This window comes from Microtus oregoni, unplaced genomic scaffold (assembly GCF_018167655.1).
Source record: "Microtus oregoni isolate MIOR12 unplaced genomic scaffold, Mior012 000084F_ref0000050, whole genome shotgun sequence".
Lineage (NCBI taxonomy): Eukaryota > Metazoa > Chordata > Mammalia > Rodentia > Cricetidae > Microtus > Microtus oregoni.
This window is the reverse complement of record NW_024544550.1, coordinates 4,588,342-4,732,520: the sequence shown is the minus strand read 5'-3', so window position 1 is coordinate 4,732,520 and position 144,179 is coordinate 4,588,342. Positions and strand designations below refer to the sequence as shown.

The window sequence follows — 144,179 nt, the reverse complement described above, 5'->3', positions numbered from 1 at the left end:
AGCTTTATTCACTGCAACACTCTTGGGCTGGTTTCACTCCATGTTAGTAGCACCTTAACTACTACTACTAATAGCAGATATTCCACAATTCTAGCATCTCTGATATCTTGGGTTCTCTAAGGCAATCTAGGCTTCAATTTCGTAGCTATATGCAATGGCCTCTCTACTAAGTCTCCATTCAAGGACAGAAATGACACATGACTAACCTCATGGACTTTATTCTGTAACTCTTTTCTTCTCTCCTTGACTCTAAAGCCAGAATGATGTGGCCCAAGTTGCCAAGTTCTGCTGCTTACTCGGGCTCAATCATTACCCTCTCATTGTTTCTTCACCTGCTTTCTGCCCTTCACTGCCTAAGTTTTGATGTCCTGAAACTTGCTCTGTAGACCAGGCTGGTCTCAAACTCAGAGATCCTCCAGACTCTGCTTTCCCAATGCTGGGATTAAAGGTGTGCACTGCAACACCCAGTTCTAAGCTTTTCTTCAACTCCTTTTCATAGTTAGAAATTTAGCTGAGTGGGATCTTGCCCTGAGGTCACCACTCCCTTTATTCCATTTCTTAACCTGTTTATCTCCTTGAAAAGAGGATTTATCTCCATTTCACTTTCTGAGACCCCCTTTTTCCTCAAATAGTCTTCCTTACTTAGCTTGCTCCTTTTTGTTATATATCTTCCTTAGAGTTACCATGATTATACACATGACAGAGTCTCTGCTAAATGTTTTGAGATTTCTTCCTGCAAAAGGTATTAATCTAGAACTTCACGTTAGCTTCAGGCAGATGCTTTGGACAAGGGCAAAATGGAGTCACTTCCTTCACCAAAATATCACAAGAATGATTTCTAGGCAATGTACTAAAATTCTTCTTCTCTGAAACCTTTTGATTCAGCCCCGGACAGTGCATCAAATCACCCTCAGTACTACTGTCTTCCATGCTCTGTCTAGTACGGCCCATTAAGCTTTGTTTAAAGCATCCCACTGTTTTCCAAAGTCCAAATTCCTCTAAAGAGAGTGCCAATCCATTTGGGGGTCATTGTCTTTCAAACTGCCACACTTAGTTTTTCGGTTTTTATTCTCAATGAAAACCATGTTTTCCTCTCGTAGGTTTGATTGCCACTAGAGTTTATGATACAACTGACCCTTAGACAGTGGCCTCACTGCTCATTTGGAAACTGTTCTTTACTCTTACAATTGCATGTTCCACTTTCCTGGTTCCTCCCCTCCCCCAGGTATTGACCTACTTCTTTCCTATTCTTTTTATTCTAATTAAAAGGAAAGCGTGTACTCAGTCTCCCACTATCCTAAATTATACAGCAAGTTTCCCACATTTGGGGAAACTGAATACATCTGCACATCAGAAGTGTAGTTGATAAGCCTTGCCATGAGAAAACAACCTTTGTGCCATGATCTTGTCATTCTTTCTTCATAATTTGGTTTCTAGGCACCATTTACTCCATCTGAGGTAGAGTTATCAGGGTGCTTCTACCAGCCTACCAAACAAGGAACTCCAGTCTAGAAATCTGTATTTGTAAGGATGCTTCTGTTTACACTTGATATATTAAAATATTAAACTTTCATTCAAACACGGTTCTTAGTTGATGTGATATAGTAAGATGATACTCTAAGAGCATTGAGATAATAAATCTTAATATCTTTCTCTGGGATCCCAAATATAGACATTGCATGGATCTGGAGCCTTCTGTGACTGATTTTCAGATAATGGTACAAGTGGAAGGGTGGCAATCATTCCAGTAAGAGGTGTGTGTTGGAATCATTATGCTTCAAAATGAAATATTTGTATGACATTTTTTTTTCCATTTTCAATAAAATGAAGAACTTTAAGGTATAACTTCTATAACCTTCAAAAGATACAGTCTGAGCATGTGAGCATGGCGGTGTTTGTCTATGCAACAGAATAAAGCTTATAAATTAGAATCTGTCAGTCAGAGTTTTCTGTGGAAAGGTTATTGTACCTGAGAAACGTGTCTTACCTTATTAATTCTAGTTTAGATTGTAACTGCAGAAGCAAGGTGTGTGATGGGAGAGGAGATTAGACTCTGATTTGCTTTGAGGTTAAATTCTCTTTTATTTGTGACTCAGATATAGGATTCCCTGGGTTTCCAAGGTCTCAGTGACATAGGCCTTATGGGGAAGAAATTGCCTAGGTTATTATGACTATAGTGAGAATCTAGCAGATGTAGTAGCCTGCGAAGGGCAGGTCAAAACAAAAGCATTACCAATTAGTTCATTTGCATTTGTATGCGATGCACCTTTAAAGGATGGGAAATTCATGAGACACAGGAGTGAAATGTTCTTTGGGATGTGGAAGGCTGAGGTGAGAGTTGGAGTTGTGATTGTATGTTCAGATACACATGCTTAGAACTGTATGAGGCAAGGTAATCAATCAGGCAGGAGGTCAAAGTCGTGCACTAGATAAACATAATGACTACAACACACACTTCTCCCTGAAATAAGGGTTCCAGGAAAATGAAATAGGGCTTCCTTTTACCCATACACTTTGTAGAACATCATTTTCCTGCATCATATGAACAGGTTGGAATTGCTAGGCTACATCATATGCGATTTTGGATGGATAGTCAATACTTAATGTATTCAAGGTAACAGAAGCAGCCTTACAAACATGATGGATTTATTGAAGCGGTAGACGGCTATACCAATTTTCTAGCCTCATTCAGCAGTTATCTGGTTCAGTTAACAGTGGTAACAAAGAGAAAAGTGAGAATTGCAATACAGTTTTTAATATTGCATTGTATTTAGTATTCCAAAGAATGGAATGAAACTCACTTCTATTTTGCAGTTATTATGGAAAAGATAAGGCTGAGATTTTCTCTGACACATTGAAGACTGGCTCTGAAACCAGTGAAGATAGGTACGAGTAATGCCATGAGTGTGACCAAGTTTTGACGGGAACTTCAACAGGGAAGGATATGGGTCTTATACTGTACCTGATCCGGCAGAAGGCAGAAATGGAGATGCTCTAAAGACACTTGTGTCTCTCAGTCTCACTATGAGACTATTGAAACAGTTGCCACCAAAAAAAATGGAATTCTAGCTGATGGGATAAAGGGATGGCAGGAAATTGTTCCTTCATACCCAACCTACTTTAAGTTTAATCTGAGAGGACAAACTTTCTGTGGCAGAGACTCTCATGTTTTTAGTTATTTCTCATAACACTTCCTCTAAGGACTTGTTTTTCCGCCAAATTGTGCATCCAAATATTCTTCATTCTCCTCAAGCCTCAGTGTCTGCTACTTTTCCACATGGAAATCCAAGAGGTGACCTTTTCTTTATTTAGTATCCCAAAGAGGAGTGCCAGACTCAAGCACTGATAAGGAAGAAAACAGATGTTAATATTTGCAGTGTGTCTCCTACTGAATCCCAAAACATTCTTTCTTCTCAGCTATACACTGATATTATCAGACCTTGACCAGAGAAAGCAAGAAAATTATGGTCCTGGAAGAGCATAGAAGCCTTGATGTGGCTCTCGGTTGATAACAAAGTGATAGACCCTTAGACTAATCTTTAGCTATATAGGTATGCATGTTCCTTCTGCAATACTTTGGAAGCATACAGGCTCCATATATTCTGTGGATTCTGACAGACCAAGCATTTCCTCTTCTGGAATAAGCCTTGATGATTATCTCTTTACAGTTGACTCTGTAGAATACTTTGTTTGCTTGAATTATAGCCATTACTACATTGTACTTCTGCTTTCTATTTTCTAGGGTCTTGCTCATTCCAAGCCCACATCTCATTCGTTTTAATATATCAGAAACTACCACAAAGGCCGAGACTGTAATTTTGATTAGAATTTTTAAAAGTGTAAATGAGCGAATGTTCGAATTTTGCTTGTATGCCTAGCATATCTAATAAAATAATGAATAGTTACTAAGCTGAGGAGCTATAAGAACCAATTTTATTATTTGCTTGTTTCTAACTCAAAATATAGTACCCATTAATCATAATAATAGATTCTATGTATGATTTTCACCAAAAATATATGAAAATCATATATATATGGATTGCCTATGAAATTGTGTGAAAAATATACCTGAAGGCAGCAAACATTGTGTTTAACATAGTGTAGGCATCTAAAATCACCAGCAGAACTATTTTCCAGATATTACTAAAAATATCCAGACTGACAGAGACAACAGATAGTCTCACAGATGAAGATACTAACCTAATATTTGTGACACATACAGAGTCGAACAACTACGGGCTATAAACCTGTCTTTCCCAAGATATTCAATTAGAAAAAGTAGAAGATTTAGAAGCCAAAGATGTGGGTTTTAGTCTTAACTTGAGTCAGTTACTGTCTTTATTATGGCTTTGAACAAATATATTTTATTAATAATCCAAATGTCTTTCAATTGAATGTTCTATAATTCTAGAACCCTGTGAGAAGTTACTATTTCCCTTATTAATTAAATTATACAATAGAGGGATTTCCTACCTCAGTATTTTGAGTCATCAAATAGTAGATATGATTTCTGATTTTGATTGCCAATTTCATTGCATTAAGAAACTTTTGGCACATTAATGACTCTCACTTTGGGCTGTGTCTTTAAGGGTGTTTCCAGAGAGGATTAACTGAGATGACAAGACCTGTTTTGAATGTGAATGGCACAATCTTAAGAGCTGGGGTAACAGACTGAATAAAATGATTGACCAAAAAGAGAATGTCAGCTGAGCATCAGCATTCTTTTCTTCCTGCCTTCTTAACCATTCCCAGGTGGGCAAGTAGTTGCTCCCACCAATATGCCTTCCTTTTTAACAAGTTAAGTATCCTCAACCTATGAGCCAGCATAAATCCTTAGTCCTTTAAGTTTATTTTTTTATGTGTTTGTTAATATCCTTGAGAAAAGTAATTAATAAAATTAATAACTAATAGAACAGTTAAAATACAGTTTTACCTTTATAGGAGTATCCTATCTAGTACGTGAAAAATGGCGGAATTAAAATATTATTGTTCTTCAAAGAGAAAGTCTCATTATATAGTCCTCAACCTTCCAGGTTTTCAAATAATAGGCGTTTGCCACTGTGTTTGATGAGGACATTACCATTTTTCAACTCTTAATGTACTAGTAACTCTAGACAGTGGTCATCATGGCTGCTGCCATAGCAGGGAGAAACCCAAATACTCTTTTCCATACACAAAAGGCACATTTAGGAAGATTTTGTTTGACCAAAACCTTTAGAATTTCAATTTGATCAAGCCACTAGTTCAGTGACCAATTTTTCAGAATCTCTAAATGACAAAGAAACTTGTTAAATATGCTATAAGGAAGCAAACATTGAAATACAAATTGATAGCATCAAAACCAGTAAAATACTTAAGAATAAATTTGAACAAGGAAGTTCAAGGAGTATACAATGAAAACAATAAAACATTGTTGAAAGAAAGAAAACTAAACTTAAATAAATGAAAATGCATTAACATGTTTATATTCTGGAAGACTTAATGTTTTTAAAATTACAATGCTCCCAAACCTAGTTTCAAATATGTGGATATTCCTATCAATATTCTCAGTACAATTTTTCTTGAAGTTGATAAACTGATTCCAAAATTCATACGGAAGCAGAAGGTTTTCTATATAGCCAACATTAGACTAAAAGAGTTATGGTAATAAGAGAATGAGATATTGATGCAATGGGAAACAGATAATGCAGTGGAAAAGAATTGAGAACCTGGAAATAAATTCTTACTTTAAGTATCATATTTATTTTTGAAATGAATACTTATAATAGTGGATAAGGGAGAATCTTTACCACACATGGTACTGAGAGAATTAGATATCAGCATGCAAAGAGTGAGTAACAAACCTTTATCACACACAATATATACAAATTAATGAAAGTTAATCAAATACTAAACATAACTAAAATTATAAAATTTTTATGGAAAATATAGGTGAAATATTTTTAAGTCTTGTTTTACGCAACAGTTTCTTGACAATACTCTAAAGGCAAAAGCAGCAATCAATAAAGAGTTCAATGGACGTATTCAAAATGAAAAGCTTTTCCAGATCAAAAGAAGTCATACAGAAAAGAAAAAGATATTCTTCAGAATGTGAGAAACTATTTAAAATAATGTAAGGGTCTGATTCATTATTGCAACGCAGTAATAAAGAGACAAATATAATTTGGGAATGGGCAGATACTACTCAAAAGAAGATAGATAAATAACCAACATAATGGCATGAAGATATTAGCACCATCATTAGATACCAAGAAAATGAAAATGAGGACTTGGAAGGCTGAGTCAGGAAGACAGTGTGAGTTTAAGGTTAACTTAGACTGTAGAGTTTGTTCCAGGCCAATCTATCTCTTAAAAAGATAAAACATTAAAATAAAAGTTTAATTGAAATGCGCATTTGCATTATCTTCTTCTGAGTTCTCTGTCTGGAATTTCACCTAAGTTATTCTCAATAGATGATGTTATTATAGGATTAATAATTTTTTGGAGGAGTTGTACCGGTCTTTTATTCTGCTTAAATTGCTTCACTGGGATTTATATACCTGTTGTTATTTCTTAGCTTGGATTATATCTTGTCTGCTATATTCTTTCAGTAGAAGTATCTTCAGTGTTAATAGGAGATTTGGATGTGATTATGTTGAGTGTATTGTTCAGGAGCTCAAGGTAGTTGGTGTAAAATGTATATTATTCCTTGAGTGGGATATTATTGAGAGGTCACTGACACTCGATATCACCACAACACAGATGTCATACTAGCCAACTAACAGCAGTGTCCCCTTTCACTTAAGAATCATTTGATGGGAAATTACCAAGGCTTGTATGGAGTATATTCAGAGTTTAGTTAAAACAATCAAGACAGGGAGAGAAGTATAAAGAGGAAGCATACCAAGAAAAGTAAAAACAAAACAAACAGAAAACAAGGTTGGTAAAGTAGCAGAAAATCAGAATAGTTTTAGTATCCAAAGATTTTAAAGATAGAGCTATGGAAGGGTATAACTTATAGATTTAAAAAAAGGGGGGGAAGGGTGAGAGGAAGAAAAATGGCATAGTATATATTACATGCTACTGAAGAATGCTTTATAATAAACTGGGAGAGAAGCAAACATAATTGAGCAATATATGCAAAAGAAAAACCATCATGAGTTATATGCAAGATTGGAAATTAAATAAAACAAAGGAAGAAAAGAGAGAGTGCTTATAGAGTAAATTGCTGGTTCAGCTTTGCTGAATTGAACGGGGAAGTTCCTAGATCCCTCTGACTCTAGCAGAATTCATGCTGTGCGATGTGAGGAAGGGACAAATGTGAGCCTTGGTCTCTGTGAGCAACCTCAGTTCCTGGGGCAAGGTGTGGAGGAAGGGGGGAGGCTGTGAGTCCTTTCTTGATAGCTCCTTTGGATTGCTACACCCCACCATGGCCTCTCCTGACCCTACAGATCATCCCTGAATGTGAGGAGCCGCACCTCTTGGCAGGTTCTCCTGCTCTCTCGCAGACAGCGAGCTTCATTAGGCAGGCTGGCCAGCTATCACAGAGACAGTTCCCACAGGGACTCTGGTTCTCAGCTTTCTTGCCCTCGTCTCCATTTCTTGTATCACTAAAAGAGAAATTTAGTATCTCCCTAGATCTGGTAAAACTCTGAGGGCAAAATTCTGCTGTAATACTTGTATACTACATATGATTTTTGACATCACTTCATTTTTTGGCTTCTTTGGATTCTTTCCTAACATATTAGTTGAATGATGACTTTTAAAATACCAGTTTTTATATTTCACTTAGTTTCTAACAATGCTTCTTTGTAATTCCTGATCTTTTTCTATTGCTTGATTTTTATGAGTTCTCTGTGATATTGAGAAAACAAAATTGTAAAATTGGAAGTGTGCTGCTTGGACAAGTAACTGGAAACCTACCTAGTGGTTTAGGCTTAGAAAGGGAGATTCAAACTTTAAAAAAAAAGAGATGATCATTCCAGGTTTTAGAAATTTAAAAGTAAAGTCCTGAATCTTGCTTTTAAGATGATGACTCGCCCCCCAAAATATGACTTACATGAGCTTATCTGTTAGTTAATAACAGAAGCTGATAAATACCAATGCTTGTTTTCCTGTCTTCCTTAATAGACAGATATATTAATAGATTACTTGAATGCTAAATGATCTGCTATACCCCCATAAAAACTAATCAGACAGGAATGAAGAGGAATGGCCTTGGTTCCCAGCCACAGTCATAATGAAATTTGGGGATAAGGCTGTATGGACATTATGACTTCATATATACCAGATATAACTGGCATTTTCAAAGTGGGTGGGTAAGAAGACAATTGCATTTTGATATAGATCTGTCTTGCCTCCTATTTATGCTGCTACTGTCTGCTTTGGGGTTCTTTGAATCTCTTTGTAAAAGCCAGTGAAAAAAAGAAATCAACCAGCCTTTTAAGACAGATAGAGTGATTCACCTTCTTGAGTTTGAGGTCAGGCTGTGTTGTTTAGAAGTAATCATAGTTTATGCTAGAAAAAGCCTTTGATTGGTTGTCTAATGAGGAAGGGTAACGCTATTCATTTTATATGGTTTATAGGATGATTGCATAACACATACTGTAAAGAGCCTTATAACACACACAGTGGAAGTTAAGTAGTAGCAATGTTTTCAGATATTTTATTATTGTTGTTGCTATCATTATTATGATCAATTCTATTCTTTAATCCATCTCTGCCTCATATTCTATTAGATTCTCATACAAGTTTTAGCTTAACTTCTATCATGTTACAGCTTTATTAAAATTTCCTAGTTATTTCAAATGGTGTCCCGGAATCAGTTGTGAACTGTGGCAAGGCAAATGTAAATGATTTAAATATTGAAGTTAATAGATAATTTTAAAATATATGTTGAGACCTAGATTATTCCCTTCAAGGCTTTGATTTCATTTGCAGTCACATTTCGTTTCTTAAATAAGTGGGAGGGAAGGAAGAGGAAGACACTCGGTGAGGTATGGGTCAGGTGTCACCCACAAGTCATAGGGACTCTCTTCAGACTGTGCTGCCTAGTAGGCCATTTTCTTTCACCTGTGGCACCTGAGAAAGGATGGTCTACAGAAGAAACTTGAACTCTTAAAAATGAAGATTTTTCACAATCACCATTACAGTTCTTCATAGTGAAGATTTTTCACAACCAGGTTCATTTTTCACCTTTCTTTCTGTTCCTGTTTTGACTTTTTTTTGTCCAGAAAGAAGGCACAAGCTTTCCCTGCTCTGGTTGTCTGCCCCAGCTACCTTCATCTCCTATGAAGTTCTAGCTAATTAGTCAAGGGCAGAGTCAGATATTACATCATCTAGAAAGTTGTCATGTCTCCAGAATGTTCTAATTTCCTATTTAGATGAATAAATGAGATCTCACAATCAATTTTGCTGACTTACCACCTCCTTTACTATTTATGAAGTTAATGTTACTATCCTTCCCTCTGGGGTTTCTTCTTTATTATCTGGAAACCTCGTTGTCAATGTCACTTGGTAAGGCCAAGGCAAGTGGAAGTGGGGTAGCAGGCAAACGTGCTATCATTACAGAGACTCATGAACATTTGCGCTTAAATATTTGCATTATTTGGTCCTGAGGTGTTCGCTAAATTGGCATGATGTGAGAAGAATAATACTGGAAATCAGAAAATGTGTGTTTATTGGTTTAGATGTAAGGATATCAATTATTCCGTAATAACCAGCTTTTGGGCAAATCACATTCACAGGCCTCAGTTTGCCTCTCTGCAAACTGGTTGATCACTGACCTCCCTGCATCCTTAGGATGTTGTGAAGTTTAGATTAGACAGTTGTCTGGGAATTCAAATGCTGGCAAGGACTTCTTTGAATCCCTGTTACTCAGGAGACACAGGTCACACTTTTTTCTTAAGGCTTTGTGTATGTGTGTGTGACTCAGGTCTCTACTTTCATTGCTTCCGGCCATTCTCTTATTCAGTTCTTGCTAACATCTCAACTCAAGCCCTTTTGTCCTTTACAAGCCTGCCAACTCTCACCCCAGAAGGCTTCTCTTTTATCCTCTCACAGGCTCATCTTCATCCAATTAGATGTGTGGGCTGGATCTCTTTGAAAAGTCTTCCTTGACCTTACCTCCAGACAAGGCAGGCACTGTACCTTTGTGACAATGACAGAACCCAGTGATCTCCTTGCCATAACACCCATTAGGTGAAAATACAATCATCTGTGTTTTTGTTTGTTTCCCCCCAGGAGATCCAGGTCTCCATCAGGGTATATGTTTTTCTTATTCTTGGGAAAGAAACAGAATGATGGTTGAAAATAAGTATTTTCAAACAACTGAAAGTCAATGGCGGTGGAGAACATTGGATAATGTGCCTGTGAAGGTCCCTGCAGCCTTTGTAGTCAATGGGATTCTTTTTCAATGTTAGTCTAACACCGGAATGACCTATCCTTTATAGTGATGTTTTATGTATATTTTAATAACTGAAGGGAGATGAGAAGTTATGGTCTGAAGTGTGGCAAAATTATTAGGATGTTTAAGCTACCCATATCTGCCTGTTAGCTCAGAAAACCATCCTCGGCCATCCTACAGGGGCTATACTGCCCAAACCGCCTCTCTCTTCCTATCCCATTCAGCTTACATCCAGATCCCCACACCCCCTGTCTCCCTCCTCCCTCCCTCCTTTGGGGCATAGCGCCTCCCTGCCCAGCCTGCTAGGACGCTGGGACCGAATCCGAACCGGGAGGACAAAGGGGTGGCCGGTAGCTCCTTTGTTCCCATAGCCTGCCCACAGCGAGCGGGGTGGGCCCTTTGTTCGCTAGCTAACCAAGCAGCGCGGAGTTTCGATCTGGGCACCGAGTGAAACATCATTGTGGTGAGTGAGTGCTGCGGCAGCTGGGAACATACCTCAGCCCCGCCCACACTTCCTGGCCATCCTACAGGGGCTATACTGCCCAAACCGCCTCTCTCTTCCTATCCCATTCAGCTTACATCCAGATCCCCACACCCCCTGTCTCCCTCCCTCCCTCCCTCCCTCCCTCCCTCCCTCCCTTCTTTGGGGCATAGCACCTCCCTGCCCAGCCTGCTAGGGTGCTGGGACTGAACCCGAACCAGGAGGACAGAGGGGTGGCCGGTAGCTCCTTTGTTCCCATAGCCTGCCCGCAGCGAGCAGGGTGGGCCCTTTGTTCGCGAGCTAGCCAAGCAGCGCGGAGTTTCGATCTGGGCACCGAGTGAAACATCATTGTGGAGAAACATCTCTGGGGAGTGACATCACTGGGAAGGTACATCAGTGGGCAAGAAGACCTGATCCTGTAAAAGAAGATCCAAAGGGGAGTATTGGGAGGAAGAGATGGGCAGACGCCAATGCAGGAATTCTCCCAACAATCTGAAAAACAACACGAAACCACCAGAAGCCAGTGACCCCACAACAGGAGGACATGAACACCTTAATCAAGAAGAAGTAGAAAAAACTGACTTCATGAAAATGATTGACACACTTAAACAGCATATAAAAAGCGCCCTTATAGAAATGGATGAGAAGTATAATAAAAAGTTCGAGGAATTGAGTAAATCAGTGAATGATACCCTAGGAAACCAAGGAAAAACAATCAAGCAGATAAAGGAAACAGTTCATGACTTGAAAACTGAAATGGAGGCAAAGAAGAAAACACAAACAGAGGGCCGGCTGGACATGGAAAATCTAGGTAAACGAATAGAGACTACAGAATCAAGTATAACCAGCAGAATACAAGAGATAGAAGAAAGAATCTCAGATTCTGAGGATAACATAGAGAAAATAAACACTCTGATCAAAGAAAACAGCAAGTCCACCAAATTCTCATCACAAAACATTCAGGAAATATGGGACACAATAAAAAGACCAAACCTAAGAATAATTGGAGTAGAAGAAGGAGAAGAAGTGCAGCTCAACGGTACAGAAAATATACTTAATAAAATTATAGAAGAAAACTTTCCCAACCTGAAGACAGATGTACCTATGAAGGTTCAAGAAGCATACAGAACACCAAATAGGCTGGATCAAAAGAAAACATCCCCTCACCATATAATAATCAAAACACAAAATATACAGAATAAAGAAAGAATATTAAGAGCCGCAAAGGAAAAAGGCAAAGTTACTTATAAAGGTAAACCTATCAGACTTACAACTGACTTCTCTATGGAAACCATGAAAGCCAGAAGGTCCTGGATAGATGTTCTCCAAAAACTAAGAGACCACGGATGCATGCCCAGACTACTATATCCAGCCAAACTTTCATTCACTATAAATGGAGAAAACAAAATTTTCCAGGATAAAAACAAATTTAAACAATACGTAGCCACAAATCCAGCCTTACAGAAAATAATAGAAGGAAAATCACTAACCAAGGAGTCCAACAATGACCACAATAACTCAGACATCTAGAGACTCTTCACCAGCGCAAATCAAAGAAGGAAAACACACAAACCCTACTACTAAAAAAGTGACCGGAGTTAACAACCACTGGTCATTAATATCACTTAATATCAATGGGCTCAACTCACCTATAAAAAGGCACAGGCTAAGAGATTGGATACGAAAACAGGATCCAACATTCTGCTGTCTACAAGAAACACACCTCAACCACAAAGACAGGCACCTACTCAGAGTAAAGGGCTGGGAAAAGGCTTATCAAGCAAATGGACCTAAGAAACAAGCAGGTGTGGCCATACTAATTTCTAACAAAGTTGACTTCAAACTTAAATCAATCAGAAGAGATGGAGAGGGACATTTTATACTCATAACAGGAACAATTCATCAGGAAGAAGTCTCAATCCTGAATATCTATGCCTCTAATATAAAAGCACCCACGTACGTAAAAGAAACATTACTAAAACTCAAGGCAGCCATCAAACCGCACACACTAATAGTAGGAGACTTCAACACTCCTCTCTCACCAATGGACAGGTCAATCAGACAGAAAACCTAACAGAGAAATTAGAGAATTAATGGAGGTAATGAAGCAAATGGACTTAACAGACATCTATAGATTATTCCACCCAAAGAGGAAAGAATATACCTTCTTCTCTGCAGCTCATGGAACCTTCTCAAAAATTGACCACATACTCGGTAACAAAGCTAACGTACACAGTTACAAAAAAAATATTAGTAACCACCTGTGTCTTATCAGATCACCATGGATTAAAGTTAGAATTCAACAACAATGCTACCCCCAGAAAGCCTACAAACTCATGGAAACTGAACAGTCAACTACTGAACCATACCTGGATTAAGGAAGAAATAAAGAAAGAAATTAAAGCCTTCCTTGAATTCAATGAAAATAGAGAAACAACATACTCGAACTTATGGGACACTATGAAAGCAGTCCTGAGAGGAAAGTTCATAGCACTAAGTGCCCACCTAAAGAAAACAGAGAAAGCACATATTGGAGACTTAACAGCCCACTTGAAAGCTCTAGAAAAAAAAGAAGCAGACTCACCTAGGAGGAGTAGAAGACTGGAAATAATCAAACTGAGGGCTGAAATCAACAAAATAGAAACACAGAAAACAATCCAAAGAATCAATGAAACAAAAAGCTGGTTCCTGGAGAAAATCAACAAGATTGATAAACCCCTATCCAAACTAATCAAACGACAGAGAGAGAACACGCAAATTAATAAGATCAGAAATGAAAAGGGGGACATAACCACAGACACAGAGGAAATTCAGAGAGTCATGAGATCTTACTACAAAAGCCTGTATGCCACAAAACTGGAAAATGTAAAAGAAATGGACGCTTTTTTAGATAAATACCATTTACCAAAACTAAACCAGGACCAGGAGAACAATCTAAACAGACCTGTCAGTCGCGAAGAATTAGAAGCTGTTATCAAAAACCTCCCTACCAAAAAAAAGCCCAGGACCAGATGGTTTCAATGCAGAATTCTACGAGAACTTCCAAGAAGACCTAATACTTATACTCCTTAATGTATTCCACAATATAGAAACAGAAGGGTCATTACCAAATTCCTTTTATGAAGCCACAATTACTCTGATACCAAAACCACTCAAAGACTCAACCAGGAAAGAGAACTACAGGCCAATCTCACTCATGAATATCGACGCAAAAACCCTCAACAAAATACTGGCAAATCAAATCCAAGAACACATCCGAAAAATTATCCATTATGATCAAGTAGGCTTCATTCCTGAGATGCAGGGCTGGTTCAACATACGAAAAATCTATCAATGTAATCCAGCACATAAATAAACTGAAAGAAAAAAACCATATGATCATTTCATTAGATGCTGAAAAAGCATTTGACAAAATTCAACATCCATTTATGTTAAAAGTCTTGGAGAGATTAGGGATACAAGGGTCATACCTAAATATAATAAAAGCTATATACAGCAAGCCGACAGCTAACATCAAATTAAACGGAGAGAAACTCAAAGCCATCCCACTAAACTCAGGAACACGACAAGGCTGTCCACTCTCGCCATACCTCTTCAATATAGTGCTTGAAGTTCTAGCAATAGCAATAAGACAACATAATGGGATCAAGGGGATTCGAATTGGAAAGGAAGAAGTTAAACTTTCGTTATTTGCAGATGATATGATAGTGTACATAAGCGACCCCAAAAACTCCACCAAAGAACTTATACAGCTGATAAACAGCTTTAGTAATGTGGCAGGATACAAGATCAACTCCAAAAAAATCAGTCGCCCTCTTATACACAAAGGATATGGAAGCAGAGAGGGAAATCAGAGAAGCTTCACCATTTACGATAGCCACAAACAGCATAAAATATCTTGGGGTAAATCTAACCAAGGAAGTGAAAGATCTATTTGACAAGAACTTTAAGGCATTGAAGAAAGAAATTGAAGAGGATACCCAAAAATGGATGGACCTCCCTTGCTCTTGGATTGGGAGGATCAACATAGTAAAAATGGCAATTCTACCAAAGGCAATTTATAGATTCAATGCAATCCCCATCAAGATCCCATCAAAATTCTTCACAGATCTGGAGAAGACAATAATCAACTTTATATGGAAAAACAAAAAACCCAGGATAGCCAAAAACAATCCTATACAATAAAGGATCTTCTGGAGGCATTACCATCCCTGACTTCAAACTCTATTACAGAGCTACAGTAATGAAAACAGTGTGGTACTGGCATAAAAACAGAGAAGTCGACCAATGGAATCGTATAGAAGACCCGGATTTTATCCCACAAACCTATGAACACCTCATTTTTGATAAAGGAGCTAAAAGTATACAATGGAAGAAAGAAAGCATCTTCAACAAATGGTGCTGGCACAACTGGATGTCAACCTGTAGAAGAATGAAAATAGACCCATATCTCTCACCGTGCACAAAACTCAAGTCCAAATGGATTAAAGACCTCAATATCAGCCCGAACACACTGAACCTGATAGAAGAGAAAGTGGGAAATACCCTACAACAGATGGGCACAGGAGATCGCTTCCTATGTATAACCCCAGAAGCACAGACATTAAGGGCAACATTGAATAAATGGGACCTACTTAAACTGAGAAGCTTCTGTAAAGCAAAGGACACTGTCACTAAGACACAAAGGCAACCTACTGACTGGGAGAAGATCTTCACCAACCCCGCAACGGACAAAGGTCTGATCTCCAAAATATATAGAGAACTCAAGAAACTAGACTTTAAAATGCTAATTAACCCAATTAAAAAATGGGGCACTGAACTGAACAGAGAATTCTCAACAGAAGAAGTTCAAATGGCCAAAAGACACTTAAGGTCGTGCTCAACTTCCTTAGCAATCAGGGAAATGCAAATCAAAACAACTTTGAGATATCATCTTACACCTGTCAGAATGGCTAAAGTCAAAAACACCAAGGATAACCTTTGCTGGAGAGGCTGTGGAAGAACGGGTACCCTCATCCATTGCTGGTGGGAATGCAATCTTGTGCAACCACTGTGGAAGTCAGTGTTTTGGTTTCTCAGGAAATTCGGGATCAACTTACCCCTGGACCCAGCAATACCACTCTTGGGAATATACCCAAGAGATGCTCTATCAAATGACAAAAGCATTTGTTCAACTATGTTCATAGCAGTATTATTTGTAATAGCCAGTACCTGGAAACAACCTAGATGCCCTTCAATGGAAGAATGGATGAAGAAAGTATGGAATATATACACGCTAGAGTACTAGGCTGCGGTAAAAAACAATGACTTCTCGAATTTTGCATGCAAATGTGTGGAAATAGAAAACACTATCCTGAGTGAGGTGTCCCAGACCCAAAAAGATGAATATGGGATGTACTCACTCATAATTGGTTTCTAGCCATAAATAAGGACCACGGAGTCTACAATAGGTGAATCTAAAGAAGCTAAGTAAGAAGGTAAGCCCAAGGAAAAACATATAGTTATCCTCTTGGCTAAGGGAAGTAGACCAAATTGCCGGGGAGAAAATGGGATCTTGGTGGTGGGGTGGGATGGGGGTAAGGGGAGATGGGGAGAGAAAAGGTAGAAGGGAAGGAGGGGGGGACCTGGGAAACAGGAGAATTGGGATAAAGGAAAGGTGGATACGGGAGCATGGAACCACAATTCTTAGTTAAGGGAACCACTTTAGGTTGGGCAAGAGACTTGACCCTAGAGGGGCTCCCTAGTGCCCAAGATGAGGTTCCCAGTTAGTTCCTTGGGCAGCTGAGGATTGGGAACCTGATATGACCCTATCCTAGAGCAATACTGACGAATATCTTGCATATCATCATAGAATCTTCATCTGGTGATGGATAGAGATAGAGACAGAGACCCACACAAGAGCACTGGACTGAGCTCCCAAGGTCCCAAGGAGGAGCAGAAGGAGGGAGAACATGAGCAAAGAATTTGGGACCACGAGGCGTGCATTCACCCACTGAGACAGTGGAGCTGATCTACTGGGAACTCACCAAGGCCAGCTGGACTGTGACTGAAAAAGCATGGGATAAAACCGGACTCTCTGAACATGGCAAACAATGAGGGCTGATGAGACACCAAGGACAATGGCAGGGGGTTTTGATCCTACTTAATGTGCTGGCTTTGTGGGAGCCTAGCCAGTTTGGATGTTCACCTTCCTAGATATGGACGGAGGGACCTAGGACTTAACACAGGGTAGGGAACCCGGACTGCTCTGTGGACTGGGGAGGGAGGGGGAGCCGAGTGGGGGGAGGGGGGAGACGGGTGGGAGGAGGGGGAGAAGGGTGGGAGGAGGCAGAGAAGGGTGGGAGGAGGGGAAGGGAAATGGGAGCCTGGAAGGAGGTGGAAACTTGTTTTTTTGTTTATGTTTTTTTTTCTTCTTTCGCAATAAAAAAAAAAAAAAAGAAAACCATCCTCTTCCCCATGTCTCTCACTTTCCTGTGCATCCTTGTTAGAGCTCACCAAATGTGTCTCTAATTCTATCTTCCTCCTTTACAGTGGTAGTGAAGAAAGCCTCTTGGAATGGGTATAAGGTAAAGTAGGTTCAGCAACTAGGGTAGAGAATCTTGGTCAGTGTATATAGGAGCCATATATCAAGAAGTTGACATTCTTCCTTTTTAAGGCTCCAAATAAGCATGCAGTGCAGGGTAAGTCCTCATGGATGTCCCACCACCTTGAAATGCTTCCCACATACATATACATGTGAGTGGAGTATGAACTGGGTTCTGAGGATGGTCCTTTGCTACAGGCCCTAGGCCACAATACCATTACTTCCTTTGGCTCAGTTTTCCTTTGTAAAGTGGAAATTTGGAATATGCTTAAAAGCTCTTCTAGCCCTAAAGTTGGCCATTTTAAGTAGGAATTTTTTGTTTGTTTCTTTTTCCAAGACAGGGTTTTTCTGTGTTGCCCTGGCTGTCCTGGAACTCTCTGTGTAGATCAAGATGGCCTTGAACTCACAGAAATCTACTTGCACCTGCCTTCTGAGTACTAGGATTAAAGGCATGCACCATCACCTCCTGGCTTAAAGTTAGGAATTCTAAATTAAAGATCAACCTTATTTATTTGAGTGGAAGGATATGGGAAAATATAGGTGTCATATATTACAATCACGGACTGGTTTAATCTAGGACATGTTAATGGACTGTGAACTCACTGAAACCATGGTAAGGTTTATTTAGCTCCTATCTATCTCTGTCATTTACATGATAATCTCCATGATAAATACATGATTTCACTTTCGTGCTTTTTTCCAACCGTCAAGGAGTCAACAGTATCTGCTGTTGTTTTCAGACTCTGCCTCCCGCCATTTGTTCTCTGAATATTTGTTGAGCACAAACTATGGGCGTGCTAGTTACAGAAATGTGTTCTGAGGAAAGTGAAAGTCCTTTTCCTTTTCATCTTTGGTCATGAATGTGAAAAGTATTTTTGGAGTTTGCAGTCTCCATAGTGTTCAGGCTAGAAAAGACTTTATATCTCATGCAGTTCCAAATATCTTCGAACACACATTTATTTTACTGATGAGTCAATTCAGATCCAGAAAGGGGTGGTGAGTTTTCCATTGTCATACTTTAAATCATTAAATGGGTAGGCTTAGATCATGTCTATCTATATACATTAGTTGCACGACCATAAACAAGTCAATACAGGACTTCTTTCTGCAGGCTCTTTCATGTCTATTAGGTGTCTTGTCTCTGAATTTGGTGTTGCCAATTCTGGAAAACTCCTGTGGTAGATGTTAACCACCTTTTCCAGGAACTGAGTGGCAAGTAAAATCAAGTAGTGCAGTTGTTAGGTCATCTGTTTGAGATGCAAGAGAGGACATCCTAAGTAATGGTTGGTCAATGGGCCTATTCTGATATATGTACACTAAACACACACACATTCCTCTTCTTCATTGTAGGCACACAAATACATATCCTACGAACTACTGGTATTTCTTTCTTCTACCTCATGCGTTGATATCAGGAAACATTTGAGAGATCCATGTACTTTGAGGTGGACAATAATAAAAATGGCCCGATGTGGGAGCCCTGTCAGGGGTTCTGGAATTTTAATAGGGAACAGAGCCAGAACAAATAGCCCACCAGCTGTGTGACATATGTTTTCACTGATCCTCAACCCAAACCAGAAAGGAAGCATGTAACACCTCTTATTACATGGGAAGATATGCAGCATAGGGAACATTGTAATTGCTGCCTAAGGTACCTAGAATACCTCATTGATGGATCAAGCATATCTCAAAATCAACAATCCAATTTGAGATCCCATATGTATTAGCATTGGGATGGTATAGGAAGCACTCTCTTGAGTTGAAGAACAACAAAGGAAGTTTGGCTCAGTCTATACTTCAGCGGTTGAGGACAGTATGGTCCCCCCAAACAGTGAGGCTGCAAATATGCCCATTCTTTGTCTGAAGTTTGATTCAAATTGAGTACTGATGCACCAAATTTTTACAGGAAGCAGCATGTAAGTGTGAGTAGCTGAGTTTGGTGCAGATTTCTCTGAGCTGCCAAGCGTGGGGCTTCTCACAAAGGGTTGCGATGGAGTGTTGGTGTATATCTGTGTTTCCTAACACAGATGCTCTGTTATTTTGGTGGTCTTGGGTCATCCTATGCTAAGGTTAAGACAGGGCAAATTTATAACCCCTGGCTAAGGGTTTTTAAAAATATATGAAAATCAAAGTAGCATAAAAGGCCACTGGGCATGATACCAATTCTTGACCTCCAATAAAGATAGCCAATAAAAAGAGCTAATGAAAAGAACTCTGATGACATTCATCTGAAATTTTAGATTGTTTTGTTTTAACAAATTAACAGTGGTGATAAGAGGACATTAGCAGCTTTTCTCGGGGCTCTTTGTTAACAATAACTTGAGCCTGCAGCCACAACAGGGGCTGTGGCCAAGTTTTAGCTGGCAGACCAGCAAGCCAATATTTACACAATGGATGACATTTCTAAAACCAGACGCAGAGACAAATCAAGAGTCACACACGTATTCCAACAAACAAGTTTCTGCACTTTTAATTGTATTTAGAGCAACAAAAGAGTCCAAGATCACAAAAAGAGAACAGAACACTAGCGCTTGGGGCTGGTCCTGCTGCCCAGTGGAGGCCATGTGCCACTGTGAGAACTGAAGCCCCATCAAAAGACTTTCCAAGCAAAATTAATCTGTTTCTTTGAACAATTTTTGAATAATGCCTTCATTCTTTGCTCTCTCCACATCAAAATTTAATTCTTATCTCTAGTTGCATTGTTTATTCTCTCCTACTGCCAAATTAATCTCAAGGACAGTGTAAGGATGTCATCTGCCATACACTCCTTAATCAATGTCTATTCTTTCTGTCTAGAGGGAAGCAGATGGTGTGTCTAAGAATGGTGAGGGGACTCTTGTTTTTTTTCAACCTGGAGGATCCCAATAGTGGCTATTCTCAGTGTCCAACGTGGCTTATAGGACAACCCCATAGGCCTGCAAGAGAAATAGCAACATTTCAGAATTGTTTATTTTCCTTCGGGTAATGTATATGTGTGTAGTCCAGTTGTTATTGGCCAATGGTATCTGCAGCTGAACAACGGTCTTACTGAGTAGCTTCCATAGAAACCCTTCCAGGCTACCCATGCTTCTCCTTTAATTCCATGAAAGGCCAAGAGACAAATGGAACAAGGAAATGAAGTAGAACCCTGCTATACTGAACTTAGTACGCATCACCTGCTTTCTGACCAGATTAAAGTGGGTCATAGTGAAGTTGGATCAAAGGTTGTTTTGTTTGTTTGTTTGTTTTTGTTTCATTGCTCTAAAACACCACCCTGCTAAATTCAATGATTGGCTGTTCTTTTGAGGGACAGGAGAATTCCCAGTGATTTGTTACCATGGCTGAAAATTTCAGAAGAAAAGTGGCAAGATGTGGGCTTTTCTGCCTTCACCTTGAATGGTTGGGGGGGGGGGGGTTAGGATGCTCTGGGCAACAGACCCCAGTGTCAAACTCTTAATTGAAGAAAAAAATACCCCTATTCATAAGTAGTGATGGAACTGTACCTACAGAGATATGACTTCTAGTACACTAACAAATTTTAACAGAGAAAAATACATTATCAGTTATCAAAATCTTTACAGAACATATCCCAAACCAGAATCAGAGCACATGGACACCCAGTAGCAAAAGCGCCTCAATCGCAGGGGAAAGAATTGATGCGACAGAAGGAGCATTTTGCTCCCGGTTCCCAAAATCAGGCAACTGCCCTTCGCTGACAAGAATGGTGAAGATCAAGGAAATACCCTTCCTTCTCCCAATGGCTCAGATCCCACAAAGAGGATGCTGGCCAGTCTTTTGGGTGGGCACCAGGCCCCACATCTGGATTTCTCCCTATTGCGATTCCCAGGCGACTTCAATGAGATTTCACCACCCTTTCCACATTCATCTGTCTTCAGCTAGTAAAGTGCAATACATCATGTACCCTACCCTTTCCTCCTTCACCCCTTTGCCAGGCCTGAACACCAGGCCCAATATGGGAAGAGATATTAACTATCTGATCAATCCAGGTGTCTTATCCATTCTGAGAGAGCATCCAAAATGTAACTGCAACCTCTCTTACAAGTACATGGCATCAGATGTGACCTGGAACCAAATATAAAGGTGCAGAGAAAGGTAAAGCTATCAGAACACATTACATCTATATATATAATTCAGTTTTGAAACATGGATACAAATACTCATTTACAATATATTTCAACTTTCTGCCTTAAACTGCAGAGAACTTTTTTGTGCTGTCCAAACTGGGCAGAAATGAGGGTTTCTGCCTGTCCTCCTTCTAGTGCAAAAATCTAATCTTTTAAATGCACCCTTTCTCATCAAGGGCTTCACATCTTCAAATAAGCTAAGATGGGCACTAGCAAACACAGTGGCCAAGAGCAGCTCCATTTCCAGCCATGCAAAGATGGAGCTTCAAGAATTTGCTCTGCAGCTACTAGAAAAAAGGAAAGCTAGTATGCTAATAAAATCAGTTAGTGAAGGACGCTATAATCCCATTGTTTCCAAATGATCCTCAACACTTGTAAATATGTATATTATGAGACAGCCCCTCCCCACAAAGTCTTCTAAGTAGGTCATCAGAAAAGTCCTCCAGTCTGTCTTTGGATCGTTTACCAGAGAGGCGCTAATGCTTGCTCCTTCCCTGCCCTTAACAATTTTGGTATCTTAGCAGATACAATACAATCTTTGGTTATATAATGTAATGCTTTCATCTCCTTTTCTACTTAAAAAAAAATACTCTCAAAGATTTTCAAAGCGATAAAGTGGTGAGAACAATCCTGTCTGTAAAGGCAGCCAGGAAAGAAGCTTCTTAGTCTAAGACACTTTAGATGCTAAATGGTTTCTTTTGACTTTCAGTTGGGGATTTGATTGGCAAGGTCAGTTGGGGATTTGATTGGGAAGGTTAGCATTCATGGTTCTCAAGTGTGAGAACCATGCTTTTGGCTCAATGACCTCTTACCCTGGAAATTAATATAGAAGAATTATAGTCAGACTCTTGTTATCCAAGGCCATGCTAGGGTCATGCAGGGATATTAAGCCAGTTGTCTTTAGAAAACCTTCTGAAGTGTGATGTTGGCATAGGTCTTGGGGGGCCATAAGGGGTGGCTTGGGCCTTTGTGCCCTGGAAAATTTAGCAGAAAGAAGGGGGCAAGGCCACGTCTGTACTAAATGAAACAAAACAGAAGCTGCTTGAAGCTTAAAGTCAGGTAATTTGTGGAGAATCAGGTCATTATGCAGATGGTGGGCATACGTTTTTCTTTTTTTTTTTTTTTTTTTTTTTTTTAATAATTTTTTTATTAAGAAAAGAAGAAAAAAAACATAAACAAAAAACAAGTTTCCACCTCCTCCCAGCCTCCCATCTCCCTCCCCCTCCTCCCACCCTTCTCCCCCCTCCTCCACCCTTCTACCCCTCCCCCCACTCCTCTCCCCCTCCCTCTCCAGTCCACAGAGCAGTCCAGGTTCCCTGCCCTGTGGCAAGTCCTAGGTCCTCCCCCCTCCGTCCATATCTAGGAAGGTGAACAACCAAACTGGCTAGGCTTCCACAAAGCCAGCACATTAAGTAGGATCAAAACCCCGTGCCATTGTCCTTGGCGTCTCATCAGCCCTCATTGTTCGCCATGTTCAGAGAGTCTGGCTTTATCCCATGCTTTTTCAGTCACAGTCCAGCTGGCCTTGGTGAGCTCCCAGTAGATCAGCTCCACTGTTCCTCAGTGGGTGGGTGCACGCCTCGTGGTCCCGACTTCTTTGCTCATGTTCTCCCTCCTTCTGCTCCTCATTGGGACCTTGGGAGCTCAGTCCAGTGCTCCAGTGTGGGTCTCTGTCTCTGTCTCCATCCATCACCAGATGAAGGTTCTATGATGATATGCAAGATATTCGTCAGTATTGCTCTCGGATAGGGTCATTTCAGGTTCCCAGTCCTCAGCTACCCAAGGAACTAACTGGGAACCTCATGTTGGGCACTTGGAGCCCCTCTAGGGTCAAATCTCTTGCTCACCCTAAAGTGGTTCCCTTAACTAAGAATTGTGGTTCCGTGCTCCCCTATCCACCTTTCCTTTATCCCAATTCTCCTGATTCCCCAAGTCCCCCCCTCCTTCCCTTCTACCTTTTCTCTCCCCATCTCCCCTTACCCCCCATCCCACCCCACCCCCAAAATCCTAATTTTCTCCCCCGGCAATTGGGTCTACTTCCCTTAGCCAAGAGGATAACTATATGTTTTTCCTTGGGTTCACCTTCTTACTTAGCTGCTTTAGGTTCACCTATTGTAGACTCCGTGGCCCTAATTTATGGCTAGAAACCAATTATGAGCGAGTACATCCCATGTTCATCTTTTTGGGTCTGGGACACCTCACTCAGGATAGTGTTTTCTATTTCCATCCATTTGCCTGCAAAATTCGAGAAGTCATTGTTTTTTACCGCAGCGTAGTACTCTAGCGTGTATATATTCCATACTTTCTTCATCCATTCTTCCATTGAAGGGCATCTAGGTTGTTTCCAGGTTCTGGCTATTACAAATAATACTGCTATGAACATAGTTGAACAAATGCTTTTGTCATTTGATAGAGCATCTCTTGGGTATATTCCCAGGAGTGGTATTGCTGGGTCCAGGGGTAAGTTGATCCCGAATTTCCTGAGAAACCGAAACACTGACTTCCACAGTGGTTGCACAAGATGGCATTCCCACCAGCAATGGATGAGGGTACCCCGTTCCTCCACAGCCTCTCCAGCAAAGGTTATCCTTGGTGTTTTTGACTTTAGCCATTCTGACAGGTGTAAGATGATATCTCAAAGTTGTTTTGATTTGCATTTCCCTGATTGCTAAGGAAGTTGAGCACGACTTTAAGTGTCTTTTGGCCATTTGAACTTCCTCTGCTGAGAATTCTCTGTTCAGTTCAGTGCCCCATTTTTTAATTGGGTTAATTAGCATTTTAAAGTCTAGTTTCTTGAGTTCTCTATATATTTTGGAGATCAGACCTTTGTCTGTTGTGGGGTTGGTGAAGATCTTCTCCCAATCAGTAGGTTGCCTTTGTGTCTTATTGACTATGTCCTTTGCTTTACAGAAGCTTCTCAGTTTAAGTAGGTCCCATTTATTCAATGTTGCCCTTAATGTCTGTGCTTCTGGGGTTATACATAGGAAGCGATCTCCTGTGCCCAGCTCCTGTAGGGTACTTCCCACTTTCTCTTCTATCAGGTTCAGTGTGTTCGGGCTGATATTGAGGTCTTTAATCCATTTGGACTTGAGTTTTGTGCACGGTGATAGATAAGGGTCTATTTTCATTCTTTCTACAAGATGACATCCAGTTGTGCCAGCACCATTTGTTGAAGATGCTTTCTTTCTTCCATTTTATACTTTTAGCTCCTTTATCGAAAATCAGGTGTTCATAGGTTTGTGGATAAAATCCGGGTCTTCTATACGATTCCATTGGTCGACTTCTCTGGTTTTTATGCCAGTACCCACACTGTTTTCATTACTGTAGCTCTGTAATAGAGTTTGAAGTCAGGGATGGTAATGCCTCCAGAAGATCCTTTATTGTATAGGATTGTTTTGGCTATCCTGGGTTTTTTGTTTTTCCATATAAAGTTGATTATTGTCCTCTCCAGATCTGTGAAGAATTTTGATGGGATCTTGATGGGGATTGCATTGAATCTATAAATAGCCTTTGGTAGAATTGCCATTTTTACTATGTTGATCCTCCCAATCCAAGAGCAAGGGAGGTCCATCCATTTTTTGGTATCCTCTTCAATTTCTTTCTTCAATGCCTTAAAGTTCTTGTCAAATAGATCTTTCACTTCCTTGGTTAGATGTACCCCAAGATATTTTATGCTGTTTTTGGCTATTGTGAATGGTGAAGCTTCTCTGATTTCCCTCTCTGCTTCCATATCCTTTGTGTATAAGAGGGCGACTGATTTTTTGGAGTTGATCTTGTATCCTGCCACATTACTAAAGCTGTTTATCAGCTGTAGGAGTTCTTTGGTGGAGTTTTTGGGGTCGCTTATGTACACTATCATATCATCTGCAAATAACGAAAGTTTTAACTTCTTCCTTTCCAATTCGAATCCCCTTGATTCCATTATGTTGTCTTATTGCTATTGCTAGAACTTCAAGCACTATATTGAAGAGGTATGGGGAGAGTGGACAGCCTTGTCGTGTTCCTGAGTTAAGTGGGATGGCTTTGAGTTTCTCCTCCGTTTAATTTGATGTTAGCTGTCGGCTTGCTGTATATAGCTTTTATTATATTTAGGTTATGACCCTTGTATCCCTAATCTCTCCAAGACTTTTAACATAAATGGATGTTGAATTTTGTCAAATGCTTTTTCAGCATCTAATGAAATGATCATGTGGTTTTTTTCTTTCAGTTTATTTATATGCTGGATTACATTGATAGATTTTCGTATGTTGAACCAGCCCTGCATCTCAGGAATGAAGCCTACTTGATCATAATGGATAATTTTTCGGATGTGTTCTTGGATTCGATTTGCCAGTATTTTGTTGAGGATTTTTGCGTCGATATTCATGAGTGAGATTGGCCTGTAGTTCTCTTTCCTGGTTGAGGTCTTTGAGTGGTTTTGGTATCAGAGTAATTGTGGCTTCATAAAAGGAGTTTGGTAATGACCCTTCTGTTTCTATCTTGTGGAATACATTAAGGAGTATAGGTATTAGATCTTCTTGGAAGATCTGGTAGAATTCCGCATTGAAACCATCTGGTCCTGGGCTTTTTTTGGTAGGGAGGTTTTTGATAACCTCTTCTAATTCTTCGCGACTAACAGGTCTATTTAGATTGTTCACCAGGTCCTGATTTAACTTTGGTATATGATATTTATCTAAAAAAGTATCCATTTCCTTTACATTTTCCAATTTTGTGGCATATAGGCTTTTGTAGTAAGATCTAATGATTCTCTGAATTTCCTCTGTGTCTGTGGTTATGTCCCCCTTTTCATTTCTGATCTTATTAATTTGCAAATTCTCTCTCTGCCGTTTGATTAGCTTGGATAGTGGTTTGTCAATCTTGTTGATTTTCTCCAGGAACCAGCTTTTTGTTTCATTGATTTTTTGTATTGTTTTCTGTGTTTCTATTTTGTTGATTTCAGCCCTCATTTTGATTATTTCCAGTCTTCTACTCCTCCTAGGTGAGTCTGCTTCTTTTTTTTCTAGAGCTTTCAGGTGGGCTGTTAAGTCTCCAATGTGAGCTTTCTCTGTTTTCTTTAAGTGGGCACTTAGTGCTATGAACTTTCCTCTTAGGACTGCTTTCATAGTGTCCCATAAGTTTGAGTATGTTGTTTCTTTATTTTCATTGAATTTCCAGGAAGACTTTAATTTCTTTCTTTATTTCTTCCTTAATCCAGCTATGGTTCAATAGTTGACTGTTCAGTTTCCATGACTTTGTATGCTTTCTGGGGGTAGCATTATTGTTGAATTCTAACTTTAATCCATGGTGATCTGATAAGACACAGGTGGTTACTAATATTTTTTTGTAACTGTGGATGTTTGCTTTGTTACCGACTATGTGGTCGATTTTCGAGAAGGTTCCATGAGCTGCAGAGAAGAAGGTATATTCTTTCCTATTTGGATGGAATGTTCTATAGATGTCTGTTAAGTCCATTTGATTCATTACCTTCACTAATTCTCTTATTTCTCTGTTAGGTTCCTGTCTGATTGACCTGTCCATTGGTGAGAGAGGAGTGTTGAAGTCTCCTACTATTAGTGTGTGCGGTTTGATGGCTGCCTTGAATTTTAGCAATTGTTTCTTTTATGTACGTGGGTGCTTTTATATTAGGGGCATAGATGTTCAGGATTGAGACTTCATCCTGATGAACTGTTCCTGTTATGAGTATAAAATGCCCCTCTCCATCTCTTCTGATTGATTTAAGTTTAAAGTCAACTTTGTTAGAGATTAGTATGGCCACACCTGCCTGTTTCTTAGGACCATTTGCTTGATAGGCCTTTTCCCAGCCCTTTACTCTGAGTAGGTGCCTGTCTTTGTGGTTGAGGTGTGTTTTCTTGTAAACAGCAGAATGTTGGATCCTGTTTTCTTATCCAATCTCTTAGCCTGTGCCTTTTTATAGGTGAGTTGAGTCCATTGACATTAAGTGATATTAATGACCAGTGGTTGTTAACTCCGGTCATTTTTTTTTTTAGTCGTAGAGTTTGTGAGTTTCCCTTCTTTGTTTTGTGTTGGTGAAGGGTCTCTAGATGTCTGAGGTATTGTGGTCATTGTTGGACTCCTTGGTTAGTGATTTTCCTTCAATTACTTTCTGTAAGGCTGGATTTGTGGCTGCGTATTGTTTAAATTTGTTTTTATCCTGGAAAATTTTATTTTCTCCATTTATAGTGAATGAAAGCTTGGCTGGGTATAGTAATCTGGGCTTGCACCCATGGTCTCTCAGTTTCTGCAGTACATCTAACCAGGACCTTCTGGCTTTCATGGTTTCCATGGAGAAGTCAGGTGTAAGTCTGATAGGTTTACCTTTATAAGTAATTTGGCCTTTTTCCTTTGCAGCTCTTAATATTCTTTCCTTATTTTGTATGCTTTGTGTTTTGATAATTATATGGCGAGGGGATGTTTTTTTTTGATCCAGCCTATTCGGTGTTCTGTATGCTTCTTGCACCTTCATAGGAAAATCTTTCCTTAGGTTGGGAAAGTTTTCTTCTATAATTTTATTAAATAGATTTTCTGGACCATTGAGCTGCCCTTCTTCTCCTTCTTCTACTCCTATTATTCTTAGGTTTGGTCTTTTTATTGTGTCCCATATTTCCTGAATGTTTTGTGATGAGAGTTTGTTGGACTTGCTGCTTTCTTTTGATCAGTGTGTTTATTTTCTCTATGGTATCTTCAGAATCCGAGAGTCTTTCTTCTATCTCTTGTATTCTGCTGGTTATGCTTGTTTCTGTAGTCTCTATTCGTTTACCTAGATTTTCCATGTCCAGACGGCCCTCTGTTTGTGTTTTCTTCTTTGCCTCCATTTCAGTTTTCAGGTCTTGAACTGTTTCCATTATCTGTTTGATTGTTTTTTCCTTGGTTTTCTAGGGTATCATTCACTGATTTTATTCAATTCTTCAAACTTTCTGTTATATTTCTCATCCAATTCTATAAGGGCGTTTTTTACATGCTGTTTAAGGGTGTCAATCACTTTCATGAAGTCAGTCTTTTCTCCTTCCTCTTGATTAAGGGGTTCTTGTCCTCCCGTTGTGAGGTCGCTTGTTTCTGGTAGCTTCATGTTGCTTTTCAGCTTGTTGGGCGAATTCTTGCCTTGACGTTGGCCCATCTCTTCTTCCAAATGCTCCCTATGGATCTTCTTTTACCGGATTAGGTCTCCTTGCCTACCAAACGCTGTCTCTCCCCAATGTTGGCTCTCCCAATGCTGGGTCTCCCCAATGCTGGGTCTCCTGGCGCCGAAAGATCAGGCCTCCCTGCTGGTTGGGCAGCTCGCAGACAAAGCGCCTACCCCCGCTTGGTGCAGGCAGGCCACAGAAACAAAGGAAACTGCTGCCCCCCGGGAGCCCCGGCTACTCGGACTCAGCGCCCAGATAGGCTGGGCTGGGCGATGCCACGCGCCAAAAGAGGGCAGTGGGGGCGAAGTGGGGAGGGCTCTGGATGGAAGCTGGGTGGGCCAGGAAGAAAGAGGCAGCACCCGGGGGAGTAGAGGCCCTGCAGAGAGCCCAAACAGGACAGGGGGCCAAGAAACCCCCGAGCTCCCCGTCCCAGGCTGGCGCCGTGGGCCAGAAACTCACCCCAATGCTGGGTCTCCTGGCGCCGAAAGATCAGGCCTCCGTGCTGGTTGGGCAGCCCGCAGACAAAGCGCCTACCCCCGCTTGGTGCAGGCAGGCCACAGAAACAAAGGAACTGCTGCCCCCCGGGAGCCCCGGCTACTCGGACCCAGCGCCCAGATAGGCTGCGCTGGGCGATGCTACGCGCCAAAAGAGGGCAGTGGGGGGCGAAGTGGGGAGGGGTCTGGACGGAAGCTGGGTGGGCCAGGAAGAAAGAGGCAGCAGAGAGCCCAAGCAGGACAGGGGGCCAAGAAACCCCCGAGCTCCCCGTCCCAGGCTGGCGCCGTGGGCCAGAAACTCACCCCAATGCTGGGTCTCCTGGCGCCGAAAGATCAGGCCTCCGTGCTGGTTGGGCAGCCCGCAGACAAAGCGCCTACCCCGCTTGGTGCAGGCAGGCCACAGAAACAAAGGAACTGCTGCCCGCCCCTGGAGCCCCGGGTACTCAGACCCAGCGCCCAGATAGGCTGCGCTGGGCGATGCTACGCGCCAAAAGAGGGCAGTGGGGGCGAAGTGGGGAGGGGTCTGGACGGGAAGCTGGGTGGGCCAGGAAGAAAGAGGCAGCAGAGAGCCCAAGCAGGACAGGGGGCCAAGAAACCCCCGAGCTCCCCGTCCCAGGCTGGCGCCGTGGGCCAGAAACTCACCCCAATGCTGGGTCTCCTGGCGCCGAAAGATCAGGCCTCCGTGCTGGTTGGGCAGCCCGCAGACAAAGCGCCTACCCCGCTTGGTGCAGGCAGGCCACAGAAACAAAGGAAACTGCTGCCCCCCGGGAGCCCCGGCTACTCGGACCCAGCGCCCAGATAGGCTGCGCTGGGCGATGCTACGCGCCAAAAGAGGGCAGTGGGGGCGAAGTGGGGAGGGGTCTGGACGGAAGCTGGGTGGGGCCAGGAAGAAAGAGGCAGCAGAGAGCCCAAGCAGGACAGGGGGCCAAGAAACCCCCGAGCTCCCCGTCCCAGGCTGGCGCCGTGGGCCAGAAACTCACCCCAATGCTGGGTCTCCTGGCGCCAAAAGATCAGGCCTCCGTGCTGGTTGGGCAGCTCGCAGACAAAGCGCCTACCCCGCTTGGTGCAGGCAGGCCACAGAAACAAAGGAACTGCTGCCCCCCGGGAGCCCCGGCTACTCGGACCCCAGCGCCCAGATAGGCTGCGCTGGGCGATGCTACGCGCCAAAAGAGGGCAGTGGGGCGAAGTGGGGAGGGGGTCTGGACGGAAGCTGGGTGGGCCAGGAAGAAAGAGGCAGCAGAGAGCCCAAGCAGGACAGGGGGCCAAGAAACCCCCGAGCTCCCCGTCCCAGGCTGGCGCCGTGGGCCAGAAACTCACCCCAATGCTGGGTCTCCTGGCGCCGAAAGATCAGGCCTCCGTGCTGGTTGGGCAGCCCGCAGACAAAGCGCCTACCCCGCTTGGTGCAGGCAGGCCACAGAAACAAAGGAACTGCTGCCCCCCCGGGAGCCCCGGGTACTCGGACCCAGCGCCCAGATAGGCTGCGCTGGGCGATGCTACGCGCCAAAAGAGGCCATACGTTTTTCTTAAAGTGTGTTGACTATATCTTGTTATAGATACCTATATGTATTTAGACATCGAGTGGACAGAGAAGGATGCTAGCATCAGTACATTTCGCAACCTGGACAATTAACTACACAAAGAACAGAGTGAAGCTTTTTTTCCTCCTTTTTTTCTTTTCTAGTGCCAGTGAGCATACATAAAAATATACATATTACTGATTTTCTGGTTTCAAAGATATACGACAGAATCCTTCAAAAAAAATCCCTTTCTCAGAGTAAGGTAATTTTAAAAAATAACGAACTTTCCAAGAACAATAATATTGCCTGTGGCACAGGAAATCTATGGAACAAAGAAGCCAACTCCCATGTCAGCTCAGATTTGACAGCGATACATGACTCTTTTTTTTTTTTTAAATCACAGAGTTCGTGACTTTGGCAGCTAGCTGCTGCCCAGCCCAGATGGGCCTTCTCCATGGTGCTCCTCTTTTTCTCATCCTCACATTCCATTCTTATCAAGCACTCTAAACCTCTGTGGAGATGATCACCTTGACTTGTCCAGTGAGTGATCCTCATCTTCCATCTTACCAGATGAGTGGAGCAGTGGCCAGTTGTTCAGTGAACCAGCAGTACTCACTCTCCTGAGTAGAGTGCTTGCAAGATGAGACTTCTGCCAGTCATACTAGCTGGAACATTTGATGGCAAAAACAACAACAACAACAAAAAAAACCCAAAAAGAAATGAAACAGAAATTCAAAACCAAAACTCAATGTCTTCTTTGTCTGTGTGGGAGTGCACAGCCTCGCTATGACTCCATTGCTCACTCAAATCGCTGTGCAGAAACAGCAGGCATGAGGCCTTGTGTGGGCTGTTTTCTCTAGTTTCATCACTTGGAAATTTGGAGTTATCTAGTTGGTGTTGCTTTAATTGCACTGCTGTGTCACTGATTTTTGGCTTTTGCAAGTAAAAAGCAAAAACAAAAACATACATTCAAAAAGACAAGAGTCATGATCTGGAACTCTCTAAGATGAAAAACTTCATTGAGAAGTGGAATTAAGAACCTCTAGTATTTACAAATATTAAAATGCTATAACAAAACCCATATACCACTGAAGATGGAAATTGCTTCAAAATAGATGTAAAGAAACTATTAAAATGTAACCTAGTTTAACAGAAAAGAGTGGTGATTTTCTTCTGTTTAAAATACAGCTAAAAGAGATCCTGTACATAAGCCATATAGTGTCATCACAAAGCAAATCAGAATCTGTCTATCCTAGCTCAAAAAAGGGGAACCAGTCAGCTTCAGCTTTAGTCCAGCAGGGTCAGACTGTCTTATCACCGATCTTACATTCTCCGTCCCTTGTTATTTAAAGAAGTTGTTTTGCAAGTTTGTTATGCTATTAATATCAACACAGAAATCAGGGAAGGAAGCTCATGTGTATCATATTGTGTCACTCAGACACTATCTTCTCAATCAACTTAATATACCAACTATCATGGGCAGCTGGTGGGCTGGCCCTTGATTTCTTAAGCTCAGCAGTAAAGTGAAGAGCTGAGCGAGGAGGAATTGTAAAAACGCACGAGTAGGTGGGAATTCCTCCTGCACTCGAGATTGAGGAGCAGAGTCCACAGAAAAAGTAAGGTGCCAACGGACTACATGAAACCAGTGACCCAGGGCATGCCCTGAGTTTGTGGGTGTAGTCTGTTTATTGCCACACCAGACAGATCTGTCCCAATGGGAGTCACAGTTCTAGAGAATGTCTCAGTGGTCCTGCACCCTCTGGCTGAGAGGCAACCACTCTGGTGGAGAATCTGAGTGACCTTGGCCAAGGTCAACCCAGCAACTTCAATAGAGGAGGATGAGCAAACCGGTGCCCACCTAGCCAGGGTGGTGTTCATTTGACTTTAGCCTTGGCCTCGGAAGTCTTTGGCAGTCAGCATTCCCGTTCTGGCCTCCTCTCTTCTTTCCCGTGTGAGTATATCAGAGAGTAAGTATGATGGATGAAAAGGAGAGCATTTTATGCTCTCTGGTTCTACTGTCTTCATTTACCCAGCCTGGTTACTTAGTTTTTCTCCTCCACCATGGTCTGAGTAGCCTCTTTCATCACTCTGAGGAGGAAATTGATATTTCTCCACTTGATAGGAGTATGTTGTTCTCTGGAGGACAAGGGCAAGCTGCCCAGTTTGTCTGGTCCCTTTGATGATTTCTCTCAAATTTGTCTAAGGGCTCCAGAAATCTGACTGTTGATGAGAGACATTGACTGAGATGTCTTTGATACTTGTTGGCATCTAAACAAAGATGCCGTGGCTCTTGGTCTGCTAGGCTTCATGGTGGTGATGGAAGGGAGACCTTAGCAGTGTCTACAAATATGTCCAAAGAAGTGAGCAAGCTTTACCACCATAGCTTAAATGCATTAGAGTGAAGTTCAGTTCCACTGTACACTGAAGAACTGTGGAGTGAGAAGGTGGCTGCACGGAGTCTATAGGTCCTTTATAAGTGGAGGAGACGGTGGTTGCATTAAGGGATCAACCATTTCCTGTCCCTAAAGGACTCCCTTTCCTCTGACTCCAGTCCTCAAACTTCTCTATGGCTCCCACATAGAAATGTGGCCTTAGATCTGAATGGAGCCTTCCAAAGAGTCAGATTTCTCTGCTTTCTTCTCACTGACCTAACTTCAGTGGAAGTGGCCAAAGTTTTGGCTAAAGAGAACATTTAGTTCAAAGCTCTAAGAAAAACCTATTGAAAGTCAGTTGAGGGCGGAAGCAGAGGTTAAGAGAGAAAAGACTTTGAAGGAGGAGGTATTCGCATGCAGACAAGTTTTAGACACGAAGCACATTTCGGTACAATGAACTGAACTGCAACTGAGCACTCTAGCACTCAGGGACAAAGGCTCTGGGGAAGTAATGGTTATCCATGCACTCTCCTTGTCCTATTTTCTCTCTATCCTACCAGTAAGCTTTGGGGGTCATCCTACTCTTTGATGCCGACAGCCATTAGCAACAACTGAAGTTGCCACAGAGAGACAGGGATGAACAAAGAGAGCGACTCCTCATGTACCTGGGATTTTTACTTTCTTCTAGTTACTTGTTGGTTTCTTTGAGAATCTTATGTGTTTATTTATTTATTGTGAAGAAATAACTCTAGCATGCTGTTTTGGCTTGTTATTTTCTATGTCTGTTCCTTCCCCAGATACTTAGAGCTCTCTGAACTTGACGTGGCATAAGGCGAGTAAACATTTGTGTGGTTGGCACACAGCACAGGGCTGGAAACAAGCACAATTGACACTGGGCCACACAAGGGTCACCACAAAGTCAAAGAAATACAACACAACTCAAAACACCAGCAGAAGCCACAACAGGCAGCAGATTTTACATGTGCCATGGGAGAGTGAGAGAGGGGGGAGAAGAAGGAAAGGAAAGAAGGAAAGCCCAGGAAATATCACCGAGGAGCATTCATGACAGACAGTACATCAGCAGAGGAATTTCCCCCAAGGCACTGCAGGGGAAGTAGCACAGAAAACATCTGAAAAAAAGGGAACAAGGTGCATTTGACTACGAAGGTTTCCAAATCTTCACTGTGCATGGAAATAGATGGGCTTGACTTTCCAGAAAGGATCTTGGGCACTTGCACAGAGATGATCTCTACCATCATTTCAGGAAAGTCCACGCTCACCATGTGGGACTTGATTAGCAGGTCAAAAGTGAACTGATGCAGCTCTCTTGCAATCTGTAGGGAGAGTAAGAGACAGAACAAACATGGTCAATAAAAACTTGGCTCCTGCCCAGCTCTCCTCCCACCCTGAATGCCAGTACCTTTAGCATTTTGTCCCAAGGCCTAGCCTTGATCCTGTTCAGTGAGTGTGTGTGTATGTATGTGTGGTGTGCATGTGCGCACATTCATGTATGTGTATCTACCCATTTGTGTGTTTGAAAAATGATCTCCAGGGCTCCTACAAATCATTCAGACCATTTCAAGTCCTCTGACTTAGGACTGAGTGTTCCTCTTTTCCTCTCCTCCATTACACACACACACACACACACACACACACACACACACACACACCCCACATGTTCTCTCTCTCCCTCTCTCTCTCTCTCTCTCTCTCACACACACACACACACACACAGAGAGATATACACACACACAAACACACAGTTTCAATCTTTTTCTGTCTTTCTACCTTCCTCCTTCCCACTACCTCTCTCTCCTTCTTCCTTCTACACACACACGCACACGCACACACACACACACAAACACACACACATACACACAACTCCCATGTACATGACTCAAGGAAAGGAGGAAAGAAAAATATTTATGCCTGTTTTGTCTGCCCTGGAAAATTCATCTGCCTTAAGCTTCTTCCCTAAGACCCAGCTTCTCAGTACTCTACTCCTCCACCCCCTTTCACAACATCCAGCTAGGACATTGTGGCCTGTGTTTCTTTCTTCTCCATTGCATTTTCTTCTTGGACCATACTCAAAGCCAGATGCAAATGGAAGCACCTCCCAACAGGTGGTGCCAGACCCTAGAGGAACCCATTGTCACTGCGCTCTATCAGGCTGCTCTCCCTGATAAAGCACCCTCTGGAGTTTGCTTACAGGCTGCACGGAATCCAGGAGCTTGGTGAGCTGGTAGAAGCGCCTTGAGCAGGATGTGGGATTTTTTCTTTTGCAGGCAATGATACGATCGAGTTCCTTGATGTAGTTCATTCGTAGTTCATCAAAGAATTTTTGATTTTTCAGCCCATCCACTGGAACTGATGTGGGGATGAAGACAGAATGGGGAGGGGAAGCATGCCCATGAAGGAGCATTAGACAAAGCACCAAGTTTTCGGACCACAAACTTGATCTTCCACCCCCACACCAAGGGAAGCATCTATTTGGCTTTCTATCAGTTGAAGTCTGTGTGCCTGGGGCCTTCAAAGTAAATGATTTTCTGTACTTAACACGGAGGAGTTAGATAAAATAGACTGAACTCTTTTTTTGACTAGTTTGTACATGCACCCATTTCTCAGGCCCCAAACCTTTTTGTTCTCCATCCAGCTGTGATTTAGGACACTCAAGGAACCTGGCTTATCAAATACCAAATGCCTCCATTCTTCCCCATTATACTCTGCTTAGAGGAGACATTCTTCCTTGACTGTCAAGCAAGCCTGTTTCCATTGTTTCATCCGCCTCCTTTGGTTGCTAAAGAGGAAATATCCTCTAGGAGGTGATCCCTCCTACTCTACTCCTCTGCAAGGAATGCAAGGTGGCTCAAGCCTGTTCCTACAGTAGAGACTACAGGCTATCTCAGAGGCCTGTTACAACTTCTTTAAAGGCCTTATTTCAGTGACGGAATGAGAATAGTGAATCTGGTAGAGGCTGAATTCTACCAATGAAACTGATCTCTCCACACGAAATTGGTCTTTTAAGGAGAAAGGATGCTGCAAGGATGTGGAGGGTGGAGGGAGGGAGAGAGAAGGGGAATAAATGGAAAGCGTAGGTCCCCTGGTGCCTCTGTGCTCCCACTGGCATCCTCTATAGACCCAAGTACTTACTAATGCTGAAGAGTAGCAGGGCTTTCATGCACAGGAATTCCTGGGGGGTTATCTGGAGCCATCCGAATTCTTGAGACAGTTGCCTCATGCGCACACACTGGCTGTACATCCGAGACTTGTGCATGCGGTACCTAAGCAATAGACAGACGTATAGATGAAAAAGAGAAACGAGGGGACACATCCAACCAGCATTCAAGGAATGCTCCTTGGAGGCCCACTCTCCTGCAATTCTCCAAGAAAAGCTGGCTTATTTTTCTTGCGAGGACTTCAGTGACAAGGGATTGTCCTGTTCTCCCCGTCCCCCCAAACTTCTGATGCCCAGATAAAGGCTCATCTTCTCTGGTCAGGATGTGGCTTAGCACATGGAATTTCCAGGCCTGCATTTCCTTTCTGTTTCCTGAGTCAGGGACAGGAAAACATGACAAAATGAACACAATGGGGCAGGGACATGGTCTCCCTGACTACAGTGTTAGGATCTCAACTACAGGCAGAGCCAGAACCTGCCCACTTCAGGACTTCTCAGAGGGACTCCCCAGGCAATCTACTCTGTGTGAGAATGCCAGGGTTTGCAAGGAGCCACAGGTGTTTATCCTGTCAACACCCCTGCATGCCATTTCCTGCAATAGAAATGGAATCATTTCTTTAATAAAAACATCTAGCAATAGACATAAATTGCACATTGTCCTTTTACAATGAGTTCCAGTGCTTCTAAATGTGCTAGGGGTGTTTTGCAATGTCTAGTCTCTAAGTCCTCTGCAGAGGGGAGCCCACTCCCGCAAAGACTGGCTGTTCCTTACTACGGTTTGGGAGTTGTAAACATCTGTGAGCTGCTTTCTTATAGTGAGTTGTGAACAGATTATCACATTATCACCTATAAATTATATGGGGAAGAGGCCAAGACTCAGAAAAACTTCAGGGTGGAGGCAACCTCTCTGTTCCATGTCTGGTTATGGCAAGTTAAGTCATGCTATCTCAACTAGTAGGCCTTTAAGTTGAGAAATGTGTGTGTGTGTGTGTGTGTGTGTGTGTGTGTGTGTGTGTGTGTGTGTGTGTGTGTATGGGAGAGAGGAGAGTGAGAGAGGGGGGATGCTCCTTTGTAGCTTATGAAGAAAGGAAGGGGAATTGACACCAACTTTAAGTGCCTAAGTGATGAGGACAAAGACCTCCCAGATGAACTATAAAGGCCATGTTTTGATATTCTAGTTCCCAAGTCACTAGCCTGGTGAAGGGGTGAGCAGGCTTATCATTGCCTGGGCAGAAAGGAGCTCTGTAGAGACCTTGGCTACCCTGGAGAAGGAGGGAAGGTAGCAGGTGGTGAATTATTCAATCCAGGCTGAAATCCAACTGGACAAGGGAAGTGTTTAGATGGTATCACAAGTCAGTTGAGCAGAACAGTGCTGCTCTAAGCTCTTTTACCCTAGAGGACATTTGAGTAAGTCCTGCTTTCCCTGGAACCTGGCTGTGCTCCCGACTCCATTGTATTTGCACGCCTCTGTGGATGTCAACACTGCAGCGTTTTAAATCATAGCCAGGGCACAAAGGATTCCTAGAATATTGCTGTAGGCCCCTGAGACAGAAAAGATAGGGAATGGGTAGGAGAGAAGAGGAACAAGCAATGAGAAGAGTTCAAAGAGGAAATAAACAGGAAACAGGAAGAAAGAGTTGGGAGAGAATTAAAGGAAGGAAAGCAGAATGGCAGTAGGGGGGTAAAAATAAGAGAGCAGAAGTGGGCATTGCTAAAAGACAAGATAAAAGGAAAAGTGAAAATTGGGAAACACTAAACCCAGTGCCTGGCATGTGGTTAGCGCTTAGTTAACGCTGTGTAAGGAAGGTGCTGCAATGTTATCTATCATTCAATAATGAGAGATGTGTGACCTGGAGAACTGCAGCAATTCTCCCATGGTTACAGAGCTCGAATTTAAGTCCATTATCCTCATAACACGGGATTTCCACAAAGAAGGAAAGAACGATGAAAACTTTACTGAGAAAGGGTTTTGGCCTTCCATAGAGCAGCATATGGATTTTCTCAGCTTCAAGTCCCAGGCTCTGTCTCTCTGGGCTTCAGTTGCAAGCAATTATAGTTTTCAACTAGGGAGTACTGCATTCCCAGTGGACAGTAGAAATGTATGGAGTCTGTTTGGATCTCAAAATGACTGAAATCTTATTTATCAAGCAGGTACCAACCAGGGATATTAACATAATGCATTATGCAAAACTCCATAACATCTTGTACGTGAAAACATCCCAAAATGTCAACAGTATCTATGTTGCGAAGCCCTGGTCTAGATATTTGTAAAGATTCTGATGACTGTATTGCAATTGGTTCCTACAAATGGGAAAAAACCTTGTTTCAGGATTTTTGTGGCTTGATAGATCTAAGCCTGATACTTTTGGAAGCTCTGTAGTATCTTTTAATGAGATAAAAGACCTAGCTACAAAGCTGAGGTGGGATGCCATAGAGAAGGAAATGGCTATTTAGAAATTCATCACTATGCAGACTCCCAAAGGTCTCAGGGCTTTGAGGAAGGTAGAGCCCAGTGCTTGAGTTTATTCAATCAAGAGCAGTAATGGGTATGAGGCTTTACAACATCTGTCCCAGAAGATGGCATCAAAGGTAACTCTTGGAAGGTCTGGAAATGAAAGTCCTGGTGGCTATTCTTAGGTTCTGACTACCGGGCTTGGCTAGGTTGAAAGAGAGCAGCTGGGGACACTTACTCTGCCTCCCACAACACTGCTGTGTTTTAAGGAACCAGAAGCCTGTGGATTTTATTTAAAGGTCTGAAGGATGAGGAAGCTTAATTCCTTCCTCTACTGAAGGGATTCTCTGTAATGAAACGAGCTCAAGGTTCTTGGGAAACTTATTCCGTTCAGCTCCATTCATAGTGCCATGGCAAAACCTCACATAGCGGATGTAGAGAACACTAGCGCTATCAGAACCTCAGATAGCGGATGTAGAGAACACTAGCGCTATCAGAACCTCACATAGCGGATGTAGAGAACACTAGCGCTATCAAAAGGGGAAAGGGCATGAAAATGGGATTGCTAGTCTGTTCCCTTCCTTTTCTTCTTGTTCCCTTTCCCTGTCCTTTTCCCACCCTTTCTCTTCTGTTCACTTTTCTTTGTGTGATGTTATTTGCAGCCTAGGCTGGCAGCTCGCTTTGAATATCCTACACAAGTAAATTTAACCTTGAACTCCTGATCCTCCTGTCTCAGTCGTTTAAATGCTAGGATTCTTTGAGCTACCATTCTTGGAGTAAAGATTTTAAGTTCTTTTCAACCATGGACCGTGGTTAAGGGGTCTTGTCTAAAGATCAAGACATGGATAATAGCAGCACTAAGACTTTAGCAGAGAATATGATTCTAAAAATCTAAGCTTTTGGTCAAATTCATGAAAGATAAATATAGCTGGTAGGAGATATAAATTCAATCTATTTAAGTAAAGGGAAATAGCTGGGTCATTTTATTTTAGTACATATAACCTCCCACATCCCAAAAAACATGACTATCTATGAAAACATATCAGGTTATCATGAGAACTCAGCGAGATGGGCTTTTTTTTTTTTTTTTAGGAAGTACTGAGCATAGTCTTAACATGAAAGCAATTGTTGAGCAAATAGTTACTGCCAGAAGTCCTCAGTGGTAGCAGAGGGACACAAAACTGGTCCACAGGGGTACTTACTCATTGAAAACCAGGTCAGGTGCAAAGTAGAGCATCCTGGAGTTGACGTTAGTGAAGGACCGCCAACCCATGGCAAATACCATCAGTCCCATCCAGGAATATTGAATGACTGCCATCTGGTCATCGACATGCAAGTTGCGGAATCCTGGAGAAGAATGGGCAGAGGGAAATTCAGATTGCCATTGGTAGGCTGAATTACCTCTGGGCCTCTGCTTTGCTGAGAATTTGGCCCCCGCACAGCTACTGAGGTGCCCCTAAAGGACAACACTGATGGCTCTTTCACTGAGGGCTTCCAATGAGATCATGATACTATCAGAAACGGTACAAATATTTGGAAGAGACTCATAATCTCACACTACTTAAAGTGAGTTGACTCTTTTTCTGAACCCTCTACTTCTATTACTCATTTCATCTTCACATGGAATAGTGTGTGTGTTTTTTATTAGCCCCACTCTGTGCATCTGTATAAACGAGTTACAGAGAAGCTCGGGAATTTGTTCAAAGTCACAGAGCTGTATCTAGCAGACTGGTTTCCCACGCCCACATTCTTGATCATTACACCTCTGGTAAGATTCAGTTTAATTGTCAGTTCTCCTACGTGGACAGTTCTCACTTTTCAAAGCTGTCCTCTGGTTGCCATCTGATTTCAGCCATGTCACAACTGGGAGGGGGATTCTCATACATATCTGCAAATTATGGAATGTGTTTAATGGGTATGGCTTTCTCTACACTCTCCTTAGACTATTTTCCACCATGAATCTCTTTCTGCCCCACACTTTTTTTCCTTTTGTTCCACCCACTTAATTCCGATTCTCCTAGTTTTATATCCTTGTGTTAGACATGAATAGGCTCTGTATGACCTGCACTACTAGACTAATTTTTTGTTACTTGCCTTTTTTGTTACTTGTCTCACCTGTAATGATATTTCATTTGTATTTTAATAAGTAAGCTTGCCTGAAGATCTGCCCTGGTTAGCCTGAGAGACCAGGCCATAGTGACACACACCTTTAATCCCAGTAGCCACACTAGTTAGCCATAGAAACTAGAAAGTAATGGTGCACACCTTTAATCCCAGCCCTAGAGAAGAATATAAGATGGGAGGAGACAGCTCTCAGTCTGTCTCATTCTGAAGATTTCTGGAGTCAGGATCATTATTTTGGACTGAGGTAGAAGTAAGAGCCAGTGACTGGCTATTTTGCTTTTCTGAGCTCCAGGTTGAGCCCCAGTATCTGTCTCTGAGTTGTTATTAATTGTGATACATTCACTTCTTCTTTAAAATTTACAATTTTTGAATGCACTGTGCTTTTTCAGGTCTCTCTGCCTAGGCAGATGTCTTTGCTTAGGATGGAACACTCATATACCCTTCAAGTGTTTTTCCAAAATTCCTTCCTCTGTGAAGCATTTTCCAACTTCTCCAAGAGCATGGACCAACAATTATTATTTTACCCTTTCAAGGAACCTGGAGCCAATTAAAGAACTCAGTTCACAATATCATGATTTAAAAATGGACACATCTTCTTCCTTTATAATACTTCAGGCTTAGCTTCTTATTCATCATTAATACAGAGCATAGCTTAAGTAGTTAACTGGGTGCTGGAAAAACATTAATCAGACATATGAGGTATGGATCCTCAATATTTTTCATGCAATTTTTATAGAATGGGTATTCGATTTCCTCCAAATGGCCTTCCTTAAGTGCAGGAAACTGCCTCCCAACTGTTTACATCTGTACTAATACATAGGTAGAACATATAGGGCAAGCTTCCCAAAACTTTTCAATTCTTTCCATGATTAAAAATTTAAAAGTGTTACCTCACAGCTCAACCATACTAGTTAGTACCTCTATTTTTCTCCTACAAATTCAAAATTATCATTAAGAATATTCATTTGAATTTAGAGCAAGCATCTGGGAATTGATTTTATTGGATTCTAATGACCCCAGATGACAGACAATGTGACACTTATTTTTACCAACAACATGGAACCTAAAAATGAGGGCAGTTATGTGACTTGCCCATGGTCGTGCAGTCAGTATGGCTGAACTGGAATTGGAATTCAGGAATGTGAGTTCTTTGTTCCACTCTTTCTTTTAATCATTAGCTGATGGTCATAGCTCAGAGATTATGCAGGTCATCTGTCTTTCTTCGCCACAGGCTCAAGTGTGAGGTCCTCACTATCAGAATGCTCTCTGTTCACTCACCTACCCACTCTACCATTCCATTTTCATTTTGTCTTAGATCTCAAGTCTCCCAGTTGTATGCTATTCTAAAATCCATCATAGCACCACACTTGGCTGCCATGTTAGCGCCCAGGCCAGTGTTTCTCTCTTCATTGTATTGACAATGTACAGACTGGCTGGAACCTCACATGACAGAGCATTTCTCTCCTAGAACCCCTTCTATAGTATAGAATCCCTGGCTCTGATGCTTCCCCATAGAAGACAAGAGGCCAGGTAAGTCAAGGTTAAGAGGCAACAGTTAAGGTTCACATGGGGAACAAGTCCTGAGAGTTTGAATGCTGAATGTCTGTGGTGTGATGCAGTAGGAAGGAAAAACAAAACACTGGTTGGTAAGCTTTGATCTTCTGATGTGAATGTGAATGTCAATCTGAAGGTATGTGGAAGGGGAAGTATTAAACTGTGTAGGTATCAAAGAAACTATACAGATGCTCTCCCCCTAATTCTTCAACAGCAGAGAACTAACAAAAAGGTGAAAGGGGAACATTTCAGTTAGGTTGCAATACTAAGAGTACTTTGAGCCACTTATCACTCAGACATAATACCTTTGCATATATGAACAATGTAGAACACCAATTTTCCATTATAGCTGCATTCAGTTTGCAATACCTGACTGTTTTTAAATGCATAGATTTTGAAGTAGCCTGTTCAGACTACATGGAAAATATGGGAAGACAGAGGAAACTGCAGTTTCAGGTAACTGTTAGGCTGTTCTGGTGAAATACAAGGATTTATGCTAAGGTTTTGAGACCCAACCAATAAGGAGTGGATGATGTTTCCTTGTTTTCTCTTTAGACAGTTCAAACCTGAGGTCAACATCAAAAGAAGACTGGCGGCAAGTTAGATTGAGCTTAATGCAATTTATAGTGCTAGCACTCAATCATCATAATTATAAGCTATCATCTAGAGAGTAGGTACTGTGTTTCAGCTCCTGTACTCTTTATACATAAACTCCATGTTGATGACAGTTCTCAAAGTGTTCTACCATCTCGAAAACTGACAAAAGCGCGGCACAAATACCTGTGATTTTACTCAAGATTATATATCAAGCCATAGCTAGGATTTCAATCCAGGTCTATCTGATTCTAAATATGCTGTGTATATACAATTGATTCAAGTGTCTCCAATTTTTAATTACAATTATTAGTGTGCCAGGCACCTTATGAGAAATGTTCAGGGTGTTATCATTATCACACAAAATGTTCAACAAATTTCATCTGACCAGGTTCTTGTATGGGATAGCAACTCAAATATTGAAAGTGCAAATTACTTGAACTAGTAGGTGATTATGGACAATTTGAATAGTCATTCTTATGAATGCAGTAATCAGCTTCTTTTAGGAGCTATTCTTCTAAATGATTCAGTGTCAGAGTTCATTTATTCCGGAAAGAAAGACAAACTGATTTTGGCTTGAAGATTTGTTAATGGAGAGGAAAGTTTCCCATGCTGAGGGTTTGAGTCATGAACAGCTCGTATTTCCAGGTAAAAGAAATTCTGCCATGGTCATTTGAGCTAGGTTATTTCTATGGCCATCAAATTAGAAATCAAAGTCTGAGATCAAGCTCTGGCTCCATTGTTAAGTAACTAGTATAATAATTCAGTTAATTTCTTAGAGCTGTGGTATGTGGGAGAGAATAACAGGATCATTTTTGAGACTCAAATATAGGGAAAGCTTGTGAATCCAATAAAATGAGACATGTTAAATATTTGGAAATTGAGAATCTCCATTAAAAATGGCATCAAGACATCCAGCTGGATAAATGATAATAATGTCTTTTTTCTTGTTTGTATTCTTGCTCCCGGTGTGAACTCTCAAGTTTGGCACAGTGCATATCCATCCACAGTCCTTGGGCTTCCTGACCAGTAATCTCATTGGCTACTTAAACTCTATTTTCTGATATGAGAAAGTAGTAGGGACGTTTTCGAAGCTGTTACTGGGGCCTTGTGAGTTACAAATACAAAATGAGTTCTTGACAGCCAAAATGAAAACTTTTCAAAAATAGAAAACCCATCACATGATTCAAGTGGCCTTCCAGGGGGTTTCAAGCCCTCAATGTAAAGCCAAGAATGACAGAAACAGAGAGCCATTATACACAATAGCTAGAGTTCATAGCTTGGAGGTAGTTTGGAATTAGGGGGCCCTGGGCTCAAGTTATACTAATTTGTTTTATGTATGTACACATGTATTTTTGTCTTTAGCTATAAGATAATCATAACTCTTGTCAGAATTTAATTCTGTGTAAAACAGAGGAACAGGTGACTACTTCATAGGGAATTCTTATGGTATACCGATTAGACAGTTCCTCTTTTTTTCACTATATTCAATAGCAGCTTTCATTAAAAGGTGAGTTAATCTTTGACTTCAGAGGAAGAGACTCGGTTGTTGCAATTTCAAAAGAATCTGTGAATCATTTCATCTCAGGATTGGGAGAATCTTTAAAGAGCATATGCTTCATTGCCTGTCAAAATGAATTTCCAACAGCTACAAGACTGTGTGCCAGTGACTAGGAGCTTATGGCTTGGTTGGAAGTAGTACTGAGGGAGATGATGTGGGGAGGTGGTAAAGATGGGCAGAAATTCTGGCTTAAATGAATTGAGTGGATCACTTGTATCTGTGCAAAATGCTTTTTAAGCAAGAAGCAATTTGTTTACTAAAGGAATGTTTGTGAGTCTATAGTTAGAAGCCACCTAAAGCTTCCCTAATCTATTATAGTTAAAAAATAAGGTGTGTTGAAATAACAAATGCTCTAGTAAGGAAGTGAGTTCCCATTTCTTACTGAAGGTATCTTAGAGAAGGAAGATAATCACTTGGTAATTCTTTCACCTTGACCTAACTTTTCTTCCCATTATGATTTCTAAAGTACTGTAAAAAACACTAAGTGTTCCTTGAAGTTTAAAAGCTAACAGTATTAGAATTATGCTGGCCTTCCTGTCACCTGGCAGGATGAAGCCAGACAATAGCCTGTACTTTTAAGAGATAAGCTCTGCCCACTCTCAATCTCTCTCTCCCCCCTCAGGCAAGCTCCTCTCTGTTGTCCTCTCTCTTCTGAAGAGGCAGCTCTCTGTTTCTCTCCCCCTCTTCTCTCTCCTCTAGACCTCTCCCTTCCCTCTCTCTGTCTCTGTATCTCTCCTCCCCTCCCCCCCATGAATACCCTCTTCCTAAAGAAAACTCCATACTCCCCAGCTCTGTTTGCATGGCATATTCTGTTTCTTGCCCACATTCCTCAAGTGTCAGGGGACCCAGAAAAGTCCCTCTCCCACTGTATTTTAAAATCAGGTTAGTCCAGAATGCTCTTGATGTGTACAGAGAAAAAAACAGAGCCAGAAGGGTAAAGGATCACAAATGGGTTTTGCGCAGGGATAAGAACCCATGATTTCTGATGTTCAACTTTCTTTCTACCATACCATATAAAAATTCCTGTAGGATAACTGAGACTTAAAACTACCTCTGGAATGAACTTACATGTTTCCACATAGAAGAGCACCTTGAGGTTTATGTAGCTATCGCTATAAAATATTTGATTTGGGGTTAAATGACAAAGTTTGATTATTGTGTATCAGTGGAGTCATAGGGGACATGGGTATGGTATCTTTCCTCTTGCTTTCTCAGTCTCAATTTCTTCAATATTTAAGGTGAGACCTTTTCTATGACAACCATTTATCTACAGTGTGGCGTTGAGTACTGTCTGAGGTAACGAGTATCTGGCCCAATGAATCATTCAATAAATATAATATCCCTCATCCCACATGCTCATTTTCCTTTTTCTTACCAGGCAAGGCCTTGGCCCACTTGACCACATGCACAAGCTGTCTCTCGCCCAGCTCGTTGAGGCTAGTTAACAAGGCAGCAAAAGAATCAGGCTTGTTGTTGTCGTGTCCAGCACACACCACTCCTGGTTCAATAGCTTCCAGGACATTAAGAAAGATAGGCTGACATTCATAGCCTTCAACATGTGATACTGTCAACTTCTGGCATGGGTCCTCAGTGGGGCTACCAGCATTGGAGTTTTCTCCTTCCTCCTGTAGTTTTAGATTTCCAAGTTTTTTCAGCTTACGAGCTATTGAGGAGTAAAAGAAATTTGAATTCATTATTAGTGACCAAAAAATACACACTATAGTTACCCTGTTAGGAAAAGTGATTGAGCAAAAACAAAATCTTTCTCTCTGGTTGTAGAGTCTAAGTTTCTTACAGACAAGTGATTATTCAAAAATGGTTGAATGAATGAGCTGTCCTCCATCCCTGCTGAGCCCCAAAGTATCATACATTGTTTTCTCCCAAGTATAGCCTTCAATTATCTCTGCCAGAGTGCAGATGTCAGTATTTATACCTGGGACATTCAGTTGATTCATTTATAAAAAATCACCTGTGGCTGATTTCTTTATTTATCTATTCTCCACACTTCATTGACAAATAATAGTTTTTTAGGTAACATAAAGAGCATAGGCCCTGATCCAGTCTTGTAGAAAAGAAATAAACACCCACAAAAAAGTTTAGAAAGCGCCAGAATAGTAAAAACTCCAACAGAGGCAGCATGAAGAGGGAAAAAAAGTCTTTCTGCATGGTGAGGTTAGGAAATACTTTACCTCAAAGGTGGCATTTCACCTGGAGCTTAAATACTGATAAGAATTTTACCAGGCAGAAATGAGTAGAAAGGGCATAAAGAAAGGAGAGAAACTAAGAATCAGTGTGCCTATAGTTTATATTGCATATATAAAAAAAAACAGGCTATCTACAGTGCTATAAAGAAGCTGTGGCCTGTTTTTTAGTGGATGATGTGTATTATATTAAAGAAGTATAGGGTTTGTCCTACAGGTAATAAGCAAATAATGAATGCTGTAACCAAAACAACAATATAAATGTGTCTATATTTGACATTAAGAAGTTCTGGCTTACAGATTATAGGCAAATTCTGAATGTTGTAAACAAGAGTTATACAAATGTATCTATGTTAGAAAAAGTGACCAAAAGACCTGTTGAACGAAGATCTGGATTAACGTGGGTTCTAAATGGGTAACAAAAAGTATACCAGTTTGGAAACCAGGTCCTTTTCCTCTGTTGATTCTTTTCATCACTGAGAATTGAACATAGTTCATGCTTAATGTATAGTCATCAATTCCCCAATATCCTAAGTCCTCTTTTTTACTTTGAGAATAGCATTTAACAAAGCTAATCAGGCTTGCTCTTGAATTTACTCTGTAAGCTGGGCAGGCCTTGGATTTGTGATTCTTCCATCTCAGCTTCCCAGGAGCTGGAAGTTCAGGTCATTGCTACCAGGTTTAGTTCACACACATATATATTGGGACTTAGGGTTCTCTGAGGACAAAAAGATTGCCACACATTCATGGCATTGTAGAAATTCAGAGACTAGATTTACAGCAGTTGAGAATTCCCATATCAAGTGAGAACGACATTTAGAAACAGTTTGATAATCCTCTGTATCTTCAGACTACCAAATCACCCCACCTTGGGAACTATGAGCAGGATTTTTGTTTCCCACCACACACTATAAAGTGGCTCAGATGTTTTCTGAATGATATTCATAGTTGATTATGTACCATAACACATACTGATTTTCTTCTTTAGCGGGGCATAAAATAGAGGGCAAAATGTTAGAGCCTGTAATAGTATTAAATAAATAATGTAATGTCCATGACTCTATTATCCATCTATAAAAAAAGGAAATCATACTAGCAGGCAGCTGTTAGAATGCAAAATAGAACATTCTTTAAAACAACCACAGTAATTCCAAATTCAGTTTAAGAACCATTTTCCTGACATATCCACACACATATGCATATGTGTGAACATTTTTGCATACAATGCCTGCACGCGCATGTGCGTGCACACATACACACACACAAACACACAAACACACAGACACACTTACTTTAAACGTCCTCTAGCAATCCAATGGTTATTTTTTTCTATTTTCCCTAGCACTTATATTGATAAGTATAAAGAATTGAAAAGGTCATAACTCTGAGATCTATCACAAGCAGATGCACTGGGAGTAGATCATAAACTGTATTTTTATCTAATCCTTTAAAAATAACAAACAAACAAACAAATAAAGACAAAACAAAGCGAAGCTGATATTCAATACAGTGCGCAAATGTGGTAAAACCTACTATATATCTGCTTCTGGCACCAGAGAAATGACATATCTAGAACAGACTTTAAGCACTAATTAGAAAGGTAAGCCCTTTACTACAAACTTTATCATACTCTTGCTCAGTAAATCAAAGTAATAATAGCTTGCATATTTGTATCAGCACTTAGGCCAGAGAGGAGAAAATTGTGACTATAAGAGAAGCGTTGAGAGAAAAGGGGGACAAATAAGGATGCCTGAGATCCCAACCTTGACTGCAAGATGACCTGGTCCAAGAATCATTTCTATAGGATTTGGGCAGAGCCAGTAATAAGGAGAGACGTACTTCCATTATGAACTTCTACCTCCCACATAAAGGTATAAAGCTGGGGGTTTGGTATGAACCTAGCTAAATCTACTCCCAGAGCAAGAGGCCTGACCTTCACAATGTTTTGTCATTTGGTGACTCCATTTCTTACACTGAGTCTTTTTCTTGTACATTGCATTACAAACTGAGGATGCCTCCAGAATGCCCTGGTACAGTTCCCAGATAGACCCCACCCTTCTTGCTGGTATTTTCTAGTCATGGACTTAGAGAAAAATAACTTCAATGATTTGAACCTGCTTTATCTAGAAAGCTCACATTCTCTATACTTTATCATGTGGCTTCTCCAAAGAGTCTGGATCCCTAAAATTTGATCTTCCTTGACTATAATTTTTACTCTGGACAATGGACTTTAGTTGCCAGTGCTGCAACTAAAAATGGAGAAACAGGAAGTTCTGAAAATACTCAGTTCCCTGCCTAAATGGAAACATAGCTTGGGTACTGCAGTGATTAAAAAAAAAATCATGGCTTGTCTTAAAGAAGAGTCCTTAGAAATCATCTTTCCAGTGTTCACAGATTTAGCTATATTCAGAATGGATTAAATATATTCAGAATGTATCTAGGAAATACTACAGTATACAGGCATGGATGTACAAGAATGGTTGCATTCTGCCTGGAAAACTGGGATAAAATGTCTTTCCAAATTCCTATCCCTGGAAGACATCCATGTATCATGTTAAAATCTCTCATGATATACATGTATTCTAAGCTATCACTCTGAGAATTCTTGTATTAGTCCAAAGTTTCAAGTCAAAGTTGGGGATGTTGAACCTAATGAGGGTGAAGCAATCTAGTGGCAGTGGTATTGGAACCACGGATCCTATTCTTAATTTAAAATATCTTATGGCTCATTGCTTCTCTTTCATTAGATTATTCCTGCTCTATTTCAGTATGCGCCTCTCTGAGATCTAGGCTTACACTATTTTTATATAGTACCCACTAGTTCTGTGTGACTATTTAAAATAATGAAGATAAATCAAATAAAAAATGTAATGCTTTATTCTCACTGGACTTATTGCCACTGTTTAAAAACCACATGTAGTCAGTGACTGCTAAACAAAACAGCACAGACATAGAAGGTTTCTATTATCTCAGAGATTCCTGTTGACTAGTGCAATGAATATGGCCCGCTCTCTGGGGCAGCCATACTATGCTATTTGCCATATTATACTAAAGGTGTTGATAAAGAAGGAAAGAATCCAAAATGAATGACACATAGAAGAATCCACTGGCTTTTATTCAGAAGGTACAGGGACAAAGAGAGCAGTTGGTGGTGTTACTATCAGTGAGATTTAGTCTGTCACCATTATCTGTACCGTGACTCAAATCACTGAGGTGATGGCTTGTGGACCTAAACAGATTAATTTAAGCCAGATCAATATGCACAGAGACTGTGAGGAAGATCCATCAAATGAAATTATTCCCGTTTCTTTGAACTGTGCCCATCAGAACTTGGCTGGCACTTTCCTATTGTCATCCAGACCTATACAGCATCTGCTTGAAGAAGAGTCCACATTCCCATTTTCCTCGAGGACCCTGGTAACGTGCTGTTCGTGTGACCATAGTGGCTTAAGCTGCATCAGGTGTTCTGAGCTAGCTGCATGAAGAGGGTTGCTGCACTAAGCATAATTGAAATAGGATGCCATTCATTCTGTGTGTGGGGGGGGGTCCTCTGCAGCAGAGGCCAGCATGTTGCTAGACGACTTCGAATCCTAGACAACAAAGCTTGCTAGTCTCAGCTGTTACACAATGCCCAAGGCCTTATTTTCTTCCATGAAGGCCGCCCCCATGCTCCTCCTATCCCCCCCCGCACCTGAGCCCCAGAGTCAGTGATAACTGTTTCTATAAGATACACGCAAACTAACTGCTATGTCAAAGCAGACGTCTACTTAAACTGATGGGAAAACAGAGAAAGGGAGCAGCGAAAGTGGATAGTTCTAATGATACATGAACTGCTTTATGTCTCATCACTGTTTTTAGACTTAGGTTAAAGTAGTAGCAAGAAAGGATCCTCACAAGGTCTGGCCTTGCTCCTCCCACCTACTGTTCAGAAGCCTGGCAAGCCTGGATCCTGGACAGTGGAGTTTTGTGGAAACTCCCTCGACAGCACCAAAGAAAGCATTGTCAAAACAAGTTTCATGGTGTGCTCCTAAGGAGATCTACATGAGCTTAATCTGTAACTTGTCTAGCCTCAGTGACCTTTTGGGATTTTTCTGGATTAATTCTTTGTTTTCTAGGGCTATATACCTTTTGACAATCAGGCAGTGGAGAGGTGTAGGTGATGTTTGTAAAGTCTTTGAAACTTTGAATTACTGTGCCCAACGTCAAGGATGCCTCTCTTCCCTATACTTAATTCTGGAATTTGGAATATCGAAGAATTATCTTCTCTGAGAGCCTAATTTCTAGGAGGGCCTCCAAGATTTTGAGTTCCGCAAATATTTGCATCTTTGTTCAGTTATGCAGTCAAGTAGAACTGTAGCTGCTGTTGAAAGAACTGAGCAAAGTCTCTGTTCAGTTGAATGGTATGGGCTTGGTTGCATCCGGCAAGCTTTTTAAAATACTGACATCTTTCCATTAAGACCATCACCATTTGAATGACTCAATAAAAAGAAGTTTCTCTGTAACTGGCTGTGAAAGTGAGGTGCCCCCTTCCAAAGAAACATAACTCTCCCTCTCACAGCAGCCATTGAGTACCCAGAGCTCCTCAGCTAGGGTTAGGGTCTCAGTGCCCTTTCATCTGCCATGCTCTAAGTTTTAACGGGACTTTTCCTACGCAGGTCTTATATTGTTAACCACAACTTTTGTGCATGCATGTAGGCAATAGGTATTTCATGTCCAGAAGACAGTATTCACAGCACCCTTCCCTAGCCTCCAGCTCTTTGATTTTTCTGACCCTTCTTCTAAGATATTTCCTGAGCCTCCAAAGGGTGAAAGGTAGTGGGTGGGAGTAAATAAATGCTATTCTGAATTAACAGAATTCTTCATATGAATTTCAGTCTACAGAGGGTTGGGTTTTCAGCTCTAGTATAAATCATATCAGTCATCTTTCCATCTACTAGAATTGGAGTCAGTGTATCTTACTACACTACTTTAGGGTTAGAAGGTCAGAGGAATCCTAGAGTATGAGCCAAGGCAGATATCCCCACCTCCAGGGAATCTTTCTTCATTCTTATAGAATATATATATGAGGCTAGAGCAAATGGGCCAAACAGTAATTTAATTAATACAATTTCTGTGTGGTTATTTCAAAGCTAAGCTAGCTGGGCTGCCAGGAGCAACAAGTGGGCCCTCTCCTTGGAACAATTTTAAAAGGAGTAAAAATAATAAGCCAAATAAAAAGGAAAAATTTACAGAGAGTCTGGATTATGTATATTGTGTTATCTTTAAATTTTTTGACTGTGAAGGTGCTAAATAGGGAGAAACCTTTCATTGCATGGGCTGCTAAGATAAACCAGCATATATGTTCTAAAGATATCTTGATTCCAAAATTTGAGTCTAAGGATATGGTGCTTTGGAAGAGGGAGAGAAAAGGTGGAAATATTGTGAATACAGCACACATATTTGAAATTCTCAGGAATAAAATAGTTTTTGAAAATAAGGGCTCTGGATTCAGACTGTCTCATTAGTAATCATGAGTCTATTCCTGTGAGACTCAGGGAAAGATTCAGTCTCTCTGTACTTCAGTTAACTCATATATAAACTGTAGATTGTATTAGTAACTGAATCATAACATTGTTTGAAGGAATATAGACACCATGGTGGCATCTGCTGGTAGAATAGATTCTATACCTGAATTCTATGTCTGAAAAGATGCACTTATGATGAAATATTCCCTGAGCTCCAGGAGGAAGAAGAAAAAAAATGACACTGAAATTTTAAAATGTTATTATAATGGGCTTATTATTTGCTTGGTGGTAATGTTGAATTTTATGGTATGTGTGGTCACAAACAAATCTTTTATTTTCTCCTATACTTTAGTTCGTGAATCTATGTAGTGAAAATCCAATTTGATTATTCTATACTACTGCTTTTAAGAGCAAATGCAGTAAGCTTAGTGAGGCCTTTCTGAACCCTGTGACAGTATATGCCAATGAACAGAGGCTATGACTTTTTCTCAAGAACGGATCTCTGGCAAGAACCACTTTGAAAAGCTGCTTACAGTGGCAAATTGTGAGGAGTATCAGTTTTCATTTGGGGTGAAAGATTGAAGGGCAGACTGACAGCATTCAGAATCATTATATTAGAGCAAGCTCTAACTCACTGGGTTGTGATTTTACGAAAGAGCACGTATGTGCATTATTCAGCACAGAGGTAAATTAGGTAGGCCAATATATGATGGCCTTCACTCTTACTGAACTCTGCATTACCCTGTGTTCATGACGCTCTTTATCCTAAATAGATAAATGTTCTGGGAAGAAATTATTTCTGAGATGTATAGTTTCCACTGTGACTAAAGTCTAATAGGAAAGAGAATGATAGTTCAAAGGATCACAAGCTATCAGTCTGGTACACCACTAGAGTCCTTGGGCACCTATGCATTTCTTCAAGGAAAGACGAAGTGAACTTTAGTATGCAGCCTCACCTGCCTTCAAATTAGTCTAGACCTACAAGTGAGCTTCTATGTCAGATTTTATTTGAAGAAAATATTCCGTTTTTTTTTTAAAAAGGGATTTGGGGAACTCATATGTTGTCTATTTTTTTCTTCACCTTACTTTATAGATAGAGAGACTAAAGGGCAAAAGTAACTCATGCCAAAACACATAGTTATGGTAGAACAAAAGACCGAACCAGATGTCTTAGCTTACATGGTGGTGTGCTTTCCTTCCTGCCAGCTTGACCAGCATGTTCTTAGTAAGAAGGGTCAGAAGCAGGGACTGGAATTGGATTGGGGAAAATTAAGACAGGAACAACAGGTAAAGAACAAAACCAGTCCTTGACAAGCATGAAGCAAGAGCTTAGCAGGGGAATGTGACCAAGTGGGATTAATAAATGTATGACAAATACCCTCTCAGGCAAGAAGGCTCCTTGGTCTCCACCCCTGCCTGCTGACTAGCTTTCTCCTCTCAGTCTCAATTCTTGGTCAGGGGAATAGTCAGGAGAAAAAATATCAAATTTTATCTTTCAAGGTTTATGTTAGACTATTTAGTCTAATGGTTTTTAGTTTGTGGAGGAGTAAACATAATTAATAATAGAATGATATGCAATGCTGCACATCCGTGCCAAAGCACAGAAACTATTTCCAAGTCTCCCTTCTCTGACTACTGAGCCAGCAGAAAGGGGTTCACTGTCCAAATGCCATCCTGAATGAGGAGCACAGGGTCATTACCCCAAACCTGCTCATGAGAAATTGTAGAGCCTGGAAATGCTTTTGCATACCAGGATTTTCCACTGGAAAAAGTAAGTACATGAATTTAGAGCATACATGCTTTTACAATTACATTTAAACTGACGTTAAAAACAAATGCGATAACAGTCCATGCTGAACAGGTCAGTACGACCTGGAAGGCAAACGAAAGTTTTTTCTTTCTTTCTTTCTTTCTTTCTTTCTTTCTTTCTTTCTTTCTTTCTTTCTTTCTTTCTTTCTTCTTTCTTTCTTTCTTTCTTTCTTTCTTTCTTTTAAGAAAGAAAAGAGAGAAAGGAAGAAAAAAGGCTGAGTGTTAACAGGATTAATTATGTCAGTCTGGTGTAAAGAAAAAAATTACCTTGGGTGTATTCATGGTTTTATTAAAGAAAAATTTTACTAGCAGAAATAGTATTCATGCAAATAGAGAGTGGTTAAAAACTAAACCACATTAGCCTTTCAATCCACATTACAGAAGTTGTTGTTGGCCAGGTGAGAATTTTGCCCAGAGGAGGAGGAGGAAATGCCCCCTGCCAAAAGCCCTTCCATGGCTTTGTCTCCCATGGAATATGGTTAAGTAAAGGAAAAGAGAAAGGCTGTAGGCATACATGCAAGAGTGCCGTGGTATGTGTGTGTGCGTATGTGTGTTTAAGTGGTGTGTGTGTGTGTATGTGTAGGTGGTGACTTGAAAAGATACAGAGCAGGAAAGGCAAGTCTCAAACAAGGCAGAAAGAACATTTTTACTTTCATTTTTGTCTTTCCAGGTCTTGTATATTGTGTCTGCAATAGGCAGGAAACCATTTTCAATATGGAGGTTGTGGGAAGACAGAACAAAATCTTGAAATGCTAACTGTCTCATCTATTACATCAGTAGACTATTTGAAGTGTCTGAGGAAGTCTCACACAAGATATGATTAGAGGCAAGAGTTTCCTGTGAGGGAGCAGTGGGGAGTGGAGGAAGCACTCAGGTGAGAAGACCAGGGTAGACTCACTTCCTCTATTAGCTTAGCAGGAAACAAAGAAAGCAGATATTGTTGGTCAGATTTTGCCTTCTTCTGCCTTACAAAAGGTTCAAGCTGTGTGGGCTACTGGAAACAGAGTCACCATGACTTTGGAGAAAAAGTGCTATCTGACTCTAGTTTGTTTTTTCCTACCATATTTTAAGAGGGGCTGGCTGTCATCTCTTCCGGGAGAAGCAAGCATTTGGTTCTTTCTTGTGTGTGGATCAGCAACTTCCTTCAACTCTTTTGAACAGCCTGAAGTTGAAAGCTGAGTCTTGGGCAGAAATCCAGAAAAGTCCTTTTTTTCTGTATGGTCATTTTGAGATATATGTAATTCCCAAACTGGAATTTTCTTTTTTTTTTATAATAATAAATTTAATTTTTTTAGAAATCTGAATTTCCAAATATGATACCCTTAAATTTTTGGATTTTTAGGTTAGGGATATGCAACCTGAATTACTTGGAATAGTCATGGCATGAAGCAGGTGTTTATCTATAATATCACTGTGTACTTTCTTTTTTTTTTTTAAATTTATTTATTTATTAAGGATTTCTGCCTCGTCCCCACAACCGCTTCCCATTTCCCTCCCCCTCCCCCGATCAAGTCCCCCCCCCCCCTCATCTGCTCGAAGAGCAATCAGGGTTCCCTGACCTGTGGGAAGCCCATATGAAAGAGTGGTTTTGTGATTCTGAGATATCATCTTATAACCAGTCAGAATGGCTAAGATTAAAAACACCAATGATAGCTTATGCTGGAGAGGATGCAGAGTAAAGAGAACACTCCTCCATTACTGATAGAAGTGCAAACTTGTACAGCCACTTTGGAAATCAGTATGGCAGATGTTCAGAAAATTGGGAATCAATCTACCTCAAGACCCAACAATACCACTCTTGGGCCTATACTGAAAGGATGAACACTCATAGTACAAGGACATTAGTTCAACTGCATTTATAGCAGCATTATTTGTAATAGTCAGAACCTGGAAACAACCTAGATGTCCCTCATCTGAAGAATGGATAAAGAAAATGTGCTACATTTACAAAATGGAGCACTACTCATCAGTAAAAAACAATGACATCTTGATACTGGCATGCAAATGAATGGAACTAGAAAAAAAACATCCTGAATGAGGTAACTAAGACCCAGAAAGACAAACATGGTACATACTCACTCATAAGTGGATATTAGATGTAAAGCAAAGGATAACCAGCCTACAGTCTACAACCCCAGAGAAGCTAGGTAACAAAGAGAACCATAAGATACATGGATCCTCATGGGAAGGGGAAATAGACAAGGTCTCCTGAAAAAATTGGGAGCATGGGGAAAGGGCGGGAGAAGGGAAGACAGAAAGGGAAGGGAGAAGAGAGAAGTTAAAGAGGGAGGGGGACATGAGGGAATGGGATGACAGAGATGGGGGAAGGGGAGGATACAGAGAGAGAGAGACAGACAGAGAGAGAGAGAGAGAGAGAGAGAGAGAGAGAGAGAGAGAGAGAGAGAGAGAGAGAGCAAGGAAAGAGACATCTTGATTGAAGAGTCATTATGGGGCTAGAAAGAAACCTGGCACCAGGGGAACTTCCCAGGAATCTATAAGAATGATCCCAGTTAAGATCCTACATAATACCTGGCTTTCCCCTGTAATCAGATTGATGACTACCTTAATTGTCATCATAGAATCTTCATCCAGCCACTGATGGAGGCAGATGCAGAGATTCACAACTAGCACATGGCTGAGCTTTTAGAGTCCATTTGAAGAGAGGAAGGAGCAATAATATGAGAAAAAGTGTCAAGACCATGATGGGGATACCCATAGAAACAGCTGACCTGAGCTAGTGGGAGCTCACTGACTCTGGACTGACAGCAGGGGAACCTACATAGGCCCAAACTAGACCCTCTGAATGTGGGTGACAGTTGTGTGGCTGGAGCAGTTTGTGGGACCACTGACAGTGGGAACAGGGTTAATCCCTAGTGCTTGACCTGGCTTTTTGGAGCCCATTCTTTTGGAGCGATATTTTGCTCAGCCTAAATATAGGGGGAGGGCCTTGGCCCTGCCTCAAAGTGATATGCCAGACTTTGTTGACTCCACTTGGGAAGCCTTAACCTCTCTGAGGAGTAGATGGGGGATGAGGTGGGGAAAAGTGAAGGCAGTGGGAGGAAGGGAGGGAGAAAGAACTGGGATTGGTATGTAAAATGAGACTAGATTGTTTTAAAAATAAATAACTAAGAGGTCTTAAAAAAGAAGCAGAAAAAAAGAGTGGTTTTGTTGAAAGTAGTAGCTTAAGGATGGGTTTGTACCGAATAAGCTCAATAATCAGGTGTGTGAGTCAGATCTGTCCTAGGAGGCATGGTGAACAAGTGGAGAGAGGGGCGCTTGCCATTTTGGAAAAGGGTTTTCATAAGATGAAGAAAGGGACCATTGTTATGCGGGGATTTTTTTTCCTTTCTGGTTAGTGACAAATGTGTTAACAGCTTCAATATAAGTGTGTGTTTGTGAACCTCTCCATCCATTATAGACAAGAACTAAATTTTCAGAGTAGAGAATATGAAGGGTGACAGAATAGGCAGGTACAATTTAATGTTCCCATTACAAATACTCAAAGACCAACACTTCTTTATTGATGGTATTCTGGGTTTGTTCGCATCAGTCAAACTGTCTCATAAAAATCCCGGTATCTTTACTCAGCTGGAAATGAAATCACTTAAAAATGAGTATCTCTGTGCCTAAGGGCTCAATAATCAAAGCTTTCATGCCTTATTGCCTGTTCCAGAAGAAAGATTCCTCAATTTCTTTTGGTTTCCAAGTAGCCAATATGGCACTTTGGTGTGTTGGCTTGGGTTCGTTATCTTTCCTCTTGGTCAAGTTCTACATTTCTTCTTGTTTCAAATGCCAGTCCAAATTTTCTGATGCTGATTAGTGCTCACATAATTTTAGCTGCAGACTGTTAGGAGGTTGAAATATCCCTTATCAACTTAGTCCCACTCCAGCCTCAGAAGACTTTATTCAATGGGATGGTAAGCCAGTAGGAAAAGAAGGAATTGGCATACTTAGGCTTTTATTTAGCACCAATTAGTTGGATTAAGTAATATGGAATCTGATGACAAAAGAGGGCATCCAGGGTAGTAATTATATTTTCAATTTGTAACTTAGACATAAGTTATCATGGAACTAGCAATAACTTCATCTGGATGTTTTATTGGTTTCTCAGTGAGCATATACTTCTTTTCTCAGTTCTCCTTCTAAGCTACATGATCTCAAAAGGTGTTCAAATGTTTCTAAAAAGGCAGCTTACTCAGATAAATTGTCTGAGTTCAGTACAATAGGAAAATAATCTAACTTGTATGGTCTTAAGGAACACATCTCACAATTATAGTGCCAAATTGAATGATTTCAAACAAGCAGTTACATTATTTAAAAAGTAAACTTTTTCTTGGATTGCTACAATTGGGAGATACTTGGCTATGTGTGCATAGTCTGTTGTGTGTTGTCTGTTTTGTTTTCTGTCTGATGCATTAGAAAATACTATCTAGAACATTGTCTGTCTGATGCATTACAAAATACTATCTAGAACATTGTCTGATACATTAGAAAATACTATCTAGAACATTGACTGATGCATTAGAAAATACTATCTAGAACATTGTCTGTCTGATGCATTAGAAAATACTATCTAGAATATTGTCTGTCTGAAGCATTAGAAAATACTATCTAGAACATTGTCTTTTGACAGTGGAAATGTGGCATTTTGGATCTCTCATAGCAAAAGTAAACCCCAATATTATATCTCTATGGCTAGCACACTTAAAAATTCAAAGATTTCAAGGAGAGATTTTACAAGCAAGATCCAAGTATTATATATGGAGTATCATCAAATTTGATGATTAGAAAAATATTACTTATCTCAAAATAGAGTTCACTAAAAGCAAGTATTTGGAAATGGAAGCTGGCTGGAAGGTAAGAGAGAAACTATATGCTCTCCCTACACATGAGTTCCCTTGGAATCCACAACTAGAAGATGCATACTTCCTTCTTTTCAAAGTGTGTGTGTGTGTGTGTGTGTGTGTGTGTGTGTGTGTGTGCACATGCACGTATGTAAGTGCTTCTGCGTGTGTGTGTGTGTGTGTGTGTGTGTGTGTGTGTGTGTATCCAACTGGGAGACAGTATTGATAGCAACAGATAGAAGGCTTCAAGTGTTGACTAAAGAAAGGCTAAATCAGAAAGCAAAGGACCAAAGACCAAGAATTAAAAGTCATTTAACAGCAGAGAAAGAAGTCTGTAGTGGTACCTGGGAAACAAAGAAAGATCAGTCGTTACCTAAAAAGGAGAAGGTACAATGATAATTACTGTGTACCTATTACATGATCCTTTATTCACACATACAACAATTTTTATAAGAAATGGTAATCCTACCATATAGTTGGGAAAAAATGAGGTTCAGAGAGATCTACAGATTTTCACACCCTTACTAAAATAGTAAGTGGCAGAATTAGGACTAGAAACAAATCTAAATCCATCATGCTATTTCTACTATAGCAAGAAAGGACTAGTGCAATGGCTCACTGGTAGTTTTTGTCTAACATGTTAAGTCTTTAAGTTCCATACTGAGCACCACAAAAAAAATCCCAGATTCTAAGTGCCAGCCATATGTTGTGCATGTTGATGCTCAAACACATAGTGCAACATTTTTCATCTGTACATCCTTTTGTGATGCAGAGCTATTAAAACACCCAGGAATATGGGAATTGTGTGTGAAAACAACACTTCTTAGAACTGAGACTTCATGAATGCATCTCCAGGCTGAGAACTTTTTAGACTCTAATCCAGAGAGTTGAAAGAGAACATAAAAATCCCCAGTACCTGAGTTTCACATTTTATTATTATTTCTTTGGTTATGTCTTGTGTATCCTTAGAAGATGTCCTACCACTGAGCTATATTTGTTCTATTTTGGTAATAGAGCATTGGTATGTTGTCCAGGCTGGCCTGGAACTCATGATTCTTTTGCTTTAACCCCTTCAGTGCTGGGATTATAGGCATGCACTACTAGTCCTAGTTCTCGAATTGTTAAGTGGTCTTTATAATACGTTGTTGAATGTCAAACATGAAATCCAGATTTTTATCACCATGTTGGTGTTCTGGGAAGTAGATCAGATAGTGTTCAATGAAACTGTTCAACATCACTTTGTGATGCTTAAAGTCATTCTGTTGTTTAATAATGTTTCTAGCATGCTCTTTTGGTTATGTGTCTATGGCTACCATCTGTTATGTACAATATAAGGCTTTTGCCTTCTTATACTTTCCAAAAGACAAATATGCTATAGAGCTTTTCTGGTGAACTTTAGTGGATTTGGATTTGGTAGCCACTGGTACTGATGTATGCTGAAGATGGTCTGCTCTTGTTTCATACTTAACTGATTTACTCAGTAAGTGATGACACATACATCTGGAAAATGAGTGACATTGAGTAGGTAAAAATTTTTTGCTCACAGATAAAGTCTTTATTTATCCTCAAGTTGTGTTTTACAGTGTTTTCCAGAGAGCAGTGTTTTGGTAGGATATTAAATGGTGTTATATGAAAGAGGGGACCTGAAATTTAATTTAGTTTGGGAATCCTGAGTTATAAAATTTCTCGGTTTATTTTATTACAGTATTTATAGTGCAAATCTTCCTAAGGATAGTAATATGCAGGTTTCTTCTCCTCATTTGAACTCAGAAATCAGCTTCTCTAAAACATCTACTAAAATAGTTTTCATTGAGCTCATAGTAGAAAACTGTGGTCAAGATCAAGGTAACTGGCATTTGATATACATGCGGGTTCTTCATACAAGCCAACTGCCTTGGTCTAGGTTAGTGTTCCTTCTTGTGAATGGTCAGTATTTGTGGATTTGAATCCAAGTGGAGCTAAGTAGCCCCAAGAATAAAGCATGGGTAGTTAGCAAAATTAGATGCTAGACATTTGTTTCTCTCTGCATGCACTGATACTCTTCATTTTGTGAAAATGTAACCTCCCAATATAACAGAAGCTGCAAAACAGTCTCTTAAAACAAATGTACCATAAACAATATGACATGTGGTCATGTCTGTTTGGCAACCATAATTCTTCAACTGCCTGAAATCCGGTTCACTTTTAGTGTGGTCACAGTTTGCCTCCTTATTTTCCTATCTTTGGCCATATTAAATTACTTGCTGTTCTTTAAAGCCTCATCATCCTTTTTATGTCTCTGTGCCTTTATTCAAGTTATGATCATTGCCTCAAGCGCCTTTTCCCTTGCATTTCACTAAACTTCTCCCCAATAATTTTCTCTTTACACCTTAAGACTAAAGTATAATTGTAATCACTGTCTCCCTTATTTGATATATTTTTAAAATATTATTTATGTTGTATGTGTATACATGTGTACATTCATGTGCATGTGGGTATGAATGTGTCACAGGTCAAAGGACAATCTGAGAAAATTGGTTACCTCCTTGTACAATATAGGTTCCAGAGATCAAATATGGGATTAGGGTTGGCAGCAATTGCCATCACACGATGAAACACCTCCATATCCCTATATAATTTTTAAAACATACATTTAAGGGGCTTGAGAAATGGCTCAGTGGTTAAAAGTACTGGCTGCTATTCCAGAGGACCTGGGTTCATTTCCCAGCACCCACATGGCAGCTCACAATTGTCTCTAGCTCTAGTTCAGGGGATCTGACACCTTCATACTAACACACATAAAACAGAGTCAAATAAAGTATAAAAAAACAAGGATATGTTTAAATCTCTATTACTAGGCTTGCCATTCCCAGATGTCTCGTATAGAGTTTGGTATATATTTAGGGTATAATAGGAACTTATTAAATGTATTTGTAGATGAGTAAGTGCATGGAGAGATGAAGTCACATCAGTGAATTGAAAAATACACAAAGACCCATGTCATAATTTGTATTTCAGCATTGCAATCATTTTCTCACGTCTAGGATATCTGAAATGGAAGGAGCAATGTTGTACTTCTCTTGAAGGTGGTGAATGATGAGGTAGTTGGCATAAGGACTACCTTGAACATTGGAAATTACTGTTTATTGTGGCATCAGACTATTGTCAGGGTTCTCTGAACTATTTTCTTAACTACAGAACTCATGGACATTGTTGAATTTGCATATGTGTTACGATTTTGTCTTTATAGGCAATATTCAATCTCCTAGGAGTAAAGAAACTTCTCATTTAAACTTTTTGCTTGCTTGTTTATTGAGAATGTTCACACTATATAGTCCTAGCTGACCTGCAGCTTACTATGTAGCAAACTAGCCTTTAAGTCATGATATTCCTTTCTCAGCCTCAAGAACACTGGGATAACAGGCTTAAATAACCTTTTAAATAAATGTACACTTTTTCAAATCTCACATGCTCTGAGTCCACATTGTCCTTCTTTTCCTGTGGGTGGTAGCTGCTACCTCAAATTTCTGTACAGCCTACAAAATAAAATGGTTCATGGCAAGGGATATTTAGGTTCGTGATATTTACTACATACTGAGAACTTATGAGTCTTAGGAAAAAAAGAAATAATAGTTGTCCAGGGCAATGAGAGGAAAGATGGAACATGAGCAAAGAAAAAGGCCAGGAAAGAAGATGGCAGGAAGGTTGGTTGTCTCTTTCCATTTTGGAAAATGGAAGTGTTTCTTGGGAATTACAAAATAAAGTGAGAGATGCCTGTGCATTTATCTGAATTATGTACTATATAAAAGTCAGCATCAATTCACTGAAGGCAAGGTCCTTATCCAGGCTGTTAAGTGTTTTCTTAAAAGAACAAATGGGTACAGCATGTAAATTCTTTAAGCAATTCTTGATATACAATTTTCAAAAGCAGCCAGATATTAATCAAGAACAAAGAAAGACATATATTTTTCCACGGATGGACATTTAAGAGCCTGAAAGGTTATCCTGAGAACTCATCACCTGTGGGATTAACAAATACCAATTAGTTTCTAAGGAAATAAGCAAGGGGATAGGAAGGTAGGCATGGAAACTCAAAGAAAAGGCTATATATACTAACTGTTTCTTAATTTAACAGAAAATGGAAGATCATCAGCAAATGGAACACTATAGACACAGCCATGCTAGAGATCATAAGATGTTGAGACCAAACATATATCAGTTGTAGAGTGTCATATTCTCCAAGAATTCAAAACATCTACTTTATCCTCCACTCCTTCAACTATCTATTCATCGAATATGGTTTTGGCATATACCTTACATAGCTGTGAATAGGGGTAGCTAAAATTATTGTGCAAATCAATCTCTTGTATTAGTACTTCTATGAGCAGGTGACTGGCAATTAAGACATTAATAATCTTATGATCTTTTTTTCATGGCTTTTGACATCAAATCACAAAATTTTAACAACAGAAGGATTCTTGGTAAATCTGATCATCCCAGTTTCATGATGGCAAAAAAAATATAGCCTCTGGGAGGCAGAAATTACTTGCCCAAGACTATATTCTGAACTGCTACTTTATTATATATTATATAATTGTAGTGTGAGTGATAAAGAAAAGGAATCAAAATTATCTAAATTCTTCTTAAAGGTGACAAAAAGTCTATGCTAAACCCAAATCTTATGAAAATGAGAGGATACCACCAATATATTCACAAAAATCACTATGTGCTGATGCTTTCTTTTATCTTACCATTGTTTGAATAAAATGTGTTATATACTGATACTGTAAGTTAACAATAAACATTGGAAGAATTATGTTGAAAAGCAGAGGATGTGGTGATAACTCCAGCAACGTGCAAAGGTTTATATTTTAAGCCTAAGAGAATAAAAACTTTGGTTTTCGCTGACTTGGTACTTTAATATCACCATAAACTTTTTATAATTAAAATTACTGAAATCAGACTTTAAGCATTATGCTTGTAGCACCTTTCAGTGTGAGGTAATCAGAAGCATATTTTTGTGAGCTGCTGACTGTTGTTACATATCACATACTGCATGGCAAGCCAAGCTATTTATTAAGGAGAAAGTCATTGAAAAGTGCTAAGAACAGCTTGTGTCTACCTAATATGCTAGGAACCTCATTGTAATATAAGTCCTCACATTTGTCTAGCACTTTCTCAAAGATGCTCTTATTCATCTTTTTATTTTCTTCTAACTGCAACTCTGAGGATGATATCTAGAAATTACAAATAATGAAAATGAAGTTCACAGGGACATGGAGTAAAGAATAGATCTGGACTTTTAACCTAGGTCTGTCTGACTTCAGAAGTAATCAATAATCCTTCTATGAGTTGACTGGGCATCTATCTTTGGCATCTATCTCTGTGGTATAATACTTGCCTAAAATGCCCAAGGCTCTAGGTTCAATTCCCTGCATAGTAAAAGGAAAGAAAAACAAAACAAAACAAAATAAAAGAATCATTGTATTTTGTGGGCATCTATCTTCTAGTTTTCTTGAAGTTTGTTAGTTTGAACCTCTAGTGCCCAATGTGCTGTCTTGTTTGTATGGGAAGGAAACTGAGGTGAAAACTGTCCCTAGCAATTCAGGATTGTATTCCCCATGTCTACTCTACCACATTTTCTAGTAAATCAATCAGATAGCTTTTTGTCTTACTCTTTCAGCGACTGAATTCACAAAGCTATATCAGTGCTACACTGTTCAATTAAAATCTTAGTCATATGTATATTTCTCTTCCAAAGAGGTTCACTGTGATAATGTCAGAAGAACTATTTTTTCTCTTAATGGAGGATATGGACTCTGATATGAAACTAATATCTTAACAAGGAGTATCTTATAATTAAATTTTACTTGTACCAAAATGAGCTTACAGTTACTTTCAAAAGATGGCAAGGAAGAGGATCCTCAATCTAGAAGCCACTGTATATTATGCATAATTCACAGAATGTTAAATGATTGAGATACGAGTGTATCAGAACATTTGCTCAGGACTTGGAACATTCATGTAGGAAAACTTTTCCTTTCAATCCTTCCCTCTGGTGCCTCTCCTGGATTTCTTTCTACTTCATCCCCATGGTCTTGAGGCTTCTTCCCCACTGAATATCACAACTATAGGATATCCTTAGCAAGACAAGTAAAAACAAGGTTGTATTGTCAAATATCTGATTCTCATTTGATATAGTTGCCTAGAAAATAACTCAGAGGGCATCTACTCTGGTGCCTGAGAGTACTACAGTTACTTGAGATGCTCCTGCTGGAATTTTCACAGATCAAGCCTGAAACAATTTGCTTACAGTATTATGATCTGGTAAAAAGTACGAACTGGTCCGTGAAGAGGGGAGGATGTAGTTATCACAATGATATATAGGCAGAGAAGGCATTGAGTGCCTTATGGGAAGCCAGAGATAACAATTGTTGTAAATTAGCCCTGAGATGAGAGAAAAGTGGGCTGAATTCCCAGTCATTTGGGTTTTTCCAATTGTTACTGAATAATTGAATAAAGATTATAGTTTTTGGTACTCAGAAATACATTTGTTTTTCTTTGAGTTCCATTTCTAAATCAAAGTAGACTAATGAGCTGCTTTTTCTCACGAAGGATGCATCTGTTTGGAAGCAGCAGGCAGCCGCGTGAATTCTGGCATGAGGCAGATGAAGATATGAAGAATTAGAAGAGGGGGAAACATGTGTCATTCAAGCAGTATGAAGCCATTTCAGAAGGATGACAGAGCTCATGGTAGACACACGTTCATGGAACACAGAGACTTCAATAGAGGTCACCCTTGGAAGGGTTATATCTTCTAAGAAGCTACTGTGCCATTGGAAAAATGCTTTTGGAAACAATCAATGGATTTGTAAAGAAAAGGAAATGATTAAAGGCCTGCTGATTTCTGGGAGACACGGATAGGAAATTGGCTCTGTTTGGTGCCTTAGACACAGAGTCCAAAGAGAAGCAGCTTTACACTCCAGTTGGCTGTCTCTACAGAACATGCAGCAGTTAGGTGAGGGGTAGTCCCAGGTGTTCACAGCCTGCCTGTGCCCTACTCATCCTGCACCTGTGACAGTTTTTATTACTTGGTTCTCTCGTCCTTACCACTGAACAGCTTTGGGCCAGTATCAATAGACCACCGGAGGAACTGAATCCAAAAAACATACCCTCATTCATTTTCCGTTAGTTTCGGATCCTTACTTCATGCCTCCTGATCCTAAGCAAAACTCCAAAGATATGAATGTCATAGGTTAAAATGAAGAAGGCACCATGAGAAAGTCAGCCTGAGTCGTGTGCCTATATGGCACTCTCTGAAGCATTGCAGAGGAGAATTGCGTCTAGTGCAATAATTATAAGGGAGGGAGGCAAGCTGAAGGAGAAAAACAAAGAACAAGGGGGAAAAAAGAAGAAAATATTCTTACCTCCCAGAGTCATCCCTGCTTCATAACATTTTCGGAGTCGACAAGATGGACAATATTTCCTCCGAAATTTATCGATGGTACAATCATTTCTGCTGGCACACAGATATTTCTGCTTCCCTGGGAGAAATATGCAATAGTAGACAGGTTATTGCATCTCCAGAGCTTCTTTCCTTGAGTATCTCTAGGCAAAAGGATAGTAATATATACTACAAATTGAGAGACAATGGCCCCAAACAATTTGATCACTCAGAATCGAACCATTTAAAGGAGGTGATTTAAGCCGGGCGGTGGTGGTGCACGCCTTTAATCCCAGCACTCGGGAGGCAGAGGCAGGCGGATCTCTGTGAGTTCGAGGCCAGCCTGGTCTACAAGAGCTAGTTCCAGGACAGGAACCAAAAAAGCTACGGAGAATCCCTGTCTCGAAAAATCCAAAAAAAAAAAAAAAGGTGATTTAATGCTGTGCTATGTTGCTTGTTTTTCATAGATGTTTTAGTAGATATTAGCAATTCAGATCCCGCTAATACTTCCATTATTATGACTATTTGCTAATTTTGAATACAAGATGTTTCACTTGACTAAAAGCCAAGAATACCCTTGAGAAATTGACCAGTTGTGAAAATTATCACTCTTGTTAGCTTGGCACAGAACAGATGTTGGCTTAGTCAATACATCCTCCTACTGACACCTGTAATCATGCACAGATTCATACTTTAGCTAATTAGATGCTTTAAAAAGACAGTACATCATTTTGCTATGTGATACCTAACTGTTTTTTACATTGCCAGTGATGGCACTCTGAAGCCTGTAGGTTGAAAAAGCCAGAAATAAAATCCACAGTTTGTGTGATAAATTACAGCAAGCAAAAGAAAGTCTTCTTAAGTCAGTAAAGGAAACAAAGCACAAGCAGGTACAATTTGAGTCCTCATAGATGGACATAGAAACTAACTATTTTTAAGGTAAGAGTTACTCAAAGGAAGATGTGGTCCAAAGATATGTGCTTTGCTTCTTATTTGGCTTTTGTTACAGTGCTCCCAGAACCAATCCAACACATAGTAGGCCCTTGATAAATGTGTATGTATGCAGAACATAAAGATGCGTAAGTAAACAGAGTCCACCATAGAAATAGTTCAAAATATATCCTCAAGTACATTGTAGATTAGGGATAAAACAAGATGGAAGAAAATAGTCTTTTAAAAGTCTATTATTTCCTTATTATTTAATCTGTTTTTATTATATGACTGAAAATTTCAGGGTTCTATATCAGAATAATGATATGTATATTATATTTGATTTGTTTACAAGTTTAGTAATAATCTTGAGCAAAGTACATGTACAGGAATTGTCATATACCCCTTTCCATGATAAAAAAAATAAGGGTCATTATGATGAAACATGTTCTACCTTTCAACATTACGTTTAACAGTAGTAGGTAATGTGCATCCTTGTCTTTTTACTAGACCACAAGTATGATATTCATTATAGACTCACATATGACCTTTAATTTGTGATAAGGGAACATTTATCTACTTCATTCAGAGTATTTATTGTAAGATAAATTCTGTCAAATGTTTATCTTTTCTGAAATGATTGTATAATTTTCTTTTCATTCTGTTGATGCGGTGAGTTGTATTTATTCATTTATATATATGAACCATCTTGAATCCCAGTAATAAATCATTTTGGATCATAATGGATAATTTTTAATGTGATTCTAAATTGAGTTTTATAGTTGTGTGCTAAAAGTGTTCTTCTATCTATGTTCTTCAAGACTATTGACCTGTGTGGAATTACATCCTTGGTTTGTTCTAAGACTATAAACCCAATGAATGAGAAAGAATTTAAATTCTGTTTGATCACCTCAAGCTTACTCTTCTATATAAAGCCTCAATTACCTCTGACACATACTTGTAAAGGTGTTTTCCCCAAATTTTCTTGAATTATGACTCAGTGTGTTAATATTTTCTGGACTCTCTTAAGAGATCCTTTCTTCCAGGGAAATGTACTCTGTCTCTTTGTAGTACTGATCCATTAGTGATAGTAACACAAAATCTGAACTAGTAAAGATATTTAAAGCACTTCAGTAAAAGTTTTAATGGGGTTCTTAGTTCTTAAGTTATGTAATGAACATAATATATGGGAGATGCACCAAGTGACAAGTTGGTGATAGAGCCAGTATAACGTTTGAAAATTGTGCACAATGGAGACGTATTGTGAAGGAGTATAGTTGGAAGAGAAAGCATTCTTAGTGTGTCAGGTATCTTTCTTCACTGTTTGTTTAAACTCAGCTTGTGTATTTTCAGTTGCCAGAGGAAATTATAAGTGGGTTCTGGGCCTGCTCCAATTTAGTTTTGGAAGGTCACACAGTTCCATGTTGTAGTCTAGGTGGGCTGAACAATTAGCACAGATAATACAAATTCAGCTCCTGCTCATCAGAAACTAAACATTAAACTCCACTCTTTGATACTGTTTATTTTTCAATAATAAAATTATATCAACAACCAATTATTAAGTTCTTACCAAAAGTCATTGTGAAATGGTTGGCAAAATACAAACATTTTTTCTCATGTTAAAGCATATAAAGATACACTGTAGATCTGCAAAGAGAATCCACATTTCTTTATCACCCTCATCTATTCAAGTTTTTCCCTAAAAGTTTGGGAAATAATTGTATATATTACTTATTAATGAGACATGATGTGATGTTTTGTTTAAATATTTATATGATAAAAGGATTAAATAAAGGTAGTTAAATCCATTTCATTACCTGATTTTTTTTTTGCGGTAAGCATATTACAAATCTATACTTTTAGTATTTTACTCATAAGTGGTTTTTAAACATAAAGCAAAGAAATCAGCCTACAAATCACAACCTCAAAGAACTTAGACAACAATGAGGACACTAAGAGAGACTTCCATAGATTTAATCTACATGGAGAGTAGAAAAAGGCAAGATCTCCTGTTTAAATTGGGAACATGGGGACCTTGGGGGAGGGTTGAAGGGGGGGGAAAGAATAGGCAGGGAGAGGGAACAGGGAAAAATGTAGAGCTCAATAAAAAACAATTAAAAAAAAAAATCCAAACCCAAGAAAATGTGGAGTTTTTAATTCTGGTCACCATGCTGTGCGTTAGGTCCTTGAAGTGTATATTTTCTGGCCAAATGGAATTCTGTGCTCTGCAATCAGCGTCACTGCTTCTATGAGGCACATCTCTTCTCAGCATGGTTTACAATAGACACATCTAGTGTCCTCACTAAGCTGGACACTTTGAAAAGTTCTTTCAAAGGTTATCGTGTTCTAGTTAGGATTCGATACCAGTTTACTGCTCTTGAATTTGTAAAATCGTGTAGACAAGTTTAGGCACACAGCCCTGAGCAAAAGGCAGAACTAACATAAAGAGGTTCAGTAAGTTTAGATTTTTTTATTACTTTATTAATACTAGGAATCAAAATTTCCACTTCCTCCCCTCCTCCCACTTCCCTCCCCGCTCCCCCACTCACCCTCCTTCCTCCCACTCCAGTCCTAAGAGAGGGCAGGGTAACCCTGCCCTGTGGGAAGTTCAAGGCTCTCCCCTCCTTGAACCAGGCTTAGGAAGGTGAGCATCCAAGTTAGGACTAGGATCCCCAAAAGCCCAGTACTCCCATTTGGGTCTCTGTCTCTATCTCCATCTGTCGCTGGACGAAGGATCTATGGTGATATTCACATTAGTCATCAGTCTGACAACAGGACAAGGCCAGTTCAGGCACCTCTCCTCCTAGCTGGGGACATCCCTGTAGATATCTGGGACTCCCTCTAGAGTCAAGCCTCTTGCCAACCCCACAGTGTCTCCCTTAATTATCTTCTTCCCTGCTCCCATATCTGTCCTTCCTCCATCTCAACCATTCCATTCCCCCAAGCTCTCCATAACCCTCTCCTTCTCCCTTCTCTCTCCTGAAGAGCAGAAGGAGGGGAGGAATATGACCAAGGAAGTTTAGATTTTTTTTTTATTAACTTCTTAACCTAAGAATAAGTAAGGTTCTGCCTTACTCCCTCATGTTTGAGTCTGATCCCTTCGTATTTTTTATCTCTGCAGTTCTGTCAAAATTGCTCTTCTGGATTTGTTTATATTATTAGAGTCACTGCCTAAGCAGAATTAATGACACTTTCAATACATGTTGTCATATTTACATGTTTTACCCAGTAGATGTATTTCTGGATATCAGTGTACTTACCACATGCAATTCAACTGAATTCTCAATTAATGTACAGCAGCGATTATTCATTTAAAGAACTTATGTGTTGAATATTTCTTCAAGTCTAAGATAATCTCTTAGTAAAACGGCCACTAATTAAAATTTATTAATTTCATTAAATCTAAATTTTATTTGACAGTCCTTACAATCTCCATGAAGTATAACTGGACAAAATATTTCAATTAAAAATGTACATACCCATTCTTTGACTCAGTATTTGTTTTTTCACATGTATGACATAACATATACACAGACATTCACTACAACAGCATTGTAATAGCACAAGATTAACAACAGCAGAATACCTATCACAACAAGAATAAATTATTATGTAACACTTCTCCCATTAAAAATTTTATATATAACAAAATGGAAGATACTCCCAAGATCTATTGTAAATTTTTGAAAATATGTAAAATATTAATTAGGTAAATAAAATTGTTCTGTTTTTGCTTATTTTCATAGATGTATATAACATCTAAAGGAAATATGCAGTAATTGATGAATAGTGCTTGCTTTAAGACAGATAATATTTCTGTGGAATTGCTGGGGCTGATTTTTGCTATTGCACCTTTCATAGTTACCCAGTTTGGTTATACATGTCTGTGTTACCTTGGATAAATTCCTTTCCTCTCTTTGGGCTTCAGTAGTTACACCCATACACATAATAAAAAAGATTTCAGTCCCTAACACTTCAGTGAGAAAAAAAAACAAGTGGCTCCCAGCACATCCTAGCTCCTAATCTGCAGTCCTTATTCACAGCGGGTGTGTTCCCTGTTCACCACACTGAGGAATTAGGAAAACTACTCCTTTAAAAGCTCAACACTTTATTTTGATCCCAAATATCAATTAGTCAGTTAAAACAAGCTTGTTGAAGACCACTAATATCTGTAGGGGAGAAAGAGGAAATTATTATTTTCTGTCTTTTAGATGCTTGTAGTCTAGTAGGAGATAATATAAGTCCACAGAAACCGAAATGTTACAAATATATGAGAATATATGAGGCTTTAAAATGAAGCAAGGATGTCTAGATCATGGCTTATATCTTCTGTCTTGTGGGGCCTTGGCAAAGACAGCATTTTCTCTGAGCCTCAGCATGAACTTCAGACTGCTAGCTATGAACTCAGTAATCACCTGATAAATCAATATTCTTCCAGACACTAAAGAGCTATCAGGCACACATGGTCAATGCTATTGGTTGTGCTTGGTATTTATTACTTGGGAAAACATCATGATGTGCTATTAGCATAGACCTAGGCTAGGTGCCAGAAGGACGGGTTTGTAAATCCCAGAAATTCCACCTAGTAGTGTCAAATATTGCAACTGGGGTTAATGGCATAACTTTTCTGATTCTGTGCCTTTCTTAAAAAGTGAGGTATATAAATTCACCTTTGCAGAGCTGTGACAATTAAAAGAATACATGTAAAGTATCTAGAAAATGTTAGTTAACAGTTAAATCACAAGCAAGGTGAACATTCTCCTGGGGGGAGTTGGAAATTTTTAATAAAAAAAGAAGAAAGTAATAAAATTAAAAAGATATTGATAAGAATACTTAGATACCTAAAATAAATAATATTTTTCTCAAAAAAGGGGGGAGGGACCTTGGACTGCTCACAGGGCAGGGAACCCTGACTGCTCTTTGGACCTGGAGAGGGAGGGGGAGGGGAGTGGTGTGTGGGGAGGTGGGGGAGGGGAGGAAAAGGGAGGCGGGGAGGAGGCGGAAATTTTTAATAAAGAAATAAATAAAATAAAGAAAAGAAAAAGAAGAAAAGCTGATTAAGACTGAAGTGACAGCTGAGATCTTTTATTTGTATTGTACTTAGATGTGCATTTAATGTTGTTTTACTTATCTTAACAAGTGCTTTGAAAATAAAGAGATTTAATCAAATTATTCAGTCTTTTTCCCATATAATTTAAAAGCATAAAATTACCCGAGGTGGAATTTGAAAAGTGAAATGGAATATGCGAGCTCAGACTCAAATCCTCTTTGCACTTTTATTCTGGGGTATTGTTCTGATTTGATTTCCTAAAGCCACTAACCAAGATGATTACAGTGTACTGTGCCACATATAAAACCCTGAGCAAGATTAAGATTGGGGGTGTGGGGGAAAGAGGAAGATGCTAAAAGAGGAAAGGAGGAGGGCAGGAAAGAAAAGAGGTTAGAGAAGAAAATGAAAGAAAAGGAGGGAGGAAGAGAGGAAAGAGAAGCTGAGCTCAGTCCTATTAAAATAATGTTGATCTGTAAGAGCATCAAGATAAACTAAAAGATATCACCTGCATTGCATGCCATTGTCATTTCCCCTACGAATATGTGCACTATTGACTGGGTGAGGAGAGTAAGAGACTTCAATCTGTATTTCATACTTTTTGTTCTTCCGTGTTTTCATGCTTCTCCCAAGGATCATTTTATGTTTTTTTTTTTTTTGTTTGTTTGTGTTTTGTTTTTCGAGACAGGGTTTCTCTGTAGCTTTGGTGCCTGTCCTGGAACTAGCACTTGTAGACCAGGCTGGACTCGAACTCACAGAGATCCGCCTGCCTCTGCCTCCCTGGTGCTGGGATTAAAGACTTGTGTGGCCATTGATTGGCTCCAAGGATTATTTTGAATAATGTTCCCCGAAGAATCTATGCCATGATGGGACTCAAAACACTAAGAATGTAATGTTAATTTCTGACTCTAAGGAAGCACCACCAATGCTTCTAAGGGTTGATATTAAACTAAGAAAAGAATCAGTGAAAACTAAAGAAAGGGAGAAGGGTCAGTACACTATCGTTAGTAATAAATGGAGCATGGTAGGTTTGTGTTTAAGTCTTTCTTCTGTCTCTTACTATGGCAACTTGGTAGAACTACTTGACTTTCTAAAATCTGAATTTAGCCTTCTATGAAATGGAGGAAACACAGATCTGCTGCAAAATTTAAATGCAATACTTTTTGCAAGGGCAATAAGTATTCAGTAAATCATGAAATATGCAAATATGACAATGTAGATGATCAAATTTTGATAGGAACTGAATAAAAGATATAAAAAAACTGTGCAAAATGGTAGCAGTTGTTATATAATACATCAGAAGATAAATTGACAGATAATGTGCAAAAAGAAATTTTAACAGCTAACAAATGTTAAAATCTTGAGATAAAAATTTTCGTAGAAGTTTTATTTCACAGAAAGAGTATTCTTAATAAAAACAGACATTTTTCTGAGTAAACAAAGAATTGGAGGGGCGTTCCAGGGAGGAAAGCATGATGTGTATGAAAAGGAATGGAAGTTGGAAAGAGCCAAGATTGACACATGAAACAGGTTGTGAAATTTATGATATGTTACTCATCAAAAACTCCAAAATATTCAATTAGCCCCCCTTGATCAAACACACTTGACATTTTTTTCTCTGTACTACTTTTTGTCCTTTTTAAAAATTAAAAATATTTGGAATGTATAGTATCATCATGAAGCTAAGGGCTGTTTTGAGATTGACAACCCTTTTATTTCAGTCTCCTAAATCTCAGAATTAAAGGAAAAATATTTCTTCTTAAAACTACCATAAGACAAACAAACCGGTTTTAGCTCTTTTGTTTGTTTCCTATCTCTGCTTTTGTCTATAAATGAAGTGACTATGATTTATTAAATAATTGGAGGAAGCGAGCAACAGATCTGACCAGATTATAGTCAGTTGAAAATTTGGTGAGATAGTTTTGGTATTGTTGAGTGCATCACTAGCCTCTTCTGTCCTTGCATCAGAGATTAGTGGGGGCAGAGATACTGAACCCATGGGAAAAAGTTCATCTAGACTATCTCCTTGGAATGAACATAATGTATTACTCTTCCATATATTTGAGTTCCTTAAAGGAGTTCCATACAAAGAATTAGTTGTTTTATATCCATAGTAAACCAGTTACTATATATAAAAATCTACATTAAATTTCAAGATTACAAGAAAAGATAAGTATCAATGTTTCCAACACATGGAAATGATTAACACTTGATGAGATATAAGGTCTTATTAGTTTGATTTGATACATTCAAATAATCATACTGCACTCCATAAAGATACATGAGTATTATTTTGTTTTAACAAAACTAATAAAAATATTATTGGTAAATCCTCCTGAAATGTTGATTTTAACTGTACTGTGAGAAAATTGGCTACTGACAAAAATGAGAAAATTTTCAAAACTAGGAGATTAAAATTTCTTTATAATACAGAATTAATAAATCATTCTGTTGCATTTGTAATTTTGAAGTCAAGAAAATTCGAAGATACACAATACTAGGGTTAACTTGATGGGGAAAAAAATCCTCTAAAACCAAATCTGTCTTCCAAATGACACCATGACAAACTTGAGTAACAACAGCCGACAGTGTTACTTCATCTCCTATAATTTTCACTGTCCCAGAAGGACTTAGGAATGGATTTTGTATTCTGGAGAAAATTTACAACAAGGGGGTACCAGACATTTTCTTGGAAAACAAAAGGTCATCTTTGGCTTCAAATCATCAATAATTTTTAATAATCCAGAGAAAGAGGCTTGTGACATTCCAGTTGAAAAGGGCTAACTCACAAATATCAGGAATGGAAAATTACTTCCAACTAAAGAAAACTTCTTCCAAATAACAACAGTATTTCTCTGGCTTAGCCTCTGTTACAGTAAATTTCCCCTTCTCTGTTCCCTAAGCATTTATAAAGGTATGGGATTTATCCAAATATATGGCAACTTTAATTACTTAGTAAAAATTATTATAAAGATACAAATTACTTAAAATTACTAAAATTAAATTTAAAAATGAAAATTGACCTCTAACAAGTAAAGATGTTGAATTGCTAGTGAAACAGTATCCCTGGACCATTTGGTTTTACTAGGGAATTCTATGAAATGTTTAAAGCTCTAATATTAATCTTTCATAAACAGTTTACGAAAAAGAATAGGGACAACTTAGCAATTCCTTTTATAATTATAATCTTACTGCATTAACAAATCAAGACAGAGATAGAACCAAGAGAAAACTACAAACAAATTCTTATGATCACAGGTAGGGGTAACACCTGAGTGAAATATTAGCAAGCTAAATCTGGAACCATGTAGAAAGACCCAATCCTCTAAACCCAGGTCCAGCCTATCTGAACTTGGGGAGTGTAACATAATGTAACAGTTTCAGAAGGGTGGTAGCCTGATTTAACTCCAGGTTAAGCGCACAGGGAGAGTGGGACTTTCCACACCCACAAAATGCTCTAGCAGTTGCTGAGGATCCAGGGTAGAGACTGAATCAAGCTCTGTGTTAAGTATCACAGATACATGAAGGGATCCACAAACTCAGCTTTCTGATTATGAGTATAGAAGAAGAAGACCACAACAAAGGCATAGAGGATATTTTCAAAAAAGTCATAGGAGCAAATATCCTAAACCAAGAATAAAGAATGTCCATACAGGTCCACAAGGGAAATCCAAATATAGAGGTTCAAAAAGATGACCAAACATATTATAGCCAAAGTAGTAAACCCACAGAGTAAAGAAAGGGGATTAAAAGTTGAGAGAGAAAGGTCATTATAGGGCAGGTCCATCCGAATAACACCTGCTTTTTTTTTTTTTGACAGAAACTTTGATAGACAGAAGGGCCTTGAAAGATATATTTCAAGTTCTGAAAGAAAAAAAAAATGTCAACTCAGAATATTATACTCAGCAAAACTATCTATTAAAATTGAAGTACAAAGAAAAACATTTCATGCAGAAACATTTTAATGAAATTTATGATCACTGAGGCAGCTTTGCAGGGATACTGGAAGGAATATTTTAGTTTGAAGACAAGTATAAACATATCCAAGAAGCTACAGGGAACAAATAAATGTTTAAAACAAGTTAATAAAAGGAAGTCTAAGAAAGCACAAGATCAAAAGAATGACAGTTATTATTGCATACTGCTTAGAGATAACTCAGTATTAATATACTCAATTCCCCCCAAAAGATATTCAATAGAAATAAAACCAAGAAACAACCTACACAAACTATTCTAGTATTTAATAAAAGAGACCCAAACCCCAAATGTTACTTCATACTAATTATGGAAACAAAATACTTAGAGGATATTAAAATTCTAAGCATATACACACCAAAACAGTTTTACCCTTTTTCCCAAAAGAAATACTGTTATATTTGAGAATACAGATTAACCCCAACACAGTGATACTGTATGACTTTCAATAGTCCACTGTCACCAGAAGGTATATTATCTGGATTAAAGATGAACAGAGAAAAACTGTATTTAAATATCATAAATCAAAAGGACCTAACATCTATCTACAGAACATTGCACATTAACACTAAAAGAAATCACATCATTCTCAACAGCCTGTCAAACTTTCTGCAAAATTGATCATATATTTAGAAAGAAACCAAGTCTCAACAAATATAGGAGAATTGAAGTAACATCCTACATTCTGATACCAATGGGATACCAATAATGATAGAAACTAGAGAACTTTCACAGACTCATAGAGAATAAACAACATGCTACTAGATGAGAATGAGGTAAAAAAGGAGATGGCAAAGAAACGTAGAAACTCTAAGAACCGAATAAATATGAAAGCGCAACATTTCAAAATCAATAGCATACAATGAAGACAGTTATACAATAAGGGTTTATATCACTAAGCGCCTTGATGAAAAATTGAGATATCACGAAATAATAACTTAACCCAAAGCAATAAAATTAGAGATTAAAAAGGAGAGATAAAAATGAGGAAATTCAGAGAATCATAAGGAAAATAAACTGGGAGATGTAAAAGAAAAGAATTAATTTCTAGATGTATCTGATGTACCAAATTTAGGTCAAATGAGGGTAAATAATTTAAACAGACCTATAACAATAAATGAGACAGAAGTAAAAAAAAAATCTCCTGACTATAAAAATTCAGGGGCTGTTGAATTAAGCACAGAAGCTTCCAGACCTTAAAAGAACTAATGCCACAACTCCCCCAACTTACTTCATAAAACAGAAAAACAAAGCCTTTATATGATGCCAGCATTACCCTGATCCTGAAAACCAAAGACTTAATACAAAAGTTAGTTCGAAGATCTCCTGATTAGCTTTTGCTTTGTCAACTTCATACAGGCTAGAAGTAGCTAGAAAGACAGAGCTCAACCGAGAAAATGCTTCCATCAGATCAACAATAGACAAGTCAGTAGTGCCCTTTGTTGATTAATAATAGACAGGTGGGTGCCACCCCTGCACAGTGGTCCTTGATGCTATAAGAAAGCAACATGAGTGAGCCACGAGAAGCAAGCCAGTAATCGTGATCCCTCCATAGACTTGGTTCCTTTGTTGATTTCTGTTCATGAAAGACTGTAAGCTGTAAGGTGAAATAAACTCTTGCCTCTCCAAATTTCTTTTGCCCTGGTTCATTGCTCTTGGAACTAGAAGTATATAACTTCATTTTATTTTTCAGTAAGCCACAGTTAATAGACTTAAAAGTTATAGAGAAACTTGATTTTTAGGGAGATTGAATTTTAGAGAGGCTTTGGATGATTAAAAAGATTGAACTTTTAAAGACTAGGACTTTGAAAGTTAGACTGTTTTATATTGTGATATTGATATCTATATGGATGTGGTTATAAAGAAGAGAAATGTTGTGGTTTGATCGTAATGTATTACTTTGTCAAGCTGACAAGGAGTCAATTATCCCTGCTAATTTTTTGTCAATTTGACACAGGCTACAGTTACCTGGGAAGAGGAATCCCAAGGAGAAAATGCCTCCACCAGATTGCCTGTAGGCAACCCTGTGGTACATTTTCTTGATTGATGATTGATAAGCGAGTTCCCAGGTCACTGCTTTAGGTGCTACCGCTGGACTGCTGGTCTTGAGTGCTATCATAAATCAGGCTAAGCAAGCCATGAGGAGTGCCCACCACTGCTTCAACTTCTGCTTCCAGGTTCCTGTCTTGAGTTCCTTTGCTGACTTCCCCTCAAGATGTACTGTAAGCTAGAAGGAGAAATAAACTCACACCTCTTCAAATTTCTTTTGGTTATGGTGTTTTATCATAGAAATAGAAAAAACTAACTAGAACATAGGCCAATCTCCCTTATGAATATAAACAAAAATGTACAACTTTTCAATAAAATTGAAGGTTACATTAAAAAGATCATTCATGATTAAATCAATTTTATCCCAGAGATGTAGGGATGGCTCACATATGTAAAAACAATGATTATAATACACTGTATAAATAGACTGAATGACAGAAACCAGAAAATATCTTTGATAAAATCTAGTACTTCTGTGATAAAATAAACGGCTGTGCAGAGTCTAAGGATACAGAGGACATAGCTCAACATAATAAACAGGATATATAGCAAGCACACAGCCAACGACATGCTAAGTAGAGACAAACTTGAAGCATTTCTACTAAAATCAGGAACAATGCTTACCTTCACTACTCCTTTTCAACATAATGCTTGAAGTCTTAGCTAGAACAGTAAGTTAAGAGACGATAAAGAGAAAATAAAATGCTAAAGAAAAAATTCCTTATTTTCTTAGTTTTAAATGCATTTCTTGTGTCAATTTTATTTTAAACTATTTCATTTTTTGAAACTGTTGTAAATGAATTTGTTCTTCATTCCATTTTGAATTTTTGTTAGGCTACAAAACAGTACTTTCTGTTTGTATATAGATCTAATAGGACATAGCAACCTAAAAAATGCATTTATTAGACTTAATATTTTGTGTGCTTTTAATTTTTTCTTTATATAAGATAATGTCATTTGTGAGTATAAATAATTTTACTTCTTCATTTCAATCTAGATATCTTTTTGTTGCATTGTCTTGAATCATTGCACCATCTTTAACCTCTAGTAAAATATTAAAAAGTAATAAAGACCTAAACCATTCTCTTAACCCTTATGTGAAGATGACAGCATTTTGTTTTATCTATAAGCCTGTGATTAGTGATGGAACTTAAATAATTTTAATACTTTGAGAATTTTATATCCTGAAATATTCTTCTCATTCATTCTTCTAGAAGTTTCAAGGTTTCCGGGTTACCATTTAGATCTTTGATACCTTTGGAGTTGATTTCTGTTCAGGATGAGACAAGGGGAACTAGTTTCATTCTAATACTTGTAGATACTCATTTTTTCTCAACACTGTAAAGATACTATATTTTCTCTAATGTGTGTTTGTGAATTTTTTTCAAGCATCAGGTGGTTTTAGATGCATGGCATCATATCTGGTCCTTGATTTTGTTCTCTTGATCAATGATAATTTTTCTGCCAGTATCATGCTGTTATTACTACTGTGTCGTCTATAGTATAATTTAAAATGATTCATGGTGACAACTCAATCATGTTTTTATTATTCAGTACTGTTTGGGCTATCTGTGATCTTTTGTGATTCCTATAAGCATTCTAAGATTCTTTTCACAATTTCTGTAAAGAAATACCTTGGTATTTTGAGTTGGTAGATTGCTTTGGGTAGGATGGCTATTTTCACAATGTTAGTTTCTACCTGTCCTAAAGATACAGTGTAATACTATCATTTTATAATGTACTAGGATGGGATCAGTGATAACAATAAGAGTAGAAATAAAAAATATTTTGTGTTGGAAATGATGTGTAGAAATCCGAGCCCAATACACTACTAGTAAGAAACATGATTGAATGAGTCACCAAAGAAAAGCATTTGTCTGTTCCTCAAAGAGGAACATGTAAATGTACCATATGACCCTCCAATATATAGACACAAGTGAATGAAAACATATGTGAGTATAAAAAAACCTTGCACATAAATATTCTTTGGAACTTATTCATATAAAAGGAAAAATGGAAACACATCAAATATATACCTACCCAATGAACAGGTAAACAAGCGTGGTATATCCATACATGGAATATTAGTTAGCCAGAAAAATGTATGGAGAACTAATGCTTGCTAGAATGTGGATAAAGCTTTCAAATATGCTTACTACACTGAATCTAAAACAGAGAGACCACATGGTACATTGCTTCATTTATATGAAATTTCCAGAGTTGACAAATTTTACAGAGATGGAAAAAAAAAGTAGCGCATGGCAGCGGCTGGGAGGAGGGCGAATGGGGGAGTGAACACAAACGAGTACAGGACTTCTTTTTTGAGCTAATGAAAACCGTCTGGAATTAGATAGTGGTGATGTTTGTAAAACTTCTTGAATACACTAAAAGCCACAAAATTGTATACTTTAAAAGAGAGAATAATGTGGCATGTAGAATACATCTCTCACACACAAAATCCTAGAGTGCTTCTTTTTTGGTGCCAGTAATTCTGAGCCTCTGGAAGAGAAGTCCGAAAAAGAAATCAAAAGAACTTTATAAATTGTAGCCTGGGATAAAACCGGATTCGCTGAACATAGCGGACAATGAGGACTACTGAGAACTCAAGAACAATGGCAATGGGTTTTTGATCCTACTGCACGGACTGGCTTTGTGGGAGCCTAGGCAGTTTGAATGCTCACCTTACTAGACCTGGATAGAGGTGGGTGATCCTTGGACTTCCCACAGGGCAGGGAACCCTGATTGCTCTTCAGGCTGATGAGGGAGGGGGACTTGATCGGGGGAGGGGGAGGGAAATGGGAGGCAGTGGCGGGGAAGAGACAGAAATCATAAATAAATAGATAAATAAATAAATAAATAAATAAATAAATAAATAAATAAATAAATAAAACTTGTAGCATAATTGGCCTAATGTAAAAGCACGCGGAAGTCTTTGAGGATATGCTAGGCATTCATACATTTTTAAGATACGTTGCTATGCACCATCTCACAGCATAGCCATGAAACAGAAAGAACAAATCTCATTAATGGCTTTGTGGAGACAAAAGCAAAAGTCCAAAGAGCCTCAAGGACCTGCCTAGAATTCCGTGGGCAGTGTTCTTTTTTCTAAGAGTGGCTTTACCTTGCCACGGTCCTTAAAGTAGACTCTCTGCAAAATAAAAATGAATTCTAACACTTCACAATTTCTCATCTCATCCATTTCATACTGTTACCCATTCTATCTGCTCTGGTGACATCGAGATTCTATTATCTGCAGTGCCACTGGGTGGGAATTCAAAATAGCCTTTTGAAAACTGCAATCTCAGGATTTCAAAATGGATCCCTGAAAGAGGCTATATCCATGATCCAGTCTTTCTTTCCCTGGCCTCTGTTCACCTTTAAATCATTATCTTTGATATTGCCATGTGACAATACCCAGCAGTATATGAAGGCATACAGGTTATTATAAATGGAAAAGAATAGCTTTCTCTCTCATTCAGATGTATTGGAAACTATGCAATAGATATTTCTTTGTCATCTACTGTCTAGCATATTACAAAACTGTCAATATACCTTATTTGATTAATATTGACTGATCCTTGGTTCATGTCCATGCTTTTAACATGCTTCTAAGTGAAATGCCCAGATTCTGACAGATTCATGAAGTTTTAATATACTGCCCAAAGAAAAGCAGCCTCTTTCTGGATCAAAAGCAATAAGCAGAAAGAAACTCTACAGTTTTACAAAATCTTAAGTCTTATCACCTTTTTTGGTGTCAGTAATTCTGAGCATCTGGAAGAGGCCGATAATGGCTGATAGTGGCTGATTGGAACCCTGCCCTTACGTATTAATCCTAAAGTTTAATAAGGCTACTGTGTGGGATTCTGGTTTCAAGTCTCCCAAACTATGAATAAAACATGTCAAGAAAAAGCTAGTGAATGAAAGATCACCTTGCTGTCACCTCATTGTCAGCAAACCACAGTCGCTACTGCCCCTGCCAGTATCAGGAGAAAAGAAATAAATTCCTAAGTTACATATATCTTCCAGGTAGGAGTGCTTGTCCATGAACTCAAAATAGACACACTAAAGGCAGACCAGACATACTTCTCAGGGACACCAGGTAAGTTTTCAAGAGTGATGAGGTTGGAGAAGTCCATATATTAGCATGTATAAATTAATACAAACAAATTTGTTCCAATAAGATCACCACAATTTCCATCCATTTGCCCTGCAAAATTCGAGAAGTCATTGTTTTTTACCGCAGCGTAGTACTCTAGCGTGTATATATTCCATACTTTCTTCATCCATTCTTCCATTGAAGGGCATCTAGGTTGTTTCCAGGTTCTGGCTATTACAAATAATACAGCTATGAACATAGTTGAACAAATGCTTTTGTCATATGATAGAGCATCTCTTGGGTATATTCCCAGGAGTGGTATTGCTGGGGTCCAGGGGTAAGTTGATCCCGAATTTCCTGAGAAACCGAAACACTGACTTCCACAGTGGTTGCACAAGATGGCATTCCCACCAGCAATGGATGAGGGTACCCGTTCCTCCACAGCCTCTCCAGCAAAGGTTATCCTTGGTGTTTTTGACTTTAGCCATTCTGACAGGTGTAAGATGATATCTCAAAGTTGTTTTGATTTGCATTTTCCCTGATCGCTAAGGAGGTTGAGCATGACCTTAAGTGTCTTTTGGCCATTTGAACTTCCTCTGCTGAGAATTCTCTGTTCAGTTCAGTGCCCCATTTTTTTAATTGGGTTAATTAGCATTTTAAAGTCTAGTTTCTTGAGTTCCTTATATATTTTGGAGATCAGACCTTTGTCTGTTGTGGGGTTGGTGAAGATCTTTCTCCCAATCAGTAGGTTGCCTTTGTGTCTTATTGACTATGTCCTTTGCTTTACAGAAGCTTCTCAGTTTAAGTAGGTCCCCAATTATTCAATGTTGCCCTTAATGTCTGTGCTTCTGGGGTTATACATAGGAAGCGATCTCCTGTGCCCAATAGAAAACACTATCCTGAGTGAGGTGTCCCAGACCCAAAAAGATGAACATGGGATGTACTCGCTCATAATTGGTTTCTAGCCATAAATTAGCGCCACGGAGTCTACAATAGGTTGAACCTAAAGAAGCTAAGTAAGAAGGTGAACCCAAGGAAAAACATATAGTTATCCTCTTGGCTAAGGGAAGTAGACCCAATTGCCGGGGAGAAAATTAGGATCTTGGGGGTGGGGGGTGGGATGGGGGTAAGGGGAGATGGGGAGAGAGAAAGGTAGAAGGGAAGGAGGGGGGATTTGGGGAATCAGGAGAATTGGGATAAAGGAAAGGTGGATAGGGGAGCACGGAACCACAATTCTTAGTTAAGGGAACCACTTTAGGGTGAGCAAGAGATTTGACCCTAGAGGGGCTCCCAAGTGCCCCAACATGAGGTTCCCAGTTAGTTCCTTGGGGTAGCTGAGGATTGGGAACCTGAAATGACCCTATCCGAGAGCAATACTGACGAATATCTTGCATATCATCATAGAACCTTCATCTGGTGATGGATGGAGACAGAGACAGACCCACACTGGAGCACTGGACTGAGCTCCCAAGGTCCCAATGAGGAGCAGAAGGAGGGAGAACATGAGCAAAGAAGTCGGGACCACGAGGCGTGCACCCACCCACTGAGACAGTGGAGCTGATCTACTGGAGCTCACCAAGGCCAGCTGGACTGTGACCGAAAAAGCATGGGATAAAACCGGACTCTCTGAACATGGCGAACAATGAGGGCTGATGAGACGCCAAGGACAATGGCACGGGGTTTTGATCCTACTTAATGTGCTGGCTTTGTGGAAGCCTAGCCAGTTTGGATGTTCACCTTCCTAGATATGGACGGAGGGGGGAGGACCTAGGACTTACCACAGGGCAGGGAACCTGGACTGCTCTGTGGACTGGAGAGGGAGGGGGAGAGGAGTGGGGGGAGGGTAGAAGGGTGGGAGGAGGGGGGAGAAGGGTGGGAGGAGGGGGAGGGAAAATGGGAGGCTGGGAGGAGGTGGAAACTTGTTTTTTGTTTATGTTTTTTTTTTCTTCTTTTCTTAATAAAAAAAATTATTTAAAAAAAAAAAAAAAAAGAAAAAAAAAAAAAAGATCACCACAATTGTGCACAGCTTCAGAATGACATTGCAGAATGCCAAATGACAATCATGTTTCCTTTAGATTAAAAACACCAGACAATGAAGCAAAGACTTGTTTTGTAGAAAGATTTGCTCTTGCCGTAAATTCTGTAATTTATCTCTGCAGGCTTCTAGTGACTTTGTAACTAAGATCCAAAGCTGAGTTGGGTTAGAAAGGAATCCTCTATTATCCCACTGCCATTTCTGACAATGACTTATTATTGGGGAGATTGTTATATATATAATATAATCAGTTATCTATTCTGTAGTATACAAATGTGGTTGGACACATCCACTCTAGTAGGAGTTATCTTCGTAGTATATTATTGTTTGAAGGAGATATACAATTTTAAGAGTTGTGGTGGTAGTTCAAAGAGAGAGTCATTATGGTGAGTGCCTTTTACGCTAATAAACTGTGTTCAGTGAAAACAGTGGAATGAATTGCAAGTGAAGCCATTTCTCCAAAAGCAACCCTTTACAGAGGGAGTGGAGACAAGTGTGTATTTATTTAAAAATAGGCATAATTTTCCTGCACAATGACAAAGTGACCTCCTGTAGCGGCGTAAATGAATGCAGACAGAGTGTAAAAATATATATATAGCTTTAATGTAGAAATAGACTTACAGAACCACCGTTCCCGCGGAGACCAGGAAAGCAGAAGCGAGAGGTCGGAGCTTGCTTGCCAAATTTATAGGCAGACATTAGCCCGAGGCGAACACGCCCCTTAAGGGGCGGGGACTTATCCCTACATCTCCCCTTTTTGTCTAAATAAGACAGAACTAAACCAAATACAACTACATACAATAACACAAATAATAAATACAACAAACAATATTGAGAACAAAAGCTTTGCTAAACATTCTATCTCAAGAAGTCCAAATAATGTAAAGAGTAACTACTATTATATAATCTTCAACTCAGTCAAAAATCTGAGAAGGGAATAAACACTACTCAACAAACGAGATATATCCAAAATGTGCAACAATTGACAGAGACAACTGACTACTGGGCAATCACCCAAAGTCTCGTTTGCAACGTTGAGTCAACAATTTTGGCTAAGGCCTAACATAACTGACATACCATTATTAAAGGCAAGGAACTTTTCAAAACTATCTTACCCTGTCTTGGCAGGATATGACAGTCCTGTTTTATCCATTGATGCACACTCTGCGTCTGTGTCAGTGGTTGAGGTATGGGCATTTCTTTGCCCAAAGGCCAGTTCTGCCAAATAGAAAGGCTCCAGATGGAGTGTTTTTGGTGCTCAACATTCTCTCGGGAATAGAGTGGTGTTGCCAGGAGCCAATTGTGTCTCACTATCACGAAACTCTGAGTTAGATTAAAGGCCATTTTCTACAGCTCTTTGAAGAGGTTGAAGATTATCTATCTATACTGAGTATAATCTCTATATATCTAAAGAACCTGATTAGTCTAATTATAAATGACAAACTTAGATGACAATTAGTCTATATAATTCTCAATATCTATCTAACTTAAAGAATAAGACAATAAACGACTGTGAAAGAAAATGAGGACAATGACCTCCAAATATAAACAATGTACAAATATACATTGCAGTAGGTAAATATATATCAATACACAAATATTATATAAGTATCTTAATCAGAGGTAGAAATGTACACTGCAATATGGTAAATATATACAATATATATATCAATACAATATATGTCAATACATAAAAATGTTTTAAACAGAGGTAGAAACATGCATGCGTACAATAGTCAATATAATTTAACTTTGTATCAATATACAAGAATCTATGCCAATATATTTGTCTATTATCCCATCATCCCTCTTTTTTTTTTCAAAATGATCCCTGAGCTTATAAAATTCCTCCCCAACCCTCAATCATATACTAATTATAATCAACCCCTAAATGATGTCCCTAAACCCAAGGACAAACTTTACTGGAGAGGGGACGTCGTTCTCTAGAATTACTTCCAGCTGTCATAGGGGCGACGTTCTTTCTGGGGGATCCTGTGAAAGTAAAATGATGGTTGAATTTCAAGATAATGTCTTTTAAAATTGCAAATAGTCTCTGAGTATTTTCGTGCAGGTCTGGCCAAAATGTTGTATAAGATGTGCACCATTTCAGCTAACCAAGTTGGAACTGTCTTGTGCAGCTGGTACCCAAAGCAGGTCTTGTAGTAGCGCTATCAGTACCATGACGTCATATCAACCAGGTGGAGTTGTTGTTATGGGGCCCCATCTTCTTCCTGGAAACTTCAAATGTCACTTCAGGAAAAACTCATTGTTCATTATGAAAAACTTAAACATTAATCATATAGACATATATAGACATATATATATTCAATGAAAGACATGATAGATATATTCAATGAAAAGTATGATAGATATGAAGAAAAGCAAAGATGTTTTCTAAACTCATATTTCTTTCTGTCCCATATCATGCTCTTGACATGAGACAGAAACTCCAGAAATTCTGGGTTTTTCTCTTACTAACAGGCTTGGAATTGGAGAGGGACTGAGCCAGAGTCCAACTTCAAAACCAGCTTTATAAATTTAGAAATATGGTTTAATATTACTTACACAACCCATTCAGTTGTCTTGATATTTCCTATTGGGCAGGTATTTTTTCCATCTGTCAGTATCCAAACATCCAGGGTCCCTTGAATTTCTCAAAGATGAGTGTTTTCCTGTGGAGATAAGAACAGAACCCTGCCCCCATTCTATATGTTTTCTTACCACCTGTATGAGTATCATCGTTGTGGATGAGTTGTCATTTCACCTTTCCAAGAGGTTTCTCCTCTTCAAATCGAAACTTTATTAATTTTGATGGTATCCACAATTTTTCTTCTCCTGTGAAACAAGAGCAAAACCCCTTCCCCAACGTAGCACATCTCCTGGCTTCCACTGAGAGGTCAGCACGTCTTTGAAATAAATCGGTTGATTTAGTTCAGCAGACTTTTCCATTATCCAATGTCTTTCTGCTGCTGTCGTTCCTTTCTCATTAGCGTTAAGAAAATTCAAGGTTAATAAAGCATTATGTAATCTATTTCTGGGGGTATTTCAGTCCCTTTCTGTTTGTTCAGCATATCCTTTATAGTACGATTTGATCTTTCTATAACTGCCTGACCTGTAGGATTATTTGGTATACCTGTAATGTGTTTTATATTATAATAATCAAAAAACCGTTTCATTTCTTAGATACATATGCTGGACCATTATCTGTCTTTATTTGCGCAGGTATACCCATGATGGACATAACTTCCAATAAATGTGTGATTACTGAATCAGCCTTTTCTGAGCTCAGGGCAGTAGCCCATTGAAAACCTGATATGTGTCTATGGTGTGGTGTACATATTTTAATTTGCCAAATTCTGCAAAGTGGAACACATCCATCTGCCAGATTTCATTCCTTTGGGTGCCCTTTGGATTAGCCCCTGCAGGCAGTGGCGTTTGGGTTATAGAAAGAGCAAGTAGGGCATTTCTTTACAATCTCCTTAGCTTGTTGCCATGTAATTGAAAACTCTTTCTTCAAACCTTTGCTATTAACATGATGTTTTTTATGAAATTCAGAGGCTTGTAGCACACTACCAATCAATAATTGATCAATTTCTGCATTACCTTGTGCTAGAGGACTCTGCAGACCCGTATGGGATCGGATGTGTGTTATGTACATAGGGCAAAGCCTGTTCCTGATCAAATCTTGAACCTGGAGGAACAATGAGGTTAGTTCAGTATCATCAGGTATAAATTCAGCAGTTTCAATATGTAAAATAACTCTTTCTGCGTATTGTGAATCTGTAACTATATTAATAGGTTTCTTAAAATCCCTTAGCACCATAAGAATGGCATATAATTCCGCCTTCTGGACAGAAGTATACGGACTTTGTTCCACCTTATCCAAGTCTTCTGATTTGTAACCTGCCTTCCCTGATTTATTGGCATCAGTATAGAATGTACGGGCTCCAGTTATTGGAGCATCACGGACGATTCGAGGAAGAATCCAAGAAGTTCTCTTTATGAAGTTAAGCCTCTTGCTTTTTGGATAGTTGTTATTAATGTCTCCCAAAAAATTAGCACAAGCTCTTTGCCATGGTTCATTATCTTCCCATAATTTCTTTAGTTCATCAGCAGTGAAAGGCACTATAATTTCTGCTGGGTCTATGCCTGCTAGTTGACGAAGTCTCAGCTTGCCTTTTATAATTAACTCAGAGACTTTTTCCACATAAGTTTTCAGTTTCTTACTTGGTTTATGTGGTAAAAAGATCCATTCCAAAATAATATCATCTCTCTGCATTAAAATTCCAGTAGGAGAAATTTTTGATGGTAGTATGACGAGAATACAATCGAGCTCTGGATTCACCCTGTCCACATGTGCCTGTTGTAATTTTTCCTCAATCATTGTCAGTTCCTTTTCTGCTTCAGCTGTTAATTCTCTGGGACTGTTTAAATCCTTATCACCATCCAAGGTTTTGTTCAAATGAATTATTAGATCAGGTGTTATTCCAATAGCTGGTCGTAGACTGGAAATGTCTCCTAACAGTCTTTGAAAGTCATTAAGAGTCCGTAGGCGATCTCTCCTAATTTGTGCTTTTTGTGTCTTAATTTTTTGCAAACCTATTTTATAACCTAAATAATTAACAGAATCTCCCTTCTGAATCTTTTCAGGAGCTATTTGCAATCCCCATTTAGGTAAAAGTATCTTTATTTCTTCAAACAGTCTGTTCAAGGTATCCATGTTTGAATCGGATAACAAGATGTCGTCCATGTAATGGTATACTATAGATCTGGGAAATTTCTTGCGTATTATTTGCAATGGTTGGTTCACAAAATATTGGCACAGGGAGGGGCTATTTAACATACCCTGGGGGAGAACGGTCCAGTGGTACCTCCTCGAAGGTTGAGAATTTTTATAAGTAGGCACTGTGAAGGCAAATTTTTCTCTATCTTCTTTTTGCAAAGGTATAGTGAAAAAACAATCCTTTAAATCAATAACTATGAGAGGCCATCCTTTTGGTAATAAAGAGGGCAAAGGAATTCCAGATTGCAGAGGGCCCATAGGTTGAATAAACCTTGTTGATGGCCCTGAGATCTGTCACCATTCTCCATTTACCTGATTTTTTCTTAACCACAAATACAGGAGAATTCCAAGGGCTTGTAGATTCTTCTATATGTCCAGCATCTAATTGTTCTTGTACCAGCTGTTCTAAAGCCTGTAACTTTTCCTCAGCTAAAGGCCATTGCTTTGTCCATATTGGTTTCTCAGTCAACCATTTTAGAGGCAAGGCTGTTGGTATCTCTGAAGGGGACATCAATTGCTTGTTCTTTTACAGCCCGAATGGCCGGTTTTCTCAGTTTGTAATATCTTTTAATATTATTCTCAGAAATATAGGCTCTAGATTTAGCAGGAATGTTAATTTCAGTATTCCATTGTTGCAATAGGTCACGACCCCATAAATTCATTGCGATATTGGCTACATATGGCTTTAATTTTCCTATTTGTCCCTCTGGCCCTATACATTCAACCCATCTCGTGCTCTGCCTTACTCGAGATAGGGTTCCAATTCCCAGGAGCTGAACATTTACATTTTGAAGAGGCCAATACGGATGCCAAGATTCTGGGGTAATGATACTTACATCAGCACCTGTGTCCAGCAGGCCAGTAATAAAAATGCCATTTACACACACTCTCAGTTTAGGTCTTTGATCATTTATAGAAGTTTGCCAAAACACACGTAACTTATCTTTCTGATCATTATTGCTTGTAACAGTAGGCATGGGGCTTCCTAATTGTCCTGATGAGGCACGTTCTCTGCAGAAACTGGATATGACTGAACCATGTTTGCCATGGGGGCCTGTGAGGCCCCCCCTCTCACGTTTCCCGGCTGTATCAGGTTGCCTTGTCTATCTCTTGTAGACCTGCATTCATTCGTCCAATGTCTGCCCTTTCCACATCTTCTACATAAACCTGAAGGCTGAGTCCTCCTATTTCTGTTATTTCTAGAAGATGCATTATTATTATTATTTCTGAAAGATGCATTATTATTATTATTATTATTTCTGAAAATCCGTTGTCTACAATTCCTTTTAATATGACCCATTTTTCCACAATTAAAACATTTGGTATTCTGGTGTCTCCTTTTACCATTGGAAATTGCTTCTTCTACCCATGCTTCAGTGCCATAATCAAATGTATCAACATTGAGTGTATGCAAGACCCATTCTTCCAACGGCGCTGATCTGAGCTTTAAAGGACCCAAAATCCTTTTGCATTCCACATTTGCATTTTCATAAGCCAAAGACTCAATCATTATACGTCTTGCTTCTGGGTCAGATATTCCTATTTGTACAGCCTTAGTTAATCTTTGTAAAAAGTCACTAAAGGGTTCTCTCTGACCCTGTTTAACTCTGACAAATGATTCCATTCTCTGTCCTGGGTCTTGTACCCCTGTCCCAAGCCCTTAAGGCTGCTGTAGTACACATGGAGAGTGTGTTTTCATCCAAATTAGCTTGTTCCTGAGGATCGGAAAAGAGCCCTTCCACCTAGAATTTGATCTAGGGAAATGTCAATTCCCTTCGCTTTTTCCTGCTGTTCTAAGAGTCTAGCCTCTTGCCTGAATAAGCATTTCCATTTCAATTGCGGTCCACTCTCAAGTACCGCAGAGCTCAGCTGGAGCCAGTCTGAGGGGGTTGCTCTGCTTGTCGTGGCCCAAGATCTTAGCATCTCTTTAACAAAAGAGGCTTGCATCCCAAAAGTCATGACAGCCTGTTTTATTTCCTTGAGATCATTCATACGCACAGGCTCCCATGTATCCTCCTTGATGACCCTAGGGTTTTTGGAACCAATCACCTTCTCTGTTGTTATTACGGGAAAGGCAGGTAGAGCTGTAGGTAGAGCTTTGTGGAAATTGTCCCGGAGAGACTTACCCACAGATGTAGTTAAAATTTTCCTTTCTACCCTTTGCTCTTCTTCATCAGAATTTAGAAATTCCTCAATCTTTTCAATTCTATTCACCATTGCCTTCTGCAATGTCTGAATCTCCTGTCCAGAATTATGTTCCAAAGCCTTCATTGAGGATTCTAATGTATGAAGTTTGTCCGTTAGAGATAACATCTCATCTTTGGACATAATTTTTATGGCATAAACCGTGCCTTCTTGTATTGACAATCTTTCCGTCAATCTGTCATAAGCTTTAGACAAAATCCGATTGTCACATTCAGCAGTTTTGATTCTCTCAGTTAATGTTTCATTTCCTACAGAAAGGGGACTGAATCTTATGGTCCAGATCAGCTGTTCCCTCTTCCATAGTAATGAATTTCTCCTTAACATCAGTCTGAAGAACTTCAACCTGATTCTTGAGAAGATTGTTATCAGCCTGGAGAACTTCAAACTGATTCTTGAGAAGATTGTTATCAGCCTGGAGAACTTCAAACTGATTCTTGAGAAGATTGTTGTCATTCTCAATTGTTTTTAAGCGTTCAATCTCTACCTTAAGATTCCTGGATTCGTCTCGTAAAGACTTTATCATATTTCTATTATCAAACCATTTGATGCCAATGAAAACTACGAATCCCAGAAGGATCCATATATGTGGGGTGATAGACACCTCTTGTAAAATCTCCCACATGGTACAATTAAAAAAATCATTAAATTCTTGAACAGTAATGTGTTCAGACATTTTATTTATAAAAGAAAAAAATTTACCTGCAAAGATCAGTTCCTGTCAGTGGTGGTCTCTGTGTTTTTGGAGCCTGTCCTAGAACTAGCTCTTGTAGACCAGGCTGGCCTTGAACTCACAGAGATCCTCCTGTCTCTGCCTCCCAAGTGCTGGGATTGAAGGCGTGCACTACCAAGGCCTGGCAGGCCTCAAACTCACAGAGATCTGCCTGCCTCTGCTTCCCAAGTGCTGGGATTAAAGGCGTGCTCTACCACTGCCTGGCCGGCCTCAAACTTGTGATCCTCCTGCCTCTGCCTCCTTCAGCAAATCCTACCGGCGTGCACCACCACAACCGGCCAAGTCACTTTGTAACAGACCAAATCTGACACTGTGGCAGCTTTTGTTGCAAAACCGCAAGTACTTGAGCTTCTGCTAATTCAGGCAGTGGGGTTCCGCTGCAAAACTTAGCCAAGGCAGGCAGAATGGGCCTGTGTTGCCGAGTGGGTCTCGGACTCGGCACTGGGGCCGGAGTCACGAACTGAAAAACAGCACCCAGGAGGGTGCTGTGTTAGGTAGCGGGCTACCCGCTTGAGTAGGGGGGCAAAATAGCCCGACGTTGGACGCCAAAATGTAGCGGCGTAAATGAATGCAGACAGAGTGTAAAAATATATATATAGCTTTAATGTAGAAATAGACTTACAGAACCACCGTTCCCGCGGAGACCAGGAAAGCAGAAGCGAGAGGTCGGAGCTTGCTCGCCAAATTTATAGGCAGACATTAGCCCGAGGCGAACACGCCCCTTAAGGGGCGGGACTTATCCCTACAACCTCCTAGAAATATTCACATTACACTGCAATTTATATAGTATTTTCACAAAGATGGTCACTTTTGGGCTTTTTTAGCTACTGTTATTTCAGTTTTTTGTGATCAAATTAAGGCTGAGAGATGCTAATTGCTAGGCATTATTTCCTGACTTCTAGTGTTCCTTCCTCCTACCACATCGTTATTGCTTGAAAAATCTCTGAAGTTACTCAGGGGACAGCTTAAACTGTGTTATGTGTTCCTTAGTGTGAATCAGCAAGCCCTAGAGTTTGTTTCCCAGATCCTTAGGGTTAATGTGAGGCTGTATAATCAGTCAACCTCTTCTGCGAGAAAACATTAGGTCATTCACTTGTATTACTAGCAACAAGTATGTTAAATATCCATACTACTACAAAAAGGATTCCTATTAGAAAGTGACCTCCTTTTACTGGGTACATGTGTATATTATTGGCATTTTTCAGTGATTGCATAAGAACATGGTAAATTTGTTAAAAACCAAGCATGAAGATTTACCAAGTACAGACTGGACCAAGTTTACATGGCTAAAAGTGAATCATTTCATAAGAAGGCATACAATACTCAAATAAAGCTCCTCCTTTTTCTAGTTGTGTTTCTAAGGAATAGAATACCAATATTAGTTCTTATAGTGCATGTCTATATAATTTACTCTCTCACCATATACTAGTGGAAAGTTTTAAGAATGAGCTAATTTATGTTGTGTTCTGATAACCTAGACAACGTGATCAATATTTATATACTCAAGACAGAGATGGGGGAATGTTAGAGAATGTGATCTTCGAAGCAAAACAGATTGTGCCTGCTTCCAAGAGTTCATCAAGATAGTATTTGCTGATTATTGGCATTCTCTCAGAGGAGGAGGGTGTAGAGCAATGGTTCTTTACTTTCCTAATGCCGCGACCCTTTAATACAGCTCTTCATGTTGTAGTGATCTTCAGCCATAAAGTTATTTTCGTTGCTATTTCATAACTGTAATTTTGCTACTGTTATGAAACATAATGCAAATATCTGATATTCATGATGATATGATCTTAGGTAGCCCCTGTGAAATGGCCATTTGACCCCCATAGGGGTTACAATCCACAGATTAGAAAATGCTTGTGTAGAGGGTATCATTTGAGATTCCAAACACTCCGGAAAGCTGTTTACATACAATTGTGCCACAACTGCATGGCCCCTCAATATTGGGAAGTGCTAGATGATACAGACTGTGTAAGGTTGAATGAAACAGTCCTTGTAGGCTTCATCTATTTTGCCTTGAGAAGCCATAATTCATGATGAGCAAAGACTTTCCAATGCAGAAACTTTGAGTTTCCCTGTGTTCCTATAAGTGACTCCTCTATCCATGCTCTCTGGGTAAGTCTGATGAACTCATTGGTTACCTAAGATAAACTTCAGTGGAATTATACTTTGGACTGTCAGAACATAAGGAGGAAGTGGAAACTCTTTCTGTCTCCCAACCTGGGATAAAAGTAGGTTGTGACATTAGGAACTAGAGTAAATAAGTTCACAGGAGTCTCAATGAGGAGAAGGAAACCTAGAAAATCCTATGCAACCTCTTAGTCCTTCTGTGTGTTAACACAGTCAAGTTGATTTTTTTCCCCTTGTGGAATCTTCTCTTCTCTAATAGATGTCAGTCTCTACACAGAGAAGCAGACCCGAATATTTGGAAACTACACTTTCAAACATACCAGTGATGCCAACCACTTCATATACATAGCCTATCGTCTGTCTCAAATTCGCAACATATGCTTGCCAATCCTAAGAGCCTGCCCTTATGTGGCAAGGCCCCTATCCCATAGAATATTCATGGTACAGTCTTGTGACTTGCACAAAATGATTTAAATATGCTGAGTCTGCCATGCTGCCCTCAATTCTCTTGCTTCTCTTCTTTTTCTAATATTCAAACTTCCCATTATGTTCTGATGTCCCAAAGCAGATTCCTTAGACTAGAATGAACCTCAGAGCTTCATCGCCCTGAGGCTACCTAAAAACAAAAACAACCCAACAAAATCCATACCTAACACTTGTTTACTGAGAATATATTTACCTGTTTTGTTTAAGGCAAATCACATTCTTTCTGCTATGCCCACAAACACAGGTGATATTCTCAAGTTCAAACACATCCAGGTCTCCCCATAATCCTTTCCTCTACTTCCCTCTTCTTGTACTCTTTTATCTTATCAGGTGCTCATGGCTTCCATTTTACTCCTGGCTCCAGAGGCTTCCACTTTGATGTTCTACTTATACCTCCATAGTCCTTGTAAATATTTTCTATTCGGAACCTTTCTTAAACACCATCTATCCCTTCCAAATTTGGAGACTCTCCTCCAATGTCTTAAATTCCAGTTTCTGATACTTTTTATTAATGACTACACCCCAAGATGGAAAGTTTTCCTAAATAACTCTATACAGGATAGGAGTTTAAGAAACAGACAAGTCATGAGTATCAAGTAATTTCAAGAATTTTCCTATTCTTTTAGTCTTTTCTAACTTCTAAGTCATACTATATGATTTTATGCTTCCACGTCTAATCCTTGTATTTCTAAGTACTTTGTTTGATTTATACACGATCCCAAAAATGTTAAAAAAAAAGTGAAGCATATATTAATATAAACTAAATTCATGGAGAAAAGTCGGGTCTCTAAAAATATTTTTAAAGTCATGAGTGAAGCAAAAGAAAGCAGGGGTTGTAGAAATGGTGTTTGTGGGAGAGCAGCTGTCGAGAAGAGGACAATTGTTAGTTGGACTACAGTAGCACAAGGCACACATTTGTAGGCGTCCAAAGCCCACCAAGCACAGTGCATTCCAGAGGTTGGATGCATTTGAAAGAAAAATCATGATTTCAGAAAAGTGAACCTTCTACTGCAGAGCTTAGAGTGGTGGAGGGGAAGGATCAGCAAGTACATTACTAAAAGATTAAAGCAGGAAGTGGTAAAAACCACAAGAGAAACACACCCAAGGCCTACTGTGTGAATATTAAAGAGGACATGGTACCTTTCAATAGGGTACAGCATAGTTGAAAAAGAAGGCATTGAGTGGTGCCTAGAAGAATAATAGCACTTAATGAAACAGACATGGGAAAAATACTTGAAGTAGAGATAGCTTGAGTACAGGTGAGGAATAGGGGCAGGCAGGATGGACGTAGATTGAGATAAAGGAAGAGTTTAACTACTTTTTACAGCTATCCCCTGCAGTATCCTGGTAGTCATAGGCAGGAAAAACATACAGAATATCAGTTTAGGGATAGATTAAAAAAGAAGAACTATCAAATAAACCAAAATAAAATTACAAAATGCTATCTCTTTGGGGTATGATGTAAATTCATTGCTCTATCACTGTATAATATTTTTTTCTTTGAGGACTCTGATATAAATCAGTTGTTATCCTTATCTCTCTAAGTAAAATTATTACCGTGATGATAATCTTAGAGATATTTGAGAGGACTCTGTATCGTTCATTATTGAGTTCTCACTATCAGGCAGAATGCCTGGAATATACTTGCTTTATCATTTGCTGTCTGCTGCTCTCACTGAACTGAAACCACACACTTTAGTCATCTTTCTCTCTCCAGCATTCAGCACAAGCCCTGACATGTAGCAGGTACATGATGCTTGCTAGAATTTGAGGAATTAGGTGCCTTCCTGTGCTCTTAGTCTTCTGTGACTCCATTTTTTTTATTTGTAAAATAGAGCAGTAATGTACTATCCCCTAGGCCTGTTGTGAAGATTAGGTGAACTGTTAGTACAGTGCCTAACACAGAAAAAAGATGCAATAATTCTAAGTTTTTGTAATTAATATTGTGGCTTGCCATCAAGGTTTTCTGATCTTCTGATGAGTCTGATTCAGGGTTATCTTTGGTCCTGGGGAAATGGGTCCATATCTGTATATTTTTCTCTCTCATGTTCCATACCCATGTTGGATAGTTCTATGACATATAATAAAGTCATCAATTGGGAAAATGCCTCCATAGGATTAGACAATAGGAAAGGCTATAGAGCATTTTCTTACTTAATGATTGATGGGGTGGGAGCACAGGCCATTGTGGGTGGTGCCATCCCTGGCCTGTTCATCCAGACTGAGCAAGCCATTTGGAAGCAAGCCAGCAAGCATCACATCTCCATGGCCTCTGCATCAGCTCCTGCCTCCAGGTTCCTGCCCTGTTTGAGTTCCTGTCTTGACTTCCCTCTGGTGATGAACAGCAGGGTGGAAGTATAAACCAAATAAATTATTTTCTTCCCATCTTGCTTTGGTCATGGTGTTTCATCACAGCAATAGTATCTCTAACTTAGATAACCCCGTAATAGTGTCCTTGCTGTGCTTAGATGCTTTGTGAAATGTTAAATCTACAGCAAAGTTTGGATAATATACCCGAATGGACCAGAAACACCCTTAGAATGGAGATGTTTTACATTCATCTCCATGTCTACACAGGGCATAAAACAACACATCCTTGATGAAAACAAAACAGAAAAGAGTGAAACCTCTGCCATGTTTTTTTTGACCTGGGATTATAAGAATTCAAATGCCCAGCATCTGGAATTTCATTTAGATGGGGCTAAGGGGCTTAGGTTGCAGGAAAATCTTTGCTGCCCACTTTTTCATAACCTTCAGCCTACCTTTCTTAGCTATTGATACTTTAAAATACACTCACATATGAAGGAGGTCATGTCTGAAGATGATCATTAGACATGTAAATAGCAATGTGTGAGTTTTTAAATTAATACTAATATATCTATAGTGACATCATTGGAGATGTGGAAAATGCTATCATTTGATTGATGATGGACTTATTTCTTATTCTTACACTAAAAGACTTTCCTAACAGTTTGGTTCGGTTTATTTTCAAAACTCTGGCACTCTGCTCGGAGATTTCATCTTATTTTATATTGTCCCTGCAACTTCTCTGGAAGTGATCTCTTTTTACAGGAGACAAATTACACCATGGAGTGGGGGTGTTAGTCTCCTGTGATCCTGAGCAATGGCATGAAGCCTCAGTTCCCCTGACAACCATTCAAACATTGATATTCTACAGTGGCCGATGTTGGTAAATTTTGATATTTGGAAGGTTGGGTGTACAAAATGTAATTTAACATCATCATAAATCTTAGAACATTGACATTAATTTCAGATTAAATCTTTTATTCCTATATCCGGGGGTTCTCAAGTAGTTGAACATTGTAACATCTATGTAGGGCTCAAAAGTTTGTCAATAAAATAATTCTACATTGCCAAAATATTTGTTTCCTACATTGTTTTTGAGACTAGAAAATACTAATCTATTTAGAAACTTTCTTCCCAATTCTTTTCAAACTACAAAGACAACAAAGATAACTTTTTAAAAGGATATGATCTATTGAAGAATCTATGGAGGGTCAAGGAATCTATATAGGATGATATTGGAAAAGAGGCTATACAATATAGTGGGATGTTAGAGAGATTTAGTCATAAACAGTACACACAAAAGACTAATCCTATTTGCATTCTGAAGTTCAGCTTCATAGCTAGTGAATCATAAGTACCAAACATTAGCACACTCCTAGTGTGCTACATTAGCTCAAGGCCACATCGAGTGGACAAAAACAGACATTGGCCCAGGCAATATTTGTACTTATGTGGTATATGTTTGATGCTTTGGGTTGTTTGCTTTTTATTGCTTTTTTAATCTTGAATTTTTCTTGTGCTGAAAATAGATTTTTTCTCACATAATATATCCTGATTACATTTTTAAAAATTTAAATTTAGCATGTAGGCATTAGATACTATTATGACATTTGAGCAAAGTGATTTTTGTAGAATCTCTTTTCTCTTCATCTCCACTACCCCTTACGATTTTTAATCTTCACTCATAGCCTCATCTGCAGTCTCTTTGCCTTTCTTGTCTCATTTGTTCCTTTGCCCATCTCCCACAAAAAACTAGAGAGCAAGATATAAGCTAATCAATGATACCTATGAACTCAGGTATATCACTTGTGATTAGTTTTCTACACAATAGAGTCATAGGTCATATCAAGGCATTATTCTTTTTGAAAGAAATGTGCCCATCCTGCTTAAAAGGCTAACAAAACAATATTGTCGTTACTAAAGCACACACCTCTAAGAGATCTAAAGCACTAGGAATGTAAAAGATGGCACTCCAGATAAAAGATAATCTGGCTTACTTAAAAAAAAATACTCATCCGGCTTCAGGAAAAGAAGCCTTAAAATTATTTGCACAGGTGCTGGCTCAGATTTCTATTGAATCTGGCCTCAGTATCCTTCCAGACATGCCACTGACTGGACAAGGGAAACAAATGGCTAAATAATATATAGGATAATTTATGACCTTTGTTAGCTTTTCTCCTGGCCTGTAGTTTGCAACTTAGATATTCTGGGGAGGCCAGACTTATCCTGTCAGGATCAGAGATATACAGAGAGCACAAAAATCTTAAAGTCAAAAGTCTGGGAGCTTGGAGAGGTTGGGGAATGTTACTCAGAGTCTTGGGAACCAAAACATGAAGGCAAAGAGAGTGACCCTTAGTATTTCTCCTACAAAAGCTGGAGGCTTTTTCAGGTCATTAATTAAGCAACAGAGAAGACAAGTAGTTGTCTGGGAATTTTACACATTCTCCACTGCCTTTATCCAGAGGATTAGCACTGCGACCACATTCTACCTTCGTTTCCTGCCTAGTCCAGGAAGACCTTAAGTGTCTGTAACTTCACGACTAATATTACATTCTACAAGACGGACTAAAACTTATTGGGAAATAGAAACTGAATTTACTTTACACATTACTTGACTCTTATAATGACCTTATGGCATATTAATGTCTTCACAGAGGCACAGAGAAATTAAGAAATTTCCTTAAGGTCACACACATATTTACTCCACTTTAAAGCTAAAAATTGAACTCATTCTGCATACTTCCTGGGGATAGTTCAGGAAATCACTGGACATGTACACAACTGAGACACCTATACAAATTTTAGAGAAGAAATCTTTAAATTACTGCTTTAAATATCATATATATATATATATATATATATATATATATAGAGAGAGAGAGAGAGAGAGAGAGAGAGTTAAAATATTTAACACCATCCAGCATAACCATTTATTTGTCAGATGGAAGTATTCATACGGAAAGAGACAACAAGTTACACTTAAGACCACATGTAAGTTAGGGGCAGAGCCAGATCCCCATCTGGTTCTCTTACATTGCATTTTGTTTTTTCTACCTAGATAAAAAGCCTGTTTCCCAATAGCCCAGGGACTAAACTGGGGCAGTTATGGGGAAGGAGCCAGGCACAAAAGGTCAATTGAAAACTTCTCAAGAACCTTGCTGCAGCTGGTGAGATTCCATGTGATGACCTCCAGTCTCAATATTCCCCCAAGCAAGCATTGCCCTCCACAGCACCTTATTCTTAGGGTCCATCTTCTACCTCCTTCTGAAGCTATTTTACTACCTTATAACTCTTATACTATATTTACTTATACTATATTTATTTATATTCTCTTTACTTATACTATATTTATATTATACTTATACTATATTTACTTTTACTATATTTACTTATATTTACTACCTGGACAACTCTTATACATCATTTTAAGGACCTATATCAATTGTTACCTCCCTTGTGACATCTTCTGAAATGTTACAAATTAACTCTTTTTCATATTCTGTCTACTCAAATAATTTTATACTTTAATTCTAGACCTCACTGTTATAATGATAACTATATGACATGTTCACCTCACAGTCATTGACTGTATAATTCTGGACAACTTACTTAACTCTTCCATGCCTCAGCCCCCTGAACTGTAAACTGGGAGCAATAACAATACTACAGGGTTGTTGTCTGTAGATCATCCAATCTATTGTGTTCCCAATAAATAGTTTGTGTTCCAATCTTGAATGTCTTATACTAGCGCCTTGTATGTTCCCATGTACAATGGAACAACTTCTGAATGAAAATGAACATGGTGGGAAAAAAAAATCAGTCACCAAATAACTATGTTGAATGTCACTGTTGTTAGGATACTACCTTATGTGTGTAGAAAGTTGTTATCAAAAACTAGATCAGGATTCTGAAATCTTTTCTGAGTTATACAGCCCCTGAGAATCATATGAAGCATTGAGAGTTCTCCCGAAAAAGTTTATATATCCAGAAAGAAGATCTAGTACAAATTGGCAGTCATCTTGAGAAATACCTTACAAAGCCCTCTTACCAAAAGCCTCATCATCATCACTCTCTATCTTGTTGTGTAGGAATGCCTACAGTTAAAAAAAGATGGTTTTAAAAAGATGGTTTATTTGGCCAATAAAAATTGGACTCCATAGTTTTTGTTTGTTTGTTTAGGAGAAAGAAGGAATATGGATTTGCGTAAAGAGTGGTACAGAAGGATCTGGGAGGAGCTGAGGGAGGAAAAAGGATATAAACAAAATAAACTGTATGAAATTCTTGAAGAATAAATAAAAACATAGAAAAATGGTTGAAGCAGAGGCTGTTAACAGATACCAAATGCCTTCCAGGAGCCAGAAGCTGTACTGAATGCTTATTAGGCTGCCAAACATAGTTTCTAGGCATTCCGAGGCAACAGTCTCCATATCTCTGCTGAGCAGCTGTGAGACAGGAGAGCTTCTCAGTCAAGAAACATCAATGCCATTAATTATATGTTAAATGAACCTGAAAAAGCCAGTACCTTGTTGTGGATCTTAATTTTCTCATCCACACAACACTGCAATAGTTTGGCTAGATTACATTTATTCCTAAATTCATTTTCTTCAAGTCTAATGGGTTAGACTTTAAAATTGCTGTGGTGCTAAGCACTACAAACCTTTTTAAGAATTCTCATTAAAACAACAACAACAACAATAAAAAAAACTTGTGATTGCCTCAATTAGCCTGAAGAAAAATGAGCCAGTTTGTGATCTGGTGGAATGTGCCTGTCTAACTTAAGAAGCTGTTAGAGGTTCCCAGTTTCAAGGCTCCTCATGCAGACAACACAGTGAAACCAAGGTCCATTCGCACAATGACATATCCCAAGAGAGGAAGGAAAAATAGAATTTTAAAAGTATGAGAAAGAAAAATCAATAATTTATCCCTGTTTTTAGCTTTCTAAAAGAGAATGTTCTGTGTTTCCTGACATAAATTAGGAGGAAAATGAATTTTTCTTGTTCCTAGCCCAATGGAAAATTCAGCAGTGTGTTCCTCTGGGACAGCTCAGAGGAAAGGGCCAAGGACCCATGTGTCTATTATATACATACATCCTGTCTCTGAGCTCTCCTCTTAGCTATGTAATGAAGATCAAAAATTCACATGAGCACAGATGGTAAACTGTGCTTCCTGTTTTGTGGTTGCATGGTAAGAGTGACTTAAGATTTACCCAGCTTGGCTTCATCAGAAGTAGAGCTCTAACGTCTGAAGCATGTGAGATGGTAGAAAGATGATGGCCCACGTGTCCCTTCTAATGAAGAGAATTGCTAATGACACACCAGCTGTTTCAGGTTTGTGGCACTTTCTTAGGAAAGCACTTCTTCTTGTGATACCCATACTACTGGGTGGCTCTTTGTTTTCTCTCCACAATACTCTTTCCTAACTTCTTTCAGTTTTACTAGATTATTTTGTTATTTTTCACTGTTGCTTTGCTTGTTTCCTTAGCCATGACATTACTTTCTGCATTGGTTCAATATATTTAAATGTCTGTGGGGGAAGTTTTGGTGTGTTAAAATGAGTGGTGACTCTCACCCAGGCAGAGCAATGTTCAAATTCCAGCTCCTCAAATGAAGAAAACAGGCTTTGTGGCTCGAGGAAGTGAGCCTTTTACTGATATATATATATATATATATATAGCAAGTATTTTGCAAACACTTATTGATTGTATGACTGAGTAGATTGAGCACTAGGCCTACTCTTGGGGGGTGTTCCAAAGAGATAGACACGCGTTTAGACAGGAGTTACTAAGATTTCACTAGAGGGTCTCAGCAATCACAGCGCAGATGGAAAGGAGAGGACTGAGAAATCTAGTCCTTGTCCCCTTTATAAAGAATTGTTTACTTCTCCCAGTTTTTTGGTTAGTGTTTTGCTATATAGTGTAGGTTGATTTGAAACTTAACATGTAACCCACACCAGCCTGCTTGAACTTCTGTGAACCTTCCTGCCTCTGCCTCTGCCTCATTTAAACAGGGATCATAGGCATGAGCCACCACCACACCTGGCTCATGGATTCCTTAACTTTATTTATTTATTTATTTTTGTAGATTTTCAGTTAACAAAGCTCACCTGTCTCTCTTGTAGGCTTAAAACAGTTATATTGCCAAGAATGGACCGAAGGGGAACATGAACACCCAAATAACTGGCTTCAAAATGTTCACACATATTCATTATCACAAAGTCATAATGACTTCTTGCAGGGGCCAGTTATCTAAGGGTCAGTATGTTCCTTGTTATAGGACTAGATCTCAAAGAAGACAGACATAACAGCTATGTCTAAAAAGACACTTACTTTGCAAAAAAAAACCAGCTAGGAAAATGAACCAACGGCATGATGTTTGATAGTCACCAGGAGATTCTCCTGAAGGATTGAATAAACTTCCATCTATAGCATATGCATAAACACATAAAAGGTGACAAAGGACCAGGAACTTACTTATATTTGAGAGAAGGAGGTAATACACAAAAGAAATCTTACTTTAGCAAATGTCATGTAAACACAACAGATATTTAAATAATGGTATAAGTGCTATGGCAATTTCTTGTTACTAATGGTTAAAAATGAACATTCTTTAGTTAGGCAGACATAGGCTACTACAAATCATCAGGGGAAAAATCTTTGCATGGCTTGTAAATTTGGCACTGCAAGAGACTTAGTAGGAACTGAGTAGCACAGCAAAATTATTTACTCTGTAAACCTATAGTTTAGTCTTTTTATGGGGAAACTCAAAATTTAGCCAGAAGATTTGTGAAGTCAGGGCTTCATGGAGTATTATATGACAGATCCATAACTCAGAAGGCCATTCAGCTTTTACTTCTGGGAGTTAGTTTTTCACCCATAATATTTGGTACCAGATAATTCCTACAGCCTTTTCCTTTTCTGTGTACCTTTTGGAGAATATATTGACTATATTGAAGCATACACATACCCCCCCACACACATATGTGTGTATACATATACATGTATATATATATACATATACATGTATATATATATATATATATCTTGCTCATATTATATATGTGTTTCATAGTCATACAGAAGATTATGTTTAAAAAATGTAAAAAAATTTCAATTTGTCCTCTGAGTAGTATATAGGATGGAGTGAGCAAATAGCTCATTAAAAAATATCTTCTATGTGAGGAAGTGGGATGGTTGAGGAGGATAGGGGCAGAGGGGAAGAACAATGAAAGAGATCTTGATAGATGGAGCCACTATGGGTTAGGGAGAAACCTGGTACTAGGGAAATTCCCATGAATTCACAAGGAAGACTCCAGCTAAGATTCCTTGCAATAGTGGAAAGATCGTCCGAGCTGGTCTTCCTCTGTAATCAGATTGATAAATACCCCAACTATCATCACAAAGTCTTCATATAGCAACTGACAGAATCAGCTGCAGAGATCCACAATCAAACACTAGGCTAGGCTCCGGGAATCCAATCAAAGAGAGGGAAGAGGAAATATATGAGCAAAGGAAGTCAAAATCATGATGGAGAAATCTAGAGAAAGCTGAATCAAGCTCATGGAAACTTATGAACTCTAGACTGACAGCTGTAAAGTCTCCACAGGACTGAATTAGGCCTTCGTATGTGGGAGGCAGTGGTAATGCTTGAACTGTCTATGAGGTACCTGAAAGTTGGACCAGGATCTATCCCTTGTGTATGAGCTAGCTTATCGGAGCCATTCCCTATGACGGAATGACACGATCAGCCTTAATACGGGGGGGGGGGGAGGGCTTGGTCTTGCCCCAACTTAATGTCCCAGAGTTTCTTGACTCCCCATGGGAGCCCTTATCCTTTGGGAGGAGTGGATGGGGATGGGTTTGGGGGGAAAATATGGGGATGGAATAGGAAGAACTGTGTTGTAATGTAAAATAAAATTTAAAAAAAACATCTTCTAGAATTTCAAACTTTATATTTTCCTGTTTAGTAACAAAGCAAGGAACGCACCATACTAAGTATTCTATAAAATTTTGCCAACTGAGGTGATTTTTTTTTAAAAAAAATATGTACTCTTGTTACATAAGTATAAGTAGGTTAGACAAGATCCTAATTTCTTATGCACATTTGCAAGTCCATGAGCGACCAATTGAAGCAAAAGTCAACAAACTGCAGTCAACAGCCAAATCTAGGAGAAGAGTTGAGAATCTCAAAAACACCAAAAGAAAAAGAATACTTAATGGCATGTGAAAATTAAATTAAGTTCAAATTTTAGTGCCTATAAAGTTTTATTGGAACCCAGCTATACCCATTAGCTTGTGTAAGGTCTACAAAGCAAAGCTGAATAGCTGAGATGGAGGCCATGCTACCTGTAAGACTTAAACTATTTATTACCTGTCCTTTTATATAAAAAAATCTGCCTCTCATTTAAAGGCTGGCAGTAACATGTAAGAAAAGGAGAAATAAAAAGATAAGCATAACTTTGTAGGAAGATTTCTGGGACTCACCAAGCCAGGATCAGTCACCTGTTTGGCCCGCAATACGCCATCAAATCTTTGCTACAAACTGATTTTTTTTTAGCTGAATTAATTTGCTCCTGGGAAACATTATTCAAAGAGTCAGGGAGTGAAGTGGACACTATCGTACATGAAAAACTTGCTATAAAACTCCAAATGAGGTAACATTCAATACCACATGAGTTGAGGTGGGAAAGTGGATTTAAAGGACAGAATGAGTTCAATAAAGGTTCACTTATGTTTCTTCCCTCGCAAAAACCTGGGGCAAGAGAGAAAATCAAAGCCATACTTATATAAAATTTGCCAAGGAAACTAAATTGAGACCTATTGTAAACACCAGTGAGGATGGTGTAATTCCTTGACTTCAGAATGTAAACTACAGTTTCAATTTTATGATGTGTACCAAACAGTGCTCCATGTGTACAAAACAAATGGATGTGCACTCTCAAATGTTTTACTAGAAAATGTCTGAAAAATAGTAAATTCTCAAGTACATAATGTGCATAATGAATTAATTAACCCTCTTTGAAACATGATAATAGAGATGGGGATTCATATCCTGACGTGCCACATGAGAAAATGGAAAAGAAAAGAAGTTAGTCAGCCATGGTCACAAAGGAGAACCTCAGCACTGGATGTTAACCCAGCCTTGCCACATGTACTCTCTCAGCTCTTGCTGGCCCTGCTTGAAGATTGAGTTTTTATTGATCCGGGTCTTGAGTTTATTATCTGCTAGGAAATCGAACTCCAAGCACATACAGGTATAAAATGTGTTTGTGTTTCTGAAACAATAGTGATGTTTATAAGTTGTGGAATTGTCACAAACCTTTAAGCAGGGAGAACATTTATTGATCCAAAAACGTATTTTATTTTTCCTTATGCATAGGTCTGTGTGCACGGGGGTAGCTATACATGAGTGAAAGTTGCCGTGGAGTCCAGAAGAAGGTCGGGAAGTTCCTAGAGCTGGAGTTACAGACAGTAGTGAGCCACCAGACATGTGTGCTGGGAACTGAATTCATGTCTTTGACAAAAGAAATAGGATCTCTTATCAATTGAGCCATCCTTCCAGCCCCTGGAAGGGCATTTCTAAAAACATCTGTTGTTTCACAGAAAACTAAAACCTAAAAGGGGGGGGCATTTCTTGTCTAAGGCTACCCAACCACATCCTTTGAAGTCCATATAAAGGCAGAAACTTGCTTTGACTTCCTGGTCTCGTAAGTATTCAACATGCCTTCCCTTTCACTTTCGCAGTTACCTTATCCACCGACAAACACATTTTTTTAATGTCTAGTTCAAACTCACAGACCATTTTCAAACATATCCACTTCTGCTTTTGTGCTCACATGACTTCCACTATTTCACTGTTCTCTCTAATTAAACATTAGTGATTTTATCTCCAGGGTCTATTCTTTCAAGAATATATAGAGCCCTCCCTGCTCAGCCTGCCTCTTGCTTAACCCTCAGTATTGACAGCAATGAGAAAATGTGGGGCTCTCCCTTCTCTTCCTTTCCAACAAGAAATCCTGGCCAAATTACAATCAACTCTGTGCAGAGCCCCCTACCCGTGACAGCTTTAAAACGTCATACTTTATGAACCACCAAAGTTAGAAATGAATTTTTGTCTGACATGCCAGGCTTTTAACTCTTGTACCTGTGCCCAGTCCAGAGATCTTTGAAAACATGCTGAATACTCAGAGTTAACTGACAATGAATGAGGAAGAGAAATATTTATGACCCCACTCTCTCCAAGGCATGTAGAATTCCATATTTCAACATCTTCACATAGGTACTAGAGATAACTACTAAAATATTTAATATTAATAAATATTCTTTTGGAGTAATAAGATAGCCTCCTGCTTTCAAATAGGCTAACGATGCTAGGAAATTAAAGCCACCTATCTTTTCCAGGGAGGAACAGAAATCTTAGCAATGGTAATTATTAATAGTAATGTTTTTTAAAATAGGGCCTCACTAAGTATCCTTGACTGGCATAGAACTCATTGTATAGGGCAAGCTGGCCTCAAACTTACAAATCCACTAGCCTCAGCCTTTTGAGTGCTGTGATAGTAATAATTTTTGTCTTATTTTGTTTAGCCCTAACATACCTTTCTAGTATCTTTCAAAAGACTGAGAATTGAAACCTGGTACCCACATTCTAGAGTAACCAAAAAAGTTGAGAATATTTACTTCCCATAGCTCTGTAAGACATGGGAAGGTGCCATAGACTATTTAACAAAATCTTCAGTCTAGGCATGGGAACCTGCCCTTCAAGTTGTTGGTCAGAAGAGCTGAAAAGATTCTCAAAATAATATAGGTAATTGTCATTGCCATTGGCTCCCTTCCAGAAATTGATGGTAGGTCTCTTTTGCAAAAGACACCATGCACACAGGACACATGACTTGGAAGAATTGAGCTGGCAATGACCTGAAAGCCTCTTCCTTGTGAGGTATCCTTCAGAGTATCCAAAGGAGTTAGCTATGCAATCTGCCAAGGGAGGAAATAAATCAATAGTACTAGACAGCTGTAAGGATTTTGCATGACAACAATGACCAGAACAGAATGATATCCTCAAGGGTGCAATAATGATGTTTATCTTGGGAGAGGGTAATCAATAGCCATCAAAGTGGATTTAAGGTACCCTTAACAGGAGGGCATCTATGCCTGGTACTGCAAACCTGGCTAATTATCTGTGGATGGTGAGGTTAGGGACCCTAGAGGAGAACCTACTACCTTGATAAACAACTATAATTTTTAGTTGCTTTCTAAATACCTATCTTTTAACCCATTGATTAGTGTAACTCTCACTCTGCATTCAAAAATAATAAAAAAAACCCTTTTTTTTTGCAGTAGAGTGAAATCATCACAGAAAGTCACTACTGGTCAAAATGCAAAGATCAACTGATCTGGGCATGCCCAACCCCAACTGACAAATATACAACACAACTTTTGCACCCAAGACTCAGTGAGCACCAAAGAAGAGGAAATAGAAAAATAGTTAAAGCCATATGGGTAGGACATCTTCTGTGAGATAATGTCTTCTGTATTTGACAGGGAAGTTACACTCATGAAATCTCAACAATATGGTTGCTTAATCAAGACCAGTTCAATGGCAACACCAGTTGTCCTATCAGTGTGGACTTAGTAAATCTCACAAGACCTCAACCTCACTAATAAATTAATGGATATGGAGAGAAAAAGATTCATTTTTTCTCTGGGACTAGCTTTCTGATAGGTTATCCAATCTCAAGTGGTTAGCTGTAAACACATATAAAAAAGCAATATAATTCAAGAGGAAGAAGTCATGAATTTGAAAGGGAGTAGCAGGAACACAAGAGGAAATGGAGTGGGGAGATAGATTATTCAATCTCAACTGGTCATTTTTTGGGGGGGGGGTATTTTTGAGACAGAGCCTCTCTACATAGCTTTCCTGGCTATTCCAGAACTCACTATGTAGATCAGACTGGCTTAAAATAACCCTGCATCTATGTCTGAAGTGTTGAGATTAAATGGATGTGCCATTACACTTTGCAGCCAAAAAGTGGTCATTCTTAAATATATATCCATATGATCAACATATGGCTGGCTGTATTATGACAGTGTGTGGTGTTGTTGGTGTGTGTGTGTGTGTGTGTGTGTGTGTGTGTGTGTGTGTGTGTGATCATGCTACAGGAATTAAAGAAATCATGAAGTTCAAAGGGACTGGGAGAGGAGAGTGTGAAGGAGTAGGAGAGGGAAGAGCGGGGAGTGGAAATGATATAAATACAGTACTTGTGTGTGGAAATACTCCAAAATAGTAAAATAACTAAAAAATAAAGTAGCCAATTTGCTCCATGCCAGAATTTCTGCATGGAGCACATTCTCCACTCAGTGTTTTCTCATGCATAAACTTGTGCTGTGTAAAAAATGGTCTTTAAGCAGTTGCGCTGCATTTAATTTGTGTTATGGAAAAATGGTGAAATAAATTTGCATGATAATTTGCTAGCAAAATAAAACGATAAAACAAATAGCTGTTTTATTTGGTGATCTTCATTTTCTTAAATAAAATATCACTGAGTTACAGGAATTTGAGCGACTCCAGGGTCTAAATCATTTTTAAGACCTTGCTGGATTTCTCTGTTCTGAACATTGAATAATCCCCTCCGGTCCACATTGCTTGTCTTTTCTGCTGTCAAATAGTCTAGAATCCACATGATGGTAGAGATCCTGTCATGCAGTCCTGGCAGCTGCCCTTCTGCTTTCTTTCTTCGTTTAGTTCTAAATTCTCCAGAAAGCTGCTATGCAGGGTAGTATGATATGGCTCAATATTTTTTTCCTTTTACAATATAGATGATCTTTCTGTTTGTTCAAAGCAATCATTTAGTCACCTTGACGTCTAAGACCCAAAGGTGGCACTGATCATGATATAATCTATGTATTGTTTATTTGCTCACTTGAACTCATTTTCCATCTGGTATGGCTCCTACTATAGTGCCCTGGGCCTGCTGCCACAGTAGCTTTAGAATGCTACTCTGCTTCATTCCCTGGTGGGAAACCAGGGTGATCTGTGACAGGGAATTAGAAAGCAGGCGTGATTTACTGGAGAAGCTGGTGTGATCTGAGGTCCTTGGACAATGCATGCCTCCACTTCCTTTTCTAACAGCTGTTCTTGCCTAGGTACTATTCAGAAAGGGGGTGCTGCTTTGAGGCTCTTTCTAAGTGTCTAGGCTTATGCCCTTGGACCTTGGATCTCATGCCTGGCTATTATTGACAGCAGCAATTCTCCATGTGGGAGTAAAGTTGAAACCTGCAGCCCATTTTCAGTAATCACAAATGCGAGTCACCTCCTCACACTTTTGAGAAATGGAAGAAAAGAAAATGATAGCTTTTTGTTTGGAGTGTATTTCGCCCACCCGCTAAAATGATGCAACTGAAATCATTAGCATGACTGACTATCAGTGAGGAGAGCAGCCTAAGGGTACTACTTTCTACTTTTCCTCTAGTTGCCAAATATTCACTGCTGCTTCTCTTGTGCTCAGTATATTCCTCAGGAAAGGCTTTTTTTTTTTTTTTTTCAGATGGTTCTTTTGCATGAGCCAAGACTCTCTGTTTAGGTTCTGACTTAGAATTAAACTCTTCCAGACCAGGCCGAAGGAAGGAAAAACTCATTGGCAGGAAGCTCCTCCTTTGTGGGAAACCACGGCAGGGCTTCAAATTGTATTTAAAACTGGGTCTGCTGCCACAGTTAGACCATGTAGGGGCAGCTTCCCAGTGTCTCTTTGAGTGTGGGAATAGAAGCCTTAAGCCCCAGTGATTAAGGAGGGAGGGTCTTGATCGGGAGTTCCTGTTAGGCTATGTAGGCTAGGCACATTTGAAATCTATGCAGATAACAAGTAGGCTTCATCCCACGTAGTCAGTGTCTGCACCTGCTCCCTTTTGCTTGCCACTCTTTGGGGCCTATCTTTGCCATAGCAATTCCAAGGTAGATAAAAACTCAGAGGGAAACAACAGTTTTATTTTCCTCATCAGAGGACTGCCTTCAGGGCGTGACAGTTGGTCCAGAATCCCAAGATAAGTTGCATTTTATATCTGACTACAGTGAACACACTTCCTCTCTGGGGTTAAAGCCATGAAGCTTTAGCTAGGAACAATCTAGCATTCACTACATAGAACAGCCTGCGGACTCAGTTGGGGTTTCTCAACTTGTAACCTCTCTAATAAGGCCATTTCCCCCTCACTTGTTGAAAACAAGCAGGAGGGAAATTTAATTTTTCAAATCATTAATTTTGCTTCCGTTCCTAGGATCCACTGCACACCAAGCACCAGCTCGGACCACCTTCATCGTCGACACTGCTAGTCCAACCAGGGCAGCCAACAGAGCTCAGCAAAGAGAACCATTTGCCTCTTTGCTCTTATAGGTTCTACGACAGGGCTCTTGCTAATAAGTCAGTCCCTGGGATTACCCGAAAACCCTGGAAGGCTGCTGTCCCTCTCTTGGAGGCAGAAGAAGAAGGCAAATATCAGGAATGAGGAAAAGACCTTTTTACCTTCAGCGGCTCTTTTGAAGAAGACCTTGCAGCTGCCACAGGTGAGGGCTCCATAGTGACAGCCAGAAGCTTCATCGCCGCAGATGAGGCAGGTCTTCTGGGGTGGGAAGTAATAGTCGATGGGTAAAACGTGGTCCCTGGCACTGTCCAAACTGAAAAGACACACGCACACACACAAAACAAAGCAGCACATGTCAGTGGATGGCAGAACTCGAGGCAAATTCTCTGGTTTTCGGAGAAGCCGTACATATTTTATGCATCATTCTATGTATCGCCCATGTGAAGCTTAGCTTTTTTTGAGACCTTACCCGAGCACGGGTTTGTAAGGTTTCGCATGGCATTGATAGAACCCTGTGGATCCTGCCAAGGGATTAAACAATTTTCTCTGGGAGTAGTCAATCTCATGACCTCTGAATTTGTAAGGGGAAGGAAGAGGTCAGGAAATCTGAGGTACAGGTAACAACTTAATGTATTGCTCAGACATTTTTGGTCATTAAATGACATGAACTCAACCCTCTACCTTACTTCTCCCAAAGGGAGACCTATGATAAAACCATATCAAATACCAGAAGAATTTTTATGGATGTTAGCTCTTGGAGTCTTACCTGTAAAACAGGAACATTGTCACTGGTAGTACTGGGTTATTGCTATATGTGACAACATGAATCAACTGTGGGAGTTGCTCTTGAAATTAATATACAAGTGAAAGATAAATTAATATATCACCAGTTTCCATTGGTCTTTAAAATCAATTCCTTTGCTTTTCTTTGAGCCTCTCTGCATCACAGGTCCATGTCCCTGGCCCTGCTCTGTAACAAAGAGGAACCAAATTGCTGTGCCAGAGGCACATTTGCCTATGCTACTGTGCCTCAGATAGATGACAGTTGTCCACACTCTGAGCCATAGGACTACAACTTCTATGTTTCATCAGTACGTTTCTACCAAAAAAGGAAGGAAAATGAGCCATAATTGGAATCTACTTCTTGTGCTTAGTGGTTTCATCACCCCATAACAAGTAAGCAAAACAAGATTGTTCTCTCACTAGCATAGTTATTGTACAGTGGAAACAAGGAAGAGTAGGAAATGACAAGGTTAAAATGTTTTGATACCAAGCCACGTTTATCTAAATAGTTTTCCTTCCCCAAATTCTTCTCACTCTTCACTTTTGCTTTCTACTAATGGCGCTCTGGTTTCCTGCATAGCATAGTCCCTAGAATCCAGAAAAGCATTCAAACTTCTTCTCCCTCCACTTCTAAGGAGCAGCCCTGGCAAGGCATAAGCAAAGACAACTTTGGCTACAATTTCTAAGTCTCCAGGACAGGAATACTAACCTTTATTCAAGACCTGCGTACAGCAGAATGAATTTAAAATACTTGTACTCTAAATATGAAAATCAAACAGCTAGTTATGGTGTCCTGTATTCTCTTTCAAAAGCCCTCATTTCATGCCATTACTAAAACTGTAAATAGAATCAAGGATTGAAGAGCCACATGTTTCAAAGGAAAAGAGCCCATTTCAAATCCACAACTCAGCCCATTACAACGAACATCACTCACTGTATTGGTTAAAATGTCATTAAAATTGTGCCTTCATTCTCATTCCAGAAAGAAGCAGAAGAAAAATTTCATAATTTTCTTCCTCGACTTTTCACCGTTTTAAAGCCTCTCTGACTAATACAAGCAAAATAAAATAAAAAATACATGTAGTTAGGTAGTCAACATGTCAGACCATTTCATACGTATCATCGCCTTTAATTTTTCTCCCAAATTTTCTGGGTGACTTTAGATCACCTTCATATTCTGATGCTTAGAGTAATTAAACACATTTATGCAAAATCATAATCTAGTAAATAGAAATGCCAAGCTTCCATATCTGCTATGTCTGACTCCAAAAAGAAGATTCTTAATTACTGATAAATTATATAATATGACTGGCAAACTGTGTAATATGGTTGGAAGCTGAAAACAGGTAAATAGGTAGACTAGATAACTGACCCATGAGTGAGTCACAAGGTTAAAATATAGAGCTATAGTGGTGATTAGTATATCTTCTTTCCTTTTGCAACTCACCATCTACTAGAGCAGAAATTCAAGAGCCAAAGAAAAGTAAAATAATATAGCAAATAATGATTTCTGACTGCTCCATATAAGAAGACATGAGAGATGGGATTATATTTTAAGGATATAAGTATAAGTGACAATAGTAATGTCTGTTTTAGATACAAATTACATGTCACATTAACAAAGTGGAAAACATACATAAAACAGATGAGTAAAGTAATCTTTTAAAGAAGACTGTAAGAAAAGAGAGTTCAGGCCTGACATTGTGACACACATCTTTAATCCAAGCACGCAGGATCCAGAGGCAGGTAGATTTCTGTGAGTTCAAGGACAGCCTGGTCTACAAAGTGAGTTCTAGGACAGCCAAGGCTATTTAAACAACAACAACAACGAAACAAACAAACAAAAGAAAACAAGGAGAGGTGCCATTCAATGTGTATAAAGGTAAGTTGACAACCTTCCTCAAGACCCAGCAATACCACTTTTGGGTATATATCCAAAGGATGCTCAATCGTACCACAAGGACATGTGCTTAACTATGTTCCATAGCAGCATTGTTTGCCATACCCAGAACCTGAAAACAACCTAAATGCCTCTCGACTGAAGAATGGATAAACAGTGGAGTATTACACAGCAGAAAAAAATGACATTTTAAAATTTGCAGGCAAATGAATGGTTCTAGAAAACATCATATTAAGTGAGGTAACCCAGACTCAGAAAGAGAAATATCATATGTACCCAGTCATAAGTGGATTTTAGACATAAAGCACAGAAAACAAGTCTACAATTCACAAACCCAGAGAATTTAGACAATAATGAGGACCCTAAGAGAGACCATACATAGATCTAATCTACATGGGAAGTAGAAAAGACAAGATCTCCTGAGTAAATTGGCAGCATGGGGACCATGGGAGAGGGTTGAAGGGGAGGGGAGAGGAAGCAAGGGGAGCAGAGAAAAATGTAGAGCTCAATAAAAATCAATAAAAAAGGTAAGTTTGAAAGCTGTGCTATGCAAATTCTATCTAGGGTTACTACAGCACTGCACATTTCAGTTTTGTTATAAGGAGAAGTATTGTATTTTTATTAGAAAGTTAAAAAATACACATTTTTATCCACACCAAAATTCAAACTATACTGGTTGTTTAAAGCATCCAACCAAATGTGTATTCAAAAGAAGGTTCAAACAATCACCATTTTGTTAAGTAGATATGAACTTAATAAATAATCTTTAAATTACTAAGAGAAAATAGGGGAGAAAAATAATGAAGAGGATTTTAGAATCTGGATTTTTATGGACTACACTTTGATTAAAGGTTAGAGAAATGGCAGGTTTCAGCAGACAAATTTCTCCTTTCCCTAATCCCTTATCCCATCTCCTCTACTCGGTTCTCAAAATGTTTTCGATAGCAATTCTCCCACTGATTCTATCTTAGTGTGAATTAAGGGCATGCTGTAGTTTTGACTCACGGACTAAATTTGGGAGATGAAAATAAAAATTCTGACTGCAGTTCCTTCTTCAGATTGAAACTCCAGGAGGTACATGCATGCATGCTCATAGTAGCTTTGTTTTATAAACACATAAATGCCAAGTATCGACTGCCAGGAGAAAAGGGAGATGAAATCATGGCATATAAATTCAGTAAAATACAAGCCAGCGACGACAAGGTCTGACTGAAACCTCATAGGTAAATCTTCCACACTAAGATTTCAAACACCTAGCTAATAACTTGGTGCATTTAAATTCTGTTGTGTAAATTAAAACAAAGAGCCCAACATAATAATATTGTTGAAGGATGTATGTGAAAACGTTATCAAAATTGAAGTGCATAATAGCTCCCAAATTTAGGACAATGTTGAGCTCTAATGTATTGTTGGCTTCAAGTAGACTCATGCAATCATAAAGAAATATCACACCATACCTAGCACATGTCAGGTACCATTCTAGGCTTTGGAGGGTAGCGCAACAAGCTAAAGCAGACTAAAGTTTCAAGCCCTCACAGACCTTTAATTCTAGTAGTCTCAGTGGAAAGGTATTAATAATATTGTTAGTTCTTTAATTCGAGCACATTAGCACTCATTCGCTCATTGCTATGCATTTGTTCTTTCCTCTGATTGTAATAATAAATAATTAAATAAGAACTTGAAACCTTTTAATATCTTCCAAGTAGCACTCTATCACAAGCACAAAGGTTGCTTTGAGAACAAGTGCATCATGTTTCTCCCCAACTGCCCTGGTTTACATGCTTACTTAAGCTGCACTCCTAATTGAATAGAAGTGTATTGTCAGAAACTGTCAGCCTGAAAATGCCAGGTCAACCTTGAGGGAAGTTGGACACAGGGGCACTTAGGACTTAGATGTTTCGCTCCCGCTGCCTCTCTCCTCTTTCCTCCTCCCCATTCTTGCCCCCAAATAGGATTTTGAGATGCTTTGAGAATTGGACTCATTTGAGCAAGCCCACCAATGACTGTGGACTCAAGGTGAAAGACAAAAGTCTCATAGCTGTTTTCCTTGTTAGGTCCAGTAATGTTAGCACATTATGGCTTTGTGACCGGTCAGACCTGAGTTATACTCCATCCACCACCAAAGTTTGGACAAACATTGTTAAAAATCAGTTGACCATAAATGTAGAGATTTATTTTCAGATACTTATAGAGTTCTTATCTATCGTGAACATCGCCCTTTTTTATTTTTTTTACCGTTTGGTTAATTGTTGCCTATACATAAATTTTAAAATCAAATAATTTTAAGAGGCTAACATTCAGAGTAGAGAGAGGGGATAGGGAGAGAGAGAGAGAGAGAGACGAGAGAGAGAGAGAGAGAGAGAGAGAGAGAGAGAGAGAGAGAGAGATCCAGAACCAACCACTTTTATCTCAATTTTCCCCACCTCATTTTCCTTAAATTATTTCATTTTAAACATTTTTTAAAGCTTTATAGTAGGGTTTCCAGTCAGGATTTGGATTTTCCTTATTTGTTATTTTGAAGACTGTTTTTTTTCTGTTCTATGCTTCTTATATTTTATTAAGAACTTTATGGACAGTTTTTCAACTTCTGATAAGAAGGCAGGTAGGATTTTAAAATTATAATTAACACACTATGCAAGTAAGTAGATTTCACTGTGACAGTTTCCATACCTATATATATTGAGTTTGATCATATTGACCATCCTTTTAAATTCTATTTTTGTCCTCATTCTTAGCTGACATTTTGCTAGAGAGTTCCTTCATTTTTTAGGAATTATTAACACCTCAACACTATGAAGTCTTTTGAAACATGAACATGAGATGCTTTCTCATTTATTTCTACTCAAAATTATTTTCTACAGTGTTTTGTGATTTTCAGTGGACCATCCTGTACTTCTTTTGCTTATTTGTATTTTTCTATTTTGATGATAATAAATGATCTGCCTCTTCATTTTCTGATTATTCTTTCCAGAGCATGCAAATGCAGTTAGGTTTCAGATGTCAGTCTTTTATTCTGCAACCTGGCTGAGCTCATTGGATTATTTCTAGTAGTTTACTGTGAATTTCTTAAAATTAGTCTCTGTAAAATTATGATATCTGTGATTAGGGATAATTTACTGCGTTCTCTTTCATCATGATGCTTGTTACTTATTTTTCTGGTCTAATCACTGTGATTAGCATCTCTAATTGAATGGTAAATACGAATGGAGAGAACAGTCAGTCTTCTTTGTATTGTGTCCAGTTTACATATGAAGATTTCAGTCTCTGATTATTAAGTCTGATATTAGCTTTGCAGCTTTCATAAAGCATCCATCAGGTTAGGAAAGTTATCTATATGCCTAGTTTTCTGACTGTTTAATTAAAAGTTGGCATTAAACTTCAGATAATTTTTTTCTGTATCTGTTAAGAATTATTTAATTCTAGTATTTTCATCTTTTATTATTTTAGTTTGCTTTGTTGACACTACTAGAGGTTGAATTCAACATCTTATGCATGCTAAGTAAGTACTTCCCACTGAATTACATACCTATAATCTTGTCTTTTATTTTTAATATGGTACATCACATTAGTTGATTTCATTTGTAAAATGGAGCTCACTGGGACCTTGTGATAAATTCTTTCTTGTCATTGATTGTACTATGTTTTACTTTTTGGTTGACTCAATTTGCTAGTATTTTGTAGTTAATCTTTTTAAAAACCTAAATTAAAGGGGTTGAAAAGATGGTTCAGCTATTAGGGCACTGCCTTGTCTTCTAGTGGGTCAAGGTTGCTTTCCAGCATCCATATGGTGGCTTACAACCATCTATGACTCTAATCCCAGGGGATCTGATGTCCTCTTTGGACCTGCTTGGACAACATGCACACATGCAGATAAACTACCCATGCATGCAAAATAAATTAATGAATTTAAAATATCGATTAAAATGCAATATTTATCCAACGGCTTTATACATGATAGACAAGTTCTCTATTGCTAAGCCATACTCCCAACACAAGGTGCAGACCAAATCTGGAACTCATGATTCTCCAGATGTTTCCCTTCCCCTTTAGCGCATTCTTCTGGCATGCATTACTACATTATGCTTAATCCTTTTTTCAACATGTTTTCTAAAGTCACCTCTACTTTCACTGTTCAAATAAATAATTTGAATCTCCCTCTAAGGTTTAGGTGTGTCACATTTTCATTTGCATCTTGTTTAGGTATCTAATCTCACCTGTGTTTACTTCTTTGACCCCACATTTATTTGGGAGTATGCTGTTTATTTCCATTCACTTGTGAATTTTCCAATTATCTTTCTGTTATGGATGTCTAATTATTTCTATTATGATGAGAACTTACAGCATTTTTGAATAAATGTCCTTATATTGTCTGTTTTATTTGCAGAGTTCTGAAGAGGTTGAGTCTAATATATTTTGCTTATATTTTCATTGTTTTTATGACAGGGTGGATATATAAATATCTTTATTCAGCCACTCTGGATGTTTTCATATCTAAATTGCACTATATTGTACATGGTACGAAATTTATCTACACATACAATATATCATTAAAGAAAAGAGGTCTATCATACTCTTCACTCATGTATTTATCTATTAATTTTTATTCAATAACTCACATTATATGAGATAAATTTGATGAATAATGGCTATGCAAGGACGATAAAGGCACTGGACTTTATTCAGGGAGTTTTTGTAATCTCAATCAGGGTTAAGAAAAGTGCAAAATGTTACAAGGGAAATGCTGTAGAAGGGGCCAGGTTGGCTTAAAGGGGTGTGTTCACTGTTTATGATGTTGGATATTTTACTGTGGAATCTAGAGATCGGACGGTGGTATCTATGCTTTTAAACTGTAATTAAGCCTTAAGCTTGATATATACTAACTGCTTTATACAGTACACAAAGGTAAATAAAAACACTACCTGCTACTATGCATCAGCTATTTACAGTCTTTGTGGTTATTTCCATTTTCATAAAGCTTAAAGCACTGAAAAACACATCAAGATAGCTGGAATGATGACAGCAAGACTGTAATGTCAACATCTTGCCGATTTGACAGATCTATCCGTTTCTCCTGTTACTACTCTTAGAAATGGGGCTGAACAGATGAATGCTTATTATAGTCATATCCTTGCACTTCCCAAACCACATCTGCTGTCTTCTTTGAGCCAATTTTTTTTCCAACAGTTTTCCAGCCATCATAGCCAATCGGCCATGGTAGAATTAGCCAGATTGTTTCCTGCAGTGTCATCAAATCTTAGGGCAAGATCTGTTTCCATAGCTCATTTCCGGAATACATTGCCAATGAAACAGGAAATGGAAAGCATGCAATCAATTAAAAATAAAGCACTTAATTTCAGCTTACATGTTAAATCTTTCTGGACTAGAATGTTTCTCACATCTTTCATTTTAATTTTGAATAATAATAAGATGATTTGCAGGGGGTTTGCTATGTGCTATGAATCAGCAAAAGTGCTTAATTCTCACCATTATTACTGTAGGCTAGATAGGCTATCTCTATTTTTAAAATGAGGGAGTCAGAGGAACATGACCCATTTGGTGATGCCTTCAAATCACATAGCCAGTAAGGGGCAGAGCTAGGATTTTAACTTAATGGTTTTTTTTTGCTTTTTTTTTTTTTTGTGTGTGTGTGTGTGTGTGTGTGTGTGTGTGTGTTGGGTGGCTTGAATATCAGATTTACATAGGCTAAAGTAATCTGAGAACAGGAGATTGAACTGGAGGCAAGATTTGAGGCATTTTTTTTATTAATTTAGTGATTGATTCAAGAAGTTCCAGTTGATTGTGGGTGGTACCACCCCTGGCCAAGTGGTTCTGTGGCATATAAGAAAACAGGCTGAAGAAGGCATGGAGAGCAAGTGAGTGAATCATAGTCGATCATGGCTTCTGCTTAAGTTCCTGCCTCTAGGTCCCTACCTTACTTAAGTTCCTACCCTGACTTGCCTTAGTGATGGACTGTTTCCTGGAAGTGTAAGAAAAATAAATCCTTTCCTCTCCAAGTTGCTTTTAGTTGTGGTGTTTTATGACAGCAGCAAAAGCCCTAAGACAGGCCTACAAATTTCATAATTTCTTCTTGTGCTATATAGCATGGGCTCCCTAAACCGCTGCATAACAACTAAAAATCTTTTAGTCCAGTCTATCTTAACTCTTACCCACACAGTAAACTCATATGGGAGCTTCCTCAAATTAACCAATGTTCTTACTCTGATTTAGAAAACTTCAGGGGGGACTGAGCACCCATTTTTCCCCAAATTTCCCCAAATGCTTTAATGTCCAGAAATGTCTGAACCTTGTTCAACTCTGTCTACACCTATTATAAAATTTTGGGCCCAGAAAGGGACAGAGAATTGATGAGTATAAACAGCTATCCAGAAGCAGACCTGCCACTAGAATTTAGGTGTTACAATTCCTATGCTAGCGTTCTGTTTTGGAGTAAGAGCTATAGTCTTAAATTTAAGTTCTCTGTGAGTAAGAAACAGGGAACCTGCAAAAAAACTCTGTATGATAACCCACATAATGTAGTCACTCAGCTATATCCCAGAGAATTTCTAAAAAATATTAATAGCATTAAGCAATGTAAGTGCTACCAAGACAGATGGACTTAGTTAACAGTGATTGATCTCCCTTGTGTGTGTCAGACACAAAGCATAGTGATCCAGGGACCACTCTGGTCTGTAACATTTGTTCTGAATGACAGTATGCCTCCACAGATCCTAAATCCACAGATAAGGCAAATGAAGCACAAACTTCAGTACATTTTGAAAAAGTGGTAGTAGCATTGAAGGAGAAAAGAGTAAAGTCTAAGGAACAGAGAGTTCTGAGCTTGAATGCCACTATTCCTGATCACTAGTCATGTGATTAGTTTCTTTAACTATAAAATGAGGAGCATAGTATTCTAAACTCAGAAGCTTATTGTGGCAATTACATCAGACAATACATGAGAAAGGGCCCTGCATACCCCAAATACATTTTAACTTCTACCTGTTTTCACCATCCCATTTCAACTTCCCCTTGAAAATAGTCTATAGAATCTCATACTGTACAGCAATTATGCAGCCTCCTATGCCAGACACTACTTAGCAGCAGTCAGTAGAGATACTAGACATTGTCTGAGGCAGGGAAACACAGATAACGTGGCATACAAAGTGCGAAAAATGTTCAGCCACATGTCTCTGTGCCACTGAAACTTAAAGAAGACAGACAGCACCATGTGAGCAGTCACAATTTGTTAACAATGAAATGTTGATTAGATTTCAATCTCAATTTTAAACCAGGAAGCCAAGGTTGGGCACTTCATGTTGGCTCAAAGAACGCACAGGAGCTAGGAAAATAAGTCTATTGTATCACTGAACCACAACAGAACAGAAGTTACTTTGATCTCTTAAACTCCAACACAAGGAAAGTATCCTGTTCCCACAAATAACAGACTTATTTTTATTGTGGGAAGGGGGATTATTGGCAGTGATTAAAAATCCCTGACAGCATTTCACTCCAGGATACATTACAATAAATAACACGATAGTAACACCTGACATTTAATAGGTGCCTGTAAGAACCAGCTGGAAGACTTTGAAACATCATCTCTTTTTAATCTTCAGAACAAATCAGCGAGCTACAGCTCATGGATGATTCTGCCCAAGACACACAAGCAGTAAATGGTTGCCCTATACTTTGAACTCTCAAGTCTTTCTGATTCCAAAGTTACCCATTAGGCTGTAGTCTCTGTAGCAATCTATGGTGACTCAACCCAGAAAATTTGAGTCATTTTGGACTTCATGTACTCCACATCCTCAATGCAACCCACCTGCCACCATTCCTATCAGTTGATCAGTGACTAATATCTGTTAATTTTACAGCCGAAATAGTCACCAAAGGCACTCAGCTTTGCCTTCAAAATAACTGTAACTGCTTTATTCAAGTCTTTCTGCTTCTTGCCTGATCCTCACCCAGGACCCCAGTGGCATTCTCTCGAAAATATCTGCTTCTGTAACTATGTACTCTAACAGCTCTCAATGACTCATGTGAGTGGCTCTAACTCATTGCTACATCACAAGGGGAGCTTATTAATGATATCATTACTGAGTTCAGATTCTTCTCAGTCGAGAGTTACAGGTCAAACCTGAGTGTCTGTCATTTTATTAAATGCCTAAGTGAAAACCACATGGTCTATAGCACATAAATTCAAGCTTAATTCTAGTTCTCAGGTTCGCCCCTTCCAAAACCTCTTCCATATGATCTTTCAGGGGTGTGAAGACACTGCACTTCCTCATGCAACTGCCATTACAAGCACTTCTGCTTTTACTTACACGGTCACTCCTTCTAACTGCAACACTTCACCCTGCCCTTGACCCACTGTCTCTTTCATAACATTATGCCATTATGTAGGCCTCAGTGGATGAGGCCAACACCTCCTCCAGGAAGCCTCCTCTGATTCGATTTCCTCAGAAACAGCATGCTCTTGTCCTCATTTGTGCAGTAGAGCTCTTTCAAAAAACCGCTATCTCTAGATCACATAACCTATGCAAATGTCTGCTTTCTACCCAGCATCTGACCAAATGCTGCTGCTTCTCTTTTTTCCTTTTTCTCTCAAGGAATAGAAAAGTGCTTATTTAGGGACATGCTGTGGGAAAATGGTCTATATCCTGTCACTTGTGTTTTAATAAAACACTGATTGGCCAGTAGCCAGGTATAAGGTGTAGGTGGGGGCAACCAGGCAGGAAGTAGAGGCTGGGCAACAAGAACAGGAGAATTCTGGGAAGAGTAAAGAGTAGGTCGGCAGTCATCAGCCAGACAGAGAGGAAGCAAGATGAGACTGCCTCACTGAAAAAGGTGCCAAGCCATGTGGCTAATATAGACAAGAATTATGAGCTAATATAAGTTATAAGAGTTAATAAGAAGCTTGAGTTATAGGCCAACCAATTTATGATTAATGTAGAACTTTGTGTGTTTTTTTTGGGACTGAATGGCTGTGGGATTGGGCAGGACAGAAACTTCTATCAGCAGGGACAGCCGTGCTATCTTTCAAACAGCACCTAAGTGTGAGGACTAAGGCAGCCCCTGAACAACTTTTGAGTCCTACATTAAAATGCTACTAAATCATATCAAACACCAAAGATTCTATAATATCCATCTAGTCTCAGTCTTGGCCATGAAATTCCCACTCATAGCTAAGCCATATTTCTCAGATTATTTATTTCTCTCCCTTGGTAGAAATGGAGAATAAATACTTTCTGTGCTCTTCCAAATAACCATCTCTCTTTGTAAATTACAAGAGACACAAAGGTGAACAGAATTTAAAATAGTATAAAACCTAAGAAAGTACCCATGTCATCTTGGTGTTTCAGAACTAGGTACTAGGGAAGTGGCTTGGAGCTGGTGACCTGTCATTGTTAAATAAACAAAAACAAACAGTTTAACTTGGTGAACAAGCAGTTTCCATTCTGTAAAGTGATCATGTGGCCCCTGGCATGCTGCCTTCATGGTTTCATCAGCCCCAAAATAAAGAGACAAACTGCTGCTACAGAGAGCCTGTTTTCCCCTTATGGGCAGGGTCTCCTCTCCATCTGTTTCTACTGTAGAATCTGCCTAACTATACACATTACAAATTATAAGGCACTAGGAATTTCCCACCACGTGACCAGTTGTCTTGTTTCCTGATCCTCAGTTTTCTCATTTTCTAAAACCTGTATTTGTAAGTCAGTGCAAGTACATAATGTGTAGTCATGGCATCTGTAGAACCAACTGATGAGTCAAAGAGATGCGACAAAATAAGCCTGAGGAGGTTAAATGTCCCTTTAAAATAGAACAGAAAGAAGCAAGGTTACAATGTGAAGTCCTGCCAATGTAGCAGACTGCATCATTGTACATGGAAAACAAGGGGTTTCATTAGAAACTTTTATTTGAAAGAATTGGCAACAATGGTTTATAGCACTTCACCAATAAAAAAATACTTGAACATTTATTCTCATTCATTCTGTTAATGAAATTTTATTTGTCCTCTCCATAAGCCAGGCACCATTAAAATGAGAATACAGTGGCAAACATGTCAGATAAAAATTCCTGACTATCTTAAGGTTTCCACTTGTATGGGTGGTATACAAAACAAGTACAGAAAGTTGAAACAAATAATTTCAGACACTGCTAAGTCCAACATTCCTCCCACAAATATTTTCATTCACGTCCGATGAGGAAAAGAAGGCAGAGACATTAAGCCACTTAACCAGGCAATGAACTACCTAGTTGGGCCTAAGAAACCACAAATTTTGACTACGCATGCAGGCCATGTTCACTCTGCTTTAGGGCTTTGCTTCTGGTTCTAGTTCCTAGTAGTGACTAGATATCTTACTCTCTGTGTCCTTAGTTTAGTTAACACCATCTCTGAAGGAAGATGAGGCTCAGTCAAAATGGTTTGTGACCGTAAGATGAGGAGAACTAGACACACAGTCTTTCATACAGGCCCAGGGTATTTGCTGGTCCACTTGGCTCTATAGTTCCTTGTGAGTAGCCAGGACTTGTTTCCTTCACCACTCTATCCTTGGTCCTTAGCATATGCATTGACCTCAAATTAGTGTTTGGTTAAAACTTTTCTGTTTTGATTCTGTGAATAAATGAATGAGACAACAAGTAAGTATAACTTTAAGAAATCTGGGTTTTCGCACCCGGAAGGCAGAGGCAGGCAGATCTCTGTGAGTTCGAGGCCAGCCTGGTCTAGAAGAGCTAGTTCCAGGACAGGAACCAAAAGCTACGGAGAAACCCTGTCTCAAAAAATCAAAAAAGAGAGAGAGAGAGAGAGAGAGAGAGAGAGAGAGAGAGAGAGAGAGAGAGAGAGAGAGAGAGAGAAAGAAATCTGAGTTTTCATGTTTCTGGCAAAGGGAAGCTTCAGCTGTTTTCTCTGAGGACAAGCAGTTATTACAAAAAGAGAACTCTCAACAGAGGAATCTAAAATGGCTGAAAGACACTTAAGGAAATGCTCAACATCCTTAGCCATCAGAGAAATGCAAATCAAAACAGCTCAGAGATCCCATCTTATACCTGTCAGAATGGCCAAGGTCAAAAACACTGATGACAACTTATGATGGAGAGGATGTGTGGTAATGGGAACACTACTTCATTGCTGGTGGGAGTGAAAACTGGTACAGCAACTTTGGAAATCAGTATGGCAATTTCTCAGAAAATTAGGAAACAACCTATCTCAAGACCAAGCTCAATCATACCACAAGGACATGTGCTCAACTATGTTCATAAAAGCATTATTTGTAATAGCCAGAACCTGGAACAACCTAGGTGCCCCTTTCCTGAAGAATGGATAAAGAAGATGTGGTACTTTTACACAATGGAGTACTACACAGTGGAAAAAATAATGACATATTGAAATATGCAGGCAAATGGTTAGATCTAGAAAACATCATATTGGGTGAAGTAACCAGACCCAGAAAGACAAATATAATATGTACTCACTTATAAGTGGCTTTTAGACATATAGCAAAGAAAAACTAGCCTACAATTCACAACCCTGAAGAACCTAAACAACAAAGAAGACCCTAAGAGAGAGACATACATGAATTTAATCTACATGGGAAATAGAAAACGATAAGATCTCCTGAGTAAATTGAGAGTGTGAGGCTGAGGGGAGAGGGTAGAAGAGCAGGAGGGAGAAAGGGAGGGGTGCAGAAAAAAATATATGATGTGGGATTTCCATCTGTACTCTGTGAATATGATTGCTTAATGAATAAAGAAAACTATCTTGGCCTGATAGGGTAGAACAGAGCTAGGCGGGGAAAACTAAACTGAATGCTGGGAGAAAGAAGGGCAGAGTCAGAGAGAAGCCGTGTAGCCCCGCTGGAGCCAGACAGAACTTTAGCGGGTAAGCCACAGGCATGTGGTGATACACAGATGAATAGAAATGGGTTAAATTAATATGTAAGAGTCAGTCAGTAAGAAGCTAGAGCTAAAGGGCCAAGCAGTGATTTAAAAAGATATAGTTTCTGTGTGGTTATTTCAGGGCTCAGCTGCTTGGAACCAACAAGCAGCCTTATTCCTACAAATATATAGCTCAATAAAACAAAACAAAACAAAAAAATAGGTGGGCCTCGACAGGGAGGAAGAAGAGAGTGGAGCATTACCACGTAAGAAGTGTGATCAGGTCAGATGAAAGCGAACTGTTCTCCAAGACATATTTAAGAGATGACTTTTCTTGCTATCTTCCCAACTAAGCTGTTGAAAGGTATTCTTTGTACACAGCACTGAGGCCATGAAGAAGCAGTCAGTGTGTAACGTGATGATTCTTCCGATCCATATAGTTTCAAAGCTGTGCAGAACAACATTCTGTTGCATTAGGGCTAGGATTGTCTGGTGTCCTTCAGAGGTCTTGGTAATGCTTGGGTGCTTAAGACCCTCTGCTCCATTTAAAATATTCTATTTTGTAAACTTACTTTGACTAGATGTTTGTGGTATTTGAACAGTCTCTGGAAACTTACAACTGAGTTGAAGAGAAAAAGTCCAGTGTAAAAAAACAAAGCCCAATATTCATTAGTTCCTTAACCCACTGCTACCTGTACTATCCATATAATATTTACTGAGCAAGCATTACAGTTTCTCACTTACGGGATGGCATTATAGTATCTTCTTATCAGTAGTTGTATAGATTATGGAATCTGTTCCATGTTATGTGTGCAGCACAGTGCACGGTATGTAATATGTATACACTGCATAGCCAAATTAGTTGTAGGCCACAGATTATCCCTTAAGGTAGTGACAACAACATGGTTATTGAAATTAATTTGAAAAAAATTCACAAATGAGATTAATATAGAGTAATAAAGGAACATGGAAGAAGGGAAACAATATTTTGTGTCTTTACCAATATCATTGAGATATAATGGTTGTACCAAAATGTCTGTTTAAAAGTGTAGAATTTGATCAATCTCAGTATACTTATGGAGTTGGACAACTCTCAGCACTATCCAGTTCCAGGGTAGTTTTATAATCTTAAAGTCACAACCTTATACTCTTAGCAGTCTTTCCACATTCTCTCTCCCCTGCAGCCTCTGTGAACTGAATCCACCCTGGGGCCTCTATGAATTGGTCAGTTCTGGAAATTTGATGTAAATATAATCCTACAGTATGTGATGTTCATGACTGACTCTCTTAACACAAAGTTTTCAAGGTTGAATGATTTTTAACAGTAATGCGCAATTCTTTATATAGAAATACCTTGATATATGTATCTGTTCATCATTTGATAAACATTTGTTTTTGTTCCTACTTTTGCCCAATATAAATAATGCTGCTATACATATTCCGATTCAGATTTTCATGTGCCCATATATTTTGATTCCAATGAATAAATATCTAAGAATGAAGTTATCAACATCTATAATGCCTGACTGCACATTGTGATAGGGTATTAGGATGACTTGCAAAGTCAGTTATACCTGTGTATATTTCCACCAGCAGCGCATGGCAGTTTTGCTTTTCCAACATTTTTGCTAACACTTATTGCTTCATTACTGTTGCTATTACTGTTATTGTCCTTCTAATCAGTATGACATGATAGCTCACTGAAGCCTTGACCTAAATTTCCATGGACATGAGTGATTTTAACAACTATTTGTTCATTTGCTTTGGAGAAATATTTAAACATGCTTATTTGTCTCTTTATTATAAGATTCCAAGAATTTACATATCTTTCCTAAAAACTCTTATTAGATTCATGGTTTGAAAATGCATTGCCCACTCTATAGGTTAAATTTTTACTTTCTTTTTTTATTGATTTTTATTGAGCTCTACATTTTTCCTCTGCTCCCCTCCCTACTTCTCCCCTTCTCTCCAACCCTCGCCCAAGGTCCCCCATACTCCTAATTTTCTCAGGAGATCTTGTCTTTTTCTACTTCCTATGTAGATTAGATCTATGTATGTTTTTTCTTACGGTCCTCTTTGTTGTCTAGGTTCTCTGGGATGGTGATTTGTGGGCTGATTTTCTTTGCTTTATGTTTAAAAAAACCACCTATGAGTGAGTACTTGTGACAATTCTTAATACTATAATTTGAAGTTCAACAGGGTTTTCATGCAGCTTGTTACATGATTTACTCCAGAGAACATTTCAAGTTAACTTTAGAAGTTTTTGTGTTCTGTTGTTGGGTAGACCTCTCTTATGTCTAGCTTTTTTTTCTTTTTACAGTGTTGTTCAATTATTCCATTTCTTTGCTGGTCTCCTTTCTAGTTGTGCAATGCATTATTGAAAGTAAGGCATTAAGCTCTCCAATTATTATTATATTGAACTGTTTATTCATCTTCTCTGTATACTTTAGGGCCCTGTTTTATGTATACGTTTATAACTGTTTTATCTTTCTGAGAGCTTACCATTTATCATTAAATATGCTATTCTTTAGCTATAATAATAATTTTTATCGGAAAGTTTTATTTTATATTAACAAAATCACTGAAAACTCTCTTTTGATTACTATTTTTTTTTTTTTTTTTTTTTTTTTTTTTTTTTTTTTTTTCTGCATTCAATTTAATCTTTTATTGCCTTAAGAGAAAATAATGACAGGAATGCATCTCTTTTCGACTTGGCAAGATAATTTACAAAGTTTTTAAAAACTGTCTTAAATTCTCACTGGAGCTTATGAGATTGACAGGAACAGTTATGTAAATTTTACAAATAAGGAAATAAGCAGAGGCATTTTCACATATGCAGGGAGAGATAGTGTGCAGGCTACTTTTAGATCAACTTGATACAAACTAGGGTCATCTGGAAGAATGGCGCCTCTACTGAGAAAATATCTCTAGAAGAGCAAGCTGTAAGTCATTTTCTTAATTAGTGATTGACTGGGGAGGGCTCAGCCCATAGCAGGTGGTGCCATCCCTGAGCTGGTGGTCCTGGGTTCCCTAAGAAAGCAGGCTGAGCAAGCCATGGGGAGAAAGCCAATAAGCAGCACCCCTCTGTGGTCTCTGCATCAGCTTCTGTCTCCAGGTTCCTGCCCTGCTTCATTTCCTGTCCTGACTTTCTTCAGTGATGAACTGTGATGTAGACTAAGTGAATGTCAAACAAACCCTTTCCTCCCCAACTTGCTTTTGATCATGGTGTTTCATCACAGTAATAGGAACCCTGGCTAGGACACCGAGCAAGACTAAGTCTCTCTCTCAACAGTCATTAGTTGTAACTGGAGACTGCTTGTGTGTTTCCTGGCCACCCAGACCCCAAAAAATCACACAGAAACTATATTAAATTGCAACACTTTTAGGCCTATTAGCTCAGGATTCCTATGAACTGACTCATATTTTAAATTAACCCATTTATATTAATCTCTATATTACCACAAGGCTGTGTCCTACCAGTAATGTTCTGGCAGTGGTGGCATTTTTCTCCTTTGGCAGCTACATGACATCCCCCTGACTCTGCCTACTCTCTCTATATATCTATTCTAGCCTGGTTATATTCTGCCATACCATAGGCCAAAGCAGCTTCTTTATTAACTGATGGTAATAAAACATATTCATAGTGTAGAGAGGGGAATACCACATCAATTGGTTGCTTGTAGCTTTTAACCTAGGGGTGGGTCCTGGTGAGAGTTCCCCCTTCCAGGTTAGCACATTTATTGTTGCCACTGTGCAGGTCTTGTTTAAGCAGTTATGTTGTCCAGGAGTCATCGGTGAAGGTGGAAGACTCAATCTTACAGCAGACTTCCTGGTCACCTGGCTCTTGCAATTTTTCTGCTTGTTCCCTCCTTTATGTTGAGCTTAAATGCAGGAACTGTGTTGTAAATGTTTTCCTTGGGACTGGGAACTACACAGTTGTTCTCTGCATTTTGACTAGTTGAGACTTTCTATTTGCTACAAAGTCTTTATTTGCTACAAGTCTCTATTTGCTACAAAAAAGAAGCTCTTGACAAGGAGAGAGCTGCATGTATCAGTGGATATAAATACAAGTATTTAGAATACAATTAGGAATTAGACTAATTTGGGAAATTGGCAGTGGGAGGCACTTTTAATTTTTTTCTTTTTTTAATTAAGCATTATTAGATACAATTCTTTTTCATTTTACATAGTTATACCTGTTCCCACTCCCTTACTTCCTCCCACCCCACTCTTCCCTCCCTCCACCACACCCCCATCCACTCCTTAGAAAGGGTAAGGCTTCCCATGGGGAGTCAACAAAGACTGACACTTCACTTGGCAAGATCAACACTCTTGACCTCTATCTAGGGTGGGCAAGGGTTTCCCTCCAAAAAGAAAGCACTCCAAGATGCCAGTTCAAGCGTTAGAGATAAATCCTGGTCCCACTGCCAGTGGCCTCACAGACTGCCCAAGCCTCACAACTGTATCCCACATTTGGTGGACCTAGTTTGGTCCTATGCAGGTTCCCTCCCCGCCCCCTTCCCGTATGAGTCTAGAGTCAGTGAGCTCTAGCTCAGGTCAGCTGTTTCTGTGGGTATCCCCATCATGGTTTTTTTTTTTTTTTTTTTTTTTTTTTTTTTTTTTTAATAATTTTTTTATTAAGAAAAGAAGAAAAAAAACATAAACAAAAAACAAGTTTCCACCTCCTCCCAGCCTCCCATCTCCCTCCCCCTCCTCCCACCCTTCTCCCCCTCCTCCCACCCTTCTACCCCTCCCCCCACTCCTCTCCCCCTCCCTCTCCAGTCCACAGAGCAGTCCAGGTTCCCTGCCCTGTGGCAAGTCCTAGGTCCTCCCCCCTCCGTCCATATCTAGGAAGGTGAACATTCAAACTGGCTAGGCTTCCACAAAGCCAGCACATTAAGTAGGATCAAAACCCCGTGCCATTGTCCTTGGCGTCTCATCAGCCCTCATTGTTCGCCATGTTCAGAGAGTCTGGCTTTATCCCATGCTTTTTCAGTCACAGTCCAGCTGGCCTTGGTGAGCTCCCAGTAGATCAGCTCCACTGTCTCAGTGGGTGGGTGCACGCCTCGTGGTCCCGACTTCTTTGCTCATGTTCTCCCTCCTTCTGCTCCTCATTGGGACCTTGGGAGCTCAGTCCAGTGCTCCAGTGTGGGTCTCTGTCTCTGTCTCCATCCATCACCAGATGAAGGTTCTTCTTACTTAGCTTCTTTAGGTTCACCTATTGTAGTCTCCGTGGCCCTAATTTATGGCTAGAAACCAATTATGAGCGAGTACATCCCATGTTCATCTTTTTGGGTCTGGGGACACCTCACTCAGGATAGTGTTTTCTATTTCCATCCATTTGCCTGCAAAATTCGAGAAGTCATTGTTTTTTACCGCAGCGTAGTACTCTAGCGTGTATATATTCCATACTTTCTTCATCCATTCTTCCATTGAAGGGCATCTAGGTTGTTTCCCAGGTTCTGGCTATTACAAATAATACTGCTATGAACATAGTTGAACAAATGCTTTTGTCATATGATAGAGCATCTCTTGGGTATATTCCCAGGAGTGGTATTGCTGGGTCCAGGGGTAAGTTGATCCCGAATTTCCTGAGAAACCGAAACACTGACTTCCACAGTGGTTGCACAAGATGGCATTCCCACCAGCAATGGATGAGGGTACCCGTTCCTCCACAGCCTCTCCAGCAAAGGTTATCCTTGGTGTTTTTTGACTTTAGCCATTCTGACAGGTGTAAGATGATATCTCAAAGTTGTTTTTGATTTGCATTTCCCTGATTGCTAAGGAAGTTGAGCACGACTTTAAGTGTCTTTTGGCCATTTGAACTTCCTCTGCTGAGAATTCTCTGTTCAGTTCAGTGCCCCATTTTTTAATTGGGTTAATTAGCATTTTAAAGTCTAGTTTCTTGAGTTCTCTATATATTTTGGAGATCAGACCTTTGTCTGTTGTGGGGTTGGTGAAGATCTTCTCCCAATCAGTAGGTTGCCTTTGTGTCTTATTGACTATGTCCTTTGCTTTACAGAAGCTTCTCAGTTTAAGTAGGTCCCATTTATTCAATGTTGCCCTTAATGTCTGTGCTTCTGGGGTTATACATAGGAAGCGATCTCCTGTGCCCAGCTCCTGTAGGGTACTTCCCACTTTCTCTTCTATCAGGTTCAGTGTGTTCGGGCTGATATTGAGGTCTTTAATCCATTTGGACTTGAGTTTTGTGCACGGTGATAGATAAGGGTCTATTTTCATTCTTCTACAAGATGACATCCAGTTGTGCCAGCACCATTTGTTGAAGATGCTTTCTTTCTTCCATTTTATACTTTTAGCTCCTTTATCGAAAATCAGGTGTTCATAGGTTTGTGGGATAAAATTCGGGTCTTCTATACGATTCCATTGGTCGACTTCTCTGTTTTTATGCCAGTACCACACTGTTTTCATTACTGTGGCTCTGTAATAGAGTTTGAAGTCAGGGATGGTAATGCCTCCAGAAGATCCTTTATTGTATAGGATTGTTTTGGCTATCCTGGGTTTTTTGTTTTTCCATATAAAGTTGATTATTGTCCTCTCCAGATCTGTGAAGAATTTTGATGGGATCTTGATGGGGATTGCATTGAATCTATAAATAGCCTTTGGTAGAATTGCCATTTTTACTATGTTGATCCTCCCAATCCAAGAGCAAGGGAGGTCCATTCCATTTTTTGGTATCCTCTTCAATTTCTTTCTTCAATGCCTTAAAGTTCTTGTCAAATAGATCTTTCACTTCCTTGGTTAGATGTACCCCAAGATATTTTATGCTGTTTTTGGCTATTGTGAATGGTGAAGCTTCTCTGATTTCCCTCTCTGCTTCCATATCCTTTGTGTATAAGAGGGCGACTGATTTTTTGGAGTTGATCTTGTATCCTGCCACATTACTAAAGCTGTTTATCAGCTGTAGGAGTTCTTTGGTGGAGTTTTTGGGGTCGCTTATGTACACTATCATATCATCTGCAAATAACGAAAGTTTAACTTCTTCCTTTCCAATTCGAATCCCCTTGATTCCATTATGTTGTCTTATTGCTATTGCTAGAACTTCAAGCACTATATTGAAGAGGTATGGGGAGAGTGGACAGCCTTGTCGTGTTCCTGAGTTAAGTGGGATGGCTTTGAGTTTCTCTCCGTTTAATTTGATGTTAGCTGTCGGCTTGCTGTATATAGCTTTTATTATATTTAGGTATGACCCTTGTATCCCTAATCTCTCCAAGACTTTTTAACATAAATGGATGTTGAATTTTGTCAAATGCCTTTTTCAGCATCTAATGAAATGATCATATGGTTTTTTTTCTTTCAGTTTATTTATATGCTGGATTACATTGATAGATTTTCGTATGTTGAACCAGCCCTGCATCTCAGGAATGAAGCCCTACTTGATCATAATGGATAATTTTTCGGATGTGTTCTTGGATTCGATTTGCCAGTATTTTGTTGAGGATTTTTGCGTCGATATTCATGAGTGAGATTGGCCTGTAGTTCTCTTTCCTGGTTGAGTCTTTGAGTGGTTTTGGTATCAGAGTAATTGTGGCTTCATAAAAGGAGTTTGGTAATGACCCTTCTGTTTCTATCTTGTGGAATACATTAAGGAGTATAGGTATTAGATCTTCTTGGAAGATCTGGTAGAATTCCGCATTGAAACCATCTGGTCCTGGGCTTTTTTTGGTAGGGAGGTTTTTGATAACCTCTTCTAATTCTTCGCGACTAACAGGTCTATTTAGATTGTTCACCAGGTCCTGATTTAACTTTGGTATATGATATTTATCTAAAAAAGTATCCATTTCCTTTACATTTTCCAATTTTGTGGCATATAGGCTTTTGTAGTAAGATCTAATGATTCTCTGAATTTCCTCTGTGTCTGTGGTTATGTCCCCCTTTTCATTTCTGATCTTATTAATTTGCAAATTCTCTCTCTGCCGTTTGATTAGCTTGGATAGTGGTTTGTCAATCTTGTTGATTTTCTCCAGGAACCAGCTTTTTGTTTCATTGATTTTTTGTATTGTTTTCTGTGTTTCTATTTTGTTGATTTCAGCCCTCATTTTGATTATTTCCAGTCTTCTACTCCTCCTAGGTGAGTCTGCTTCTTTTTTTTCTAGAGCTTTCAGGTGGGCTGTTAAGTCTCCAATGTGAGCTTTCTCTGTTTTCTTTAAGTGGGCACTTAGTGCTATGAACTTTCCTCTTAGGACTGCTTTCATAGTGTCCCATAAGTTTGAGTATGTTGTTTCTTTATTTTCATTGAATTCCAGGAAGACTTTAATTTCTTTCTTTATTTCTTCCTTAATCCAGCTATGGTTCAATAGTTGACTGTTCAGTTTCCATGACTTTGTATGCTTTCTGGGGGTAGGATTATTGTTGAATTCTAACTTTAATCCATGGTGATCTGATAAGACACAGGTGGTTACTAATATTTTTTTGTAACTGTGGATGTTTGCTTTGTTACCGACTATGTGGTCGATTTTCGAGAAGGTTCCATGAGCTGCAGAGAAGAAGGTATATTCTTTCCTATTTGGATGGAATGTTCTATAGATGTCTGTTAAGTCCATTTGATTCATTACCTCCACTAGTTCTCTTATTTCTCTGTTAGGTTCCTGTCTGATTGACCTGTCCATTGGTGAGAGAGGAGTGTTGAAGTCTCCTACTATTAGTGTGTGCGGTTTGATGGCTGCCTTGAATTTTAGCAATGTTTCTTTTATGTACGTGGGTGCTTTTATATTAGGGGGCATAGATGTTCAGGATTGAGACTTCATCCTGATGAACTGTTCCTGATATGAGTATAAAATGCCCCTCTCCATCTCTTCTGATTGATTTAAGTTTAAAGTCAACTTTGTTAGAGATTAGTATGGCCACACCTGCCTGTTTCTTAGGACCATTTGCTTGATAGGCCTTTTCCCAGCCCTTTACTCTGAGTAGGTGCCTGTCTTTGTGGTTGAGGTGTGTTTCTTGTAAACAGCAGAATGTTGGATCCTGTTTTCTTATCCAATCTCTTAGCCTGTGCCTTTTTATAGGTGAGTTGAGTCCATTGACATTAAGTGATATTATTGACCAGTGGTTGTTAACTCCGGTCATTTTTTTTTTTTAGTCGTAGAGTTTGTGAGTTTCCCTTCTTTGTTTTGTGTTGGTGAAGGGTCTCTAGATGTCTGAGGTATTGTGGTCATTGTTGGACTCCTTGGTTAGTGATTTTCCTTCAATTACTTTCTGTAAGGCTGGATTTGTGGCTGCGTATTGTTTAAATTTGTTTTTATCCTGGAAAATTTTATTTTCTCCATTTATAGTGAATGAAAGCTTGGCTGGGTATAGTAATCTGGGCTTGCACCCATGGTCTCTCAGTTTCTGCAGTACATCTAACCAGGACCTTCTGGCTTTCATGGTTTCCATGGAGAAGTCAGGTGTAAGTCTGATAGGTTTACCTTTATAAGTAATTTGGCCTTTTTCCTTTGCAGCTCTTAATATTCTTTCCTTATTTTGTATGCTTTGTGTTTTGATAATTATATGGCGAGGGGATGTTTTTTTTTGATCCAGCCTATTCGGTGTTCTGTATGCTTCTTGCACCTTCATAGGAAAATCTTTCCTTAGGTTGGGAAAGTTTTCTTCTATAATTTTATTAAATAGATTTTCTGGACCATTGAGCTGCCCTTCTTCTCCTTCTTCTACTCCTATTATTCTTAGGTTTGGTCTTTTTATTGTGTCCCATATTTCCCTGAATGTTTTGTGATGAGAGTTTGTTGGACTTGCTGTTTTCTTTGATCAGTGTGTTTATTTTCTCTATGGTATCTTCAGAATCCGAGAGTCTTTCTTCTATCTCTTGTATTCTGCTGGTTATGCTTGTTTCTGTAGTCTCTATTCGTTTACCTAGATTTTCCATGTCCCAGACGGCCCTCTGTTTGTGTTTTCTTCTTTGCCTCCATTTCAGTTTTCAGGTCTTGAACTGTTTCCATTATCTGTTTGATTGTTTTTCCTTGGTTTTCTAGGGTATCATTCACTGATTTATTCAATTCTTCAAACTTTCTGTTATATTTCTCATCCATTTCTATAAGGGCGTTTTTTACATGCTGTTTAAGGGTGTCAATCATTTTCATGAAGTCAATCTTTTCTCCTTCCTCTTGATTAAGGGGTTCTTGTCCTCCCGTTGTGAGGTCGCTTGTTTCTGGTAGCTTCATGTTGCTTTTCAGCTTGTTGGGCGAATTCTTGCCTTGACGTCGGCCCATCTCTTCTTCCAAATGCTCCCTATGGATCTTCTTTTACCGGATTAGGTCTCCTTGCCTACCAAACGCTGTCTCTCCCCAATGTTGGCTCTCCCAATGCTGGGTCTCCCCAATGCTGGGTCTCCTGGCGCCGAAAGATCAGGCCTCCGTGCTGGTTGGGCAGCTTGCAGACAAAGCGCCTACCCCTGCTTGGTGCAGGCAGGCCACAGAAACAAAGGAACTGCTGCCCCCCGGGAGCCCCGGCTACTCGGACTCAGCGCCCAGATAGGCTGCGCTGGGCGATGCCACGCGCCAAAAGAGGGCAGTGGGGGCGAAGTGGGGAGGGGTCTGGACGGAAGCTGGGTGGGCCAGGAAGAAAGAGGCAGCAGAGAGCCCAAGCAGGACAGGGGGCCAAGAAACCCCCGAGCTCCCCGTCCCAGGCTGGCGCCGTGGGCCAGAAAACTCACCCCAATGCTGGGTCTCCTGGCGCCGAAAGATCAGGCCTCCGTGCTGGTTGGGCAGCCCGCAGACAAAGCGCCTACCCCGCTTGGTGCAGGCAGGCCACAGAAACAAAGGAACTGCTGCCCGCCCGGGAGCCCCGGGTACTCGGACCCAGCGCCCAGATAGGCTGCGCTGGGCGATGGCTACGCGCCAAAAAGAGGGCAGTGGGGGCGAAGTGGGGAGGGGTCTGGACGGAAGCTGGGTGGGCCAGGAAGAAAGAGGCAGCAGAGAGCCCAAGCAGGACAGGGGGCCAAGAAACCCCCCGAGCTCCCCGTCCCAGGCTGGCGCCGTGGGCCAGAAACTCACCCCAATGCTGGGTCTCCTGGCGCCGAAAGATCAGGCCTCCGTGCTGGTTGGGCAGCCCGCAGACAAAGCGCCTACCCCGCTTGGTGCAGGCAGGCCACAGAAACAAAGGAACTGCTGCCCCGCCCGGGAGCCCCGGGTACTCGGACCCAGCGCCCAGATAGGCTGCGCTGGGCGATGCTACGCGCCAAAAGAGGGCAGTGGGGGCGAAGTGGGGAGGGGTCTGGACGGAAGCTGGGTGGGCCAGGAAGAAAGAGGCAGCAGAGAGCCCAAGCAGGACAGGGGGCCAAGAAACCCCCGAGCTCCCCGTCCCAGGCTGGCGCCGTGGGCCAGAAACTCACCCCAATGCTGGGTCTCCTGGCGCCGAAAGATCAGGCCTCCGTGCTGGTTGGGCAGCCCGCAGACAAAGCGCCTACCCCGCTTGGTGCAGGCAGGCCACAGAAACAAAGGAACTGCTGCCCGCCCGGGAGCCCCGGGTACTCGGACCCAGCGCCCAGATAGGCTGCGCTGGGCGATGCTACGCGCCAAAAGAGGGCAGTGGGGGCGAAGTGGGGAGGGGTCTGGACGGAAGCTGGGTGGGCCAGGAAGAAAGAGGCAGCAGAGAGCCCAAGCAGGACAGGGGGGCCAAGAAACCCCCGAGCTCCCCGTCCCAGGCTGGCGCCGTGGGCCAGAAACTCACCCCAATGCTGGGTCTCCTGGCGCCGAAAGATCAGGCCTCCGTGCTGGTTTGGGCAGCCCGCAGACAAAGCGCCTACCCCGCTTGGTGCAGGCAGGCCACAGAAACAAAGGAACTGCTGCCCGCCCGGGAGCCCCGGGTACTCGGACCCAGCGCCCAGATAGGCTGCCTCTTTTGATTACTATTGACATGTACTTTCTATCCTTTCACTTCCCAACAATTTAGGTCTTAGAATCTACAATGAAACTCTCATAGCTGGTATCCAAATATATCCTTTCTTATTTAGTCATGCTGACAATCTGTCCTTTGACTTGACTTTATAACTGTTATCTAACTTGAGGGTTGCAACACCTGTGCAACAAGTTACAGCTGGCATATGTCTTCAGTAAGCCCAATAAAAGTAGAAAGCAGAAGGTTTATTAAATGTGCCCATACTGGGAAGAGAGGCAAAGAGATCCAGCAGACCTCCCAAGTCTGTCTTTGGGGTTTCAAGATGAGACCAAAGTTTAAATAGGGAGTTCAGGATATGCACATTTAAGCAGTCCTGGTCAAGGTGCCCTGCCATATCATTGACCCGCCATTGACTGGGCTTCAGACAAACTATTAGTAATGCTTGAAAGTTCTTTCCAGGAGACAAGTTGTTCCTATGCCCCTATGACTGGCACCTTTTCCTTCTATCAGCATGGAATTTCTGATGGAAATTGCTCCCTCCCCATTTACTTTGGACAAAAGTTCATTGAAATGTATAGACTTTGGTTTTTACTAATCTTGCTATGTAACATTTTTTGCAAGTTATTCTCATGAAGTTTTAATTATAAAAGACAAGTAAATAAATAAGATCAAAAATCAAAAGCTCATTGTATCGTTAATAGATTGTTCAGATAACAGCTTAATTTTGGTGTGGTTTCCGTGTTCTATTTCTCTTGCTAATGTTAAGGTTCTCTTTGTATTTGGCCTAACACTTTGCCTCTGATTTGTCTGAGTATTATTCTCTCCATTTGTCTTGAAGTATTTTCTTACCCAGTTTGCTGTAAAACATTCTTTACAGCAAGTTTCTCAATACTTTTGTCACCAATTTTTTTTCAAATATTTTTTCTATTATGTTTCTCTTCTTCCTTCCTGATAGTGTTGTTATACGCATGTTGGCCTGTCAGTAAAATATCCCATATTTCTTCAAGGTTCTTCAGTTTTTTTTTATCATTTCCATAACTACATTATAAATATATAATATTTAATGATTCTGTACTCAAATTTGCTATTTCTCTGTCAACTGAAATCTAATTTTGAGCAATTTTAGTAATTTTTAAATTTTAAATGTTAAACAATTCAACTACAAGCTTTCTATTTTCTTCTTTAGAATTTCTGTCTCCTAATTGTCATTATGTACTTATTGAAAATTATTCTTGTAATTTTTTATTTTAGATATTTTCTATATTTTAGTGTATTTAAAATAGATTATTTTAAGACTTTACTATTAAGTTTAGCATCTGTGTTTCTTCCTGAACATCTTTTATTTACATTTAATTATTTTATATTATATTATTCTATGTTTAATATACATTATATAAAATATACCTAATATATTCAGTTAATTCTTGTGTATAGTGCATATTTTCTTCTTTCTAGGCAGGTCTCAGAGGTTCTTTACATATTGTCACAACTCTGGACAGAACTTTGCCCTTTTCTGAGACTCATTCTTTCCTGCTCGGGCATTTGTTTACTTATAAAACTGGCTGAATAATGATTAGGAATTCTGTTTCCACAACATTGTGGAACCTCTAATGATTCTGCTCATGCTACCTTGTATTTTGTTTTTTAGACTTCTTTCCAAATGGTCAGCTTTACATTTCTTTCTTTCTTTTTTTTTTTTAAATCAGAGGCTGCTATTAAGCTCCCTCAGTTAGATTTTTACCTTTTATGATTGGACGTGCATGTGGTATAAATACTATTTCTATAGTATGGAGATTTTAATATTTGTCACACATTTATCAAAGGATACATAGTGTTTCCCCTAGTTCATTTTCTTTTTTTAAATTGATTTTTATTAAGCTCTACATTTTTTTCTGCTCCCTTCCCTGCCTCTCCCATCCCCTTCAACCCTCTCCCAAGGTACCCATGCTCCCAATTTGCTCAGGAGATCTTGCTTTTTTTCTACTTCCCATGTAGATTACATCAATGTAAGTCTCTCTTAGGGTCCTCATTGTTGTCCTAAGTTCTCTGGGGTTGTGATTTGTGGGCTTGTTTTCTTTGCTTAGGTTAAAATCTTTTGTTATATTGGAGATAAATAGGATTTTATTGTTAAGGTTGAAATTTTAAGAGTTGCTCCTGGGTCAAGGCATTATATTATTCAAGCAATATTTGGTCAGTTTGTGCTTTTTCTGTTTTTAACTATGCCTATTTCTACTAATGGATCCATATGTACCTTGAGTGATGCTTCATAGTAGAGTTCACCTTGCATCATTTAGAGATCATTCTTGAGTGCCCACAATTTAGCATCTATGCACAGTTTTCTACACACACACACACACACACACACACAATAGCTAGTATGATCCATTAATGACTCATAGTTATCTTGTTTCTCTGGTAACATTTCATTGCTCTGTTATTTTTCTTGTTGTGGCCACTAATCATAGAGCTCTCAATTTATTCTTAGTTGGCAATGACCAATATAACTACTGTCGTCAATAAAGCCCTTAGCAAGGAACTTCTGCATGCCTTTTCCAAATGAAATGAAAGGCTGTGGAGCTCTCCATTTCTAACTCACTCTCTCTCTCCTCTCATTCCACTAACTATCTGCACATCACTGCAGTGTGGTTGAAGGGGCAGGGACAGTGATTTGGCTTCTCCCAGACTGATTCTTTCCCCTGCATATGAATTGATGGTAAATCCTTTTCCAGAATTTAATTGATGATGATTGTATTAATGTTTGTAGTAGCTAAAAACATCACTGTTTTGCTGGATCAAATTTATAACATATAGCAAGATATTTGTCTCCTACCAGGAAACTGTGCAAAAGCAAGGGCAATAAAGCTATATGATTCAGGTTGCAAGAGTGGATAAACTTGGCTAGTGATCTCTGACTGATTTTAATGACACATGTGGATCCCTAAGAGTACATTAGAATGACAATGGCCTGGGGACTTCTGTGCTCAAGATAGGCTAATGAACAATTTCAAAGGATTTTGCCCAAGCACAGAAAGGAAGGTTGAAAATGCAATCAGCAGCCAACCCTAATTCCTTTCAATCCTCATATACGTAAGATTAAAAACTATACTTAATTCCTGTTAAAATAAACCCACATTTATTATTTGTAAGTACAGAAGCTAGGAAGGCTATGATCTTTTAGATATTTCTTTAACTAAGTAACCAGATCATACATATATACATACATATATACATATATAAAAATTATACTACAAAACTTATATCCTCATGTTTTTAATATGTGAAAATTATATCTGATATGTAAGAAAAAGTTTTATTTCGAAATGTCTTGCATCTTTTTATTTGAGTTGCTTAAATGTGTATTTTTAAATAAATGTATCTTTTTGTAAAAACAGAAGAAGCAAAGTAGACATTAGGAACTAAGGAGTTGCAATTAATCCCTGCACAATAACTTCCTATGTAACATTTAGACTACCTTTTCTTCCTTGAGACTGAGTTTATTTTCCTTTATAAAGACAAATGGAATATTTATGAGGAAATTAATGTTGAATTATGTCATCTCCTAAGGTCCCTTTTATCCGTCATGCTTTAATCAGCCTTTGTGTGTGTGTGTGTGTGTGTGTGTGTGTGTGTGTGTGTGTGTGTCTGTGTGTGTGAAAATACTTCCGGAACATGATTTAAATCAAACTTATCTATAAAGTCTCTGAAGTATGACCTCCAAACTCTGAAACCATGAAGACAAGGATGATGGATTTCAATGTAGTTTACAATTTAAGACTGTTGGATAAGAAAACATATGAATGAAATTAAATGTGATTGTTATGCATATGACAAGGAACCAAATTCTTTTATATCCAAAGATCTCCATAAATCTATAAGAAACAGAGCCAAATAAACAAAAACAACAACTGGATAAGATCAAGAACAGGCTGTTCACATAGAAACAAATATAAATGGCCAATAAACATGTGAAACGATGCTCATTTTCACTCACAGTTAAAGAGAGGCAACAAAATGGCAATATGCTATTGTTTTTATCTATCTTATAAGGATTAAGAAGCTTAATAATGTCTAATATTTATAATTTTGTCAAAGGAAAATGTAATATCAACCAGCTCTTAAAAGTACATTTTTTTATTTAATTATTTAGCATCTAACAGCTTATCTGATGTGCAAAAGCAGGCAAGCAAAAATAAACAATTAACTGACAAAAATTACAGTGGTATAAGAATATATCTTCTGTGGAGAGGATTCTTTGATCTTGATAGGAAGGCATTAAGAAATCAAATTATAAACAGGAAAATGGAAACATATAATTCCGTACAGAAAGAAATGAAGCTAAGAACCCACATTACTATTAATAATAAGACAAAGTGCATGCACAGTAAAGCAGATATAAACAACATTTTAATGTGAAGAGCATAAAACAAAAGCTTAAAATTTATAATGGCCCGGGTTAGTAAGATTGCACTGAAACCAATACAGTCACATATGTTGTTAAAATCATTTTCCAGTTTATAAGATCTTTTAAAAGAACTACACCATGTTCCAAAGAGTCTGTTCATACTTTGTTGCCTAATAATATCACTTCTGAAACTGATCCTTAAAATCAATTCAGCCAAAACAAATAACCATGAGCAGAGCATACACTCTCACTGTAGCCGTAAGATCTAAAAATTAAAAGAGTAACAGCTGTCTAACAGGGAGAAAAAACTGGTCATCACGCTATGGCATACTAACTCTATGGGAAAAATCCCCAACAAAACTTTTAATATTGATAGAAATGTTCTATATCTGCACTATTAAAAACAGACACATTAGACAGGTGTGGCTACTCAGAACTTATCTTGTGGCTAAGAAAACTGAGTAACTGAAATATTAATTTTCCTTAATTTTATTTAGTCTAAACTTATGGTCAATCAGCCACTTTCATTGAGCAGGACACTGGTATTCAAAATGCCACGAAAAATTGGAAGCTACAACATAAAATGGAAAAGGAAAAAATTTTAAAAATTAAATTTAAGAGAAATATAACATGATAGAAAACCACATTTTACATAAGACATGGGACTATAAATCCACTAGAAAGAAAATAAAAATTAATCTGACAGAATGATTAGCTAGTGATATAATTTCTTTTCTTGGATTTTTCAGTTTTTTAAAAATTTTAATTAATTCTTTAAATATATTACAAGGTAAGTTTAAATTTCACTTCATCATATAGAACTCTCAAATATGTATTAATTTTATTAATATTGCTTCATTCAGTTTGTCAGTATTGCCTTTCTTTTGACAGTTACAACTTTCAGTCCTTTTCCAGGAGCAAAGAGATGAGGAACTAGTCTCCTCCCATCCTTCCTATTCCAAATAATATCAAGTTAAAACAGAATTGTTCATGGCAAGTCCAAAGCCAAGTATGTTAAATTGACTCTACTAAAATAGAGTAACTATATAGTTAGTAACATGCTTCTATTAATAACTGTAATAGAAAGATATTCAATCAATCCTCTTTATTTTGGAATTTTGATGGTAGGAGTGGGAAACTGCTCCAGTTCTGTTTTACTTTCCATCTCACAGATTCAAAAGACAAACCTTCCATGTGATTAACGCTACTGGAAACAGCTCGTTGTGGTTGTTAAGGTATTTCTACTGGCCACAAACAATATGAAACTTGATTTATTGATCATGTCTGATTTCACGCTGATTAGTAACCTATGAAAAACCTGTGGCGCTGCTGGGCATCAAACTAGAAGGCTTTGATAGAATTCAAGGTTCCTGTTGGGTCTGGAGCCCTGAGGCCAAATTCAAATTGCACGTGGACAATAGAACTAGATTTGAGTAAAGGAAGGGTCTTAGTCGCTGGCACACAAATGGCTGTCCCATTAATCCAGAGCCAAAATATTACAGGGAGAAGCCACTGCCCAGAATCTCGTGGTTCCACTTGCTTCAGTTGTATGTGGAACTCAAGCCAGCAGAAATTAAATGGCAGTTCATCTGGACAGCTCTGAATGAGCACATGAGTCACAATGGAACCAGAACATCTGGAAAGAGAATGAATTGTTCTCTTTTATTATTTTTACTAATTCCTAACATTTGAATCACACTTTAAAGTTTGAAAAATGCTTTCAACCCATTATCCTATTTGATGTTCACAACAATCCTGTGAGGCCGGCGCAATACTCGGTCCATTAGCAACAGCTGCCGCAGAGACCAATGTTTGTAGAACACATTGTCTTTCAAGAGTACTATCTTGCTTATTCCTCATAACTGAAGGAAGTGGCTTGAAAGTTCCAGTTCCTCCGTTTCTAACTGAGGTAATCACAGATAGAGGA

The 144,179-nt window shown here is 39.2% G+C and overlaps 1 protein-coding gene and 1 non-coding gene across 2 annotated transcripts; both read right to left on the bottom strand.

Annotated features, from left to right (window-relative positions):
* Positions 1 to 1,266: 1,266 nt before the first annotated feature.
* On the bottom strand, positions 1,267 to 1,429 carry LOC121441931. Its single transcript, XR_005973518.1, has one exon. It is a non-coding gene; the product is annotated as a U1 spliceosomal RNA (small nuclear RNA).
* A 32,826-nt stretch (positions 1,430 to 34,255) lies between these two features.
* LOC121441928 (androgen receptor-like) lies at positions 34,256 to 111,797 on the bottom strand. The gene is given in 8 exon segments (XM_041643330.1): positions 34,256 to 34,284; positions 34,287 to 34,410; positions 35,286 to 35,443; positions 36,227 to 36,357; positions 39,906 to 40,050; positions 45,912 to 46,199; positions 66,301 to 66,417; positions 111,605 to 111,797. Coding segments are annotated over 8 exon segments (1,185 nt in total).
* Positions 111,798 to 144,179: the final 32,382 nt, after the last annotated feature.